We start from the raw sequence: 108,226 nt of genomic DNA on the forward strand, positions 1-108,226 counted from the left end.
TAATCTGTTCATTCTTCCTTTTCTCCCTGCGTTCCACCATGTATTTGATGGACACATCAGGACGGCTAGGATGTAAGTGCCAACTTTCTTTACTTTGTTTTTGGCATAGTGTTAGTAAAAATTCCAAATCAAGTTCAGGTCAATTCTTTAGATGATTTGTACATGTTACTTTTATTATTGATTTTGTGTATCTTTATTTCTCTTCTACTTCTTGGAGTGGGTGGCACAGTCATATTCATCCTAAGTGATTGTATTCCGCCTGTCATTCGTCATTTGAAAATATTCGCAAAATGAACGGTAGAGGGGAAGCTCGTTATGATATGAAATTATTCTTCTGTTTAATCGTTTGATTGATTTATCGTTTTGTCGTTTTATTCTTGTCAAACAATATCTATGATGGAATGATTAAGAACTCAATGATTGACAGAGTGTCAATTGAGATTCGATGTCAAAGTGAGGTCCGTTATTCGGATGAAATACATCTTCAATTACATGGCTAGCGATTGATTAAGATCAAGGGCTTTAGGCCTGTGTTAAACTGGCTATTGAAGCGGACAAGATTGGTAAATCTTTTGATCCCATTAAAACCATCCCATGGATGGTTTTAATTATCTGTGACTTTAAGGAGGCTCGAAAGGGTTTTTTTGACCGAGCGGAGAATGGATTCCAAGATACACGCAAGCAAACTACTCGTGAGAGAATTAAGCGATAGCGCGCGCGTTCTCATCCGCGGAAATGAAACCCTGTTTTGTGCTAAGTTTAAAGGTCGTGACGCTCTGAAAGATGACAGAGCCCTTCGAAAATTTACTTTCACTGGTCCTCTGCAAATCAATGAACAAGTGGTGACCCATGGTGAATGTGTATCGGCGAATGAGGCCTTCGATGAGGCTATATTCTTAGAACGACGTATTAAGACACCATGCAGACGTTTGATGGAAAGCTTAATCTTTTCCCAAGCATTGTCCAGAAGCTGGCAGATGCTGGTCTTTCTTATCGTAAACTACAATCTCTGTACGAGAAATTCAACTCCAATGGCCTGTATGGTATACTTGCATTGGCGCAACAGCAACATTCACTTGTCGCCATAAATCGAATTTCGCAAGAGTGACCTCAAACAAGAGAATTCTCTCCGAAATACTTTCACATTTCCTACACTCGTAACGGGAAGCAGTCTGACACTCAATTGATAATTTTTTTCAAGAATGTGTAAAATCACAAAAGGGGTCAAGTCCATTTTCAGAACTTTTTCTTACGGGTTGCCTTTCCCTTCCCTGAAGACATCGTTTGATCATGCGGAGGCGGACTCGTCCTCTCGAACATGAGCCACTGAGTCAGCAGTATCATTTAACACGCATTACCGACGGTAAAGTGTGACCTAAAATTACGAAAACCGGAAATAAAGCCTGCTAAGTTGATGAGCTAGTATCTCAAAAATTAGCACGGTGACCGATCTGGCTCTGATTTTCTTTTTTCATATCGCGTGTACAGATAGAGAATGTGATGATGTTTAAGAAATTTGAAAAAAAAAAAAAAAAGTTAACCGACTTGGTTTTTGAGATATCTTTAAAAAAATGAGTTTTAGAAGGTCTTTTAGCTCTACTATGTTGCCATGGCAACAGATGATGTCTGACGAACCCCCTTAAAAGATTGCCCCAAAATAGTGCTATGCATATGTCAAGTCATTATCCTGATGATAAGTTTGACAGTCCTGATATCTCTTACTGATTGGCACTTGCTGTTAATCGTGGAAAACCCTTTTGAGCCTCCTCAAAGTAACCTTTTTTTGTGGCAAGGTAATTCCAGCGCTTTTGGCGACAAACACACGAATACGTTCTTTGATAAAAGGTTGCGATATGCGTATTTAAGTTAAGTCGACCTGATTTTGCTTGCTCGGTCAAGATTGCTCCATGTTAACTTTTTCCCTTTGGGTGTACACATGGGTTTTTTCATAGAATACTCTATCCATGAAAAATAAAAATGATAAAAAAAAAGGATAAATAGAAAAAGGGGAACAGAAAACTACACATAAACCATTTTATAATACAGTTTAGACCTTAAATACCAGTTATCGAAGGTTTCTTTTTGTTGTTTTTCGCAGTGTTCTGGTCGAGCTGCGTGGAAAGAAATGGTTTTGCGCCTTATTTTGATCTAATAGCACCACCTCTCAGAAAATCGATGTCAGTGATTATATTATAGCTCACTAAACACACTTGCTTCAAAACCTGCGTGTAGTTATGGGTTTATTGAACTTGTGTGGCTTATAATCGGAATTGAATTTCAAAATGAAATGGTAAAACAAGAGGCTGGTTTGCGATGCGCTGCATAAATTGATCGGTGATCATCTCTGAGTTGTTTATTTAGTCGATCTCTGACTTAACTTGACACAAACGCTTACACGTGTTCGTCCGTGTTTTTTTCGTTTTCCATAATTACCACGTTTTGGATACGCGGTACAAAAAATGAAAAAAATGGCGGACTACGCGGTCGTCCTGGGTTGAGCTGCACCTAAGCCTGGCTTGTCTGTACTGGGGTTTTGTTCTAAGAACGCGGCTGTCATAAAGTAATCCGTAGTTGTCGCTCTGTGCTGTCTGATTACGCATGCCTTGAGGTTTTTGTGTTCATGGATTCAAAAAATAGGGAAGAAAATCAAAATATAGGTGACCCTCGTACGCTATATCACTTTTCAAGGAGCCATTTGACATCTTTTTATCCTATCAGAACATGGTGACTAAGAAAAAAAATTGCGCCTTTTCTCTTTCCTTTTTATTTGATGGAGGGTACTTCTCAATTGCCGTCGTACACCTTGCGATACAAAACAAATAAACAATGAATAAAGGCTGATAGTTTCGACGGAAACTGTTTGGGGCTGCGTCGGTGGGACTAACGAAATAATTTCGATATATCAACAAAGTTGAAATGGTAAATTGGCCACCGTAACGATTAAAAAAGCTGACGTTTCGAGCGTTAGCCCTTCGTCGGAGCGAATGACGAAGGGCTAACTTAAAAGAAGTAGAAAATCATCCATGCAGAACAGTTTCCTTTTTTGTTATTATTTGCCTTTTTCACTTAAAGTTCTTGTCTGCACCTGATTACTCTGGTACATTTACTTTCTTCTTTTCTTGTTTTCCTCATTTTCCTTTTAACCTGGCACATTGGACCGCAAATTTGACAAATCAGTCTGTAAGTAACATTTACGTTCCTTAATAGTTATTAGTTACGATGATGGTATCTATTGGATTTGAATTATTTGAAGCAAGTTGATTATCAACAAGTGAAATACGCGCAGAACCTGTCTTCCTTTCCGTACCTGATAATTGAGTTTTATTTATGAATTGTAGTTGGTGTGCTAATGTGCTTTCTCTCTCTCTAAAATTCCTAATCCTCGCGAAAAATAATTGTTGTGAAGGCGACACTTTCTAACCAGTTCAGATCTTTTGTTTAGCAAGCTGGCATTGCGATTGCTTATGTTTCATTAAACAAATTGACATTGATTTAGCGTAGCCTAGACTTTTATTGAAGACGATATTCATCCCCATAGTAGTTAAAATGTTGTGGAATCTCGAAGCGCAGCTGAGTGAGTCCACAATAAATATCGACATCACTTAAAAGATTATTAGTGTGCGTGCCACGTTGACTTGAGTAGCGTTGTCTGTACTCATATCGACAATGGCGAATTGGCCGATCAGATTGCGGCATTATTGCCAACTGTGGTAAAAAGCTCCTTATCGTGATCAGTAATAGAAAGCGCAATTCCAACCGAACAGGATTTTCCTTATTGAATTAATTAAGTTAAACTTTAAGCGCACAATTCTACTTGCGTAGAAAACTCTCCTATCTGGTGATCACCGAGTATGTGAAACTTGAGTTATCTAAAGTCGATGTTTTTTCTCAGCGTATCTATCAGAGCGCCTTAGGACAAGTGAAACAACCTACGCAGAGTATATTCAACCACTTAAAAGAAGTAGAAAATCATCCATGTAGAACAGTTTCCTTTTTTGTTATTATTTGCCTTTTTCACTTAAAGTTCTTGTCTGCACCTGATTACTCTGGTACATTTACTTTCTTCTTTTCTTGTTTTCCTCATTTTCCTTTTAACCTGGCACATTGGACCGCAAATTTGACAAATCAGGGAGTAAGTAACATTTACGTTCCTTAATAGTTATTAGTTACGATGATGGTATCTATTGGATTTGAATTATTTGAAGCAAGTTGATTATCAACAAGTGAAATACGCGCAGAACCTGTCTTCCTTTCCGTACCTGATAATTGAGTTTTATTTATGAATTGTAGTTGGTGTGCTAATGTGTTTTCTCTCTCTCTAAAATTCCTAATCCTCGCGAAAAATAATTGTTGTGAAGGCGACACTTTCTAACCAGTTCAGATCTTTTGTTTAGCAAGCTGGCATTGCGATTGCTTATGTTTCATTAAACAAATTGACATTGATTTAGCGTAGCCTGGACTGTTATTGAAGACGATATTCATCCCCATAGTAGTTAAAATGTTGTGGAATCTCGAAGCGCAGCTGAGTGAGTCCACAATAAATATCGACATCACTTAAAAGATTATTAGTGTGCGTGCCACGTTGACTTGAGTAGCGTTGTCTGTACTCATATCGACAATGGCGAATTGGCCGATCAGATTGCGGCATTATTGCCAACTGTGGTAAAAAGCTCCTTATCGTGATCAGTAATAGAAAGCGCAATTCCAACCGAACAGGATTTTCCTTATTGAATTAATTAAGTTAAACTTTAAGCGCACAATTCTACTTGCGTAGAAAACTCTCCTATCTGGTGATCACCGAGTATGTGAAACTTGAGTTATCTAAAGTCGATGTTTTTTCTCAGCGTATCTATCAGAGCGCCTTAGGACAAGTGAAACAACCTACGCAGAGTATATTCAACCACTTAAAAGAAGTAGAAAATCATCCATGTAGAACAGTTTCCTTTTTTGTTATTATTTGCCTTTTTCACTTAAAGTTCTTGTCTGCACCTGATTACTCTGGTACATTTACTTTCTTCTTTTCTTGTTTTCCTCATTTTCCTTTTAACCTGGCACATTGGACCGCAAATTTGACAAATCAGGGAGTAAGTAACATTTACGTTCCTTAATAGTTATTAGTTACGATGATGGTATCTATTGGATTTGAATTATTTGAAGCAAGTTGATTATCAACAAGTGAAATACGCGCAGAACCTGTCTTCCTTTCCGTACCTGATAATTGAGTTTTATTTATGAATTGTAGTTGGTGTGCTAATGTGTTTTCTCTCTCTCTAAAATTCCTAATCCTCGCGAAAAATAATTGTTGTGAAGGCGACACTTTCTAACCAGTTCAGATCTTTTGTTTAGCAAGCTGGCATTGCGATTGCTTATGTTTCATTAAACAAATTGACATTGATTTAGCGTAGCCTGGACTGTTATTGAAGACGATATTCATCCCCATAGTAGTTAAAATGTTGTGGAATCTCGAAGCGCAGCTGAGTGAGTCCACAATAAATATCGACATCACTTAAAAGATTATTAGTGTGCGTGCCACGTTGACTTGAGTAGCGTTGTCTGTACTCATATCGACAATGGCGAATTGGCCGATCAGATTGCGGCATTATTGCCAACTGTGGTAAAAAGCTCCTTATCGTGATCAGTAATAGAAAGCGCAATTCCAACCGAACAGGATTTTCCTTATTGAATTAATTAAGTTAAACTTTAAGCGCACAATTCTACTTGCGTAGAAAACTCTCCTATCTAGTGATCACCGAGTATGTGAAACTTGAGTTATCTAAAGTCGATGTTTTTTCTCAGCGTATCTATCAGAGCGCCTTAGGACAAGTGAAACAACCTACGCAGAGTATATTCAACCACTTAAAAGAAGTAGAAAATCATCCATGTAGAACAGTTTCCTTTTTTGTTATTATTTGCCTTTTTCACTTAAAGTTCTTGTCTGCACCTGATTACTCTGGTACATTTACTTTCTTCTTTTCTTGTTTTCCTCATTTTCCTTTTAACCTGGCACATTGGACCGCAAATTTGACAAATCAGGGAGTAAGTAACATTTACGTTCCTTAATAGTTATTAGTTACGATGATGGTATCTATTGGATTTGAATTATTTGAAGCAAGTTGATTATCAACAAGTGAAATACGCGCAGAACCTGTCTTCCTTTCCATACCTGATAATTGAGTTTTATTTATGAATTGTAGTTGGTGTGCTAATGTGCTTTCTCTCTCTCTAAAAATCCTAATCCTCGCGAAAAATAATTGTTGTGAAGGCGACACTTTCTAACCAGTTCAGATCTTTTGTTTAGCAAGCTGGCATTGCGATTGCTTATGTTTCATTAAACAAATTGACATTGATTTAGCGTAGCCTGGACTTTTATTGAAGACGATATTCATCCCCATAGTAGTTAAAATGTTGTGGAATCTCGAAGCGCAGCTGAGTGAGTCCACAATAAATATCGACATCACTTAAAAGATTATTAGTGTGCGTGCCACGTTGACTTGGGTAGCGTTTTCTGTACTCATATCGACAATGGCAAATTGGCCGATCAGATTGCGGCATTATTGCCAACTGTGGTAAAAAGCTCCTTATCGTGACCAGTAATAGAAAGCGCAATTCCAACCGTACAGGATTTTCCTTATTGAATTAATTAAATTAATTTTTAAGCGCACAATTCTACTTGCGTAGAAAACTCTCCTATCTGGTGATCACCGAGTATGTGAAACTTGAGTTATCTAAAGTCGATGTTTTTTCTCAGCGTATCTATCAGAGCGCCTTAGGACAAGTGAAACAACCTACGCAGAGTATATTCAACCACTTAAAAGAAGTAGAAAATCATCCATGTAGAACAGTTTCCTTTTTTGTTATTATTTGCCTTTTTCACTTAAAGTTCTTGTCTGCACCTGATTACTCTGGTACATTTACTTTCTTCTTTTCTTGTTTTCCTCATTTTCCTTTTAACCTGGCACATTGGACCGCAAATTTGACAAATCAGGGAGTAAGTAACATTTACGTTCCTTAATAGTTATTAGTTACGATGATGGTATCTATTGGATTTGAATTATATGAAGCAAGTTGATTATCAACAAGTGAAATACGCGCAGAACCTGTCATCCTTTCCATAACTGATAATTGAGTTTTATTTATGAATTGTAGTTGGTGTGCTAATGTGCCTTCTCTCTCTGTAAAATTCCTAATCGTAATAAAAATAATTGTTCTCAAGGCGACATTTGGAGCGATTGCAGAATACCCTTCCACTCACGCTTGTTATAAGTGGACTGCTCCCGCGGTCCGCAGTCCCGTTGTCGTTGAATGAAATTTGTTATAGGGCAAGGAGTAGGATGAACTGCCACCGCGGTCCGCAGTCTCGTTGTCGTTGAATGAAATTTGTTATAGGGCAAGGAGTAGGATGAACTGCCACCGCGGTCCGCAGTCCCGTAGTCGATGAATGAAATGTGTTCAGATGGGCAAGGAGTACTATAAACTGCCACCGCGGTACGCATTCTTGTTATCTTTGAATTAAATTTGTTAAAGGGCAAGGAGTAGGATGAAATGCCACCGCGGTCCGCAGTCCCAGGGTCGATGAATAAAATTTGCGCAGAAAAATATAAACAAAAGGATACTAAATTGATGTCACGAAATTAGCCCGAGTTGTTAAAGCCTTTTTAAAAGGATAATAGCCTATCCGCCCAAAAGTCGCAAGTTATTCCATCAATAGCCTTTTTACTCTCATCGGACAAAGGCGGAACGTGTGCGAGCGGCTCTCGGAAATGCATTTTGTGAGCCCTCGTGGTAAAAATGCCAGCGACTACCCCCATTTAAGAAAGGCAAACTCTCTTCCGTTGTCATTGAGAAGTTTTAATGGCGTTCCGCAGTCCCGTAGTCTATGAAAGAAATTTGTCTAACTCTTCTAAGATGCTTAAACGTAATGATTATTTTTAGCTGAGGGAAAACCAAAACCCTTAAAAGAAGATAAAACCCTAACACTGGATGAAATAATGGATTTGAACAAATTTGGCTCTAGGTCAAATGTGAGACAAATCTGACTTTACATTTTTGTCCTGGTCGCAAAGACTTCAAATGGGTGACAAATATGTTATCGTATTTGTCCGTGATAAATGCAAGACAAATATTGTTTAAATATGAAGCCATATTTCATTCAAGGACAAATATTAGACAAAACAGACAAATGTGTTCAACATCATACGAACCCTATTTTACCCCACGGAGACGTTTTTTTTCACTCGCGTCCCCCGTTGGGTGATCTATTCAGTTCCCCTACTTTGTATCTCTAGGGAGATCACTAAGATTTGGGCATTTTTTGTCTGGATCAAAAGTGTGATTTTTATTAAAACAAACTAAATATTGGTAGAGGCTCGTACAAGGAATTGCGTGACTTGACCGGTGCAAGCCATACAGTTGCCTGAACTGACTGTTAACTTCTGCGGTACTGTTCGTATTTTATTAGTAGAAACCCAAGCCAATGTCCCCCATTAGCCTGTCGAAAAGAAGAGAAATGTTATTGTGTTAAAAGTAAATAAAAAAGATAGAACAAGGGATAGGGACAGGGCTAAATCTGCACTGAGGTATTCCTCATGATCCTCAAAACTATCGTAGGATTCCAAGCCGTGTACTTCAGAATCTCTCTCGACGTCGCTAGCGCTATTGTCACTTTCAGAGGCAATTTCGAGATGTCTCGATCGGGTACCTCAACTGAAAAAGTCATCACAGTAACTGCAGTAATAACTCTTTTTCCCTCCTTTTCGAATTGAGAAAAGATATTGAGCTAACAAATGACGAGAACTGACGAGCATTACAGTAACATTTGCCGCTGCACTCCGGTCCGCAAAAAAAATATGCAAATTTTCGGAAGTGCATGCGCAGGTAATCCCTAAAGGCCCTCGCGCGACGCTTTGTGTAATTCGAATTCTTCGACATTAACATAATCGGCGGGATTTCGAACGTCACTTCAAATTTAAAGCGTCTTTCGTCCAAGTGTCACGTCTTCGTTGAAGCAAGCCTTTAACCAAAAGTTACTCCGCAGTTTTGTAATATGTCTCACAGAAACAGATCGAGCAATGCAGGGATTGATTTTGACGAGCTTTCCGAGTCACCGCTAACGTCTGGGCACTTTCACCGTCGAACGGTAAGCTTTTACCTGTATTAATTAAACGTGGGTCAGTAAGACAGGTCAGCAATTCACTCGTTTTGTTCTTTGAATATTTAGACAACTCCAGGGACAACTGCAGTCGTTCCTCGAGCGCAAGACCGTCCGCGGATTTCCATCGAGAGATCTCGATCTGAAAATCATATCCGTCGTGATTTGCAGCTTGACAGTAATGGTGATTCAGAAGAGACCTCGCCAGTTTATCAGCCAGTCGCCTCCACTCTCTTGCCTTCAATTGTGCCATCTTCCTCCTCATCGAGGAGCCGATCAACTCCAGCCACCACGCCACTGTCTCATGTAAACGCTAGAGCGAGTTGTTCCGACCACGAAGGGCAGTTTGACGCACTTCAGTGAAAACTTGTTCTTACAGAAAAAATTGACGACTTACAAGGCCAACAATCAGCACCCGCAGTGGCAGAAAAAAAGGAAAAGTGAAAACCTTCCACGAGATATGGTGGTGAGTACAGTATTTTGGTTATTTGAACTTTGAGACGTCACGGTGTTGATAACAGCTTGTTGATAACAGCTTGTTGATAACAGCTTGTTGATAACACTTTGTTGCGGATTTCATGCACATAGCCATCATAACAATAGACGGTCATTTTGTTTTTAAAGGATGAAATTTATTGTTGAGTTATTGTAGTATGTAGTTTTAAAGGAGCTATGTCATGATATTTTAAGCCATTTTGCTGATGTACAAAAGTTACTTTCAAATTTAGTTTTCTAAGTTAGAAAAACACCAAAGAGGTAACAATAAACCAAAAAGGAACAGGGATGGTCAAGATTGGGCAAGATTGAGAATGGCAGACTTGAAAAACTTGGCCAAATTTTTAAGATGCGCTGTCTGTGATGTAAGCTGGGTTTTTTGTACATGTATGTTGGGAAAGTTCCAGAAGCTCTGGGATTTCGCTGTTTCGGGATCGTCCCAGATTTTGCCAATTTATGTTTTCATATGTTGGGAATGATTGCAGAAATCTGGCCGCCATCAGGTAAATAGAAGCACTCCCGATTTATCCCCGACCATCTCAGATGATCCGGGTATGTATGATTTTGTGTTTTCATAAAGCCCTGGTGAAATGGTGCATGATAGTCGAACTGTCATAGGTAAGTTGGGAGAATGAGAAATGCTGTGGGAATATGAGCCATTGGCCAGTGTTTAGCAAGTTTTTTGGTTCTTCCAAACTTCTACCGAACAATATATGTCTTGAGTGTTTCTATTAATTTGAGTTACAGAATACATCAACCCAAGTACTTAAAAGCTTAACATCATTTTGCTTTTCAGTTTTAATGATCACACCAACCTTGAGGTTACCCAAGCAATCGAAAGAGGTGTCAGAGCAACATCAGCTTTCAAAGAGGCTGATCCTGTTATATTAGAGTGTAAGTATAGATTAATTTTCTATAGTTATGACTATAATATTTGGTGGCTTAATAGCTGGCACATTGGACTGTGGATCAGACATTTGGGTTTGAGCATTGGCCTGGACCAGTGTGTTGTATTGTGTGTTCTTGGGCAAGACACTTTACTTCCATAGTGCCTCTCTAGCCTTTACCTTAAGCCAGCTGTGACCGAGGCAGGTTCTGATGTTGTTATTTGAACAACGAGACAGACTTATAGCCACAATAAAATTTATTTATACAGAAAAGTACAAAAGAAACAATACTGATAAAAAGCAAGGGTGATTGCAAGCAAATCCTCAGTAAAATAGGTCACTAACTTGAGGTTACATGTACTGGAGTTACTTTTTTTGTGACCAAAGGTTCTGAGCTTGTAAGTGCTGGTCTTGACACTCTGAACTACTGAGTTAAACTAACTAACTGTACTTCTTTTATAAGGAATCGAACAATAGCAGGAAATCCTCTAAAATTTTGGAAGTAAGGTGTGATCATTCTAAAGGAAATTTAGCTGCAAATCCTGTGTTTAGGATGATTTGGTTATCATAGGAAATAGTTAGGTGTGATGGTGCGACTTAAAGGAAATTTATGATGCAAATCCTGTGTGTATGGTAATTTGATTATCATAGGAAATAGTTTTTGAAGATGTAATTCTAAAATTATAACAAAAATATTGCAATGTCATGCACAATTGTGAGCCTGGTCACACAGCTATTCTGCTAAGTTTATCCATTGATGATATGATTGACTAAGAACGTGAAAATTAAGGTGTTTGCATTAATTTGTATGTACTTTGGTCACTTTTGAAGATTCTTTTGTTGGGTCCATTTATCCAATGTCAAACAAGGAAAATGAGTGCAACATTCAGACATTTTTAGTAATACTATTTTTCAGAGGTATTTTTATTTTATTCTGGACAATGATCAAGATTTGTGATATAATTTTTGAATTGCTTTTGTCACAGGTGCCTTAAAGATTTACTTTAAAACCCTCAAGGCCAAAATCAGTGGAGTTTTTAACCCACATGAGGAATGAGGGATTGCCCCAAGTGGCAAACAAGCAGGATGAAAGAGTAATAAACTCTAGGAGGAATCAAAGGGGTCACAACGTGAGTGAATGATGGTGTACCTATCCTAAACAGAAATGACTAAAAATTTTTATCACGTGACCAATTATTTTTTTGTTTTGACCAGATGTGTTGTCACTTGCATCAGTTTCAAAACTTTAGTGTCAACAACACTATAAGGAAAGTAATTAGCTATTGTGGTGATTGTTGTAAAAAAAATTTGAATTTTATAGCTTGGTAGTTAATTTTGTAGCCAAAAATAAAGCCTCAGATGCTTACAGTCAAACTGGGTATTCTTTTTATTGCAAACTTGCAAACTTTTGCCTCGTCATTGGTAATTGATTGACAGCTTGAGTCGAGCAAGTTTCAACCTGTACAAGTAAGTTGCAACTTTTGCTATCAAATTTGCTCAAGCAAGTTTCCAAGTTCCCGTTTTCATTTTGCAGTATAAAACAAGGTAATACCAGCTCTGTTTCAAAGAAACAGAGTAAATTCAGTTAGCCATCGCCTGCCTGTTTATCAAGAGACTGCGAGAAATAAGTGACGGACTTAGTTAAATTAGCAAAACCAGGAATCGTGCTTCAAAATTAAAAGTGTAAGCCATAACCTTGAAGGACAGATTTGAATTTTTAAGGAAAATTCACAGTTTGGCAATTTGGAGCTAAGTCTGTCACTAATTCAGCGCAGTCTGTTGATTAACAGCAAATATTAGGCAATATCATTCTGTTTATTTGAAACTTAGTTTGTCTTACCTGACTTTATATGGCAAAATGAAAACCAGGGCTTGAGAACTTACTCAGCAAATTCAAATTGAAAGACTCAACCTGCTCACATAGGTTGCAGCTTGCTCGACTCAGACTGTCATCAAATACCAATGTTTAGGTAGAAATTTGCAAGGTTGCCATCAAAAGAACATCTGGTTAACATTTGACTATAGAAATTTATAGTCAAACTGGTTGCCTCCTGATGGGAACTCTAGAATATTGCATTGTGATGCGAAAATATTGATTGACAGCTTGCTGAATGCAACTTGCAACTTTCACTTCAAATTTGCTAGAATAGTTTGTGAATTATTTTCAAGTTCCATTTTCCCATATAAAACAAGCTAATTGCTGATCTGTTTCTAAGAAACAAAATAAAATTGCTCAATTTTTGCCTGTTTATTAATGTAACAGACTGCAAGAATATAGCATTCAAATTGCCATTGTCAGGAAATCACACTTCAAAAGTAGTCATGTGAAATATGACTTTTTTAGTTAAATTCCTATGAAGTGAGTCTGTTGCTAATTTCATGCAGCAAACTTTCAATCAATTTTGGAACATTGCAACACAACGCTGATGAGTTCCTGTTAAAAAAAAATTACCAGCAGTTTGACAGTAATTTGTAGGATTAGCTGTGTTGGTGATGTGATCAAAGACTAATTGGTATGTTGCGATGATGTTGGGTCTTTTAATGCCTTATAAAAAGAGAACCTACTGTATTGAAACTGATAGGGCAGGCAGTACCTGAGTAGGAGTTTTTTGGAAGTAACTCCTCTTTATGAATTATAACACACTAAGTACAGTTCATGTGAAAATGTTTTATCGAGATTGTCCTGCTGGCAGGAGTGTTGTAAAGACTTAAAATCAATGATGTTATATTTTAAACTTTCCTTGTAGCTTTTCCCCATTATTGAGGTTATATTCTGTATCACATATATGGTATATATATAAGTGTACAGGGGCTGATTAAATACATTTATTTATTAAATGCTAATTTCCTTTAACAGAAATGGTTTTGTTTGTACATAAAGGAGAAATGTTAGATAAATTTTCCATTTACTATACATTTATGTGTGTTGATTTTAGTCAGAAGTGTGGGTGTGAGATGACTGGATGTGAGAGGATTGAATTAATCAAAGTAAATGCGATTTCCATTTTAAACTGCCACTGAAACAATGAAATTTCTGATGTTTTATTGAATGCAGTGTATTATTGGGTACTTGCAACCCTAATACTGAAATAACATGTGGAAAAAGCAATTTTGTGTAAATTGACAACAGGGTCAATGGAGGGAAGAGAATTTTGGATTATTCCATGACAAAGATGATATTTGCCCTACATTTGTCTTGAATTTGTTCTTACAAATGTCATCTTTAACGCATTTGTCCTTGTTTAGAGCAGGACAAATCATGATATTTAATTCAGATTAATACCACATTTGTCCATATTTACACCCAAAAGCTAATGCACAATTATCCTGTTTATCTTTAGGACAAATGTCATATTTGTCTTCAAGTCAAATACTGACAAATATGACAAACATCACATTTGAACCACATTTGGATTGCATTTGTCTGACGTCAAATCTGATTTTTCGCCCAGTGTAACCATAAAAAGAAGCTAATCGTTAACCCTTATAACTATTCTAAGTTGCTTAACCCTGGTCAGTATTCTTAGTGGACATGAGTAATAACCTAATTCGATTTGACAACACGGGTAAGCTATAGATTTTTAATGGAGGCTTAAGAGAAAGCTACCTAATTAGTGGTGTCGTCAACGCGCTGCAAAATTAAGAGCAATGCTTCATTTCAAACATCAGCCATAAATTTGACTTTATTTAAATTACATCGTACATTATTGAAAAAAAAGGAGATTTGTTGGATGAACTAACCTAAATTTAAAAGCACCTAAGTTGGAAAATATTCTAAAAGGAGTGGGAAAGTGACAGGCTTAAATGAATTTACATGCTTGGCGAGTTAAAAAACTTCTTAGGCACGGTCAGACACCAGAAGTTGATGAAAACGTTTGTTAAAATTACTGAAGGAAGTTATTTGACTGAAGATAATTAACTATTGGCTGAGTAATGTCTCTATGTATTGGTTTAGCCAAAACAATATGAAACTCATTACTTGTTACTGGTGCTGTGGTCGGATACGAATCTGGTTTCGACTTCACAAACACTTTGCTTGTAGCTCTAGCTCGTGGAACACGGAATTGTACTATTCTTCCAAACCCATCCGCCTGCAAGGACTCTGTGGCGCGCTCGTACTCTGCCTCAGCGATTGTTGGAGATGATCTCTTTCCATGCTTAAAGGCTTTGTACGTTACTGCCGGTCCAGGTGACAAAGGGATGCTCTCCTCGACTGAATCGCTCGTTGGTTGTTCGATCGTTTTATCTCAAAACGAATTAATGATTTCTTTGGGGAACTGGAGGAGAATAAAAGGGAGTTACACAAGAATTAAGGCATGTAAGAAAAGGATTGAATTGGGAAGAAAAACATAAACGAGTATTTTACAATGAGTGCTTTATTGGTAAAATTCAGTTACCGTAGCCAAAGACTTTCGACGGAGGGCATTCCTTTCTAATGAAGGCAAAATGCGACTTAATAGTAAAATATGTTGCTTTAAAATAAACTTCTGTTGCTTTACCTGACATAAGATTCCCTTCTGAGTCTCAAGATGGTTAACGAAGACTGAGGCATTCTCCAGTGTTGACTTGCTTATTTTGGTTGGAGGTTCCGTGGAAGGGACGCCAGCGAGCAGTTCGGCTATGACGTGATTGAAGACGTGTAGGGCTGTAGCTAGGCGGGGGATAAGTTCTGGTGTCTTGGATTTTGGAGGCACTGTGCCGTCTTGAATTGCTTCATTTACCTCTGCGACAAACATGTCAAGGTTTTCTCGCACAATGGCGATTGCGTCGTCCTCAAAGGTGTAAACTGTATTGTTGGCAATATTATTAATAGTCAGAAAGATTTCCTCGAAATCGCTCATGACTTCGGTTGATAGGTAGTCTTTAGCAGCCTCCATTTCGGAAAGCGGTAAGCCTTAAAGCTAGAGGAGTTGCAAATAAAACTCGGTCGATTAAACCGTGGCCATGGTCCATCTTTGCGATGAGCTTGGCGGCGTTTAACAATTGTGTTGAGCCAAGGATGGTGAAAGCAGTGTTAGGCGGTATTAGTCTCGTGTCTTCCGTTGAGTAGTGATAGGAACAGCGCTCACCAGAGAACAGTTTGCAGAGTAGCTGGACGTCTCCTGTGGCGTTGTCCTCGTCTGACTTCATCAATTTGTTGATTCTTTCAAACACCTCCGGAGATAATAGAATGGCTTTCTTGTTCTTGGCCAGATGCTTCACCAGACCCGACGAAGTTGTTTTGCTGAGTACAGTTGAGGTTAGGTCTGAAGCTTCTAGGGAATCTTGGCTGCGCGCTGTATCGCAGACGATTTTCCTGTTGTAGAAACAAAAAGTCTTGTTTATGAAAAGGGCCCTTAAAAAATAACGGTTAAGTTAGAGTTAGCAAGAGGTTTGCAAGACTAGCCAGATACGATCTAACCCATGTAAACCGTTGCCGAACGGAGGAAAAAAATTGGAAATTTTTGGTTAAGGCATCGTAAAACCAAATATACATATTTTATACTCACCAGTCCCTGGATATCCAACAAATATGGTGAACAGGTTAAGAGGCTGCCTGTGGGTGGAAATGACTTCAACGCGGGAGTCGTTGCATGCGAGGATAAAGGCTGTTGTAGTAAGCAAAGTGGGAATAAAATAGCTTTCTGAGCTTCCAACCGATACAGCCTTATTTTTAACAAAACGGTGTATTTCGTTGTCAGCGAAGAGCTTGCTGTAAGGAAATTGTATAGAATTCAATCGTCGCTGTAAATTCACTCACGTCTGTTCGTTCTGCTTGTAAAGCTTGGAAACGGTATACATTCTTGAAGGGATTACCACGAGTATAACTAGAATATCATATCCTTGGCTTACAACAGTGAACTAAGAAAGAGGTTAACATGACTGGAATAACGTGAGCTGTTGTTTGAGACGCCGGCACTAAGATTTATGCTAGTGGTATTGTTCTGGCGAGTAACTGAAAGCAATTTTCGTTTGGTCATTATTTAAAAGTTGTTAAATCTCTGAAATTAAAATTTAAGGAATAAAAAGAATTTTGTTCTCACATTTAATAAGATATCATATCCTTAGGACAAACAAAGGGAGGCGGTTGTATTGATTAAAAAAGGTAGTTTATTGAGACATGTTTACAAGTGTGTATAGGATCGAAAAAACCTCGGCAATCCAGCAGTGGCACACAAACTCCACCTGAAGCCCAAAAACAAGACAAGGTGATGCAATGTGGCATGCCAAAGGGAAGTTATGCGCGAGATGAGAGAAAGCAGAGAAAATGGCGTTACGATGACTTGATTGTTTTACTGAACGATAAAGATAGACTTATTCAGTGGTTAATGGGAGAAGGTTTGCTGGCCAAATCTCGATTATGTTCTACTTGTGGAGGCGACATGAAACCTTGTTAATTGCGATGACCGCTTTTGTAAATATAGTAAAAAGTTTTCCACGATTAGCTTGCGCCTCCTCGGACTAAGTATGTAAGGTTTAATTTGAGATGTGTGTAATTACTATTAATAGTTCGCGTAAACGCGCGGCGATGACTGTATTTAATAGTTCGCTTCGCTGTTTGTTAATCGGTAGTTAATATTTATTAAAGTTCATAGAAAAAGAATTTCCAAAAAAATTAATCAATTTCTTTATTTTGGTTGAGGGGTTGATGCGGTCGATTCGCAACGTGCGGCGATGACTGTATTTAATGATGCGGTCGGTTTAGCAAAAGACTTGCCACTGCGGACTGCGGGAACAGCATTATTAAACACCACTGCGGGACTGCGGTGGCAATTTCTCAAGTACGGCATTTTTGTGACCGGATATTCTGCAATCTAGCCCGACATTTTCGAACCAGATCAGATCTTTTGTTCAGCAAGTTGACATTGCGATTGCTTAAGGTACATTAAACAAACTGACAGTGGTTTAGCGGAGTCTGTACTCTTATCGACAACGATATTCATCCTCACAGTGGTCAAAATGTTGTGGACTCTTCAAGCGCAACCGATTGGTCGACAACAAATATCGAGGTCAAATGAAATGATTATTTGATTGCGTGTCACGTTGGCATGAGCAGCTTTGTGTGTACTCATATCAACAACGGCAAATTGGCCGATCACATTGCGACATTATTGCCACTTGTGGTAAAAAAGTTCCTTGTAGTAACCAGTAATAGAAAGCACAGTTCCAACCGAACTAAATAACTTTTTAATCGAATTTTTTAATTAAAAACTTGAGCGTGTAATTCTGCTTTCGTAGAATACCCTTCAGTCTGATGATCGCTTAGTAGGGGAAACTTAAGTGATCTAAAATCGATAATTTCCTCAACGTATCTATCAGATCACTTTAGGACAAGTGAAACAACCTACGCAGAGTATATTCAGCTACTTAAAAAAGAAGAATATCATTCGCGCACAACAGTTTCGTTGTGTGTTATCATTTGCCTTTTTCAGTTTGGGATCATTGGCCTTTGTACACGTTAAATCTCTTACTAACACAAAAATGATTTGGCACAATGCGGTGAAAGAAAAAATGTACTATTTAGTATCGGTGTGTTCTCTTTGTACATGTGTAATCATTTTGTATCAAACACTTCAATTCAACTAACAATTTATTTTGTCGTTCTTTCCTCTTTAAAATTATGGTTTATGGACATTTTAGCGGGTAAGAAAATATTTTAATTCAGAAATCATGTTTCAAGCAATACGTTAAAAATTTGAAAATTTAACAGTACTTCCCGAAGCATTTCTCTTTATTGTTACTCTTCAAAGTGGTTTGCGATTCATGTAAATTTTGGTGAAATAAAACAATTTAACCTTCTTAGCTTTGCAAAGTATATTAAGTTTTGTTTCTCTTGTAAGTCAGTCACTATTTCTCGCTATAATCATCATCTCTTTGCCTTTCTTTTTCTTCCTTTTTTGGCAGTGAAATGTCGCTTTATCTTTTGTTAAGGAACATTAATCGTTTTCGCATGCCTGTAAATGGTTCACTTATCCGAAAACAGGAGCCCATAACTTGGAGCGTTTGACTGCTCTTTGTTTCTGTTTGCTATCTCTTGTGTCCGCAAGAGATTATGATATAAGTACAAAAATATTTTCAAAGACAAAAGTTAATTCGCATTGATAATTTCTATATTAAACCGGCTTTAAACTGACACAACATTTAAGTTTAATTATGTCCTTTTTCTATTTTATATTGTCACCGACGTGTCATTGACAAAAAAGGTCGTAAGTATCTTCTTTTTTTTTTTTTACTATTTCTCATTCATTTTCACATTTCTGACGCACCAGTCAGTCATTATGAGAGAGACACTGAGTTACTACGATTTTTCGTTATCTCTTTTTGCGAAAGAGTAGAGTTGTAAGCTTTCCTGACAATGAATCGGGCGGGCATAGTTTTCGCCTTAGTCGTCGTTTATAATTGCAACCAAGAGGAATATTTTTGCAAAGTGAACTTTTTACCAATGGTGGTTGACAATATGTCAAAGACTCTTTTTCGGTCAGACTTCCCCATTCAGTGCCGATATGATCACTATTTCAAGTACTCAACAGTTTTGGCAAGCTTTCCATTAACAAGACACTTTGTCTTAACCATACCAAGATCAAGAACTATGAAAGGAATAACAATTGTGCATCACTTAATAAAATTTCTCTCTCTTTCCATTACCTACCTTGACTGACAAACAGACCGTAAGTATGTGGTTTTTTTAATAGTAATTTTGGTGGGTCTAGCATGTCTTTTCACTGCTTTCACCACTGCAGTAACCATCATGTAATATATATTTGTATTTCCCTATAATGTACTCTTGGTAATAATAGACATTACAATTTTCGTTTCACAAATATTATTAGGAACAAATATATGGATGAAAAATAATGATCACTAGTAAACACGATATTCTGAAATTCGCCTTACTACCTAAGTTGTATTTGCCTAAAACTGCTTTGAGCCGTTTTGAACTGGCTTCTTTTAAAAATATTCATTCAGGATGAACCATAAGTAGCTAAGGATCCGGTTTCGATGGAGTGGCTCAGTTTAGGTAAAGATTTAATGCCATCTACAGAAGGCTGTGACATTGAAGTGTCATTCATTTGATACTAAGGATTTAAGTCTTGATTTTATAAATAGTTATATATCAAAACTAGCTATTGTACAGAGGCTTTGGCCGACCGATTAATGAATATCTCTTGCTAGTTAGGTAATTGCTAGTTAGGTAATTCCATTTATTTTCCTGTTCTTGATTTTTTGTTTTTGATTTTTTTTTGTTTCTATTCCATGGCCTTGGTTCTGATAAAACCATTAGAACGTAAGTACATGCTTTATTTTTGAATAAAGCATTTGTATTTTTATGGCGCCTTTACAGCGCGTTTACGTTAACTTATTGAACTGGGGTACAGGTGTTATGTGAAGGAAAAATTTTGCAGTATCTCTTAAAAAAACAACTGGATGTATTTGAGCTGAAGGTGCGTATTTTAATTTATTTCTACATGTTTTACTTTACATGCCAATTCTTCAATCACTTAGCTGGTAAGTTGAAGAAGACTTTTCTTGCGCAATTTTTATTCTTAATTTTCATGCTCAAAACGACAATTTTTTCTTTAGTGCTTAAGATCCCATTTACAATAGGATCCCGTGTGAATTACTTATTCTTTTCGGAGGCCATGTCGATTAAGTTTTAAAAAATCCAAGTTGTTGTAACCTATTGTTCCCCCCTAAGGGAACTTAAATCTAAAGGAAGCATATGGCATCCCGTGCTCGAAAATGCACTTGATAATGGATTGCTTATTCTTATTCTAAGTTAAGTTCTCGTAGCAGTGAATTAGGACGATGAAAAATCAGTTAAAGCTCTAGGAACTCATATTCAACGTAAGCAGTTGGCAGCCAGCGCTGGAAAAAGCACGCCATTATGAGAAATAGTATTTTGCATCTGATTGGCTGAGAAGTTAAAATGAAGGATTTGACGTAGTAAAACTTCAATGTGAGCCTGGATCAATACAGACACACCCATAAGAAGTTGCTTTTCCTTTTAATAGTACAGTTTTAATCAATGAAATCTACGCTGACATCCATCAGTGTGTGTAAGGCGTATTTCTGTGATTTGGTGAAGACTACCATAACTGACTTTTTATCCTCTGATCTACTTGTGCCCGCTATCGAGGAACATTCTCTTAAGTAATGCTAACGTTTTCTGCTCTGTGATAACGCCTGAATCTCGTCTAGGACCGCAAACAAAAATGTTTACGGTGTCTGACTTACGATCACTATAAATTCTGCCAGGCGCAGAGGGGAGTTAAAACCGCAAGTACTTCAAAGACTGGTCATACGACGCATAAAATCAGTCAAACTCATAACGCGAAATCGACATGAAACATGTACATTTGAACTGGACTCTGGAAAGGCAATCCATCCTCAGTAGTTTGAATGAAGTTTTTGGGGACTTATTTTCCCGCATCGCATCCTGGGAAAATGTTTCAGAAATGTAAAGTTAGGTGCCATCACTCGCTTTTTATGCGTGACTGAAACCCAATTCCTTTTTTCCTAAAATGTAAGTTAGAATTTACGATGGATTGCTATTCCCTAACTTACATTAGATTTACATCATTAACTTCTCGTCTTTTCTTATCTCATCTTTTCTTCCAAGCCGAAAGGAAAGGTAACTATCAAAATCATCCGTTCCCATTAATGAAGAACTCTCCTGTGAGTTAATATACATCATTGACTCTCTGAACCACCTGCTGATCCGCAAATTGCAATCGCAAACAGAGCAAGGGGATCTGGGGGTGAATACGTCTGACAATAACCGATCACTGTTTCTGTTAAGTGTTAAAGTCGAAAAGACGTTACTTTCAGTTTTGGTCAGTTTTAATGTATTTCTGAAAACCTAGGTCCTGTAACAAACTATATTTGTACGTGTGATCATCATCAGATGTCAGTCATGTTAGGACTGATCGTTTGTTGTAACAAACCCTGTTATTTTATTTTACTTCAACGTAAAAGAAAAATAAGACAAACCAAACAAATTGGTTAGAATAGAAGTGAATTAACGATTTTTTTAAAATTATTTTTCTCTTTCATGGCATACTTTCATGATTTATAAGCGGGTGAGTACAACATGTTCAGCTAGTTCATGAAACTTATGATGCGGTTGTCAAGTAATTCAGCGTTATATTAAGCCACTCATTTACTTATTGTATGTGCAATCTTTCTTTTTATGTTCACTTAACGTCCTCATCCTAACTCGTTTAACAGATTGTAAGTAGTTATTCTTGAACTATCGTTTATCAGTAGAAATAATAAAGTCCATTGAACAAACGAATAGTTCCCAATAAAAACATACAGGCAGAAAACAGTGTTCCTCTGTGGATCAGTGGATGATGCCAATACAAAGATTCATAATAGAAGCAAAACTTTTAAGTGTTACAGCGACTGAATATGAATGGTTTTGACCACCCTCTGGTAGGGCTTTAACAGCAACAGTGGCATTCAGAAGTGACAGCGTTTTAATCTTAGTCTGTTTCTTTAATCATTTTTGTACAGGAATCTATTTGAGCAGTAGAAAAAAAAAGAAAAGAAAAACCTCACTTTCCCGGGCTTGATAACATGATAAATCCCTGGGGAATGTTGGAAGTACATGGATGATGCCTATAAATAGGGACCTGTAGGGCGGCTGATTTATAAGCCTCAAGCCATCTATCTTTTTAACGCAGTGATTTTAGTTCAAGGTCTCTTTGGAAACTAGAAACCTAGGATATCGACAATGATAATTATTTACGTTCATATCCTTTACGGCAAGGTGCAGATTTATGCAGCTGGTAAAAAATTTCCCCAAATGATTTCTTCGCACAACTTATTGTTTTTAAAGGTTGTATGGCGTGGTCATCATGGAGTGGCGACTGCAAAGAATGCAGACAGTACAGGGAAAGAGTTGGTAAGTGACAAGACGAGATTTTAATGCTGGTAACTCGAAAGTGCAATTGCTGGTTTTTGCCCGTGGATTTCTTTAAGACTGAAAATGCATTTTAAAGATTTTATTCAAATGAATTTATGCAACTTTTTATTCAAATTTCTTATATACTGAGATTGCAATATATGCTTTTTTTAAATCTAAGGTAGCTGAACACAGTTTTTGATACCTTTGTTTCTTTCACCATTTTCTCTAAAGCCCTTGCCAATACTAGCAGCAAGCAGGTTAACAACACAAACTTTGTTTCTTAATAAGTTCGACTGACGTATTGCCGTTGCCATGGCGACACGGATAGATATAAACAGGCAATTAATTTCTTTGTAGAAAATCTAGTCATTAGATTTTCTTTATAATTTGCATGCAACGAGCCTGTAACGGTACCCACAAGTTAACACCACTTTGCTAACAATTTAACAGAGAGATCTTTTAATTATCCCTTGTTGAAGATTCACTCAGTTTTCTACAATTTCCTTTGTTTAAAATCATTCTTTTTTTCAATACACCAGTTACTTATTTCCTAAAGTATTTTCGTGTCACTTTCGTGGAATTCTAATGAGTGGTTTTTAAGAAATAGGCATATTTCCGAGAAAGCAATTTTCCATTCAATCGCAAATTTTTGGCATGCGCTGCATTTAACTGGGCTCTTTCGATAACGACGAAAAGCTGAAAATTGCTGGGTTCCTTGCACCGTTAACTTTTTGAGCCCCGGCCGGACCAACACTCAGTGTCTTAAAATAATTTGAGAAGAGTTTGCTACCTTTCAATAACATCAAGAAATGGTTAGATATTCTAGTCTTCTCGGATAGGTACGCCGGAATAAATGCAGGTCCCATCTCCTGCAGGGTTGGGGTAGGAGACGTTAATTTCCCACACACAAGTTTAGTGTGTGATGGATGTCCTCCCCTGGGGTGGGATGGGTGGGATACTGGGCGCACTTATTTGGAGCCTCGCTCTGTTGTGCGACCCTCGCTACACTCTGGTGAAAGTGATTAAATAGATTAATAACCCAACATTAACTATTACTGCGGTTAGAAAAGTACCAAATGCATGTTCAAGTCATATTAATACGAGATTAAATTTATTTCTTGTCCGTTTCCTATTCTCTTAATTAGGAATTGTCCTGGAACCTTCACGTTTTGTTATGACCATTTTTTTTTCGCCGACAGAATTAAGAGGACTTAAACTCTAATCGTTTAGTAGTTTTAAAATATTATCTGAATAACCTTGCCTCTAGAATTTAACTGCTCAAGAACTCGGGAATCACAGCCTTGTAAATGTAAGTGGTTTGATGTATGAAGAGAAACAAGAAGACTCCAGAAGTGCTGGTCGAGAATACTCCCCCTCAGTCCCCCTCCTGTTTATCTATTTGCAATTAGAAAAAGAGAAGAAGAAAGGGCAAAAAAAAAAAATTAACGCGTTGAATTAAAAAAAATATATATATATATATATATTGAATTTTACAGGACTTTTATGATTTCCGAATAGATGCTAGACTTATATTCTGTCAGGCGAAAGAAACACAATTTTTCTTTGGTCAGAATAAGGAAAGATCATTACACTTTCCTCTTGAACAGGCGAGATTTTGGCGAGCGAGTGCTTTCTATTTTATTTATCAAAATAATTATGGCTGCCATCTTTAACTTTCACAGCAGGGGAGAGCTTGAGAGAGAAAGAAATTTGCGCAAAGATTGTGAGCGACGGTCGAAAGGGGGAAGAGGGGAGGGGATGGGGTTAACTTTTAAATTAGTTATTAGTTTCCTTTTCAGAGATCAAAGGTCCTCCCCAATCAGTTCTCAGCGAGAGAAGTCTGTCAAACTAGGTTCCACAATTCAAATAAATTTGTTTGTGAGGGGTTTTCCTAAGGCAGTGTTAAATTAGTTTTTGAGAGCAAGTATTTAGCATTTTATCAGTGAAAACTATATATAGATTTTAACAGAAGGGAAGAGGAAGGGAAAGACTGGAACTTATAACAAGGGGGTGAGCGACGGTTAAAAGGAAGGAAAAGGGGGAGGATGGGTGACATAAAAAAAATCCTCTTGAAATTAATTATCGGCAGTAAAAGCTCGTCAAATTAGATTCAGCAACTCGAGCGAAATACTTTATGAGGGGTTTCTCCTGAAACAGAGTTGAATTGGACAAAGGATGGAAAGTTATTTGGTAACACAAACATGCTCACCATTACTGATTGAGCGAATTATGGAGTCGCTGGTCACTACGCATTCATTGTAATACGGCATTTGTTCAAATACTGAGAGGGTAAGGAAAGCAGCTCTTCAGATGAAATGTCACAGACTAATCTTAATTTACTTTCACTCTTTTAGTTATTCTCTTTGTTCTTCTGTTTTTCTTGTTTTATTATTTTTCACCTACTTTGAATTGTGTTTTTCAACTCTATGCGCAGGTCCTCCTGAAATCAATCCTCAGCTCAAGAATCAGTCGTCGGTAGCATATAATTCATCGCTTCAGTTGAAATGCTTTCTAAGAGGTTTCCCTACACCTGAGGTAAGCTGGACTAAGGATGGGGTGAGTCTCGGTAACAACAACACTCTCACGATTCATCAAGCGAGGCTGGAGGATTCTGGCCAATACACATGCAGCGTTAAAAATAGGGAAGGGAGCAAGAACTCGACTTTCTGGATTGAAGTGGCCGGAGGTATGGTTCTCACTATAAAAAGGAAAGAGCTGGTGTCCATTATCAATTAATTTTCTGTTAGAAAAGGAACAAAGAAAGTAGTTTCTTAGGTTCCAGATCAGATTTAAGGGCCTCAAACCACTAAAGATCTACTTCTCCTGAAATTGATGAAAACGATAAAAATGAAATCAAATGATTATGACATTTAAGGAGCGAGTACATGTCAACTGATATAAAAGATGTGAGTTTATTTTGTATTTAGACGTATGCAAATAGTTTTTGGGTGATCTCCACCGATTGTTCTTTGGAGTGTCGAGGAATTTTGACTATAAAGATCTCAACACTCCATTTTTTGGATATAGCATTCAATATAAAAAGTTCCTTTAAGACCTGAATTGACCTTCCAATTTCTCTCCTCATCAAATTGTTTGATGAATATCAGTGAGTGACGAGTCATGATTTCATGTTCATTATTAGATTTAGTAACAGTGTACTCGTTATAGTTTGTCAAAGCGGCTATCGGTGCATCATTATCTAGTGAGTATTTATAATTGAGGCTGGAAAGCAATTTTTCTAAAAAAAATTCACCGTGTTTAAACTTGCTAAATCAGAGACCGAAATTACAGAGAGATATATGAAAACAATCCTGAAAACATTATGAACTTGTACCTTTGTTACAACAGATCGGACAATTTCAATATACAAAAATTACAGATTTGATGTAATGTTTTCACGGAATTGAAACCTTTTGCAATTTTTTCACCATCTTTGCCAAGCTAGAATTGGATACTATGAACTGAGGAAAACTGGTAATCTTGGGAAATGGTGGCATGGCTTGTTGGCATTACACCCATTTCACCTACTAGCCAATAAGAAAAGGACGAAGAAATGAATGAATAGATAATCAAATCATTATTGCCCTGTAGTGTTGCTAAGATAGGAAAATATTTTTTAGTAAAATGAAAATAAAAAAAAATGTTTTAATGTCACATTGGGCTGGGCTGTACCTTCCTTTACCAAAAGTGAAGAAAACTGATTACGGAATAACTTGGATTGAAAATAGGTTTGAGATTTACCTATTTTGCTTTTATTTTGAAACAAAGTGTGAAGGGAAGGGGGTGGAGTGTTAAATAGAATGGACAATGCGACCCTCTGTTTAGCCTGGTGATCTTTTTACTTTAAGTCTCTCCTCAGATCATTGCGCCTCCAACAGACCAATCTGTTACCGAAGGATACCTTGGCAACTTTAAGTGCGTAGCCTCAGGTGTTCCAACACCAACATTTGTCTGGGATTTTAATAATGGTGACCTGCCATCTGGTATCCATCAAACTGATCAAGAAGGAGAGTCACTGCTGGAATTGCCACGTGTCACAGAAAAGATGGAGGGGACTTACAAATGTACAGTAAAAAACAAACAAGATATAACTAGTTCCTCCGCAGTACTGCGTGTTTATGGTAAGTTTATTAAAAAAAATTATAAATAATGTTCTTAATTAGCATGAAGATGAATATAAAGGTGAAGAGACTAGAGATGAATGTGAAGATGAAAATAAAGAGAGAGATGACAGTGGTGGTGAGAAAAGAGGGAAATAGGTGCTCAAGGGTTGAGCATTTAAACTGCTTCCAGACTACATATAACTTCAATTATGAACACATGTGTACAAACAAATAGACTAAAAGATGGAATAGGAACAATTATTATTGAAGTTTCATTATCATCGAAATTAGAATGTTCTTAAATCTGAGTAAGCTGAAGAGTCAATAGGGACGATATCAATCCTAAGTAACAATATTCTTGAGCCTATTACATTACTTAGGGATAAGATTTGTAACAAATTACTTGATTTCAGACTCCAAAAGAATCCGCCATTTGAGTCAACTCAGTAGATCTGAAAAGCGCGGAAAAATCATAAGTAATGGCGCCATCATCTGTTCATGAATAGGAAATAATTCAAACTATGCTTAGTACATCTTATCTGGAATATTTTAACGAAGACATTTCTTCTACGGAGAGATCTTGGAAGTTCAAAGTAGAGCAGAAGAATCTGAAAAAGAGTGCGAAACTCAAAAGCTATTTTTGCATGTGATATAAAAATTATCAATCTAGAAAATGAGCAAGGTAATGGAAACACAAAAAACTGCTTCAATTCCTGAACGAAATATGCTGTGAAATGGCGATCAAATGTTCGAAATAACTCCTTTGGATATTTACCTCTCTTGCATCTATCCACAGAGTAAATTTGCAGAACTCGTTAATTCGTAATGAGACTAGATCATTTGAAATGTTCTGAAAACATTATTTAAAAGGCCACATCTGGATCGGTTCGTTTCCATACTATCGTTATTTGTTTGTTTGTTAGTTCATTTTGTGTAGATACTGCAGCTGTAATTTCGAGGTGACATAGAGCTTTTGATCAATTTTCTCTTTCCTAATGTAGGAAAAGCCTCTGCTCAAGTTGTTCCAGAGACACGTCAAACACTTACAGCGGGAGAAGTCCTCACATTGATCTGCAAAGTCAACAGGGAAACCGTCAACATAACATGGAAAAAAGATGGAGAATCATTGAAAGAACGAGCAGTTATATATACCCGATTAAATGAGAGAAAGAGTAAACTTGTTATTACTGAGGTTGTAGAAGAGGACAGCGGTAAATATTCTTGTGAAGCAAGTAACAAACCTGGAACTGTGGCTAGCTCTTCTGTTATGGTGGATGTAGTTGGTAAGCAGGCGTACCTGTAAGACCATTGCTTTAAACTTTTCATCGAAGTTAGAATCTTCTTAAATCTGAGTAAGCTGAAGAGTCAATAGGGACGATATCAATCCTAAGTAACAATATTCTTGAGCCTATTACATTACTTAGGGATAAGATTTGTAACAAATTATTTCATTTCAGACTTCAAAAGAATCCGCCATTTGAGTCAACTCAGTAGATCTGAAAAGACTTTTAAGCGAGGGAAAACTATAAGTAATGGCGCCATCATCTGTTGACGAATAGGAAATAATTCAAACTATGACTAATACATCTTATCTGGAATATTTTAACGAAGATATTTCTTCTACGGAGAGATCTTGGAAGTTCAAAGTAGAGCAGAAGAATCTGAAAAAGAGTGCGAAACTCAAAAGCTATTTTTGCATGTGATATAAAAATTATCAATCTTGAAAATAGGCAAGGTAATGGAAACACAAAAAACTGCTTCAATTTCTGAACGAAATATGCTGTGAAATGGCGATCAAATGTTCGAAATAACTCCTTTGGATATTTACCTCTCTTGCATCTATCCACAGAGTAAATTTGCAGAACTCGTTAATTCGTAATGAGACTAGATCATTTGAAATGTTCTGAAAACATTATTTAAAAGGCCACATCTGGATCGGTTCGTTTCCATACTATCGTTATTTGTTTGTTTGTTAGTTCATTTTGTGTAGATACTGCAGCTGTAATTTCGAGGTGACATAGAGCTTTTGATCAATTTTCTCTTTCCTAATGTAGGAAAAGCCTCTGCTCAAGTTGTTCCAGAGACACGTCAAACACTTACAGCGGGAGAAGTCCTCACATTGATCTGCAAAGTCAACAGGGAAACCGTCAACATAACATGGAAAAAAGATGGAGAATCATTGAAAGAACGAGCAGTTATAGATATCCGATTAAATGAGACAAAGAGTGAACTTGTTATTACTGAGGTTGTAGAAGAGGACAGTGGTGAATATTCTTGTGAAGCAAGGAACAAACCTGGAACTGTGGCTAGCTCTTCTGTTATGGTGGATGTAGTAGGTAAGCAGGCGTACCTGTAAGACCATTGCTTTAAACTTTTCATCGAAGTTAGAATCTTCTTAAATCTGAGTAAGGTGAAGAGTCAATAGGGACGATATCAATTCTAAGTAACAATATTCTTGAGCCTATTACATTACTTAGGGATAAGATTTGTAACAAATTACTTGATTTCAGACTCCAAAAGAATCCGCCATTTGAGTCAAACTCAGTAGATCTGAAAAGACTTTTAAGCGAGGGAAAACTTTAAGTAATGGCGCCATCATCTGTTGATGAATAGGAAATAATTCAAACTATGACTAATACATCTTATCTGGAATATTTTAACGAAGATATTTCTTCTACGGAGAGATCTTGGAAGTTCAAAGTAGAGCAGAAGAATCTGAAAAAGAGTGCGAAACTCAAAAGCTATTTTTGCATGTGATATAAAAATTATCAATCTTGAAAATAGGCAAGGTAATGGAAAAACAAAAAACTGCTTCAATTTCTGAACGAAATATGCTGTGAAATGGCGATCAAATGTTCGAAATAACTCCTTTGGATATTTACCTCTCTTGCATCTATCCACAGAGTAAATTTGCAGAACTTGTTAATTCGTAATGAGACTAGTTCAATTGAATGTGTTCTGAAAACATTATTTAAAAGGCCACATCTGGATCGGTTCGTTTCCATACTATCGCTATTTGTTTGTTCGTTAGTTCGTTTTGTGTAGATACTGCAGCTGTAATTTCGAAGTGACATAGAGCTTTTGATCAATTTTCTCTTTCCTAATGTAGGAAAAGCCTCTGCTCAAGTTATTCCAGAGACACATCAAACATTCACAGCAGGAGAAGTCCTCACATTGACCTGTAAAGTCAACAGGGAAACCGTCAACATAACATGGAAAAAAGATGGAGAATCATTCAAAGAACGAGCAGTTATAGATACCCGATTAAATGAGAGAAAGAGTAAACTTGTTATTACTGAGGTTGTAGAAGAGGACAGCGGTAAATATTCTTGTGAAGCAAGTAACAATCTTGGGACTGTGGCTCACTCTTCTGTGATATTGGATGTAATAGGTATGCTGGTGTACCTGTAAGACCATTGCTTTAAAGTTATCATCGAAGTTAGGATGTTCTTAAATTTGAGTAAGCTGAAGAGTCAATAGGGACGATATCAATCCTAAGTAAAAATATTCTTGAGCCTATTACATTACTTAGGGATAAGATTTGTAACAAATTATTTAATTTCCGACTCCAAAAGAATCCGCTATTTGAGTCAACTCAGTAAATCTGAAAAGACTTTTAATGCGAGGAAAAACTATAAGTAATGGCGCCATCATCTGTTGATGAATACGAAATAACTCAGAATATGCTTGGTACATGTTAGCTGCAAGATTTTAACGAAGATATTACTGCTAAAAAGAGATCTGGGAAGATCAGAGTAGAGCAGAAGAATCTGAAAAGGAATGCGAAACTCAAAAGCTATTTTTGCATGTGATACAAAACTTATCAATCTTGAAAATGAGCAAGGTAATGGAAACACAAAAACCTGCTTCACTTCCTGAACGAAATATGCTGTGAAATGGCGATCAAATGTTCGAAATAACTCCTTTGGATATTTACCTCTCTTGCATCTATTCAGAGTAAATTTGCAGAACTTGTTAATTCGTAATAAGACTAGGTCAATTGAAATGTTCTGAAAACATTATTTAAAAGGCCACATCTGGATCGGTTCGTTTCCATACTATCGTTATTTGTTTGTTTGTTAGTTCATTTTGTGTAGATACTGCAGCTGTAATTTCGAGGTGACATAGAGCTTTTGATCAATTTTCTCTTTCCTAATGTAGGAAAAGCCTCTGCTCAAGTTGTTCCAGAGACGCGTCAAACACTTACAGCGGGAGAAGTCCTCACATTGATCTGCAAAGTCAACAGGGAAACCGTCAACATAACATGGAAAAAAGATGGAGAATCATTGAAAGAACGAGCAGTTATAGATATCCGATTAAATGAGACAAAGAGTGAACTTGTTATTACTGAGGTTGTAGAAGAGGACAGTGGTGAATATTCTTGTGAAGCAAGGAACAAACCTGGAACTGTGGCTAGCTCTTCTGTTATGGTGGATGTAGTAGGTAAGCAGGCGTACCTGTAAGACCATTGCTTTAAACTTTTCATCGAAGCTAGAATCTTCTTAAATCTGAGTAAGGTGAAGAGTCAATAGGGACGATATCAATCCTAAGTAACAATATTCTTGAGCCTATTACATTACTTAGGGATAAGATTTGTAACAAATTATTTCATTTCAGACTTCAAAAGAATCCGCCATTTGAGTCAAACTCAGTAGATCTGAAAAGACTTTTAAGCGAGGGAAAACTATAAGTAATGGCGCCATCATCTGTTGATGAATAGGAAATAATTCAAACTATGACTAATACATCTTATCTGGAATATTTTAACGAAGATATTTCTTCTACGGAGAGATGTTGAAAGTTCTGAGTAGAGCAGAAGAATCTGAAAAGGAAAGCGAAACTCAAAAGCTATTTTTGCATGTGATAGAAATCTTATCAATCTTGAAAATGAGCAAGGTAATGGAAACACAAAAAACTGCTTCAATTTCTGAACGAAATATGCTGTGAAATGGTGATCAAATGTTTGAAATAACTCCTTTGGATATTTAACTCTCTTGCATCTATCCACACTTATTTAAAAGGCCACATCTGGATCGGTTCCTTTCCATACTATCGTTATTTGTTAGTTTGTTAGTTTATGTTGTGTAGATACTGCAGCTGTAATTTCGAAGTGACATAGGGCTTTTAATCAATTTTCTCTTTCGTAATGTAGGAAAAGTCTCTGCTCAAGTTGATCCAGAGACAAATCAAGCACTCACAGAGGGAGAAGTCCTCACATTGACCTGCAAAGTCAACAGCGAAACCGTCAACATAACGTGGAAAAAAGATGGAGAATCATTCAAACAACGAGCAGCTATATTTACCCGATTAAGTGAGAGAAGGAGTGAACTTGTTATTACTGAGGTTGTAGAAGAGGACAGTGGTGAATATTCTTGTGAAGCAAGAAACAAGCTCGGAACTGTGGCTCACTCTTCTGTGATATTGGATGTAAAAGGTAAGCTGGTGTGCCTGTAAGACCATTGCTGTAAACTTATCATCGAAGTTAGAATCTTCTTAAATCTGAGTATGCTGAAGTGTCAATAGGGACGATATCAATACTAAGTAAAAATATTCTTGAGCCTATTACATTACTTAGGGATAAGATTTGTAACAAATTATTTGATTTCAGACTTCAAAAGAATCCGCTATTTGAGTCAACTCAGTAAATCTGAAAAGACTTTTAATGCGAGGAAAAACTATAAGTAATGGCGCCACCATCTGTTGATGAATACGAAATAACTCAGAATATGCTTGGTACATCTTATCTGGAGTATTTTAACGAAGATATTACTGCTAAAGAGAGATCTGGGAAGTTCAGAGTAGAGCAGAAGAATCTGAAAAGGAAAGCGAAACTCAAAAGCTATTCTTGCATACGATAGAAATCCTATCAATCTTGAAAATAAGCAAGGTAATGGAAACACAAAAAGCTGCTTCAATTCCTGAAGGAAATATGCTGTGAAATGGCGATCAAATGTTCGAAATAACTCCTTTGGATATTTAACTCTCTTGCATCTATCTACAGAGTAAATTTGCAGAACTTGTTAATTCGTAATGAGACTAGGTCAATTGAAACGTTCTGAAGACATTATCTAAAAGGCCACATCTGGATCGGTTCGTTTCCATACTATCGTTATTTGTTTGTTTGTTAGTCTATTTTGTGTAGATACTGTAGCTGTAATTTCGAAGTGACATAGGGCTTTTAATTAACTTTTTCTCTCTTAACGTAGGAAAAGCCTCTGCTCAAGTTTTTCCAGGGACACATCATTCACTCAGAGCGGGAGAAGTTCTCACATTGACTTGCAAAGTCAACAGGGAAACCGTCAACATAACATGGAAAAAAGATGGAGAATCATTAAAAGAACGAGCAGTTATAGATACCCGATTAAATGAGAGAAAGAGTAAACTTGTTATTACTGAGGTTGTAGAAGAGGACAGTGGTGAATATTCTTGTGAAGCAAGTAACAAGCTCGGAACTGTTGCTCAGTCTTCTGTGATATTGGGTGTAAAAGGTAAGCTGGTGTGCCTGTAAGACCATTGCTGTAAACTAGAACCTTGAGTTTTTATGTTCCTCAACTTTTCAATTGTTGTGTTTTCATCTTCTTGAAACTAAGATCATTAATTTAAAACAAAGTTAGATACAGGAGCTGCACCGCGTACGTGGAGATAAGTAGGTGATTTCTTACGATAACGTACATAGTGTCACGAGTTCATGTTCAAGTTACACTCTCATGACTGTTTCCTTTTCTGCCGTAAGATTGATGTTACTCTTTAGTGAGTATCATAGCCGATCATATTTCATCACCTCAACACAAGCAGTAAATAATACGAATGCGAAATAGTCATTTGTTGAGACAAAACAAAGATTAATAATTCTACTCTTCCACTTTTCTACCCTGAGAATTGGCGAGACTGGTTGCCTTTGTTAATAAAGTAAATTGCTTTTCTACATGAAATGCGTTAGCCCCTTCTAGCAGCTCACTGGAGTGGTACTACATTGGTGGACCTGTGGCTGTGGTCATTTTCCTCCTGGCTCTCATTTCATATATTAAAAATCGCCGTGCGACAGGTAAAAGAAACTTTTAGTAGGCCCAATAGGTTACCTAAGCAAAATGTTTTGATATGGCAAATTGTGGCTTTTTACTTGTCAGTGTTTAGGAATATAAGAGAGCTATTTTTAGCATGTCACATTCTACATTTCCAAAACTGACATCGAGGGCCACTTTTTACTCCCCGAAATCCATTAGCCAATCAATACACAAAAATGTTATAAATTATATCCAGCTAGTCATCATGGCAACCCACCTTATTCCTTCGTAGTTTTAGTCATAGTCTGATAAGTTACAAGTGACTTCTGAACCGAGTCGCGAGTTTTGACTAAGTAAATGAAGTCATTCTTGCTCACAACGAAGCAATTTCTTCCATCAATAGCCTTGCAAGAGGTGCCCACCAGGTTGGGGTAGGTTTATTTTCTTTCTTGAATGCTTACTGTTTGAGTATATCGCTATACACGAAGTTTCCAACTCTTGAAGAAGTCTGAGCTGAGGATTGATAAGCGCCCGTGCTGGGAAAACTACGTCGTTTTTCAGCTTGAACCTTTTATATTCATCGTTATGAATACACAGGCCCAAAAAAGTTTTTCCTTTCGAAGCAGTGACATTTTACGAAGCAGCTCTCATGAGCTGGAAGTGAAATGTTCCCTGTTGTTTTTCTGTTTTGGACCGATCTTTCCTTGACCTGTTTTTACAGCTTGTTCGGCATTTTTTGTTTGTTTGTTTGTTTTATTTTTGACCAGCATGAGGGGTGGCATACTTGTAAGGAAGATTAGACGTTTGGGGTCTTCGCCACTCAGAAAACTACAGTTAAAATAAGCAACACTTGCAGTATTGTAGTCCCGTCTCAAATACTACTTGATAATTCCATTGTAAGCCGATCCCTATTTGTAGATAACACTTCGGTTGGTGTTGGTTTGTGTTTAATTTCCCGCGTATCAGGCAGGCGCGGAAGAGGACCGATATTCAAAGGACGTAAAATGCAAAACAGCAAGGCTGCATCAGGTTATCTTCAAATACCAGCTACGAGGTTCAATCAGTGCAGTTTGAAAATTGGATTTTCGGTTCTGTGCTGATGTGTCACCGGTTCAGTAAAGTAGCATCCAAATTTCAGTATTTCAACAATTTTTTCAAAGGCAAATATAGGAATTTTCTGACGCGCTCAATGTAAATTCTTTCATAGACACTCGCATGGATGCCCTTTAAAAAAAATCTTAAAGGAAGATATAGAGGATCTTGTTACCATGTTAATGGAAAACTTCTGGTTTTGTTAAATGACTTTGTTATTCGTCTTGATGCAAATGAATGCAATGAAATAAATACGCATGACAATATTAAAGCAACTCTTGTTAAAACTAAAAGGCAGAGAATACAGTAAACTAGACAGATATCTAATAACAAATAGGTCAACCTCGTTCCCAATATTCCCAGCTGGGAACGAGGTTGGCTGATAGGTAACAACCATAGCTAAATAAAAGTCGTGTTTTCAAATGCAATTACTCAGTGAAGAGCACGATGAAGCTGAGATGGATCAGCTGAACGGAAACACTGATGGATGGGAGATTGCAGTTGACCGACTGAACTTTCGCGAGCCTATTGGCAGAGGGGCATTTGGCTCAGTATGGCGAGCGCTACTGGGCCGGTCCCATGGCAGACCTGGAAATCGTACAGTTGCCGCCAAGTGCTACCTACGTAAGAGCATTTTAAGATCTTTCGTTAATTGAAAGTTTGATTGAACTATCCTCAACAATCAGAGCGCGCGTTGTATCTAAGTTATGTTATGAAAGTGTCTAACAGCGGAAAATGCCACAATAATTGCGTCTTACTTTACTTTTATCTCACTTCCAATCACGTGTTGCCCATATGCAGGGGTGGTCGTTGGTCAGTATTCTCAAGCAAATTCCCCCTAACGTGGAATATTTTGCGATGTTGCCCTGTGAGAGACTTTTGACGGATAGTTTTGTTATGTGACCTCTAAGAGGCCAGGAGAGCGTGTGGTTTCGGGGAGACAACAATTCGAATCATATGTCCATACACGACGTGTTATATATGACTTAGCGTAAAAGCGTATCACCTTATTTTGTAAACTAAACTGCGGACCTGTTCTACGTCGTAAAAGAGAAGGAGACCAATAAAGACAAAACCATGAAAAACAACAACAACAAATACAGAGAAACAAACGATAAAAAAATGAAAGAAAAAAGAAAAGCCAAATAGTAAAAGAAAATATGAAGCACAGTGAACAATTGCTAAGTTTTCTAATACTTACTATGACATTTCGACCTTCGGTCTTCTTCCTTTGGACGAAAGCTGAAAATCATAGTAAGGAGCCTACAGAGTCCCATGGACTTACCATAAATCTTGCAAAAAGTAACAAATAATATGATACAATTAAACAAATGATTGTGTAACATTTGGACGGTAGAGAACAGTTTTGTTTTTTGTTTGTTGTTTTATTTTATTTTATTTTTTTTTTTTTCGGTGACGACGAATCTAGTTGCGGAAATATCATGTTCAACACAAATGAACAGAAGCGCTAACTCACTTTTTTTTTCTTAGCAAATATAAATGAGTTTTCTTTTTAGATATGTAGACCATATGCGCTGTAACGTGTGCTGATTATTTAGCACCAAAGATACAACACTTCATGATGAGCATGTTCGCCACAAAAAAAGAAAAAAAACAAATTGCTTGTTTTTGTGGTTTCCTAGCAATCTCTGGAGAGCAAGGAAGGAGAGCCCTGCTGAGAGAGATCGAGTTATTAAAACTCTTTGGAAGGATGGGCCATGAGAATGTTGTTAAGTTCATTGGCTGTGTTACAGTTGGAGGTAATCAGCTATTGTTATGATTGTAATCAGCTAAGTCACAGTAAGGATAAAAATATCAGTGAGGTGAACCGCTGGTAAAATCAATTCCATCACTACTGCTGTGAGCTAATTCAAGGAATATTTCCATTTTTATGTGGTTTAGAGAGATTAGTTTAATTTTATGCATTTTTTCTAGCTTTGTAACATATACATAGAAATATTGATAAAAGCTTCTATTTAGGATGACAAGTCTCTGCCTATTTATCTTCCTTCTCTTTTTGTAGGTCTTTCCGTTCGTCTGTCTGTCCGTAGGTCTCTATATACCGTATGTGTCTGTTTGTCTTCGTAGTCTGTCAACGTGTTTCCTTCTTTCCATTTTCTATAACAGATGCAACCTACTATATAATTAAAATAAACATGTACAATTTAGAATTTGGAACGTTGTCTCTGTTTCCTTTAGAATGATTTACCAGCGCCTTTTTTTTTTAACTTTTTTTTAGCTCAGCCAATACTTATCATGGAGTACCTGTGGCGTGGTGACTTGCTGGGCTACCTCAGAAAATCCAGGGGGGTTTTCGACCACTATCATCGTGGGGTCGGAAGGGTCGACCACTTGACAACATATGACATGGTGCTGTTTGCTAAACAGATCGCAAATGGTATGACTTTTCTCGCGTCTAGAGGGGTAAGTGCTCAAACTCCTCTTGGTTTGCATTTCGAAAGTCGATCGCCATACGACTAAAATGATGAAGCACATTGGAATCATTGAGTCACACGAAAATAGTCTGAAACATACCTCTTTATATTCCTTTTCTCCTTTGAAATGTGAATTGTTTGTTGTTTAGTTATTTTGATACTAGCCCATCACATCTTTTTTTCAATCTCAGATAATTCATCGTGACCTTGCAGCTCGCAACATCCTTCTCGATGAGCATCGTGTATGCAAGTTGACTGATTTTGGGCTCTCTTATCAGGATTTCAAATACGGCGCAGGAAATGCCAAGAGGGTAATTTTCAGAAATTTCTTAATCACTTGTTCAGCGAGTTTTTATTTGACTGTCATCGAATACATCATGGACCATAATGTGAGGTTAGCTTCCCCTACGTCTACACCAAAGGTATAGACGAGAAATTTGTTTTAGGGCTGTTGGTATGAAAGACTCAAATGTAAAAGAACTAAGACGAAAAATGGGCGTATGCAAGTTGATGACGTCAACTAGGCCACTATTTGAAACTAAAACCAAAACTTGAGCTATTCTGACGAACCTTACTTCCTTTTATAATGTTTTACCGCCAAACATGTTTCCCTTATCGAAATGCCACTCTTAGCCTTTCAAAAGTTTCATACACACAAAAAAAAATTGTACACTGTACCAAAGGAGTGAACGTAGGGAATAAGAAAATCAGAGTTGATAAATGTTCTCTTAAGTGCAAGAATACCAACTCAAACATGTCCAAGGCAGTAACACAGGAGATGTAAAGAAAAGAAGCATGTGATCTGGATCCAAAGAGATTTGTAGAAACACGTGTGTTGCTCTTGAATTTATCGCGGCTCCTCGCATCTTTGTTGAGAAAAGTAAATCTTTATGCAAAATATTTCAGAAATTGTATTCCAGTGTATTTAAACTACATATGCTTATAGTATTCTAAATACTCACCCAGGGATGTATCCCAATCAAATGGAGTGCACCGGAGATTCTTTATGGCCACGTGGAACGGCTGTCGACCAAAAGTGATGTGTACGTACTGCACTCGACATTAATATACATTATCAACCTGTTTACGATGCTCACTTAACGAATTTAAGGGTTTAGAATAATCTGTTTTGTTGATCAGAGCGTTATTAGGATACATCAAACCAGGAAATCTGAGGGTACAACTGCAGCATAAGATTTGGATGAGTATTGAGTTTAACGGGCAATAGTTAAGTGTCCCTGTCTGAGGAAGTGTTCTTAGGGCCAAGAGTGGTGGTCAACCGATTTGCCTGAGACTTGGCAGAAAAGTTGAGTATGATAAGATATTTAAAAAGTCACTTTGGCTCACTTCTCTGACTATTTGTTCTGGAGTTTCAGGGGGAGGGTCCCATTTTTGGCCTATAGAGCACCAAAAAATTAATCCTTCTAGGTGGTTCTTTGAAAGTGCTATAAAACTCCATTGGTAAATTGTGCTGCCAAATGATTTTGACCATGGACTATATTAAAGTGGAGCTTTTACTTCATAAATGTAAGTTTGTTCTCAAGCAATTAGACTAAAGTTAGGTCAAGTTTGAGGTCAAAATCACAACCCAAAATTGCTATTTTTCAAAAAACCCTAACATTTATCTGCCTTCTTGCATAACTTTCATACCACATCCAGTATGTACTTTAGTGACCCATTTATCAAATCAGTTGAGATTGGCTTATCAAGGTTTGTTAGGTTTTCGGCACAAACTCTCCATGCCCCTCTGAGGCCAAGCAAAATGGAATTTTTAGCATAATTCATGCTATAAACAGACCAAATTCTTGACATAAAGCCCTAATTTTGTATTTGGGGGTTAAAATGAAACATTAAAGCCAAATCAGTGTTATTATTCCGAAATACCTCGACTCATTGCTTACAAATGCTCTAAGAAGGCCTCTAATTAGCATTACAGACACCTAGCGGTTTGGGAAAATAAAGGTAACCTTCTTCGTATGAAAATCCTGTACCCATCATAGAGCAAAAATGATGATGTTCTGACCTTCATATGACAATATTTTTAAAGATGCTTGAATTTTCTCTGACCTATGTTTGTTTGGCCATATTTCCATACATATCATACTCCAAGCATGTAAAGTCTCTTTGTTTGGTCAGGCCAGAAATTAGAGTGACCAGAATTGTTGGAAGATGTTTTATGTCTAACCTTTGAATAGACTGAATAGCTCCGGCAAATACCATGCAAACATAAGCTTACGTGCCGCGGTAAGCACCGTCCAGGTAACTTTTGATCCACCAGACATCTTAGATACTTTAGAACTGAATCAATGGAACTATCCAACAAAGAGGGAATCCACAGTCAGAAGAGCTGGATGGCATAAAATTATTTATGTTTTTATGAAATTTTCCACACGAGACATGAGATGATGCCAATAGGACCCGCCATTTTGAACGTGAGAATATTAGGACTGGACCGAGTTTCCATGCATCCCCCTATTCAAGCGTAAATGTTGCTGGTGTCCTTATCAAATATTAAAAGTGTAGCGATAGCAAGTTTCAGGATAACTTTACGATGGCGCTTCTCTCCTTTGGAGGGGTAAATGATCAGGGCGGTGGCGCGTCATGGGCTCTGCGCGAAACAGGAATGACTCCTTTGTCGTCTTACGATAATGACATAACTGCTTGGTTAAAACACAAGTAAAAGGGGTCAGGCGCGTTCGGGGCGAGAGGAAGACCGGCCGATACCAAAGCTACAAGTACAGGTAATTCAAAATATAAGAAAGGGCTCGTACACGCGCAGAAATGTAGTAGATTGGTTTTTAAGTGCCACTCTCGCTAAGAGCGGTCCTCTGAACTTCCCGTCCAAAAACAATTCTCCTTAATGTTTTTCTTACGAAAAGAGTTTAGGACACATGTTTCAAAAATAGTTCGGTTGTTTTCCAATTGGTTTTTTTTTAGGAAAATTTCAACTTTCGCGAACTCTCTGCCAAGGGAAGATTAGCCAAGGTGTTGCAAGAGCAAAAACTTAGTCAACTGCAGTGATTGTGCGAGTTTTTTGACGTTGAAATTATAGGTAGTGCTAATCGTAAGGCGTTGTAATATGAACCTCTTCTACAGGTAGCAAATTCCTGTGATTGTCACAATTGATGATCAACCAGCCCGCATTACTCAAAACTCAGTGAAGGTTGCGTGACTCCTCGACTTGGTCCAGTCCTCTCACGTCCAATATGGTGGGCCTGTCGATACGATAACAATCGCATCTCGAGGTGTTGCATGGCATGTTTCATATAAACTGCAACACAAAATATCTGTTATCCAGCTCTCCTAACTGTGGGTTTCTTATTTACTGCCGGATGATTTGACGTACCAGGGAAATCGGATGGGCCACAATTCACCTGGACGCTACTCACTACACCTTGTATGTATCATCCTGCTCTTTTACTGATGCCATCATTCGTATTTATAAGAGCTAGCAAGGCTATGAAAAGTTTAACCATAGATCTTCTGTTAACCATTGTTTTCGTTAAGCTCACTTCATATTGCATCAAGAAATTGGCCCGACAAAATATAAAGACTTTGCATGTTTGTGAGTATGGTATGTATGGAGTTATGACCTGAAAAATATAAATCAAGGGAAATTCAAGCATCTTTAAAAAATATCATCATATCTAGGTGAGAACATCATCATTTTTGTTCTATGATGGGTACTAGGTTTTCAAAGATAAAAAATCACCTTTAATTTGCCAAACCATGGTGTTTGTAGTGCTAATTAGTGGCTTTGTTAGAGCATTTTTTTTTGCTCAACTAAAGATTCAATAAATATACAAGAAACAGAAATTAAGTATTAAATCATTAAAGCAGAAGTGACAGTATGAGATAAAAATACAGAAAGAGAAACACATGACAATAAATAGAAGAATACATGAGTTATACACTACTATTAACTGGATTTAACTTTCGACACATCGTTAATTATTCGTTCTACGTCAATATAACTATCCTGAACTTGAAGATTTTAAAATAATATTGTTGTTATCTTTTTCTTGAAAATATGTTTTGGAAGATTATTTAAGTTTCCTGGGATGCTATTAAAAATTTTACAACCAATCCTTGAGAATGAGTTTTTATGTTGATTTAGCCTAGAACAGTTTATGTAATAGTTACCAGCAGATGAAGATCGGGTATTATGATATCATTGTGTATTTGGTGGGAAAGAGTAAACAAACCAGAAAGATTGGGGTGGGGGTTAAATTGTTATGGACATCATGCATTAAGAGAGAAGAGAGTTTAACGTGAAGCATATTAATTGGCATAATATTAGCTGATATAAAATAAGGAATGGCGTGTGAATTATAGTTGGCAAAGTTCATTGATCGCACAACCCTTTTCTGGAGTATCAATATTTTCTCCATATGAGACTTTGCTACTTGGCCCCAAGCTACAAGACCATATGACAAATAAGGATAAATGAGTGATCTATATATATTTAGTAATGTCGAATATGGTACAAGATGCCTTAGTCTACAAATTATACCAATGTCTCTATTTATTTTTGATGCAATATGACTGATATGATGTTTCCAAGTAAGGTTACTGTCAATAAGTACACCTAAATATTTCACATAGTCTTTACGCTCCAGGTCAATGAAATTTTTTCTATTATTATCACATATTTTTAGATTTACTTTGTAATTAAGTTGCTTCTGGCTGGGATGGAAGATGACAAAATTGGTTTTCTTTACATTTAAAGAGAATTTATTTGAGGCTAGCCAATCATAAACATTCATTAGTTCCACATTCACCACTCAGTGTTTCAAGAGATTTAAGGTTTCTGTCGGCAAATAGCAGATTTGTATCGCCAGCGAATATTTAAAATGCTAATTTATCTGAAGCTTTGTAAATGTCATTGATATAAATAAGAAACAACAATGGCCCTAACACAGAACCCTGTGGGACCCCACACAGGGTCTTTTCTTTTTGGGATATGTAGGATCCTATTTGTGTGCTTTGGACCCTTCCAGACAAGTAAGATGAAAATCAACCATTTACTACTCCACGAATTCCATAGTGATTGAGTTTATGTAACAGGAACGAGTGGTCAACGGTGTCGAATGCTTTTTGAAAATCAATAAAAAATTCCACATGGGAACATACCCAGATCCATGTTAGCCTGGATTTTGCTGACTATATCGAGGATCGCATGCTCAGTGGAACATCGCTTTGGAAAACCGTATTGTGACCTGTAATATATGTCATGCTTTTTCAAAAATACTTTCAGTCGATTGCTCATAATTTTTTTTCAAAACTTCTGTTAAATATTGAAAGGAGCGATATAGGACGATAGTTAAAATGATCAGTTTCATCTCCATCTTTGAACACGGGAACAATTTTGGCATGTTTTAGTCTCGATGGGAAGCGATTTGTAAGGTATAAGTCGAGGTATTTCGGAGTAATGACACTGATTTGGCCTTAATGCCTCATGTTAACTCGCCAAATACAAAATCAAGGCTTTATGTCAAGAATTTGGTCTGTTATAGCATTTGTTATGCTTAAAATTTCATATTTCTCGGCCTTAGAGGGGCATGGAGAGTTTGTGCCAAAAACCTGACAAACCTTGACAAGCCAATTTTTTGTCAACTGACTTTGATAAATGGGTCACTAAAGTACATACTGGATTTGGTATGAAAGTTATGCAAGAAGGCAGGTAGATGTTATGGTTTAATTTTTTGAAAAAAAAATTTGGGTAGTGAGTTGACCTGAAATTAGAACCAACTTTAGTCCCAGGTCTCTCTCTGTCTAATTGCTTGAGAACAAAGTTACATTTATGAAATGATGGAGTTCTATAGCCTTTACAAAATACCGACTGGAAGGCTGGATTGTAGTGCTCTATGAGCCACAAATGGGACCCCCCTGAAACTCCAGAACAAATAGGCAGAGTAGTGAGCCATAGTGGCTTTTGAAATATCTTATCACACTCAACTTTTGTGCCAAGTTACAGCCAAATCGGTTTACCACCACTTTTGGCCTGTGGAACACTTTCTCAGACAGAGACACTTAAAACCTGATTAGGAAAAAAAAAAGAGAGATGAAAAGATAAATGAATGATCAAATAAATAACTATGGAGTTTTTATATTTAAAGCATTGTTTATATCTTGATAAAAATATTCTAAAACATTTGAAGTATCTAAGTTAAAGATTACTTTTCTTCTCTAGTTGACATGAGTCGTCATCCTTCTATTTCTTCCACAGGTGGTCTTATGGCATAGTCTTGTTTGAAATCTTCACAATCGGTACTCAGTTAACTTATCAGTTAGTTTACTTTCAGATAATATACTCGCCGAATCTCCTTGCACAATTGCTAGTTGAAAGGGCAGGCGCGTTGCGTGTTCATTTTTTCAAGTACGCACAAGTACATATGATCTAGAACCCTAAGTAAACTGAGTGAAAAATACTGCGTTCTTTATTTCTTGTTTTAAACAGTTGTGTGAATACAAGCAAAGGACAAAGCGTCTTGCCCTTATTTTGACCAAACTTGGCGCAAGCACAACATTTTTTCCAAATTTTTCTGGTCACTTCAAGTACGCACGTGCGTATACGGGTAGAGGACGCTACGCGCCTGAAGGGTATACCATGAACAGCTACAAAAGCATTGCATTAGAGAGAAGTAGTAATGGCAATACTGAATGTGGCTGATGAATAAACTATCTCATCACATTGTTTGAAAACGTTTCTTCTTCTATCTTTTGTTTGATGTAAATAGGAATATTCTTCGATAACTATCGTTTTAACATTGAAATCATTCCGATCGTGCCCATTGAGATGTAAGTGATTACAACAAAACAGTTATGCTCTTTTATTTGTCCACAGGAGGTATTCCATACGAAGGATGGTCTGAAACCACGATAATGAGAAAAATCTATCAAGGTTACCGTTTGCCAAAGCCTGAACATATCGACGACAATTTGTAAGTTCAGTTTCCTCTGTATAATACTGAACATTAATTGTACAAAAAATGTCTAACGTTACATAAATAAAGTGTGATACGATAGCTATCGTGGTCGGGTTTCTTGTAGCTTGCAGTAATTTTATCAGATGATGAAAAAAGCGATGGTGGTGGTAATGATGATGTAATTACTTCGTGAACCTTGAAATCTGTTCAAATTGAATAAATAGTCATCCTAACAAACTCGCGCTATAAATAAAACAAAACTAAACTAAACTAAACTAAACCAAAGCAAACCAAAACCAAGACAAAAAAACCAAAACAAAACAAAACAAAACAGAACAGAGCAAAACAAAACAAATTAAAACGAAACAAAACAAACACTAAGCAAAAAACAAAACAAAAACAAACAAAAAAGGCATTTAAAAAGAGATTCACATCACCCACTTAAATCAGTTCAAAGTTAGTGAGTCAAATTCACAATAAGTTGGGTTTTCTAATCCAAGCTCCGTTTGAACTGTAATGTAACAAGGTAAACCAAGCGACTTTCTTTTTTCTAAACTTAGCATTTCAGTTGTGACTGTAGCTAGTTGTGGTTACGCAACCCTTACAGTAAGAAAGTTTCATTGTTTTTCTATAGATACGCGGTGATGTTAAGCTGCTGGAAATATCAAATCGCTTCCCGGCCACATTTTGTGAACCTCTGCAAAACAATGGACACCTATCTTAAAACAAAGGTTTGCCATACAGCATCTTATTCAGAGGATACGTTGTCGGTTCTGGGTTTTTTGCGTTTTGTATTTTGGTCTTTGTTTCTCTTCGTTGTCTTGTGTTTGCATGTTTGCCTAGCTTTTCTCCTTTTCGAAAGTGCTTGTTTGTTTTTGTGAGGTGCAGGTCTGTGTATCAGGATCACAGGTCATTTCATTAACATTAATTATATTATAATAAAGTTCGAATATAATGTGTGCTGTTAATGGCTTAAAGAGCGTGTTCTACTAGATTACAAAACACGGAACTGAGCTAAAGCTGTCCGCCATCGGCCAATTTGTACTTCCACCATTTCCCAGACTTCTCTCTACTTTAGTTTTCGTTAGCTGAAAGCTATATTTCGGAACAAACGACCCGGCAAGTGGCTACAGAAGAACCAAACAACGGTTTGTAAACAAGCCAGGTGCGGTAATCAACGTTATCATTACTTGAGAAGAGACAAAAATCCTCAAAGAGAAAATGAAAAGGATTGCTTGAATGTTTTCGCGCTGAGTCAAAGTGTGAGCTTTTACACGGTAAACATAGGCAACACTCCTATAGTACATATTTTCGTATTCAAAAATATAACAGAACAAAAAAGCCAATAATAAAACTTGAAAATATAACCAAACTAGCATAATTGTTAAAATTCATACAAATCATGAAGGTGTAAAGCGACTCCTGATCTCCGGTCATCGCAGTGACGCATGCCTCAGAAACTCAGAGAGAACAACTAAGGGCTTACTCTAATGTCCTATCCGTTACGTTGAGTGGAAGGCCTCATCAGTCACAACAGCCGTATGTTACGGCGCTGTCTTCCTGAGCGATCTTCAAGTTCCTAAGAATTTGGCTTTCGTTCATTCATAAAACATACGCCTGGGGTAGTTCGCTTGCTAATGCCCTTTGAAAAACCATGCATGCTATAATGAGACACTGTTCGGCCTGATTTCACCGTGATTCTGTATCAAGAATAGAAAACTTCAGGTAAAATTTTTGTTAGATTCGAGTTGCCGAACTATTTAAGTTTGTGAACTCTTACAGGTTGTGAACATTGATGGTTTGACATTTTTGACGGCTGAAGTCTTATTCAACCAATCGGATTATTTGAATCATTCTAGCACGGATTCCGATTGGCTCATTGTGGCATGTTTTGTGATAGTATAGAATATACCAACGACACTTTTGTTTGCTTCAAAAATTAGAATTTGTTTTGAAAATAGTAAATAATGCGTTGGGAATTTTACGGAATCTTCGTTATAAAACAGATGTTAAAGCAGTAGCGAGAAACAACCCTCGACTACGTCTCGCGTTTCCTCTTAGATTTCTCTGGTCGCTTTCTTTACAAAAGACCAGAGCATAGTCTAGGCTTCCTTTATTCTTAATTAATGGCGAGTATGGAACACCTATTGAAGAGATACTTTGGGAAATTTGGAAGAGGAGTTCCACGTTAGCTGCTTTTGTTTCTCTATCAATTTATGCATGTAAATTTTTATTAATATTTTTCATTTGGAATTTGGAATTTGGAATTTGGAATTTTTAATATTATGAATATGTGATATTTTTAATTATCATAAGTCTGCTTTAGCTGTTTCCTATGATTGTGAAGACCCACGTTTGTTCAAGTCTATCTGCTTAAAATGTAATAGTGCTCGTCCCTTGTCTCATCCAACAACTTGTTATATGTAGCTGTTGTTTCTCTTGTATTACTGTGCTTTTTAATATGTCTCGTTTTATTAGTGTCCGGGCCCGCTGTAATTGGCCACGGCTGTTGCGGTGTCCCTGCCAATGTTCTTTCTGTGGTCTGTTTGTTTGTTTGTTTGTTTGTTTGGCGAAGCTAATAAAAAAATAAAATAAAATGAAATAAATCGGTTCCTGTCTTTGCAATTTTCATTATCTATTAAGTGATTCATCTTTGGAATTTAATCACTTTCACCAGAGTATGGTGAGGGTCGCACAACAGAGCGTGGCTCCAAATTAAGTGCGCCCAATATCCCACCCATCCCACCCCAGGGGAGGACATCCATCACACAGTAATCTCGTGTGTGGGAGATTAACGTCTCCTACCCCTAACCCTGCAGGAGACGGGACCTCCATTTATTCGTGCCCATCCGAGAAGATTAGAATATCTAACCATTTCTTGATGCTATAGAAAGGTAGCAAATTCTTCTCAATTATTTTAAGATCCTGAGTGTTGGTCCGGCCGGGGCTCGAACCCTCGACCTCCCACACAACAGTCCAGCGCTCTATCCATTGAGCTAACCGGTATTCGGAATGTTCCTGGCTCCATTGTTGACTTCATTAACTCACTAATTAATTCCTGATTACCTTCTAATCCTTATCACAGACATATGTGGATATCGTGGACATGGAGAAGTATGATCACGATAAGTACAAGTTTATCGATGATCGCGGAGCTGTTGCAAATCGAGAAGATGCAGGACCAGATGAACAAGGAGCAGATGCAACAAACCCCAATCGTGAGGTGGGTGAACACGGTACTACTGCACATCCTTTTGTGGTTGCAATAGACAATGGCGCTACAGCTTTCCCTCTCACAGTTAGCGTAGGAGATGAAGGAGCAGCTGCAGCAAATCCCGACCGGGAAGTGGGTGAACACGGTGCTACTGCACATCCTTTTGTGGTTGCACTAGACGGCAGTGCAACAGCTTTCCCCTTCAGAGTTAACGTAGCAGACGAAGGAACAGCTGCTGCAAATCCCGACCGTAAAATTGGTGAACACGGCGCTACTGCGCATCCGTTTGTGGCTGCAATAGAAGATAGTGCTAGAGCCTTCCCTCTCGGAATCATAGGAGGAGAAGAGGGTGGGGCAGCACATTCTTTTCAGAGTGATGAAAAAGATATTGAAGTCTCAGCGTACCTTTACGAAAGTGATACTTTACCATACCTCGGCGAGAACGAGGAGGAAGATTATGGTGACTCCGAGTGCCCTATTGGGCTTGAGGAAGAAGATATTGACGACCCTGAGTGCCCTCTTGTGATTGAGGAAGAAGATATTGATTTTTCACCATCTTCTTTGGTGATGGACGATAACAGTCTTGGTACTCTGGCATGCCCCCTTGTGACTGACGAGGACAATCCTGATTGTTCAACATGCTCTCTCGTGATTGAGGAGGAAGATTCCGGCAGCTCAGCATGCTCCCGTATGATTGGAGAAGGAGGTTTGGAAGCCAAAGTATGCCCTCCTGTGATTGAAAAAGAAGATCCTAAGTCTGTAGCACATCCCCTTGTCACGGTCGTGAACAAACCTTGTGCCTCACAATTTCCTCCCACAATCGAGGAAGAAGATGTCGATTCCTTCGATTACCCTCCCCTGATTGAAGAAGAAGGCCATGTCGATTCCGCCTCTCCCCCAGATGTCGAAGAAGGCGAAACCAGTAAAACTGAAACTAATGCTGATGATCAAGGTGTTACAGCAGTACAATCTTTAAAGGAGGCAGGAGAGGAAGAACGTAACACTTGCCAACTTGAGAACACAGAGGATGAACAAGACGATGTTGGAAAACATACGGAGGACCAAGGTGATGCTGTAGACCTTTGTGATGAACATGTTGGTGTGCAAGAGAGTAATGGTTACCAACTGACTGCCGTTGATACAGACGAAACCGGAAATGACGAAGACGAGGAGTCATCCGAAGCAACTCCTTTTGTGTAGGACTGAGGCATGATACCAGAATTGCAGAACCTCCAATGTTGTAGTCGTATATTGCTCAGTGGTAATTTGTGGTCTAGATCTGAAGAACCTTAGGGCTTACCTTTTGTAGCTCCTGATTTTAAGATGTAATATTCATCTTACAATTACAATGCTTTGTTAGTGATGATACTCATTTTTATAGTTTTGTAAATGGGGGTTAAGTGGAGGTTTCCTTGAAAGAAAACTTGCTTATTTACTTCACTTTTACACTGCTTAGCTCAGCGTTTATTCACTTGTTGCACCCATGAGTGCTTTTTCTGTTATCGACTATAGACTGTTAGAGAAAAAAGAATACAAAAAAAGAGAAGGTACTGCTGTTAAGATAATTTTTATAGCTGATCAAGTCAGACATGCTTAACAAATTTGTGAGTGTTTTCTAAGTATAAGTAATGTTTCCTAATTTTTGTAAGTGCATTATAGAGAAGAAAAATGTTGTTGACTTGTTCGTCTCGAAGCAAAGTAAGTGTAAAGAACTCAAAGTGACCGTTATGGACGTCAAATAAATCTTACCCTACTAAAAATAATTAACTTGTTGTAAGACACTCCATAAATGCTTCAATAAACTAATATAAGTTAGCTCCGTTTTGTTTACTCCATGCATTGCTACAAATTGCGAGTTCGGATTAGACAACTTTCATGGAGACAAAAGCAGTTGCGCAGAAAAAGTCTTAAAGAAAAAAGAGACAAAAGGAAAAGAAGATTAATGTGAGCAAATCTAATTGCAATTGGTTACATCAACTAAGTTGAAATAGTAAATTGGCCACCGTAACGAATAAAAAAGCTGACGTTTCGAGGGTTAGCACTTCGTCAGAGCGAATGGAGGAATTGTGGGTTGTATGTGGTTTTATATGCAGAAAGCGGAGCTACGCCATTGGTGGGAACATGGCAACGAGAAAAACACGAGTAAATTAGTGGAATGAAAAGCGTTCGTTGATACCTGTGGGATTAACGGTTCCGATTTGAAAGATTAACTTTTGTTCAAGAGTTTTGGGGCTTTCCGTGTCGCCTAAACGTAAGGAAAGACGGCAGATAGCCATATGTTGTGTTAGAATGATTAGGTAAACTGAGGTGTCTAGCGACTGGTTTAGATGCGTCCTTGTCATTCCTTTTCACGTCGCGAAGGTATTCTCGAAATCGATCACCTAGTCATCTTCCTGTTTCGCGGATGTATAACGTTTTGCAATAAGTGCAAGTTATGCAATAGATAACGTTGGCGGAGGTGCACTTAAAGTGATCGGTGATCTTAATGGATCGCTTGAGTCCCGATATTTTCTGAGCGTTGTGAATGAAGGGACAAGTTTCGCATCGTGCGCGAGTGCATTTAAAATTGCCGCGTTGGTCATTAGTTTGAAATGAACTTCTGACCAAACAATTGCCTATATTTTTGTCGCGTTTAAATGAAATAAGTGGAGGTTCCGAAGAGATAGTGCCAGTATCTAGATTTTTTGAAGTAATTTAAACTTTTTCAAGAATAATCGATTTAACTGAGTGGTTGTGAGGGTGAAACGTGAGAGTGAATGGAATGCGGTCGGAATTTTCCTTCTGTGACTTTTGTAGTGCTGACTGTCGATCAATAAGTTGGGCGCGGTGGTGACCCGCTTGAACGACAGAAACAGGGTAACCGCGTTTTTCGAAAAACTGGCACATTGACTCTGATTTGTGGGAAAAATCAGAGTCATCACTACATAAACGACGAAGTCTTAGAAACTGAGAAAATGGAATGGAATTCTTAACATGAGATGGATGCGAAGATAAATACATGTAACTATGTGAGTCTGTAGCTTTGTAATGCACACTAGTGCATAAACCGTTGCCTTCGATTGAAACTTTGATATCTAGAAAGGATAAAGAATTGTCGGAAATTTCCCAGGTATATTTGAGAGCTGGGTGAAACGAATTGACTGCGGTTATGAATTAATTAAGCTCCTCTCTGGTAGAGGAGGTAGCGCCGATACAGTCGTCGATGTAGCGACCATAGAGTTCAGGTTTGGGGCTAACGTATTGGCCAACGTAGTGATAACTCTGATTTTTCCCATTCACAATCCTGAGAAAATATCGGGACCCAAGCGATCCATTAAGATACCCGATCACTTCAAGTGCACCTCCGCCAACGTTATCTATTGCATAACTTGCACTTATTATAGAATGTTATACATCGGCGAAACAGGAAGACGACTAGGTGACCGATTTCGAGAACACCTTTGCGACGTGGAAAGGAATGACAAGGACGCATCTAAACCAGTCGCTAGACACTTTAATTTACACTTGCGGTGAAAACTAAAAAGGAATACACGATTTGTCTAAGCTAAGGAAACGAGCTAAATTACAAATCTGACGACTGACGCCAGAAAACACAACTAAAAACTATTAGGAACTCAACGATCGTGACTTACGTCTGATATTGACCCGGGGATGGGAAAAATCCAAGTTGTAAAAAAGCTCCGAAAGACTCCTCGAAAACTTCTCTTTGCTCCAAGGACAACTCCTTAACACTAAAATGTTCGCGTGGATAAAGGCCTCGATCAAGATTGCAAAGATTTAGTCCAACAATATTATACGATAAATAAATAAATAAATAAATAATAAATAAGCTTTATTTAAAATGCAAAATAATAGATCAGATAGACTAAAAAGACATATATCTTATTAACCAAGCGCGAGGGCCGTACTGGGAGAATATCGGCCCGAGGTCTTGACAGTACGGACCGAGCGCAGCTCGGTCCGTACAAAAAAGACCGAGGGCCGATATTCTTTCAGTACGGTCCTGAGCAAGCTTGGTTAATAAGAGATTTATTATACCACTGAAGTTCAAAGGGACACAAGTGCGGTATCATTCCGGACCATTTGGGACATTGCCCGGTCCAATACTTAGAGAATATTGGACCGGCAATGGAGCATTTTGATTGGTTGATTTTAGTTATTGGCCCTGACTGCCCGAGACGTGTAATAATATCTAGTACTAACCCATGTGCATCTATATAGTATAAAATCTGTATATAATAAAATTATAATAAATACATAAAAAGGACTAAAAATATCATAATACAAAATAGTAAAAGAATAAATAAATTATAACATAGTCCTTAAGGTATATACAACATATTTTCTATGAACATCGTATTACTTAATAAAAAAATAACAATTCAAATAATCAGTTAAGCCACAGAGCATTTATGTTGATCGTGATCCTCTTGTAATAAAAACTCAAAGAGTTTACTTTTAAAGGTGCTGAGATTTGTTATACTTCTGATATCCTTAGGTAGAAAGTTCCAGTCTCTCACAGAAGCGAATTCAAAAGTTTTTTCACCGAAACCCGACTTAGCATTAGGAACATTCAGTAAAAAGGCTACTCTGGGCCTTTAGTCGCCGTAACTTTGGGCGACTTTGGGCGATTAAGGCGACTTAAGGTGACTTAAGCGAAATTGACAAAAAAACATTGCGACTTTAGGCGATTTAAGGTAACTTAAGGCGACTTAAGGCGACTTGGAGGGCCCTTTAAGTGATAAAATGAAAGTTAGAAACAGTCTCTCTATAAACCTTAAAAATATTTACAAAATCCCTTGCAATAAACACCATAGTCAATTTGGTTACTTTTGTATGCTCATAAGTCACCATAGTCTAAAATATCCAGATTTTTAACCAATTTAGCTAATAACAATTAGACACAATTACCGCAACAGTTATTGTTAAATTATACAGTCAAAGCTAGTGAATAAATAGCCGGGAAACCAATTTAGCTTAAAATGTTTATGCAGAATTACCACAACAGTTGTTGTTAAATTATACAGTCAAAGCTAGTGAATAAATAGCCAGGAAAACATCATGTGTTATATGCCCAACATAGAACAAACCTATCAAAAAATACACACATAAAGACACATTTTTAATATAAGAAAAGAGACATGATTTACATAAAAAAAAATCAAAAAATTTTCCACATAATCAATTAAAAATAACTTGATTATTTAATTATTTCAAAAAGCCTCGCGATTTATACAAATTGTTATCTTGGTAAACTTGTCTCCCAAATTTTTGCCACTTGGCACTATCAATTTTGGCGTGAAAGTTTGGCAAGTCGCACGCCTTCTAACAGCATCCAAAATTGCTCGGTCCTTTTAAGGGACCCAACCAATTTGTTGTTCTCCTACCTCAGTTAGACAAAACACTCCAATACCATACTGAGAACCATATGCTAAGATCTTTCTCCACTGTTGATCGGATCAGCAGGACCTTCCAAGCATTCAAGTTTTATTTTTAACCTGGTGGAAGTATTACAGGTTTAAAAGCATTTATTGTTACCTCACAACTGTCCAGAAACTAACGAGTCACGACGAAATTCTCCAAGCTGATATAAACTGGCCCTTAAGTCTCCACCATTTTAACTCTCCCAGCAACCTTTGCGCCGCTAATTAGTTTCCATGCTTCGAAGTTGGGAGTGGGACAACACTATAGGGTTTCTCTCGCCAAGTACGCCCATTTCATTGAAGCGGTCGCCCGGTTAAACTTTCAGAGTGAATTTTTTAAAAACTTTTTGATGATTTTTTTTTGCAGAGATAAATTAACTATTTCTCAGAACACTTTTCAGCAAGCCCGCGTGCGTGTTGTTTTCACGTGTTCTTTGGTCACGGGACAAAACTTAAGTCACGTGATAAAAAATTTCTGGCGGCCATGTCTGCCGTAAAAGGCTTTTCTTGGCTTAGAAGTGGCTCATGTATGTTGATCATCAAACTGACGAAGATGAAATGTACAAAAATACTATCAGTCTCAAGATAGATAAATATTTATACACCTTTAGTAGGTTCGTCGAGCTACAAAGTTCAAATGTTTTCAGTTGGTCGAATACCATGTTGGAAGTAGCTAGCACAGATTAATGGGTTTATGCTGGAGAAATGGCCCATTTTTGTCATTCTCTTACTTTGGGTAAGTTAAGTGGATAAAATTTAGCTTCAGTTAAGGTTAGTTGACTTTTGATAATGCTATTTATACTGCTCAACGTACAAGTGAGTGGCAAGAATTGAGCTTTTCTCCAGAATACCTTTCTATCGCTTTATCTTGATGATCTGGGTCGGGTTGTTCAAAGGTGGGTTAAGATAACCCAGGATTAGTGTGAAATTTGATTTCAGATCTGAAAGCTTCAAAAGAAAATTCAGTATAATTATTTTTGTCTACAATCTTGTGATTAGATGCTCTGAGAAAAGGAAGGATAATTTTCCCAAAAAGATTCTTGAATAGAGAATTAAGGAAACGTGGATTAAAATTTAAACCTGGGTTAGTGCTAATCGGCCTTCGAACAAATGGACCCTGGTACTGTAGGCTTTATGTGACTCAATATTTATTATATCCTGATGATAATACACAGTGTCAACCCTTTTATCAACTTTTTCATCATGAAATACAAGACAGAAATTTTGTTCAAAGAGATAGCTGTTATAGAAAGAAAATGGAAGAGTATACATTGTCAGATTCCTACATCAGTATTTTCTACATGTAGGAATTACCTAGGGGCTAGACAGGTGCATGACTATTTTCACATGGAGTTTCTATGTATATGGAAGCCATTGCCCACCTCACAGTAACAATAATTAAACTTATAGTCCATTGCAGGGTTACCTCCCCCCTGCCAACCAGTACCCATATTTACACCTGGAGGAGGTGAGGCACTTTGAGTTTACAGTATCTTGCCCGAGAAAAAAATGCAATGCTCCAACGCTAGACACCAAAACTGGACTAATGTCGAGTCCAGTGCACTAACCATTCAGCCACCATGCCTCTTCCTCTGATCCTTATGATTAAAGTGGGGTGAATGGGGTCAGTTGGGATTAGGGTGGAACCCTTATAACATTGTGTAACCAATGGTGACTTAAGGCAACTTAAGGCGACTTTAGGCGACTTAAGGCTACTTTAGGCGACTTTAGGCGACTTAAGACAACTTAAGGCAACTTAAGGTCCCAGAGTAGGCCTAGTAAAGAGTCATCTCTCAAAGAGCGAGAGCGAATACTAGAGCGTTTTGTAAGTTTGTCTTGGACTTGCTTTGGACAGTTAATATCCTTCACAATTTGAAATGTAATTATAAATCGAAACAAACGTCTACGGTTGAATAGAGTCGAGATCTTTACTTGGTCCCTTAAAATTTGTGAACATGTTCTCCTATTCTTACAGAAAATAATTTTTAAGGCTTGCTTTTGAAATCTCTCCAAATTGTTAGACAGTTTCTTTGGACATTCCATCCATACAATACAAGCATAATCCAGAATAGGAAGGATAGTAGCCTTGTAGATCTTAATTAATACATCAGAACAGAGGAAACAAGATAGCCGTCTAACAGCCTCAGTTTGGGATAAAATCGCTTGCAAATATGATCAGTGTGAGGTAACCAATACACTACCTTAGTGGACACCATAGTTTAACGAAAGAGTCTCAGATTGTGCACCATTCAAGGTGACAAATTGCTTCCTATCCAGAAGATAATTTTATAACCATAAACCACTATGGCCTTCAATACCAGGAACTTTAAGCTTTGACAAAATAATTTTGTGGTTTATTATGTCGAAAGCTTTTTTGAGATCCAAAAATGCAGCAATGTTGATCTGTTTCTTGTCTATTGCCCATTTTTACTTATCTGTAAGAGTAAGTAGAGCTGTAGTTTATGAGGAGTTCTTTTAGTAGGAAAACTGTTCTCTGCTTATTAGGTTGTGTTCCAAAGCAAAGGCTTGTAACTGATTGTTTGCAGATTTCTCCATGACCTTAGAAAAACAGGGAAAAACAGATATGGGTCGAAAATTACCACACAAAATGTTGTCTTTGCCTTTGTCAGCAGGCTTTCCTTTTCTGCAATACAGAAGATACTGAGAAAAGCCACCACTACCACAAGGCATCTTTGTTGAGGGAGTCCTTTTAAGAGAAAAAAGAAACACTTTTCTCCCGTTCCCTCATTTGAAATGTTGATAACGCACATTGCTCGGAGTGAAGTATCCAGAAAACTCACGCGATCATAACTAAAGCATTTTTTTCAATTGGTTTTTCAATTTATTCGTTGACCACCTCTGCGTCCTCGATATTTAAAAATACCGATTAACTTCAATACAGGAACAATAGAACAATCAAGGGAACAATTGAAGCGATGCCGGATACCAAGTAATTCCGTACGGGAATATGTAGTTGTAGTTATAGAGGAACAGTGCGTATGGAAATCGCAGCTCTTTCGATGAAATTCATTCTGAAAACGTCGATGAAATTCACCCTGAGAACTTCCAGGAGCAGGATTTTTAAGAACATCTTTGTAAACCGTTAAGTGAAAAGCAAAAATAGAACATTGGACTATGAACGAAGCACGTGGCTACAGGAACTAAGGTCGTGTGTTATATATACGAAACAGGAGCAAACAATTATCTAACTCCGATCATAATTTAATGTATCATAAATGAATGTTTCATGGTACTTCGGGGGATAAAGCTCATTTCAGGACAAAAAAAGAGCAAAAGATCTCCAAAGGGCATAGCCCATCATACATCACTGCAGATGTGCAACAAAGAAAAGTGTAGTACGTGTTTGAATATTTGTTTATTCAAAGAAAGTTTTATAAGGTTCAAACCTGGAAAACCACAACTTTCGCTGAAATGTTTATAAAAGCCAACGTTCAACAGCTTTATATTGATACTACTTCTTCTCCAGAGACTACTGTGCATTGTTAAGTTACTCGTGCCGGTAGTAAGACTATGACCCAGGTGGCACGTTGACACTTTTCACACTCACTTTTTCCAGGCAGTGGTCCCAAAACAAGCTCACATCTGGAAATAAAACCATTTCTGCGTATCTCGGAACTCAAGAAACGGTTCGAGTAATCATTGCACCAGCTGACACAGCAGACTCGAGTGCGAGTCGGTATACCTACATCAAATACTTGCAGGAAACAGTGGCTTTGAAAAATCAACTCAACTAGTTAGTTATTTAGTATTTCTGAGCTAGCAACATTTCGCCAACATTTGGTTCGCGGATTAGTTAAAGAGTTATACTTAAACAAAGATCTCCTACGTGAAGTAATTACTGCCTCCTTTTCAACGAAATGGAAAGAGAGAAACCCTGAGGTACGCTTTGTAAACAATCAATATCAGGAGGAGTTGACTATCCTACCAAGTTATAACTCTATTATGGGAGCAATGCAACAATTTCACGACTGCAATCCCCTTTTGTGATACAGCAATATGGACGGTAAGATGATAGTATATTAAATAAGCTGTAGATTGGATGTAAAATGCCAAATTATCGAGTTTGCGTGTGAATGTGTACATTTTCGAATAACTGACGGCATCATCAAATCAGCTCATTTTATCCAACTTTAAAATCTGATTAAATCGCACTGAATCATTTCCCCAAAAAATCCTTTGGAGATCGAAAAGATCCACACTTTGCCTTCAAAAAGCCAGATTTTCGGTCGGTTATTTTGGATAGGACATAGTTAAATGAAAGGTTACCTTTGACCTATTTTTAATCTTAGAAGAGGGTCGGATAAACTCAATTACGTTGTGTAAATAAATGATCAAGAATTACCCAAATTGCTTTTAAATTATGTATTGATGTTGTTTTTCAAGATTTGGTGGTTTTTATTGGTCCAAGTGTTTTCAATTCGTGGCGCGACGCTCCGAGATTCTTTTGAAATTTTGAGCTTCAAAAGCGGCATTTGGGCGAAATTCAGCTTTTGTCGATTTTCTCGAAAATAGATCGATATTCAGTCAAACGAAGTATGCAATGCTTTTTGTCACCATCAGGACTACCTAAGTTAAGAATATGAGCCGAATCGATTGTTCGGCTGTCGCCACCATATTTTGAAAATGTTCGATTTTTGGCCACATTTCCTCTTAATTGGCTGAAAACAGCCAGGCTCCGCAACAATAGATCACACTAGAAACCAATCAGATTTATACATAGTAGGTTTTGCTGATTCACACACCCCTTAGCTGACCAAAACAAACAAAAGCTTGGATATTTTTATGTATATTGAATAACAATACCAAAATTGCAATCCTGAGGAAGATTTCAGCTGAAGGCAAATTCTGATAGCATGTCAAGCTGAATTTGGGAAACGCACTGGCATGAAATTACAATTTCAATAAAGAGAAAACTTAAAAAATTCTGGTACTTTGAATCATATGATACTATCGTGCACTTACCTGTACATTGAACTCTATTATGTTTAAGCTATATCTCTGATTACTCTTCCTGAAATCCATTATGGCGACACTCTAAATAAAATAAAACCTCCAGGTAAAATTGTAAATCTTATTGGGTTAAGAAATTATTAAGAAGGTCAATGTCATGTTACTTCAGAGTACTACTGAACATTGCTTGTGCTCTGATCTTGTTATACACCAAGTTTTGTCCCTAAGTTCTTCCATTTGCAACCCCATAACTACCTACCTCAACTGAATTTTTCTGTGTTGTTCATTGAAAATACAGGGAGAAGGTTAGTCTTGGTCACTCATGGCAGTCAATGGGTTGAGGCAAAATAGAAAAAAACATTTAGAAAAGATTGCCTATTCCAAGCATTATCGAAACAAAGAAAAATACAAATTGAAATGATCTGGACAAAAATGTTAACCAAATATTTTAAGGTTCATACAATTGCAATTCGTTTCAAAGTGGCAAAAGGCACTTTTCTTAAACTCCTACCCGCTCTATTGGGAACGTGCAAAAAACCATTTCCTTCTTTACGGCAGTGATTGATATTTAGGGCCTATTACATGTGGTTCAAACTTTGGTCAATCCGTGCCTTTAAAAGAACCGTTTCAACTTGGTTTGCTGCCACTTGGAAAATTTGAGGAATTAACGAATTCAACACGGATTCTTTTCCAATAGAAGACGACAATACCCACCAAATCAAAATAGGCAAAGTTCCAGTAGAACACGACCGTGGCCAATTTAATTTAACAACTAAACTGTGAACACAAATTTCCCATCGCCTGATGGTTGATGAGGACAACGTAAATATTCTCAATGCTTTAAAACTTTTAAGTCAAAGTCAGCAAAAAAGTTCTAGGGAAAACAAACATTTGTAAGTATTATCACTGACAGTGCATCGGTTCAAATTTGGAGAGAATGTTTTGAGGATGCCGGTTTCCACTTGACTGTATTTTGTGAAGGTGTAGTCTGATCGTCCGGGTGAGTGTAGTCCTGAGAAGGACTGTTTTCGGTGGTAGTGACTGACGTTTCGACAACCTGTGCGGAAGTCATCATCAGAGTCAAGTGAATGATTGTTGTCAGTAGAATGTTCTTATTCCAGTTCGTGTGAAATGATCGGTTGGTTTTGCCGTGATGTTATTGGCTGTAAGACTCAAGTGACGTAAGTCGGTCGTGATTGGTCTGTTTCGATCTGTCGGTAAAGTTAGGTCGTTCTTTTTCGTTCGTTTGTGATGTTTATGTCGTGAATGAGTCGTTTTTATGGGGCGGGTAGTTGTTGACATCTGTTTAGGAGAGTCTGTTCTAAGTTAGTAAACCAGCTTTCCAGAGTCAGTCGTTGAAAATAGTCAGTGCTGTAGGTTAGGCATTGCGCAGAGTCCCAGTCAATGTTGTGGTTGGTAAGTCGATGGTGTTCAGCAATGTGATTGCTGACGTCACCTTTCCTCGTCGCCCGTCCGCACAGGTTAATAATAATAATAACAATCTTTTATTAGGAAACTCCATCACAATGGTGGTTTACATAGAGGTCCTAAATACTAGATATGCATTATATAAAAATACGATTAAAATATAGGAATTTAAGCTAAAATCGAAATATAAAAATGATTACAACATATACACCGCAAAATTGATAAAAAAATACTTAATTATAAGAAGCAGAAAAAGGACACTTTTTAAAAATTGTCAAACTTACTGAGTTTCTTAAAGTTCTCTCTAACTCATTAAAGTCTCTGAAACAGTGATACCGCGAACGATGTTTTCCCCAATTGTATTTGATTTTGGGGAGCTTTATAGTATCATTATTGCGCATATTGTAGGAGAGCATTTCACTCTTTCTTACAATGTCCAAAGAATGATTAATTTCGCCATTAATACACTTGTATGCATATATACATCGATGACATTTCCTACGTTCTTCAAGATTTGGCCATCTCAAGGCTGTTAATGCATCAGTAGATGAGGAGTGAGGCGATCTATCTAATATCAACTTAGCTGCTTTGTTTTGCAGAATTTGCAATTCCTTCATTAGTGTGACATTGTCCTTGTCACCCCAGACTAAATCGGCATAATCAAAAATAGGCAACACTAAGCTATTATAAAAAAGTAACCGAGCATTATAAGGTAAATAATACTTAATCCTACGTAGAAGACCGAGGTTCTTTGTAACCTTACATGACATATACTCAACATGGTCGGACCATGTAAAAGTTGAGGACAACATAACTCCCAAATATTTAAAACTAGTTACAGAATTTATATCAGTGTCAAAAATAGATAATGAGAAAGAGGAAATACCAACGAGTTTCCTACTACTACCTATAATCATGGATTTAGTCTTAGTAAGACTCAAAGTTAGCTTATTTCCATGTAGCCACTGGGCAACTTGCAAGAGATCATCATTCAGTGCCTCTTCTAACAGGTGTGGCTCCTTAGCAAAGTAGTACAGGACCGTGTCATCAGCATACAAAGTCACTTTGCAATTATTTATAGCCAGAGGAAGGTCATTAATATAAACCAAGAATAGAAGCGGTCCTAAAATACTCCCCTGTGGCACCCCAAAGATCATCGGGAGGGGGTCGGACATAGCATCACCACAGGAGGTCCGCTGTTTACGATGACTCAGGTAGGACTTGAACCACTGAAGCGTGCTGGGCGAGACACCGATAGCCGATAATTTAGATAACAAGATCTTATTGTCAACGGTATCGAATGGCTTGGTCAAATCCAAGAACATAGTTCTCCACTCTCCATATGCAATAGGACCACATCTGCAAAAGTGGTGAGAGCTGATGTTGTAGACAGTTGGGAACGGAAGCCAAATTGTTTGTTTGAAATGAGGTTATTTGAATTTAGAAAGTCATAGAATTGGAAGTGGACGACTTTTTCCAGTATCTTACTCATCGTTGGCAGAATAGAAATTGGACGATAATTTGACGCATCTGTCCTATCTCTAGTTTTGAAAAGTGCAGCCACTTTTGAGCATTTCCATATTTCAGCAAAATTGCCAGTGCGAATAGAGAGATTCAGTAACTTGGTGATCGAGGGACAAATAACACAAGCGCCACACTTAAAGAGTCTCGCACTGATGTTGTCCAGGCCGATAGCTTTATTTGTGTTCAGAGAAAGCAGATGCTTGAGTACTGTTTCCTCATCAACTTCGTAAGGCGAGAAATACTGTAATTTCGTATCCGATCTGACTGGGAACATAGCGGCAGCTGATATTTTGTTTGCAAGACTTCTGCCAATGGAAGCGAAATAATAGTTGAGCACGGATGCAATAGAGGCTGGAGTGGTGTGTTCAACACCATCAGCTACGATACATTGTCGAGGATTTAGTCTTGCGGGAAGACACCTCATTCACCGCCTTCCAGATCTTCCCTGAATCCCCTTTTGCCTCTAGAATCAAGTCACAATAATAATAATACCTGGATTCTGCTGCCTTGACTTCGCGATTGACCCTATTTCTTAGCTTCCTATAGCAAGCCCAATGATAAACAGAATTGGTTTTCACAGTTTTACGATGGTGAAAATCACGATCTTTCATCACCTCGTTGATTTTATCATTCAACCACGGGAGGGGAACACCTCGTATTCTTCGCCTTTTTACAGGCGCATGCAGGTCAACTATTTCAGAGAACAACTGATTCCAAATAAACACAGCGTCGTCGATGTCTTCCTCGTTTTCAATAACGTGCCATGGGACGCTATTTAAGTCCGCTAGGAATATGTTCTCATCAAAGTTCTTATGAGAGCGGTATTCAATTGTTTTTGGTGGTGCCTTAATTATACCTGCTTTTAAAACACAATAGACGAGGTATTGATCACTCAGTGAAACAGGAACACCGGAGTCAGTACTGCGGTGATCATTGTTCACTAAAATCACGTCAAGCACAGTTTTAGAGGTTTCCGTCACTCGGGTAGCCTCAGTAATGAGTTGCGTAAGATCGTGTGAAATTGCAAATTTTTTAAGCTCTTGTTTTTCTTTCTTTCTTGAATATGGCAGCATATTTGCATTAAGGTCGCCAAGAAGCACGAAATCACATTTATCCAGGTTAACTTTCGTCATAGATATATCTCCAGGTTTGAAATAAAGTTCGCGAAGTCAAAAACGGGAGCTCTGTATGCACAACAAATCAATACTGGGCGACATTTAGTGCGCGTTAGCTCAATCCAAGGGCATTCATTTGCGGCTGAGTGAAGATCGTTCCTAACACGTAACGACAAGCTTTCCTTTGCATAGATTGCTACTCCGCCAAATCCTTCTTTGATTCCAGACCTATCCAAGCGAATGCAATTGTATCCTGGAATAGTAACATGAGAATCTCCATAGCAGTCATCTAGCCAAGTTTCGCTGAGTGTAAGAATATCGATCGTTTTGTTATCCAAACCCTCCAGGCGCAGCGAGTCTAATTTTTTCCTCAGGCTTAGAATATCTAGGTTGTCGAAACGTCAGTCACAACCACCAACAACAGTCCTTCTCAGGACTACACTTACCCGGACGATCAGACTACACCTTCACATTTTACCCCCGGGTTCAAGCCATTTACTGCATTGACTGTATTTTGCCAGTTAGACAGGTCCTGAGCTACCCTTTCTGCCTCACCGCACCTTAAATGAACCCTCTATCTTGCACAGCTAATCAACACAGAATTTCTCTCTACTATCTGAATACAATATCAAGAAGACAAGTGATGAGAATAGAGAAAAATATCAAATAAGGGATTATTAGTTGATTCAATACCAAATTCTCTGAAATGATATCTTAAGAATTGTATGGCAGACAATAAGGAGAGTTACCACTGAGATTCTAAGGGTGGAGAAACTACTTTAATTTGACACTATTGCAATGCTCGAAATTAAAAAAAACGAAGTTTGTCCCTATTTCAAAAGCCAGGCAACCAAAGCCGTGAATTTGGCTGCCCTGGTGAAGCCTTGGTTGTCCGGTAACAAACCTACCTTTATTTACATGCCGTGTAGAGCTTGAGATGTAATCACATGGCGGTCAAGCTTGAACTAATCCCATAGTTCTTAGTGAGTGGCAATGGTTTTTGCGGAAGTCTGGGTTTAAATTGTGGCATATTCAAAGTGGCTTCTTTGATCTTGTTAGCCCCCAGACAAGAAACTTTGTGTTTGTCTCTTACATTTTCGTACCAACACAGGAAAGCGCTTAGCTGAGGCAAATTGTTATTAACTTCACACTACCGGACATTGAAAAAACAAAACCGTCAGGTAGGTCAGGTGCAGTTCATGGTTAATGTATTTTCTATTTTTGGCTGGGTTGTCCGTTGTTTTTTCCCGGATAATCAGCCTCTTAAATTTGACTAAAACTTGGTTGCCCTGTAAATTTTTTGGTCGTCTTGGAAGACCGGATGACCGCTAATTCTGAGCACTGCTATTGGTCATCCTTGCTTCTTTTCCCATCTGAAATCTGAAATATATACTCTGCGGAGTAACCAGAACCTTTTCTTTTTATCGTGGTTTCATTTGTGATGTATGCGAGGCGCAGTGGCTTAACTGTTTAACTCCCAAGACCTGACTGTTAGCTCTCCCCTATATAGCTGCCACACATTTCCTTGTAAATTGGTTTCAACAATTTCTACCCAATAAGTTTGAGTATTCTTACTACTTGTTTCCTGGATAGTTTGTGAATAATATGGGGAGAAGTTACATGTTAATTGCTATACTCGTGACCTAATCGTGCACGTGCATACCACGAGGTAATTGGATATCCCAAGGGAGTCACAAAAAAGCACCTGTACTTGTAAGCTGAATCATTGTTCTTGTTTTCTTCTGTTGATTAAACTTGACTTTACATAAACATTCTCCTGTCGATTCACAACATCAATCACTTGTGGAAGTTAAAGGCTTAACAGTCAGTGTGCTGGACTCCTAGTCAAGAGGTTTTTGGTTTGAGACCTGGCCAGGTCAAAATCTTTACTTTCACAGACAGTGCCAGACGTACCCACCCCGGAGTAATCCGGATGGATACTGGGATTATTTATCAGGGAAGCCTGATCAAATGCTGGGGTGTAACCATGCAATGGACTGACATCCCATTTTAGGGAGGGGTGGGGGAAGGTAAAAGACTGGTGTGGGGGTGGCGGAGCTCTAGGGTATTAAGATTCTTAGTCAGTTTGTGCTATTGAAACCAAGATAAGCTCTGGCTGCATGAGCTCTTGGCTCAAGTACAGAGGGGGACACGGGAGGGGGGGAGTTCTTAATACCACAACACTGCAAACAAAATGAAATAAACACCACATCATTGCAAGAAATATTATCAACACACCAACACCGCGACATGTAGTCTAAGCCTCAGGATTTACCTGGTCAGGTTTTGCTCATCTTTACCACGCACTGGTTTTTGGCTGGCTGATAGTGGGTGTTGTAGAGGTCTAAAAAACACAGCCTGGGGCTAATCAGCTAGATAAATGTTTCTTAAAGTTTAACTTGAATGTATCGCTCATTTTGTTCAACAGTTAACTACAGGTTATCAAAATCTAGTAAAGAATAAACTGCAACACCAGAAATGGTTTATTCCACCGAACACTGTTGATTTGAGATTACAAACATACACTATGTTAGGTTTCAGATCACCACAACAATGCAATTTATTCTACACCACCAAGCTGCAATAAAAAAAGGGTCAAATCACAACACTGTACTGCAAACCCCAGTACTGTCCCCCCCTCAGTACAATGTTAACCTTTTTTTATCTGATTTGTCCTGTTGCCTCTTCCTTTTAATACTAGCTTGTAAAATCACCTTTTGTTAAGACTTCAATAGATATGGAAAATGTGGTTGTTTGTGACCTAATTGAAGTGAAGAACAATGGAAAATCTGTGTTCAGAATAGTTTACTTCAGTCCAAATGCACATGAGTTTAAACACTACCACTTTGAAACTGATGCTGATCATGCACGTGAGAAATTTTCTGTCTTTTTCTTTTCATAATGTATCACAGCAAAGAGCATTAATTTTTTCCAGGGCCATACCTAGGATTTTTTGAGTGCGGAAGCAAACTCCGCACACCTTCACAGGGGTCTCTTCACAGACAGGGTTTCTAGTCGGACATTTTGTTTTCACCCCTACACAGAAGGTTGCCACTAAGACCTTTAAGGAAACAAACCACACTGATACTTTTTGTTTTAATTGTCATGATTTACTATTCCTGGCAGGGGAAACTATCCCCAGCTATGTATGGCCCTGATTTTTTCACAGCAAAGAGGATTTGAGAAAGTCTATTTTTTGGCAGTAAGTTGATTTTTATCCCCTGGCCTACCAGTTTTTTTTGTTTTTTTTCAGTCACGGGTATGATCACATGGATATTTTGGGAATTGTCATTGGCTTGTAAAGAGAATCTGCTGGCTTACCTGATTTCAGTCTTAAGAGAACGCGCAAGGTTTGCCTGATAGATGATGTTGACGATGATTTTACTTTGGGTCCATGTTCTGAAGATGATCTAAATAATGATGTGAACTCACTCTACGTAGAAATAATCGAGAAGAATCAAACGTACTACAAATGCAAGATCTGTGGCCGAAGGCTGTCTAGGAAACAAAGACTCGAAACGCCGACTTAGTTATGTTCATGGCAAAGGTGAGAAACAACAGAAGGCAATCACAATTTTGAATGTGATTACAATCGTGTTTTACCCTCATTATTATGACAGATGGATACCACCATAGGAAGTATAAGAGCTTAGTAACCTAGATGATCACAGTGTACCAGTACCCAAATCAACGAAAGTAGACCGTAACCTCCAACACAGCCATCTCGATTCCTCAGTCTTTTGCTTCCATTGAGCTAGCAGCTGTGCCAAAAGCGTCATTGGTGCGTCTCATAACGAAGAAACATTTGAACAAGAGAAGGAAGCGATTATAGTACGTTAGAATTCTTGCCTACAAATGAATGTGCACATTCCGAAGCGTTGACCCATGTTTATGATTATGTTTATGTATTATGGTTTTGGCACATCTCCGGACATGAGACGTTTTTAATCACAATAAAAAATTTTATGACTGTGGAATCCAAGAGGCCTTTGAGGTTTGAAAGCAAATCTGTGATATGAGTACATTGGATTTAAAATTTAATTGACAATTTGCACTTATTGTAACTGACTGCTGCTTTATGAAAAAATGTATATTAATGTTGAGATTTACTAAAACTAATAGTTTAAATAATAAATTTCATGATAAACATGTACAGGTATATATAAATACATCTAACAACAACAAACATATGAAACATATGTGTGAACTGCGGTTATGAGACGTATATGAGCACGATCCTTCGCAGTAAAGCACTATTTGAGCAATAGTGAAAATCAGACCTGAAAAAAATTTCAGGCCTGTACGGGATTCGAACCACTGACCTCTGCGATACTAGTGCAGCGCTCTAGTATCGCAGAGGTCAGATAGTGCTTTACTGCGAAGGATCGTGCTCATATACATAAATACATCTCTTGGTATATTTTGTTTAGCATCTCTTTTATTGAATCAGTTTAAGCCTCTAAAATTACTCCTTGTCTTAAAACCTTCACATTCAAGGTATTGGGAATTTCTTGGAATTATTTGGATTTCAGGTTATTTGAATTGCCTCAAATTCAATTCCCAGAAATTCCCTAGAATTCCACCCTTCTTAACTTAAAGGTAGTTAGTATAGCTGAGAATTCCTAGGAATTCTGAAGAATTCCAAGTCCTCACAAAACTGGAACCTTTCTTTCCCAGAAATTCCTAGTAATTCCAAGCTTTTCATATCAGAGCTTATTTGCATAGTTGGGAATTTTTGAGAATTCCTCGGAGTTCCCAGAAGACTGGGAATTCAGTTTGTAAGGGGTGTTTCTTTGCCTTCTTTGAAGAAAGACAGAAAGTAGTTTGGTCAAGTTTAGTTTGTTTACTAGCCAAATAATTGGAAAATAATTGAAAACCACCAGCCAAAACTGACTTTTTCTACTTTGTGGCTGGTTGGCTTCTGTTAGTGTCAAGCTTTGCATGACTTTTAAGGGTATGTATGTTAATGAGCCATGCAGCCCTGTGTGTGGATGGTGTTTTCAAAGTTGTAAGCTAGTATACAGTGTAATATAATTCTTCTGAGAAGGTAGCTTTGCTGTGCAGGTGTTTTTTGGTTTGTAGTACAGTATACATGTAAACCAGCTAATCTGATTGTGTGAATGTATATGATCATATCAACTGAGGCATTATAGCTCTTCCAGAGAAACTCAGTAAGACACTGGTACCAGACATTAAAAAGCAGCTCAATTTCGTAGGCCATACATATACGCATTGCGGACCTATTTTTTTTTTACATGGTTTAATTTTGAAATGATATAGCTTTACATGTATGCAGAAATTCAGCCCCTTAAGTTTCTCATACAGTTTTATCAAATAACTAACTCGTTAATTTTTAACCCTATACACTTCAACAGTATCCAGATTCTAGATAATTGCGACTTTATCTCTGAAAAAGAGGTGGCAGTAAGCATTATTATAGCCTTTGAGCTATAATGAGGTTGTTGTTCGGTCTCGTCACGCAACGTTGGAGAGAAAGCGTTACGTGACGAGTTCAAGATGGGGCTGTGGAGGGGACTGCAGGAAGAGTGGTACCAATGCAGTCTATTTTTGCCATCAATTATTCAGACACCAGCACCAGTTACTAAGTATCCAATTTCAAACCACATATCCAAACAAATAACTCCTGCATGCATAGCATGCCTATGTTTTAACCTACCGCAGAATCAGTACAGGACAATAATAATTAGTGCCCCCCCCCTTGACTATTAGCACCCATCCTCCAATAAATTCCCCCTCTTTTACCCAACAGTTTAAATAAGCCCTTATGCACTTTTTGAGGAAGTACAGTATTCAATTTTATAATTTCTCCTTTAGTTTCAACAAATAATACAGTAGTTAATAATGATTTCCATAGAAAAATCTAACAGGGTCTTTTTATTAAAGGCTGGTAAAGGGGGGGGATGGGGTGGGGGTGTACATAAGTATACATATTTTCCATACAGATTTCTATGTATTTCTTAGGGTGCCGACAAGGAGAATTTGTTTAACAATCAAGAGCTTGTTTTGTTGGTGATCATTTCCTTTTTTCTTCTAACCTTAATGTTTGATTCAGGGGTGATATTGTAAGGAGAAATTAGATGCCGGTCACTCTTAGGGAGTCAAACAGTTCACCAGAGTCTTTGTTCTCTATTTTCCAGTTGCACATTTACTTCATCGTGTCCATGCTTTTCTGTCATGTTATTCTCTTCACTCCCCTGTGTATTGTGGTGTTCTTTTCTCTTTGAATGCTTTAAGACCCTCAAGTCTGTCTTTGGTGGGTATAACCTGATGGAAGAAAATTCACAACTTTTGACTCATGTAAACATTGTTTTACATAATTTCAATTTAAATACCAAAACATTGTTTTGTTTGACAATAATAAAGTGAGTCTTTCAGTGCATGGCATGTTGGAATATGACACATTGGCATGAGTAGCATTGTATGTACTCTCTTATCAACAATGGCAAATTAGCCAATTAGATTGCGACATTACAGTCAAAAAATATTTGCACCAATACCTGAGCATAACAACCTTCTTCAAATGACATGGCTGACGTGAGGTCAACCTGCAGAAAGAAAGAAGACACAAATCACATATTCTGGGAGCAAAACCATTTCATTATAACAAAACCTTGCTGTATTGAATGCATTCCATGGTTTAACATCAGCGTGCATATTTTCCATACTGTTCTCCACACATTTCTTATACTACCATCAAGGAGGATTTGCTTAACAGTCAAGAGCTCCTCTAGTTTGCGATCAGTTCTTTTATTCTCGTGACCTTGGTATTTGATTCAGCACTAATATTGTAACGAGAAAGTAGCTTCTAGTCACTGTTAACTGAATGATTAAGGGGTTCAATTTAATTACCTTGCAAAGGGTGTCATGATGATACAAAAAATACTGGTTACTTTAAATAAATTTTATTTTTCCTTTTTTTTTTTACTTGTCAGGCTTGTCTAGTATGTACTTAGAAACCTCAGGTGTGATCATGAGATTTGAGAATTAAAAAAAACGAAAGAAGAGAATCAAATAAGGGAAACCATACAACTACTCGTTGATCATTAGTTGTGACCCTTTTAACCCTAACATGATCAGTCCACATATTCTCCATACTGTCCGCTATACATTACCTAAGGTCCTGACGAGGAGAATTTGGTTAACAATCAAGAACTTATTTAGTTCGTGATCATTTCCTACATTCTCACGACCAGGACCTTAACCCGTCGTTAACGTTAACTCAGCCACTCAATGAGAAATCCTGTGCCAAAACAAACTGACATAACATTTTTCCAGAATTCTAGCTTGTTTCCAGTTTCAGAGGCTAGTTCAATTTACCCCTCCAGTGCCAAAGATTTGATGGTTACTCTCTAACTTTTGATGTGTTGAGAATGTCATTGAGTAGGTCCAGCAAGCAGTGAAGAGGTTAATGTGTGTGATTCAGGGGTGAAATTTAAAGGAGAAATTAGTCACTAGTCACTCTTGCAGATAAAAGGGTGAAAAAAAAGGACTTACCTGGATTCCCTTGTTAATTGCTAATTTGGCCATCCTCACAGCAACAGGTCCGTGGGGAAGAATTTCTTCAGCTAAAACAAGGGGTCTTTGATATGCTGCATCACCCGTTTCAGTTTGTTCAGCAACATAATCAGCCAAACCTATTTCTTCAGCTTCTGTACCACTGACCACTTTGCCTGTAAAAATCATCTCCTTGGCTTTTGAGACACCTATTAACCTTGGTAGACGTTGAGTACCTCCTAAAAAAAAAGGAACCCAGAGGCTGTCAGACCATTTTGCACCAACTTTGTCAAGTGTGATCAAAGATGAAAATAAGTGTTTTGAACTAATTCTAACATCAATTAATGTCTGACGTAAAAAAAGAGTTACTTATTATGTTCCAGAATGCTGAAAACCTTGTCTCAGAGAGTTTAAAATTTCAAAATTTTCAGGGAGAGCATGCCCACAGAACCCCCTCTCCTTGAGGAACCAGTTGCTTTGCAACCATCACGCTTGCAACACAATCATACAGGCTGCTTACTCAGTTCAGATCATACATTTATTACACCTTCTACTGACAACCCTGTAAAAGCTCTGTGATATCATTCATCTCAGATGTCAAGGCTGAAATACCAATAGCTGACTTGCACACAAGACTTAATGAATGATGCACTCTATATGTTTTGGAAAAGTGGGATTTACACCCTCTCTTACTCCCAGATGTGATCATCATGTAACTTCTTCCTATGAGTTCAATATGTTATCATCTTGCACTGGGTTATGAGAAAAGACAGGTTTATCAGCCAAAGGGTGTAATCATGATCTAACACCAAACTCTCCCCTCTAATTTCCAGGGAAATGTAGTTAGTTAGAGGAGGTTAGAAGAGAGAATTGCTAACTGGATCTTGAGAGTCAAAGCATCAACCTTTAACAATAATAATAATAATAATAATAATAATAATAACTTTTATTTCTATAGCACTCTTATTCTATGTTCAAGGCGCTTTACAACACTGCACAGGGGACTTTGCCAGACTGCCAGTGGCAGTTTACAATGAACAAAGGCGAATTTATTTACACATGCCCCCTTCCCCAATTCTCAGTAAACAGGCCAGACCACAGCACAGTAATCTCATGATATGGGTTCCTCAACGTCCCCTGCCTAATCAAATTATCTAATTAATAGAAGCAGGAGACGGGACCTATGACTTGTTCATCCTTATCTTGGAAGACAAGAATATCTATCCATTTCTTGATATATTTCATAGAACGGTGGCACATTCTCCTCAGTTATTTTAAGACCATGAGTGTTGGTCTGCCGCCGGGGCTCGAACCCTCGACCTCCCTCCTTTTAACTCTGACAAGTGACCAAGAAAGAATTTCTCCTCATTTCTCCATCAATACAAAATCAAACAGAAAAGTGATGAGAATAAATAAGAATATTCATTGCTGGATTACCAGTGAGTTGATGCAACAACAAATTCTCAGAATTAACATCAAATGAATATTCTGACAGGACCTCTTCTGAATTGTTATTGCCTATTGTTGTGAAGAGTAGCCTACCAAATGCCAAGGAAGAGGGGATGGGTGAGACAGCTTGTGATAGTCTAAGGGAAGAGGAGTTAGGTCATTTGTGATGGCCTTTCATACCATCCAGAGACGATGAAATTCCTAGCTGCCATGGCTAAGTAGCAGTAAAACAAGCAAAGTTAATCTTATGAAAACTCTACCTGCCCCAGGAATCATAGCCAAATGAGTTTCTGTCAGCCCTACTTTAGTGTTACTTGCAGCAACCCTAAAGTCACATGACAGGGCCATTTCAAGCCCACCATCTAGGGCGTGGCCATCTAAAGCAGCAATTGTAGGCATTGGTAGGTTGTGTAGTTCCATTATTGCTGCCCGAGCCATGGATACAAATGGTCCAGCCTCATGCGCTGCCAATTTGGCTCTCTCTTTGAGATCAGCTCACGCCGGGCCAGCGCGCGTCACAAAGCAGCATTGCAGTGTTTTCAAAAATGGCGGCAGAATTAGGAATCTCCGAGAGAAGACTGGGGAGGAGTTAGGTTTGCTAAAACTAAAGGGTCTTCCCGCCTTCTGAGGAAGCTGTGTTGCGTCATTCACAAGAGAATGTCGTAGCTTGTTCCATTAGCTTTCAGGAGATACCAAACATGTCATGGTTTCGCTATCGAAGGACGGATTTTCTGCGAGTGACTTCCTTGGTCTAATGGCGTAGATTTGCTCGACACTACAAAGCTAAGTTTTTGGCTCCGATAGAATTTTACAGTTTTCCAAACAACAGCATTTGAAAGGAATATTTTACATCTTTGAGACCTAGGGAAGAATCGTATCGTTTTTGTTTTACTGAATTTTGGCTTATGTGTGAATACCCGGGCTAAACGCATAACAGTGTCTTGTGCATTGCACTAGGCGAACTGTTAGCATTATGCCACACAATAAGAACACTCGATTCAATGTTAGTGCCTTTATGAAGGCCCGAAAGGAAGCCAGGCAGACAGCAGTAGAACAGTGTAGAAGTTTGAAGGTAGAGCTTAGCTCAAACACAAGAAAAATTAATAGACTAAAATCAAAGGTTAGTTAATTAAAGTCAGTCAGTGAGGACTTTCATGTAGTTATTGAGTTATATTAGCTTAGTTTACTGAGACATGCTGGTAATAAGCAACAAGATATTCTGTGTTATGTTTTTAAGTACATTACATGTAGGTATATATTGATAGATTACATTTAGTTAGTTATTTAGGTAACTAGTTATTTTGCTTGTGATATATAATAATAATGATTATTTTAAGTTAATTAGTTTTTAGAGTAGTTAACTTGAAGATATTAGCATTGAACAAGCTACTCTGTTAGTTTGAGATTAAAGAAAGTTTACTTTTCTTTTCATGTTTTGAAATACTTCTGATTTATTCATCATTTCTGGAAAATGCTACACCTATAAATAGCCACCTTTGATAATTTATTAATTAATTGCTGGTAGCTTTTGTTTTACTTGTGGAATGAACATTTTGGAAGTGAATGATTAATTTAATTTTTGTTACCCAAAGGTTAGTGATTCAGGGGAAATATTGAGAGAATTGACTCATGAAACTCAAAATGTTCAGGTTGGTAGAATAGTCCTTACTATGAGATGATTTTTTCACTGCCGTATAGAAAAAGGAGGTAATGAGGTATTTTTCTTTGCAGTTACAACCTGTTAACACTGATACCAGTTCACGAACAAGATCCCCAACTATTTTGGTGGATGGGAAATCAAATATGCCACCTAGAACAGCATCAAAAAGACGACAGGAAACAGTGAAAACTGCTTCCCAAATCCATGGAGGATCTGGGAATAACCCGACACCAGCCTTTGATGGGATGTTTGACACCTTAGCAAAAAGATGTAAAGTAGATATAATGAAAGATTATGTTTTAAGTCAGAAAATGCTAACAGAGAAGGTAGTCTCAGCTGTATTTAAGAAAAATTCAAAAGCTTTTGAAAGCTCACCAGAAAATGTAAAGAGGAGCATTGCAGTTTTCTATGGCAGTGGTGTAATGGGCAAGCGAAAATATAAGTCTGTAAGACTTGCATTATCAATGAAAAAAAATCAAACTATAGGAAACAGGATGTCAGCTATTACTGTGATGCCAAACTGCCCTATTCCAAAATTGATGCCTTATAACAAGCTTGTCAAAGAAATAAACCAAATCAGCATTGGAAATGTGTACAAATTAGAAGAACAGTTTCAAGGTGTTATGGAAGATGAAACAACAACAGGTTGCTTTCGAAAGTTAATTGAGTATTTGCCACGCTTAGCAAAATTTTACCTCCGAAAAGGCAGAAAGGAAACCCTTCAGTGGTTTGGCAAAACTGAAGGTACTTTTTTGTTTGCAGTTGGTGGGGATGGCTGCCCATTTGGGAAGAATGAGAGTGCTTGTTCCTTTCTTCTAAGTTTTATTAATGTTGGTAAGAGGGTTGCATCAAGCAATGACAACTTTATTATTTTTGGGGGTAATTGTGAAGAAACTTCGCCAGTTGTATGCAAGTACTGTCAGTTGTTGTGCAAAGAAATTAGTGAGATAGAGAAAAAAGTCTTTGAAATTGAGGGCTTCCATGTAACCTTCAAATGTGCAGAATTGCCAAATGACATGAAGATGTTGGCTATGCTGGGTGGTGAACTGCCCAATAGTGCAAGATTTTTCTCAAGTTTTGCAGATGTTTCAAAAGACAACTGTTCTGACTTAAAGGGGACATTTTTATCCCACCTAAGTTTGTCACAGAGAAATACCATCCAGCAACCAAGGACACAGACCATGTGGAAGCCTTGGAAGTATGAAGACAGGATCAAAATTGCAAATGAGGTTGAAAAATTTAAAATATCCTTGTCAGAGAAACAACTTAAGCAGAAACAATTTCGGAGCAAAATCACAGAATTTATTGCACGCAAGAAAAGTCGCCAAGAGTTTGTGCCTTTAATTGGGAAATTGATTGATCTTGCCCATGTGGAGCCTTTACATATTAAGAATAATGCCTGGCAGTATTTTTTTAAGGGGGTTCTGAAAGAGGCAGTGGGAAAGTCAAATCTTCCAGACAGCTGCAAAAAGTTTGCAGATGTTCCAAATGATAGCATTTTCTCTAGAGTTGTAACTGCACTGAAGTTTGAGGTAAAGGCCAAATGTTTGACAAGAAAGGTAAAGAAGTGGTATGATGAAACACAGGGTAAGGGTCAGGATCTCCAGTATAGATTTACTGGAAAAGATTCCAGGCTACTTTGCCACAATTTCATGAGATTGATTAAATGGCTTAGTGGTGAAAATGATTCTCACCAACAAAGAAAAACAGTTCTGATTTTTGCATACCTTGGACTGAGACTAAGGGATTGTGTTTCACTCTTCAGTAGGTTTGATATTACTGTTGACCAGCTTACAGAACTGAGCATCAGTGCTCGTGACTATTATAGGGTGAATGCATTGTTTCTCCCTACCTCTGTAAATCCTACTGTGTGGACAATTGGACACATCGTTCCTGCTCACACTAAAGAGCTACATGAGAAATATGGGCAAGGGCTCGGTCTTGTAACAATGGAAGGGAGGGAGGCAAAACATATTGCGTTGAAAAAACTAAGTGAAAACACATTTTATAAAAGACGTTGGTACGAGATTTTCAAACATGAGTTTGTTATGTTAGTGTGGCTTCCTGAACAAGGGTTCAACCTTAGTACATACAAGCATACTGCTGTATACATCCCAGACAGGGTGTTTTCTGACCCAAGGTTTTGCTACTGCAATTTAGAAAAAGCTAGTCCCACTGATGAAAAATGTACATTCTGTGGTGATCCAATTATGAAATTTATCCAACAGAGTGTTGAGCAGGGAAAAGTTTTGCCACAGCTGTTAGGTGACACTAGGACATAAAAAAAATGAGAAATACTTGTCACATGTAGGACTAGTAGTAGACTTGCAGAGTAGTAGGCCACATGTGGCTCAAATGTGTTGTGGGAAACATTTATTTGTTTATTTGGAGTGGCTTTCAATTTAGTGTTGTGAAGCAAAAACCAAACTAATCACTTAGCCATTAGACTACTCAGCCAATCTTAAACCATAGAGAAACCAAAGTTATTGATTGTTGCAGGCATTAGGGAAGTATCAGGGATTTTGAGTACAATGAAAGTTGTTTGCTTTTGACACTTGGATGAAAACTGCTCTAGTAAACACACATTTATTTATTTGTGATGACCCATAATGTTCCCTCTCGTAATTATTTTAAAGAGATGTGCCAAAAGTTGTAACAGATAACACATTAAGTGCATTGTGTTATGGGAAACATGTACATGTTTAAATACATTATCAAGATACATTTATTTCTATATGATGACCCATAAATGTACACTTTTTTAAACTTGTTGAAAAATATTGGGTCATAAGTTGTGGCAGATTACTCATTAAACAATAAATTTAAAACTCAAGCAATAAAGTGTCAGTCTATTAGTTTTTAATACAACAGCCTACTTCAACTCTCAAAAATGTATCCATATGCATTTGTAAACTTGTAGTAGCATTTAATTACAACATATGACCCTTTCCTCGAGTAAGACAAGCTAAATGGCTTTTGAGCACTTACAACCACCCTTGCCTTTCCTATCCTGGGACCCTGAAATGTCTTTGAAAAATTTTCCAGGATTGCTCCTCGGTTGACGTCGCAAAGTCGAGATATATTTCTAACCAGTCGATTCTCTTCGATGTAAATAATGATATCCAGGAATCTGCTTTCCGAATGGGTGACACCGTAAGTGGACCTTGCCTTCTTTACCGTGTGCAGAAGAAAAGCGAATATTTGCACTGGCAAATCCCTTGTAACTAGGACAGTCCAAGGATTATGGGCTTTATTCCGCGAACTTAGTCGCCTATGCAACTTTTTCAGCAAGATGGTCATTTCCCCTGCAATGATCGACCCAACATCGATGACCGAATTTCGCATTCTTTCGATCGAATTCTGATTATTTCGATGCTTCTCCAGTAATCTCATTAGGTTTTCCTCAACTTCGTTTTCAAACAGGACAAAGTTATCAACATCATCACGCAGAGGCCGTAAAATCTTCTTGGCTTCATTTATAATTTTCACATTGGCCGCCATTTTTAACTCGAATTTCACAATAATACCGCTGGCTGAACAAGGAGCTACAGCAGGCGCCTAAATGCACTTTTGAGACGCGCGCTGGCCCGGCGTGAGCTCCTGCACAAAAAATACCTGGGAGTGACAAAAGACAGGAAAACTAGAGTAATACCAACTGTAATAAGGGTTCTACTACAAAAAAAAAAAAAGACAAGCATGAAATTTTTTTAGGTCTAGAATTCTACTAGTTGACAAAGCACTGGTCTACTTGTGTTCTTATCCAACACTGTCTTTCTCCAATCATGGGGATAAATAGTGCTCACAAATTAATTGCAAGGAAAACTTGACAAACTTGAGTTGCCAGGGATGACCTGGCATCTCTTTTGGAAGATACCATGATATCCTACCTGCAGCTGCCTTCTATCTAAGTATGCAACAATCACCAGGAACTCCTTCCAGGAACTCCTTTCTAAATCCCACAGGGATCAACGAACGCTTTTCATTCCACTAGTTTATTCGCTTTTCTCGTTGCCATGTTCCCACGAATAACATAGCTCCATTTTCTGCCTTAAAAAGCACACACAACCCACATTACCCTTGCGAATTAAAGGTAGGAATTCCTAGGAATTCCTAGGATTTTCCTTAGAATTCTTAAGAATCTATTCCCAGGAATTCCTAGGAACAAAGGTGTGAGTTTTCACGGTAATTGGAACATGGAATTCCTAGGATTTCCTAAAAATTCCAAGGTTTTCTAATCTTGCTTGGTGTGGGTGTGTAATTCCCAGGAATTCCTAGGAATTCCCCAAAAAACCTAGAAATTCCTAAAAATTCCTTGTTTATAGCCAACAAGACTTGGAATTCCTAGGAATTCCTAGGAATTCTTGAGAATTTCTGGGAATTCTTAGGAATTCCAACTCAGAGCAACTGACTGACTTCCCTGAAATACTGTGAATCTAAAAACTTGCTGGAAATTCCTAGGAATTTTTAGTAATTTCTGGAATGTTTAAGAATTACTGGAAATTTTAGGAAAACTTCAAGGCAACTAATATTAAATAAACACATGCATTATCAATGAAATTTACTTACATGTTCAGGTCAGGTTTACATGTTAATTATTTAGTTTATTAGCTTCGCCGACCAGCAGGGACACCGCAACAGCTTGTGCCAATTACTGCGGGCCCAGTAAACCCACCCATCCCAACCCAGGGGATAGGACATCCATCACGTACAGTTATCTCATATGTGGGAAATTAACGTCTCCTACCATTAGCCCTGCAGGAGACGGGACCTCCATTTATTTGTCCCTATCCGAGAAGACTAGAATATCTAACCATTTCTTGATGTTCTAGAAAGGCAGCAAATTCTTCTCAATTATTTTAAGACCTCGAGTGTTGGTCTGGCCGGGGCTAGAACCCTTGACCTTAGCACAACAGTCCAGCACACTATCCATTGAGCTAACTGGGTGGCGGTTAAAAATTTGCTATTATATATTAACATAAACATGTAGTAATATTAGGAAGAAATTTCTTTTTCTTTTCTTGAAAACTTCGTAAAAATTGTCCTCAATTACAGCTATTCATTTAAAATAGTTCAAGTGAATTATTAAATTTGGTTTGACACAAATTGTGAATAAAATCTGTTGATTCTTTTTCATGAAATGCAATAACTTGGGTTATTTTTAAAGCAATAAATAGTATCAGTCAGCTTTGACTTAATTTAATGTTGTTGTAACTTCTTTGGATAAAAGTCTTGTGTGTTAAAATTCAAATGTAGGCTGTCAAGCAGCATCTTCATGCTATGTTGTTTGTTTTTGTTGATTCTGCAAGTTGAGATTGAGAGATTTCTTCTCAATTTTGACTCAACACTCTTGGGGGTGAAAGGCTTAATTACAGTTAAATAATTGATTTTTTATCCCAAACTGCAGACTAAGCAGCTGTAATTGTCGTTTTCTGCTGGGCTCGCAGCGTGCTTAAAACGCGACTCAAATAATCCTGAAACCTTTAGCTCACTGATAGATTTATTTAATTGTAAAGCGTAAGCTTAAGAAACTGTGGCATGCAAGTGACCGATTCGATTGTCAGTTTTGATCACGTATCAAATATCGCAATTTGTACTCACCACAAACTTTCAGAATCATTAGCTTTATAAATAGCCGCTCGACCTTTGTGCCGACCAGTCGATAACTGTTGTCCCTTCTTTAAGCTTCACGGCGCTGACAACTTGCTTTTCATCAATTTAACAACACTCGCGCTATTCTCGTTTTCCCATTGATCAACGGTAAAACCCATCTTTAGAGATGTCGTATTTGCAAAACAGTCGAGGAAAGAAATAACTTACGCACGAGCGATCAACGGATGAAAAGTACATTCAAAGATGAGCGCCAAATGAAGGTTTCTTTGTCTACAACCCACGAGCATGATCACGTGGATATTTTGGGAATTGCTATTGGCTTGTAAAGAGAATCTGCTGGCTTGCCCGATTGCAGTCTTAAGAGAACGCGCAGGGTTCGGCTTCTTGACCATGGTTTCATTTAATAGATCAATGGTTTGAAGATGATATAAATAATGATATGAACTCAATCAATGTAGAAATAATCGAGAAGAATCGAACGTACTACAAATGCACGATTTGTGGCCGAAAGCTGTCGAGGAAACAAAGACTCGAAACCCTGACTTGAGTTGTGTTCACGGCAAAGGTGAGAAACAACACAAGGCAATCACAAGTTCTTTGAATGTGATTACAAACGTGTTTTACTCTCATTATTATAACCGATGGATACCACCTTATGAAGTATAAGACCTACGTAGATGATCATAGTGTACCAATACCCACATCAACGAAGTTGGACCATAACAAGCATTCATCGACACCGTCCAACGCGGCCATCTCGATTCCTTTAACTCTAGATCTTTGACGCTAATCCACTGAGCTTAAATTAGCGGTGCCAACAGTCAAGTGCGTCTCATAACGAAGAAACATTTGTACTAGAGAAGGAAGCGATTAGAGTATGTTGGAATTCTTGCCTACAAATGAATGTGCGCATTCCGAAGCATTGACCCCTGCTTATGATTATGTTTATGTTTTATGATTTTGGCACATCTGCGGTCATGAGAGTCATTTTGCATCGCAATAAAAACTTTTTATGATTATGGAATCCAAGAAGCCTTTCAGGTTAGAAAGCAAATCTGTGGTATGAGTGCATTGGATTTAAATGGACAATTTGTACTTAATATAATTGACTGCTGCTTTATGAAAATATGCATGTTAATGTTAGGATTTACTAAAACTTACTTTAAATAATAAATTCCATGATAAACAAATTGTTAATGTATTTACATCTCTTGGTACATTCTGTTTAGCACATCTTTTATTGAACCAAATTTTTAAGCCTCTAAAATTACTCCTTATCTGAAAACCTTCACATTCAAGGTATTTAGAAGTTCTTGGAATTATTTGAATTTCAGGGCTATTCAATTTGCGTCAAACTCAATACCCAGAAATTCCCAAGAATTCCACCCTTCCACCCGCTTGTGACAAGATGAAAAGGTTCTCACTCTATTTCTTTACCCAGCTTAAAACTTACCATCTTTCTTATTCTATGTACAAAACTTTAACTTCTGAATCAGTCTCTGAAAATTACTACATAAATATTAAACTATTATGATTAACTTCTGATTTGTTTTTTCAGGAATGAGCCCCAGCATGGCTTTTCAAGAGTCAAAGTAGACAGTATATGAATGCAAAGATGAAACAAGTATATGAAAAAATGGTCAGCAAGAGAGGATTACGAAGAACAGGTTTGAAAATATATATTAATATTAAGCTTCATGTCTGCTCAGAGGGAAACTGTCAGTTAGAAAAGGTGTTTTACATTTTCCTGCAAGTCTCAATGTCTCCCAAGAAGAATTAAGTCAAGGGGAAGAAAAAGAGAGTTCAGGGAAAACAAAACCAACGGTTTCCTGACAGACCTGAGAGGCCTTGTCATGTATTCAGATTTTATCTCAAAAGTACATGGAATGAATAATGCACATACGTGCAAATGCTTACAAGAATCAACCACATACACTACAGGCCTGTTTCTCAAAGTCCCGGTAACTTTATGGGCCTGTAAAACTGTTCTGTTTTCATTCAGGATGGGGATTTCAAAAGTTTTGAAAATGATACAATAAAACTATCAACTAGAGAAACTAAAAGGACTGGTTTGGGTGCCAGCTAGAACCTGCTTTCCTATCCTTCAAATTTTAATTTTAAAACATAGCTTTGGGCCCATTAAGTTACCAGTTGGCAGGACTTTCAAGAAATGGGCCCCAGGTCAAGTGCTTTGTTATGCATCCAGAGGACAAACAAGTAAACAAGCAGAAAATGCTTGTTAATCTAATGACAGTGCAACTTTATTTCTTCGAAACACTGTAGATATACCTTTAAAGAATTGTATTTTCCTGGGCCTTCTGCTCAACCAGTTATTTATTTCATCTTTTTGGATAAAGTAGGAAAGAGCTACAGTGTTTTAGCCAAGGGCTGCTCCCATAGTGTTTTCTAGATATTCTAGTCTTCTCGGATAGGGATGAATAAATGGAGGTCCTGTCTCCTGCAGGGTTGGGGTGGGAGACGTTAATTTCCCACACACGAGATTACTTTGTGATGGATGTCCTCTCCTGGGGTGGGATGGGTGGGAAGGTGAGATCGATACACTGAAGCGGCTGCCAGAGGCACCTGATATGCTGACGTCTGTTCTCAACCTTACACTGCACCCGTAATTCAGCCTCTTGGCTGCAAGTGGTCAGATATAAACTATATAACTATAACTATATAGGTTATTAACTAACTAACTAGAACCAGTGGAGAGTTAGCAACAAGTTAGTTTTGCCTGGAATTGCTGAGAAGTGCTAAGAAGAGCACTTATAATTATCATTATCCTACATTTAGATTACCGGTAACTGCAAACCTGGACATTGATCACATCCAATACATGTAACTTGCTCAGGATACAATTTTTGACAATATCCTGTCAATATTGTATCCTGGTCATGAGCAGTGTACATTTTAATTTATACAGGGTCATGTGATTATGAATCAACCAATCACAATAATTGTGTTTGGAGCAAGGAAAACTGCAGGTGTATACAACAGTGATTTTTCTTTTACTGAAGAATTAAAGTCAGTGAGTAAATTGGAGGCATAAATCCTTGAAGCTTATCAGCTAAATGTACACTACTCGTGACTAGTGCAGCTTCTTGCATTTGTGGTAGAGTGGAAAAAAGTAAACCTTTTGAGAAAAATAAGACAAAGTTTCAATTTAGAGACTGACATTTATCAACAGACTGAAGAACTTACCTTGTATCAAGGAATATCCTTCAAGAAGATTCAATGCACTTTTTGGTAGATTATTTACAATAGTGTTGAGTATAGGGAATTACAACTGATAGGTTCTCACCACCAGATTAGATCATCCCTGATGAAGGCACTTAAGACAGGAGTGTCGAAATGTTGGGTCTATGAATTGTAATTCAGCCAAACCATGTCTGATTGTCCACTGGTTGCCTTGTGAACTTGAAACAACATTGTTTTGAAATATTAACTTCTAACTGACCGAGTGTGAGGGCCACACTGAGGAATATTGGCAATATGGCCCAAGGTTCATATAAAAATCACTGAGGAACAATATTCCTAAGTATGGCCTCGAGCAAGGGAGGTTAGTAAGCATCGTTAATTTGTTGTGTGGCACTCTGAGCAAACTTGATGTTGAGTTTGAATTCCAAACAAAACTACAAAGCTTATGACCATTTCTCTGGAGAATGGTGTGGATGTCAGTGGCTTTTTTTTTTGCGGAGGGATCGGAGTTGACTTAAATGTGCAAATTGGTTCTGAATGACTGTTGATCTTATGGTAATTTTGCCAATCATTTTAAAAGCAAACCATTACAGTACTGTGTAGAAGCAATTTAAAAAAAAAAGAGTCTACCAGAAAAGTTTAACAAACATTTGTAATGATAAGTTTGATTATACCTCACAGAAGTCTTCCCCTCCCTCCCCCCCTAGGCTTACCAAGGAAGTACAAAAAAGCTCAGGATATTTTTAACAATGCTACCAGAGGTATTCATGGTCAATAACCTCAGTTTATGTTATGCAATGAAGACTGACGCGTATTTAACAGTTTGTTATAAAGTAACTAGTTTATTAACCCTTCAATTCCTAAGAACTGAGGATTTTTAACTTTCCCCTCTAGCTGCTTCACATTTCCTTGTAAATTGGCTAGGGGAATTTGATGTTTGATCAAGATAATAACCTCTACCTGATAAGTTTCAATATTCTCTTTAACTGATTGTTGAATAATGCATGGATATTATCGGGATAAACTACATTTTTTTCACTTGTGTGGGTTAAAAGAATCTGTACATTCACTGGTTCACTAAGATTTTATGGCCATGATCTGATGGGTCCTCAGTGTTAGGTGTCACCTGAGATAAGTTGGGGTTTGAACTGAGTCAAGAAATGAGTGATCATTGCCAGAACTGACTTGATATTTTATTTTATGCTTGATTCTGCAGGAGGAAAGAGTCATGCCAATGATTGTCACAGTCTTAGGTATAGAAAGAAAAAACATACACAATTAGTGGTAAATTTTTTAACTTAAAAAAAAAATTATTGTACTTTTTCGTAACCCTTTCACTCCCAAAATCTGATTTATTTAGTAATTCTCCTTACTGTCTGCCATAGAATTCTCGTAATGTTAGTTTGTTGAATTTGGTGTTGGGTCAACTAATAGCATAATTATTTTTCTTAAGTTTATTCTCAACACTTGCCTGCTTGATATTGTACTGATATTGTAAGGAGAAATTCTGTCTTGGTCACTCATGAGAGTTAATGGGTTCATGGCAGAATTAAAGATTAATTAACAATTATTCCACAAGCGTGCGTTGGATATGAGATAATGGACAGCCAACAAGGTGCTATGCGCCTCATTGGCTATAATCATCTCATATCCAACGAGTGTGAGTGGAATAATGATTGTTTTATTAAAAAATGTTCAATTACATTACTGAATTTTATTACATTTTTAGCTCCCTTTTCATATTAAGCTGAGGCATACACTTACCATAATGGCTAAGCCAATAAAAAGTCTTGAATTGCATTATCCAATGATCTGGTTTTTAATAATATGTGATATTGCACAAAATGTATTATGATAGAGCTGATATTTTTTTCCTACCCAACTTAAACAGGAAGTGCCTGTGTGCAGGACTTAATAGGACTTATCTTGAACAAGTATACAAACCAGGGATTACAGCCTCCACTCAAGGTACAAAATTGTTAGTAGCTATTTTGAGGGATTTTTGGTGTAGAGTATGTTAACTTTTAGACCTTATCAATTTTTCTTAAAAGTTAATATCAGTCAGAGCAAAGGACAAGTTATTGGTTTTTGTCCAAAGGAAATTCAAGATTTCTTTCTTATATCAATTTCAGAATGATGTCAAATCTTTTTGTTTGCATATAGCTGAGGATGATGGAGAAGTGGACACTGACTTTCCAGGTATACACATACAGTACATTTAATTCCACTTCTTAACTCTCAGAAGTGATTTAAGTGTAACTTCCCCCTAGAATAACCTTGGAACATCCAACAAACAAGTAATAACAGTACTCCAACTTATGAGGTAGAAGTAGTTCTTTGATTAAAGACCAAACTCTTCAGTGTAGCTAACTCAAAAGGAAATGTGTAGCAGCCAGAGGGGAGAATTAACAAACAGATCTTGGAGTTGAAGGGTTAATTTAGCATCATTTTTACCATTCTAGGACTTAGGACAGTATTATACTGTATAAAACAGGGGAAAACTTTGGACAGAAAGTGGAGTAAAAATGTGGCCACACTGAATTGAAGGACCCGATTAAACTTAGGCTTTACTCCTGTTTTTTTTTTTTAAGTTTGACTTGTAGTGCAACAAACATTTAAGCACATGCATGCACCAGATTTAAAATCAGATAAAAAGCACTTCCAGCGATGGCTTTTCTTATGATGTTTTTCATCTTTCACACAGGCCACATTTGATTGATACCATGCCCAGAAATACTATTATAACAGAATGTATCTGAAAACTTAAGAAGCCAAAAAATTCAAAAGTTAAATTTAGCAGTGGAGTAAGAGACTCTGGTACCTCACTCAATCAAGTTTCACAAATGATACAAGTAGACATTTTGCTTATTGTTTGTGTTTTCCCTTGCCATTTGGGGTCTCTGAACAATACTACACAACTTGAAAACTATCTGCAAGTATTATAATATGTGAAACCATGGAATAAGGTGTACATGTCTAGAATAAGAATAAGATTTATGTACAGTATGATATATAGTCATGAATCTGCACCAATCATTTTAATTTGCTTCTTGGATAAAGTATTAAGTTTCTCAGCCTTTATTATCTTTAATTATTCTTAGGTGTTTGTGTATCAATATTTCTCTCCAATTTTTTTTTTGTATTGTAGCGCTTGAGAACAAGGAGCCAATTACGAAATTTTTTTTCAATTGTCTGGCTTTGGTTCAGGTAACTCAGGACATTGTCTTTAGAAGAATTGAGCCAATTGTGTTTTTTTTACTACTTACTAAACAAGTGTTATATTTTGATAGCTTTCCTCCAATTGTCCCTTTCTTTTTATCATGAACCATAAACTTTCCCCTTTGTTCCTGGTTTTGCTGATTAGATGTTGAAAAACGCCATGCCCACATGATTGTTCCCAGCTTAGCATATACACTGTACCTTGCCAAAACCCAGAGTCTTAGGATTGTCTTTCCCTTTCCATCCTTTCCCCACCCCTCTAAGGGTTTTGTTCCGGCCTTCCCCCTCAATCCTCTTTCCCATTCCCCCTTCCCCTTCTCCCTCTCCCCATGGGACTATCAGTCCCCACCTTGCCCTCCCATTTCCCCCCTCTATCTCCTCCCCCTTATCACCTCTCTCCCCCCCTCCAAGATTGATATGGTTAGTCCACTTGTCCCCCCAGACCCCTTTTTAAGAACTGAACTGATGGATAGGAGGGTAATCTCTGCAATAAGTGTTTCTGCTCAATAGTGTTTATTATTATTTAATACACTAAAACAGTGGATAGTGTTTAAGGTGCACTCTGATTGGCAACTCAAACTCCAGATATCCTTTGTTATTCACTTAGCAACTCAGGTGGGATTTACACCAGAAAATATTGTAATAGTTGCAAGAATAAATGACAGAGCAACATGTAAAGTCATCTTTTTTAACTGTATTATCTTTTAAATTAGTTAATGTCTTACTTTATACTAAAACAACCACTTACCTCAATGTTGGTGGCTGGTGGTAGATAATTATAATATTTACCTTGGTGCTTCATTGCTTCTAAAAACACCAAGTACCTTATAACTATGAAGTCTAAAATAAATATTATGTTGTTCTCTAACTCCTTGCTGATCATTACGATTTCTAGAAAGATGCCAGTCCTACAAAACCAACGCCTCACAAACCTTCATCAGGGATCATAGTAACAGTGTAAGCTCAAATATTTTTAAGAATCAAAAACCATTTTCTCAATAATGAATTATTTCAGAAATATGTAGAGCTTAAGGTTGCCCAAGTCAATTTCATGCTGAAAGTCTCATGGGAATGCTGGGGATCGCACAGTAGGCAGAGTCCTGGCCTCCCACCGCTGTGGCCTGGGTTTAATTCCAAGAGCTGGCATCACGTGTGGGTTCAGTTTGTTGTTGGTTCTCATCCTTGGTTCAGTGGTTTTTCTCCAGGTCTTCCAGTTTTCCTCCCTTCTACAAAAACCAACATTACAAATTCCAATTCGACCAGGAAACAGTGGACAAGAAGAGCCACCACATTGAATAACCACTGCTAAAATGCCATTGTTATAATAATATTATATTTGCTTTTGCTATTTAATTCCCACCATGCACTACAAGTATTAAAATTAATTGAAAACCAAAACTACTTCATAATGGGTCTTGCTCACTGTGGAGTTTCTCTGGCTCAGTGATAGAGCATTGGAGCACAGAATCCAAAGGTCTGAGGTTTGATTCCTCATAGGAAATCAGACTTTTTCCTTTGTTCCACGCTTGTGACAAGAGGAAAAACTTCTTACTCCAATCATTTACCCAACTCAAAACTTACCATCTTATGCTATTGACAAAATTACTTCTGTCAGTCTTTGAAAATTACATATTAATTAAACTATTATAATAATTAATTTCTGATTTGCTTTTTCAGGAATGAGCCCCATCATGGCTTTTCAAGAGTCAAAGTGGACAGCATGAATGCTAAGATGAAACAAGTATATGAAAAAATGGTTAAGAAGAGAGGATTACGAAGAACAGGTTTGAAAATATACATGACTTAAATATTATTATAAGCTTTGTGTCTGCTCGAAGGGAAACTGTCCGTTAAAAAAGATATGACTTGTTTTCCCACTTGTCTTTAAAGCAACGAAAATTTGCAGGTGTACAACAATGAATTTGTAAATTTTTTTATTTTTTCTGAAGAAGTCAGTGAGTCAGAAGCATGAATCCTTGAATCTTATCAGCTAAATGTATGCCTGTAACTAGTCCAGCTTTAACTTTGTGGCAGAGTGGAAAAAGCAAATTTTTAAACCTTTCAAGAAAAATAAGTCAAAGTTTAAATTTAGAGACAGAGTCAAGCATTAAATACCTTGTATAGAGAAACAATCTTCAAGAAGATTCACTGCTCTTTTTGGCAGATTCTTTACAATAAGTGTTGTTTGATTCTGAGTTCTTTAATATCCTTTCTTTTTTATTTCAATCATAGCCAAGGAATATGTCTCGGAAAAACAGTCATAGCCTGGGGTTCCCATTAGTCTCGATGCAACCCTAGAAAGCATGGGAACAATGGAATTCTGTCTGGTCAGATTTGGCCGTAAGTAGATTTTAATTAGCCCACTTTAACTTAAGTTTATAAGTGTTGTCTTTGCGCAGTAACTTTTTTTTGTACATCCATTTTGGCATCACTGTTGGTTCTTGCAGTCTGCTTGGCTCACAGCAGACTGAGTGTAATCAGTTTGCAAATTGCTCTTTTTTCAGGCTTCTGAGTCACATTGTTTTATTCATTTATTACCAACACTTTTGAACAAACTGGGAGATTGGACCAAAGAGATGAATATTAAATAGAACAGACAGTATTCCTATTTTGACATTAAATTGTGAAGATAATACTAAATAATAAATATAGCTAAGTTGGGTCAAATGATTCGGTCTGAAATAAAAAATACAATAATGTTGATTGGAGATTGAAGCAATATTTGGCTTTTTTGTTGATATAATTGTAGGAAAACGGAATCACGAGGAAGAAAGGGAAGAGCCTAATATTCGTTTCCAAGCTTACACTTGTTATACATACAGGGTAAGTGTAACACAAAATTAGGGACCTTAACTCTTTACACCCTAACATCAGTATGCATATTCTCCATACTGTTCTCTCTACATTTCCTAAAGTGCTGACAAAGACAATTTGTCAAACAATCAGAGTTTATTTAGTTGGTGATCATTTGCTTTATTCTCCTGACCTCACTGTGTGATTCAGGGGTGATAATTATTTCAGGAGAAACTCGATGCTGGTCACTGTTAGGGTCAAAGCTTTAAGCAAACCACAACAGTTATAGCAGTGAGGACATAATTATGGCAAAACAAAATAATCTGATGGACAGGACAAGGGCTCTGCAATTACATCTTATAACTTTGTCTTTCTTGGTCTCAGTGTGCATGAACAACCTTGTGGGCAAATTCTTTAAGTTTTCATTTGGGACTCAATGCTGCTCACATAAATTAGATTATGCTGAAGTTAAGATGTGACACCATTACAGACAATACCCACATACAGGCATAATGAAAAAATTCTGAATAAAAGTATAATTTTTTTTTAATGTTTTCCTTTGCATTGCCCTTCTGACTGCCCAAGGTTTCTATTATTGCAGATGTTGTCTTGGTTTGTTGCTTAATATACACTCTTGTTTAGAGAAAAAAATATTTTTTAATCCTCAGTCATACAGGGTCAGCATGCTGCAAAAGCTGAGGACGGTGACGGAGATACAGCTTGGTAAGTCATTCACAGATATTTATTTTGTTGCCTTTTCATCACTGACTTTCAGCCAATACATCTTACTACAAAAAATCTGATTGGTCAAGAGAATTCAATCAATATTCAATAGCATGTGAAGTTGACACAATAAATGCAATCTAAGCAGCCAATATTGCATAATAATCATGTCAAGTTCAAAGTCTGCTTAATTTCCAAGCCCCTCCTCAGTGTAGAGTTCTAAACCTTTTATAAACTCAAACATATTTAAACAAGTATTGAATGTTACACTCCCCCTCCCCTCTCTACAGAGTGGGAGGAATGCTCTCCCCACTGGTACCACCTCATCTCATTTTTTCCTGTTTTATTTCAATTTTTTTTCCTTTTGTATTTCATTTAACTTCTTTATTGATCACTTTCTCTGTTGCCCTTCAGGAGTTTCTCTTGAGAAGATAGAAATTGACCCAGTACTTCAACCCAAGTCAGCAAAAAAGTTTTGGGGAAAACAAAAATTTGTAAGTATTATCACTGACAGTACATTTGTTCAAATTTGGAGAGAATATTTTGATCATGGCTGTAAAACAAAAAAAAATTTAATATGCAGGTTTTCACTTTACTGCATTTTGCCAGTTAGACAGGTCGTTAGCTACCCTTTCTGCCTCACCCCACAGTTAGACAGGTCCTTACCTACCCTTTCTGCCTCACCCCACACGTAGACAAGTCGTTAGCTACCATTTCTGCCTCACCCCACAGGTAGACAGGTCCTTAGCTACCCTTTCTGCCTCACCCCACAGGTAGACAGGTCCTTAGCTACCCTTTCTGCCTCACCCCACAGTTTGACAGGTCCTTAGCTACCCTTTCTGCCTCACCCCACAGGTAGACAGGTCCTTAGCTACCCTTTCTGCCTCACCCCACAGTTTGACAGGTCATTAGCTATCCTTTCTGCCTCACCCCACAGTTTGACAGGTCCTTAGCTACCCTTTCTGCCTCACCCCACAGTTTGACAGGTCATTAGCTATCCTTTCTGCCTCACCCCACAGTTTGACAGGTCCTTAGCTACCCTTTCTGCCTCACCCCACAGTTTGACAGGTCCTTAGCTACCCTTTCTGCCTCACCCCACAGTTTGACAGGTCCGTAGCTACCCTTTCTGCCTCACCCCACAGTTTGACAGGTCATTAGCTACCCTTTCTGCCTCACCCCACAGTTAGACATGTCCTTAGCTACCCTTTCTGCCTCACCCCACAGGTAGACAGGTCCTTAGCTACCCTTTCTGCCTCACCCCACAGTTTGACAGGTCATTAGCTATCCTTTCTGCCTCACCCCACAGTTTGACAGGTCCTTAGCTACCCTTTCTGCCTCACCCCACAGTTTGACAGGTCATTAGCTACCCTTTCTGCCTCACCCCACAGTTTGACAGGTCCTTAGCTACCCTTTCTGCCTCACCCCACAGTTTGACAGGTCCTTAGCTACCCTTTCTGCCTCACCCCACAGTTTGACAGGTCCGTAGCTACCCTTTCTGCCTCACCCCACAGTTTGACAGGTCATTAGCTACCCTTTCTGCCTCACCCCACAGTTAGACAGGTCCTTAGCTACCCTTTCTGCCTCACCCCACAGTTTGACAGGTCCTTAGCTACCCTTTCTGCCTCACCCCACAGTTAGACAGGTCCTTAGCTACCCTTTCTGCCTCACCCCACAGTTTGACAGGTCCTTAGCTATCCTTTCTGCCTCACCCCACAGTTTGACAGGTCATTAGCTACCCTTTCTACCTCACCCCACCTTTAGACAGGTCCTTAACTACCCTTTCTGCCGCACCCCACAGATAGACAGGTCCTTAGCTACCCTTTCTGCCTCACCCCACAGATAGACAGGTCCTTAACTACCCTTTTTGCCTCACCCCACAGGTAGACAGGCCCTGAGCTACCCTTTCTGCCTCACTCCACAGGTAGATAGGTCCTTAGCTACCCTTTCTGCCTCACCCCACCTTTAGACAGGTCGTTAACTACCCTTTCTGCCTCACCCCACAGGTAGACAGGTCCTTAGCTACCGTTTCTGCCTCACCCCACAGGTAGACAGGTCCTTAGCTACCCTTTCTGCCTCACCGCACAGGTAGACAGGTCCTTAGCTACCCTTTCTGCCTCACCCCACAGGTAGACAGGTCCTGAGCTACCCTTTCTGCCTCATCCCACAGGTAGACAGGTCCTTAGCTACCCTTTCTGCCTCACCCCACAGGTAGACAGGTCCTTAGCTACCCTTTCTGCCTCACCCATGAGTGACCAACACAGACAAGTGATGAGAATAGAGTGTGAATGGATTGGGATTAATTATCAGGGAAGCCTCAGATCAAATGCTGCAGGGAAACCTTGTGGTGGACTGGCATCCCAATCTAAGGAGGGGATGGGGGGGGGGGAATAAAACTCTTAAAGTCAATTCATGCTACCCATATAAGCTCTGGCTGCATGAGCTGTTGCTTCAAGTACAGAGGGGAACATGGAGTGTTCTGAATACCACAACACTACAAACAAAATAGAATAAACACCGCATCACTGCAAGAAATATTATCAACACACACCGGCACCATGATATAGTTTAAGCTTCAGCATTTATCTGGTCTGGTTTCACTCATCTTTACCATGTGCCGGTCTTTGGCTGGCTGATAGTGCATGTTGTAGAGGTCCATATGTCAAGTGAAATATTAACAAACATGGCCTAGGGCTACTTGGCTAAGGTTAATTAAAATCTAACTCAAATGTATCGCATATTTTGTTCAAAAACTAACTGTAGCCAGGTTTTCAAAATCTATTAAAGAATAAACTGCAACACTGGGAATGGTTTCTTTCACCAAAAACTGTTCATTTGAAATAACAAACATCATATACCGTAAAGTTTGAGATCACTGCAACACCAGAATACAAGTTGTTCTACACCACAATACTCCATTAAAACAAAGAAGAGTCAGCACCCCAACACTGCAAACCCCAATGTCCCCCTGAGCCCAATGTTAACTTTTTTTATCTGAATTGTCCTGTTACCTCTTCCTTTTAATACTAACTTGTAAAATCACTTTTTCTTAAGACTTCAATAGATATGGAAAATGTGGTTGCTTGTGACCTAAATGAAGTGAAGAACAATGGAAAATCTGTGTTCAGAATAGTTTACTTCAGTCAAAATGCACATGAGTTTAAACACTACGACTTTGAAACTGATGCTGATGATGCAGGTGAGAAATTTTCTGTCTTTTTCTTTGCATACAGTAATTTATCTCAGCAAAGAGCATTTTTCACAGCAAAGAGCATTTGAGATAGTCTATTTTCTGAAGTAAGTTGACTATTATTCCCTGGCCTACCAGTTTTTTTTTTGTTGACATTGGTATTTATATTCTCCATATTAACAATCAAGAGCCTCTGTATTGTTGGTGATCATTTCCTTTATTCTCAATACCCTACTGTTTGACTCAGGGTTGATATTGTAAGGAGAAATTAGATTTTAGTCAGCCTAAAGCATCAAAGGCTTCATTGATTGGGCAACAATTTTCCCTGGTGTACAAAAAAAATGTTTTTTCAACATTAATTTTGTTGTTGTTGTTTATGTTTCTTTGTTCATTTGTTTTGCCAGGAGAAATCGTGGAACAGGTCAATCACATTATCAAGTCCAACATGAGTGGAAAAAGATCAGAATACTTGTCTTCAAAAGAAAGAAAATCTGACAAAAGATCTTTAAGATCATAGCCATTGTAACAAGAACTACTGAAGCTTACTCACACTATTAAATGACCGATCAATAAAAATTATACTGTATTTCCTCAAATAAATGGCCACACTCCAATAAGCACCCATCCCCATCCCCCCCCCCCCCCACCTAAGCCTAAAGCATCAAAGGCTTCATTGATTGGGCAACAATTTTCCCTGGTGTACAAAAAAAATATTTTTTCAACATTAATTTTGTTGTTGTTGTTTATGTTTCTTTGTTCATTTGTTTTGCCAGGAGAAATCGTGGAACAGGTCAATCACATTATCAAGTCCAACATGAGTGGAAAAAGATCAGAATACTTGTCTTCAAAAGAAAGAAAATCTGACAAAAGAAGATCTTTAAGATCATAGCCATTGTAACAAGAACTACTGAAGCTTACTCACACTATTAAATGACCGATCAATAAAAATTATACTGTATTTCCTCAAATAAATGGCCACACTCCAATAAGCACCCATCCCCACCCCCCCCCCCCCCCCACCTAAGCCACAGAGTCCATAAAGCAATCTCCCTTGTCCCTAACTCACTTAAATCGTAGGGATAGAAGAAAAACCTGTTTCTATTATTGCCACTTTAGATCATTTTAAACCTACAGCAGAGTCATTACAGGAGAATGACAAGGTACTCTTCCTACAATAAATGCCCCCTCTCTTACTCAACATTTTTCGAGGAAGTACGGTATTTAATGTTAGAAATTCTCCTCAAGTTTAAATAAATAACAGTAGTCAAGAACAAGTCTGCAAGAATCAAACATCTTAGGAAATGAAAATTTTCAACACCCCTTCAAATTTTGCATGCAGTTAGGCACACGGGGGGATGCACAAAAATGCCCATTTTAAGGTTGCAGCACTCTTGTTGCCATGATAACAATGGCTTCTTGTTCAAGGCCTGAGTCATGTTGCCCGAAATTTGAGTCATGTTACCCGAAAAATTTAAAAAAGAAAAAGATTTGAAATGACTACAGGGCGACTTAACCCATGACCACATAAAATATTTACCGGGCCAAAGAATGGTCCAAAATTGGTAAAGCTCCACTGAAGTCATATCACGTGTGCAAATTGCAGTATCATTCACCAGACTGTTCACCAGATCTCCTTCCGTCGCTTTAAGGTGTTGAAGACCATCGCTTTCCAAATCAAGTATCCTTCCGTAGATCTACTCTTCATTTAAAGCACCTAGAAGTCTATCTCAATCGGGACGGAGCGGAATATTAAATCCCTTGAAAATCTCAAAACTCGTGACCAGTTAAGCGGGAAGTTCGCAATCACTAATGCTCGGACACCAAGTGTGAACGTAGCCTTATTAGGAAGCACATTTGCCCCATGTTTTAATTGTTGTTTAACAGGTTTGTGAGTAAGAAACATTAAAATCAAAGCTCAGACAACATCTCCCAAATAGCTGCATTTATAGTATTTATTACAACCAAATAGAGCTTGAAGTTTTACACCATGCATAGATATGTAAATCTTTTTGTGAGTACTTCCTGGCACTTTCTTGTAAGCTACACCCATTTATTGAGGTTTAACTATAGCACCACTGTTCATGTAGTGGTAAGTTTGAAAATGCTGCAAAATAAGTTCAATTTGGGGATAATTTTAGGCCATGAGACAATTTTAAGCGGTGCATTCCATTGTGTGAGTTAACAGAGATTGGCATCGTAAAAAAATAAGAACCTCATTCTTGTTTCCAGATTCCTTTTTCTTTTGGTCGCGTAGCCAGAGCAACCGAATGGCTGTGGGAACGAGAATATGGAGACATCATTTTCTTTGATATTTACAGACTTGCCTTGCGTAATAAAGGATTCGCACTGAGCAAAGGGACTGCTTTTAGTGTATATGAATTTTAGTTTTTGTCTTACCCTCAAAATCAAGCTCTCCGTCTCGATTCTTGTCAAAAGCGACCACATATCGGTTAGCAATTAGCAGAGAGATATCAAGTCCTTCCACCAACTCATCTGCTGAAATACCACCATCTCCATCTGTGTCAATAGTTTCAAATGTACCATCCTGAAGATATTTAAAAGCTTACATAGTTTCTAAAAAAAAATGTGGTTGTGTGTGTGTGTATGTGTGTGTGTGTGTGTGCGTGTGTGTGGTGGGGGGAGGGGGGTGGTTGGTTTTGGTGAAACGGTGCATAGCGTTGAAGATGTGCTGTAGATGGCAACTCAACTTTGAAAATCCTTCGCCATTTAACTTAGAGCAATTCACACAAGATATGCACCCCAAAAAATATTGCATTCGTTTCAGGAGTTAGTGAGTTAAAATCATCTTTAAGTGTTGTTTTATCTTACTGTTTTAATTTATGCATAAACATTAGCAGCTCAGTAAATATCCACTGCTACCCACCCCTACTTCGGTTAATAGTTTATACTCACTGATCATAAAAGTGAAAAAAAGTGGATCTGGGGACGTCAACAGAAAAAGTGCATTCATTGAGCGTGCGCATTACTGTCTTATTTCCTTGCCAAAAATGCAAAGAGCAGACACATCAGCGTTTACAAAAGCTTCACAGCTCCTTCAAATGCATCCACTTCGAGAGGTGTTTAAGTTAAAACAAAAACAAAAAACAAAAAACAAAACGTTTTCGGACAAATTGAGCCAATTCTGGAGCCCATCCTTGCTGATTCTTTTATCTTTCTCTTAGGATAGATGGACACGCCCTTAATGTTAAGAAATGTACTACAACGTACCTGATGATTATCAATCTCTCTTTCCTCCGAAGTTACTACTGGCCTCCCAAATGTTGTGCTCAGCGACTCTTCCCAGCTTCCGACTACAGCCGAGGGCACGGTAATCAAATCAATCAGCACTGTTCAGACAACAAAACAGTACTCGACAGTAGTTGGAAGCTGGGAGGAGCCACCGAACATTTGATTGACAGTAGTGAAAAACGCATTTGTCAGTTGAGGTTTGAATTTTTGAGTTGGCATGTTATTGAAATACGCAGTAGTAAATCTTTACTTTTATATCAAGATTATTCAGCGATCTTGTAATACAAAATTAATCTACATGTACATGCTTTTTTCTTAAATCGTTACACTTTTGGTTTATAGCCCTTCTTATTTCATTCCAGTGTCTATCAACAGTTTTCTGGGAATATTTCATGACAATGCATCCTAGAAAAAAATGAAACAAAATGTTAGACAATTAAAGAATTTTAATTTGTCATAGGTAATGACATTAAAACTAATAATAAATCTTTATAGACTTGTGACAATAACAATTCTTTTTACTTTATTAACTTCTTGAACAAATCTCCTGCTTAAAATACTTTAAAAGCAAACCACATATGTCATGCGCGAACAGCAACTTATAGCTTACGTGTACAGGTTAGTTGGAATGAAGATATTGACACTACCTTTCAATTGTTTCCTTACAATCTCAGAAATTTTGTTGAAAAGATGGATTCTCATGTGGTAACAAACTTCAAATTCCTCTCTTTAAATTGAGTTTTCATTGAGACTAAATTGTAGGTCTCAAGACTCGACAACACAGATGTCTATAATATGCCTCTTAAAGCCACTATGATGATACTTACTTTTAATTAACAAGACTGTCTCAGATCCAGTGCTTTCTGACCCAACTTTGTGTTTACTGGGGGCAGCATGCCATCAAGTAGCTCCTCCTTTGAGAAAAGCACTCCAGCAAGGCGCGTAGCATACCTTGTTGGTTCCTTTGGTGGTGCCTTCAACCCAAGAAGGTCAATGTCATTGAAAAACTTGATGAATAGAATAAAACAGTATTTCCTTAAAAGCAAAATCTAAGAAGGGATCTCGACTTATGACAATTATGACAATTGGGCATTATGATGATAACTACACAGATGAATTGATTCATTACAAAATGTAGCCAACATAATTATATAATTATCACTTTTTGTCAATTAATGTTGTTCCCCAAGGGTTGTGTCATTCAACATTGGTTGTCCTCAAAAGTGCAAATATATTGGTATCCCTAAAATGTCGATTTCTGCTCGCTGTAAAATGCAAGTGACCAGATTAGGAATCAGGCTCCTTCAATGCCCACAATAATAATCATTGTTACAGACACTGAAACAACAATGGTAAACCTTTGCATACAGAAACCCCTAATGATTGCCCATTTCCTCCAACTGATTCATGAAGAAAAATCTCTTCCCTTAATTAAGCATTTTCTGAAATTTGTGAGAACCAATTTTAATTGATTCCAGCATGTTTCATGTGTTATATGACCTACCATTCATTCTTTTTATTTCATATTCCGTGCTTTGCAATTCAATGGAAATTTGTGTAAATATTTTAATCCATAGTAACAAAATTTGAATGTGAACTACTGGAGAGAAATGCCTGGAAAAGTAATACTTTGTTACAAAGAAATCTTCCCAAATTATCAAAAATGAAGAAGAAAAGGCCACACATTTGAAAATGATGCATTTATATAGACCCTTCTCAGATTCGACTTGATAAAAGGTATGATAATTTTACACTTAAACATTGAGAACTTCGATTTCACAATGACATACATGACAAGCCAAGAGATTATAACCAAATTATGTAATAAAATATAAGCAGTTTTCCTTACAAAATCTGAACTATTCTCATCGTGGGCTTCATTGCCACTTTCAACTAAAGAGCTGCTCGGTGACTGTGAACAGAATTATGTTAAAAAAGTCATTAATAAAATTGTTAAAGATTGCCATATCACTTTATTGATGATAGGCCAAATAACACTGCTCCTCAGATATTAATTTATCTTTATACTGACTACAGTTTGAGTTGTCATTAGAGGCAGGTGAAATACAGTTTGAGTTATCACTAGAGGCAGGTGAAATAACTGGTTGCTTAATATAGAGATGTGCATAATTTTGTAGTTCAGCACAGTCAACCCTCTATTGTAATAATAATATGGACACCTTAAGAACAGCCTTCCTCATGCTGATGAAGGATACTGTACATGTATTATGGAAGAAGTTTTTGTTCAGAATTTAGACTGAAGATGTGCCTGTAATATGGGTGTCCGTAAGGGGAGCTTCCATTGTCATTCAAATACTAAGAGTAAAAGGCGAACACGAATTTGGTCTCACCTCACGTTTTATTTTGGGATTTGGTGTCTCACTCCTGCTTTGGCCCATGGTGTTTAACTTCCTATTTTGGTCACGCCCTTGTTTTAGCTAGAGGTCTACTTTACCATCTAATACCTGCAGTCTTCTCACAATTTCAGACAGGCCCTGGAATAAACAATTAGTAAACTCTGAATATTAATGACCGCAGTTTAGACAGGATGTGTCCTAGTTTCAAATCTGCGTTAAGTTATGTTTTCTATTTTAAAAGAAACATAATACAACTGGGCGTTACACGTCTATATCAAGTACATCAACATCCACCAATTTATGCATGGCCATGGCCTTCTGAAATCTCCTCAACTAAACTTAACATTTGGAGAATGCAGCAATCAGTAAACATCATAAAACAACAGATTATTATACTTACATTACAGGATTCGGCGTCTTGCACATGCTTTGAAGATAAATGTCTGCAAAAAGGAATCCAGTTTCTTGGTGTTAACTCTACGTAATTGTCCAGAAGTTATAAAATATTAAGTCCTTGGACACAAAGTGTTAAGAAAGTTCCATGCACAGCCTTCAAAACAAGTGTACATACCAAAAGAAAGAAAATTTTAAGTAATTGAACTTCATGATTGTTTATCAACATTTGGCCATGTGAACTTCTTGCAAAAGACCTGATTTTCAGAAAAATTAAGGGTGAATGTTAAATGCTCAGTTAGGAGACTAGGTCCTTGTGTGGAGGAGTTATTTATTCATTTTTTAAAAGATTTCCAACCTTATGTCCAATCGAATTTGTCTTGTAGTTTATATTTACCTTGACAGTGATTCTTTTTGGTAACTTGATTCAACTGCTTTAGCTAGCTTCTTCTGCTCTTCCTCAATAGAAGCTGATTAAGACAATAAAACAAGATAAGCATTATGTTAATCATGGATTCTGCTTAAAGTTCGAGCAGTAAGTGCAGTAACTTTTTGAATGCTATTTAAATCATCTCACTGTAATTCATTTCTCTAGGTGACCCCACGATGAAATCTCCAAGCATTCTGCAGAAATTTAATGTCAAACCACGTAAGAATGCTTAAAGCGAGTGTTATTGTGTATTCACTAACGCGAAATGCCCATTTTTAACTGAAATATGGTTAACTACAAGTTAAATTATCTCTCACGGGTCAGCTTGAGAGCTTAAATCTTGATAAGATTTTCATACCTTTATTCAAAATAATTAATGTGTATCCCATGTGATAGTTGAGAGATACTGTGTATAGGCCAAAAATACTATGTTTAGGCTAAAAAGTGAAAAACCCCTAAACCCAGTGCAGTTTGCTTTGCGTGGAAATGCATTAATGGTTCCAAGCTAAAATTACAGTAAATGTATGGGACTTTGGAAAACTTTGAACCGCTGAAACGCCGCTACAATTAGAGTTGAATTTCAAAAGCGAACATTTTTTGTAAAAGTCATTTGAACTGAGATTATTTTCATGAAGTATAAAGAACAGATTAAGGCTACAACGAAACAAACAAACCCCCCTACTTGTCACCAAAATTATGTAAACGACGAGAAATGACCGGGATGAGAACATTTATGAATCGAATTCACGGACCTCACTGTTTATTTAATGGCCTTATTTTCAGTTGAATTAATGATATCGATAAAAATATTTAAAGTAGTCGTAAATGTTGGAAATCAGCCTCTTTTTAGCTGCCTTAGGGCCTGATTACATGAGCCGGGCTGGCCCGGTTAGCCGGGCTGATTTCTTTTGTTTTCACGCTTTGGCGAACACCAAAACAAAAGAAATCAGCCCGGCTAACCGGGCCAGCCCAGCTCATGTAATCAGGCCCTTACAGTGGGTCAGAATACCCCGCCTTAGTCTGTGTTCTTTGAAGAACGAAGTATGATTTTCTTATTCAACGGTCCATTGTGAACTTCCCGGTATTTGTTACCTGGATCGACAAAATATCGCACAACAATACCGCAGCCACTGTACTCTTGAAAGAATTTGTTCCACTTAATCCCCCTCGACTTTGTAATTGACCAAGAATATCTGTCTACTTAATAAACAATAGGAATTCTCAAATCGATGTTAATCGCTTGCAAAATTGTAAACATAACCTTTATAACGACCGTAAATTGAAATAATCTTTAGCATTTTCTACTTACCTTGATCCTCCATTAGCTTCTGAATCTGCAGCCTTTCGCTTTTTGCCATTTTCTTTCGCAAATCCCTTAAAAATCGACGCACTGCAGTGACTACCAGTAAGACCTTTAGTTCGATCGGCCGTAACATGTGTTCACACCTACGCCGTGACGTATCCTTTTGGTCGTTGCAAGTAATGAGCGCATGACTGTTCGATGCGAAAGGCGTGAAGCGACTGCAGTCCAGTGTGAGATTTTCCTACTCGCGGTCAAATTTTCCGCGATTTCATTGAAAACCAATATACACGTATTCATCATGTCGGGAAAAGACTCATCAGATGAACTGGAGAGTACAAACTCTAACAGCTCGGATTCGTCTAGCAGCTCGTATAATTTCCCCAGTCTTCCATGTTCAGGAACAACTTACCTCCGATAAAGAGTCCGATAAAGACGATGAGAGTTCGGATGAGAAGACTGATGAGATGAGAGTTCACATGAAGGAGAGATGTCTCCCAAAAAAATAATACGAAGAATTGTAAAATTACATGTATCGGAGTGTTCAACCGAAGATTCCAGCTCCGATACTAGCTCTTCTTTGAAAAAAGTAACTGACAAGATCAGACAGAAACGTAGAAGACGGGAAGAACGAGTAAAAAATATGATTAGAATTCACAAAAAACGCAAGCGAAGCACGAGAAAAACTGAATATGAAAGAAGTGAGGATTCGTCGACTTGCAATGATAAAAATGTTGAAATGAGACCGACGGCAACTCAGCAACTGAGCGATCCCGAGACAGACGATGAAGACGGAAACTCAAGTTTTTCACCCAATGCTGATGGGATGCAGATAATTGACACCGAAATTGGTGAGTGGATTTTTTTCCTCTTTTTAGCTAGCACAGCACACTTTATTCACTCAGGTAATATTTTCATTGAGCCGGTCACCGTTTTTTTGTGGGATTATTTTTTAGTGGGTGATCTGGGAAATAATTTTTGCAACACCTTGGATGCTTTCATTATGCCAAACGGACCTGTCATTGATCAGTGGGAACACCCAAGGAAAATGGATCAACATTTTCTGATTAATCCAGTCCAACCAATAGGAATGGCTCTTACCAATTTTCCGAATTCCCTATTAGGACATTATGACGCGGTTTGTTAAAAATGGTATGGAGAATGCAAAGCATTTCGAGAATTAAACAAAAATAGTAAAGTTTTGTGTCTAAACATTCCTCGACCGAGCCTACCCCAGAGGCATCCCACTTAATAAGTGAATTTCAATTATACAGAAGTTTTATTCTAATATGTGGGGTATGTAAATAGTACAAAATTATTCATTGATGCCATTGAAATAAATTTGTTTTGTCTGGACAGAAATACATGTATGTAATACATGTACATGTATCATGGTAAAAAAAAAAAAAAAACTTTCAGCTTTGCTAATTAAGATAAATGTTGTATGGGTATATAACAGTATATTTTTATTATATATTCAGATAGTGAGAGTGGTGCTAGCCACTCAGAGACAGCATCAGAAATGGAAGACAAAATCACTGAAAGTCCAGACTCATATCAAGAATTTACAAGCGAAAGTAATGGAATGAGTTCTGAGAGTGAAAGTCACAGTAGCTCGTTCAGTGAAGAGCATCCGTCAGAAGCTGAACAGCCTGTTTGTCAAGGAACAAGGGTCAGGAGAAGGACTTTTGAGGCAACTCTTTTGGCATTATCCAAAAAACACAATTTCTCAAAATCTGCAAGGACACACATACTTAAATATCTGGAAACATTCCTTCCTAAGCCAAATGCGCCATCGTGTAATTACACCTTTGAGAAGATGTTGATTAAAGCAATGGACATCCATTACTCTAGGTATGAATTGTGCAGTACTACTTACTAGTCAGGAACACTGGGATTGCTGTCATTTACAAGTACGAGAAGAAAGAGAACATCTGTTCATTTGAGCTTGAGGAACAGGATGATCCAATGATTAAATCCTTCATTGACAGGGATATTCTGGGAAAACATTTTCAGGCTGTTAAGGAAACGATGTCACTCACTTGTATTTCTTGTTCTGACATTGTGTGCAGATGTGCCTTTGTACCATCAGCAAGTGCTGGCGTAAGCGGCTATGTTAGTTCTGTGTTAAGGCACTACCAACGTGACTAAGTTAACATGTGTTCTATGAAAATTAAGAAAATATCCCAGGGTAACTGTAATTGGTTAAATTATTACTTAATCCAGGGCAGGTATATTTTGCAGGTTGCAGGTTGAAAAATCGACTTTTAATTCTCAGTGAGTCTACTTAGCACTTCGGTTAGCTTGAATAGCACTTCAGTTAGCCTAATTTAGCTTAGGTTGCTTGCTTTATATTGGGATTTGTTAGACTTCAATTCAAATAAACAAGTCGTTTTAACCTGCAACCTGCAAAATATACCTGCCGCTTAATCCATGGCCTTTACAGCATTTTCAACCAAAATTGGGGATTCCGTAGCAATTCTGTGGAAAAATTTCATGATTTCCATTCAATCTACTTGAGGTGTTTGCAACAGGTTAATCTTTCAAGACTGTGTGGATTAGTCAAGGTTAATTGTGAAACTGACTTCTCAAGTTACCTTTTGAGTTAACCTCAGAAGTCTTAAATAGGTAGAGCTCCCGTAAGGGCCAAACTCCAGTGCAGTTACATGACATCGATGGTTTTACTTCTGATTGCTAAATTGTGCAGTTGTCAGACTTCCAATGTAATAGTCATGTTAAACTCAGAAATGCTCCAAGAGATTCTTTTGTAGGATTCTTAACAGCCTATTTATGAATCTAACATGACTTTTTTAGCTTTTATCTTAAAGTCTTCTCACCAATTAGTACACTTGGTTTTAATTAACTTAATCTTCTTCATTAAAACTTGATGATCCCAGCAAGGATTTTCTTAAGATTCCTCAAAGATCCTTTTTGCATTCTTAAGGATCATGGCAAAGATCTTTTTTAAGATACTTCAAAGATCTTCATTAAATCCTTGAGGATCTTGGCAAGATCTTATGAAGGATCTTTTTAGGATTATTCAAAGATCCTCATGACATCTTGAGGAATCTGAAGGATCCTTGCAAAGATCTTTTCAAGATCTTTTAATGGATCTTTCCAAGATTCTTAAAAGATCCTCATTAAATCCTTGAAGATCCTCGCAAAGATCTTTGCAAGATCTTTTAAAGGATCTTTTTAAAATTCTTCAAAGATCCTCATTAGATCCTTGAGGATGGTCAAGGATCCCTGCAAAGATCTTTGCTGGAATCTTAGCCAGGATCTTTGTAGGATCCTTCCAAGATCCTTGGCAATTCCTCAAGGATCTTTATAGATAGAAACACAAGACCTTACAGATGCACGATCTTTGAAGATCTTTCAAGGTTCCTCAGAGGATCCTTAAAAGATCTTTATCTTTGAGGATCCTTGGCAGGTCTTTGAAAATCTTTAAAGATCCTTAAAGATCCTGTAAAGATTTTCACCAGGGTAGTGCCGCCCACCCCCCCCCCCCCCTTCCTCCTTACATTACTTGTTTTATGGTTTCCTATCTGGATCCTGGGCTTCAAATATTGATTGCAGTTCAACTTTTAGTCACAAGATCTCTTTGGGCTCAGGGTGAGTCAACTACAGCGGTACAGGCCTCAATCCCGCAGCCAATCATCGCGAAAGAAAGGAAACAATAGAGAGGACGAGCTTGAGTAAGTGTTATTTTCATATCACCCATGTTGCTCTGTGCAGCATTTTGAAAATAGAATAATTACTTAGGTGATGAAAGAGATTTTTGTGCTCTGATTGGTCTGGGATTGTGACCTATCTTGCTATGATCACCTCGCGCGTGACAATTATGGGCGCTACATTTCAAAATGGCTGGCTCTCGTTTGTCAATGTTACTAAGAAGGCGATGAACTCGTCAAAGGAACATTGCGAAGAGCACAAAAGATGCTACTTAGTTTGACTTAAAACTTTTGGAAGGTGCAGTGTAGGATATGAGGGTAGTGCATATTGAATCCAATAAGCCTGGGGAAACTGGTTATGGCAAATGAAAAATATCCCTATGAGGGATGCACGAGATCATGCGAGCAGGGGTTGAAAAAGCGAGCTGCAACTAAAAGAAATAGAGTGACTATCTTGTTGTTGATAAAATGCTTATTGCTGAGTTGGGTCATGCAGAACAGAAAATATTTGCTCTTCCATAGCCCAGTTCTATTAACAGTTGAATTTTTTGTTTTTGGCAATTAAATGTGCTTTGCACTGATGGTTTTTATTCTAAGAAATTGGTCAAAGAAGGCCCAGTGGACCCCTCTGTCCAACTTAATGGGGGATACGGGGTATCTAGTCTAGTCTGTATAGTCGACGCAGTGAGAAAACGAAAAAGACAGAGAATGAGACCATAAGATGTAAAATAGTTCAAAGTGGGTTTTATTTGTCCAGAAACTATTTCAGGCCCTCAGCAGCTGTTTTATCAATCTTGCTGTCAGTCATACTCACAAAATTAATACTTTCTTTCAAAGAAAAATATGGTAAATTTAAAACAGTACATGTCCTGGCACAATTATTTGCTCCCAATTGGACCTAAATTTTGTGCGGTAATTTCTTTCGATTTGCGGAAATCCCACTAATCCCCCTCTGGAACTTTGTATTTTCAGGTTTGGTGAAAATTTTTCTTTTAATCATTTGCAGCTTTGTTGTGGTGTTGTTGCAGACACTTGTATGTCTGTTTTGTGAGACAGACATTCTATCACACGATTGATGGTCATAAAAGCACACAAGTAAGTTGTTGATGCTGAGGCATCTTAATTGTAAGTGACTACTTTACAACAACTTTTATCACATTGCTGGAAGATTCCAAGGGCCCTTCAGGCAGGCACTTAACTCCAGTTTCTGTAGCATGAAGCGATGAGAGTAAAGTGTCTTGCCTAAGAACAACACAATGTTCCTAGCCAGGGCTTGAACCTGGACGGAATATTCACCCCACTGAATCTTGCACTTGAAAACACAAAATACTGCCTGCAATCAGGCTAGTCAAAATATTATTTGTACACAAGTCACTCTGTTAATTGTCCAGACACTGGCTCAGTTGAAGTGCTTTCTTTTAACAGAGGACAAGCTATCAAGGATCTTCTCAAATGCATTGTTCTTCATCCTTTAACCACATCACAGCAACCAGTTGGTATCTCTCCTGCAGCCCAACTGTTGTTGTCAGGAGCTCACAAGAACATGGTTACAGTGGGAGATAGGGAACAAGAGGTAGGGTTGTTGTCTTCAAATGCATCTACAAGGGTGCACTGTTGCTACAGCCCATCCTAGTTGTAAATGGAGAATATAAATATGGATGTTAAGGGCAGCGTCGTTTATTAGGATTTTTGTTTCTTTACATGTTTCCTAAGCTCAAGACAAGGAGAATTTGTTAAACAGTCAAGAGTTTCTTTAGTTGGTGATCATTTCCTACATTCTCGAGACTGTAATATATGACTCAGGGATGACATCGTAAGAAGAAATCAGATGCTAGTCACTCATTGTTAACTTTGATGCAGGGTTGACCTTGTAACTCATCCTTACATTCTTACTACAGTGAACAATGACTAGAGTGACTGGACTGAATTTATGATAACTTTACAAGATTAAGTTTCTTGTTATTTCAGGCCAACTGCTTTTCAGTAGAAGACAATGTTCTAAACATTTTTTGGCTCATAGAGATTGTCGAAGCCCAAGAACAAACAGTGAGTATTTCACTTAAGGCCATTAAGTATCTCGCTAGCTCTTTCAAAAATTGCTTGTACATTTGAGGGGTTCATATGACGGTGTTCTGGGTAATTCTGTTTAAACTTGATTCATATGAGCTAAAAATTTCAAACTCACAGACCAACCTTTCTTAACCTTTTCACTCCCTGATCTCATTAGTAATCCTCATTACTAATGGGATCAGGGAGTCTTAGTAACAGACTGATTCTACATGAAGGTAAATCCGAGGCAATGGTCTTAACTACTACCCCCTTCATAGGTCCTTTGAAACAGCTGAAGTGGGGTGTGGACACCATTCGGTATGAGTCCTCCACCAATTGCCTTGGAGTTACAATTGATGATAAAGTCTCTTGGTCTCAGCATGTTGCATTGGCTAGATCTGCATTTAATGCGAAAGTTAAAATGTTGAGACGTATAAATTTCCTATGTACATCTATCTTGGAGACTTTTTACTGTTGGATAGTTATACCGAGTGTTCTATATGGAATTGTAATTTGGGGGTCTGGACCCAAGCTTAAAGATCTAGAAATGATTCACATCAGGGCTGCCAGGCTGATTCATAAGATACCAAATAGTTTTGAGGATAATGATGTACTTTCTAAGGTTGGCTGGATGCCTTTAGAGTATTTTTATAAGCTACGTATCTTAACTATTACATATAATGCTTATTATAATTTAGGGTTGCGGGAAATTAATTGTTTGGTGACCAAGAACTCTAACAGCTATAACCTAAGGAGATCCCAGAATGTTGTACTAAATTGGCCCAAAACCGAACTGGGTCATAGTTCCTTTGCTCATAGATCTGCAGTAGCATGGAATGCACTTCCCGATCATTTTAAAGATTCTCCAAATTTATCTATTTTTAAATATAACTTAAAACAATCCAAGCAAACTGTCATGAATATTAATTTTGAAAAGGGAGGTAATGTTATACAAAACATGAAACCAAATTTTCACTATTACTAAAAATTTTATGGTTTACTTAATTTATTCAACTTATAAATTTTATCATATCTGTATTTTATATAATTATAGACTAGTTTAGGCAGGTCCATATCAGCTGTAAAGTTGCGCAAATTTTAACCTGCATTATCAAATAAAGTTATGTATGTATGTATGTATGTATGTACTGTCAGCCAAACAATTCTTGTGATGTTTGATCTGAGAATTTGGTATTGGATAAGCTAGTATTTTTGTGTGGCTTACGCAAATTGTAAACTGCACTCTGTCATAATCCAAGATTTCTGTTTAGTAGTCTATTTGGTAGACTACAACTCCTTTTCAGTTACTTGTTTGGTCTTGGTTTATTCATCGTAATACTGATATACATGAAAAATTACACTCTTGACTGGTTGAAAACAGCTAGGTGCCTTTTTCATGTATCACTAGTGCAAAACTCAAGTGCAAATGTAAACTAGGCTAAGCAACAATAGATCACACTAGAAACCAATCAGATTTATACGAAGTAGGTTGCACTAATTGATACACTCAGTAGCTGACCAAAATAAACTTGACTTGGAAAAGACAATTAACCTACAAACTTTAGAACTCAATTTTACTTTGTTACGTAAACAAATTCATGACTGAATTTTTCAGGCCACTATGGGAGAGGATGCGGAGGTTTTTTTCAGTTCCTAAAATCCTCATGTTACCGGTGCAACCTTTGTTGTGAAAATGAGACCTCCATAACAAAGTTTGGCCATTAACCCTGAACTTGAAAATAAACATTTCAGTACTATTTTATGCTAGTCATCTTGTTTTGTTGATGATCAGAAACAATATTAAAAAATATCCAGCCATAATCAAATATTAGCTCTTCTAGAAGAAACTCATTATGACACCAGACACTAAAAAGCAGCTCAATTTCGTAAGCCACACATGTACGCATTGCGGAGCTATTTTTGTTCATTCTCATCACTTGTCTGCTTGATGTTGTCATGATATGGTAAGGAGAAATTCTGCCTTGGTCACTCATAGCAGTCAAAGGGTTGAAGCAAAATAGAAGCAAACATTCAGAAAAGATTGCTCATTCCAAGCATTTTAGAAACACAGAGATTTTAAAGTTTAAATAATTGCAATTCGTTTCAAGATGGCGAAAGGCATTTTTCCTAAACTCCCACCCGCTCTATTCGGACCGTGCAAAAAAACAGTTTTCATTCTTTACGGCGGTGATTGACATGTAGCGCCTATTAATTCAAACTTTAATCATTTGGTTAGCCTGTGTCTGACGACAACAAAAGTGTATCGCAATCAAATGTTAATATTTTTCGTTCCATTTTCACAAATGTTTCGTGCAGAGGATCATGGAACATTTAACGTTATTAATATCATCTTCTGGCGGATATCTGTCACCTGCCAAAGATGTTTTTCTTTACCGACAACTTTACGTGCTCAAGAATTTTCTGGAATATGGTGCAGTGGTTGCCAATCAAATCCGAGTTGGATACGCAGAAGAATTTAGGTATGATAGTGCAGTAGACTTTGAGCAGTCCGCCATTTTCGGTGAAGTACGTGGCACTAGGGGGAAAAAAATGAATGGAGACCCGAGTGGATGTTTTGTTTTGTAGACAATCGCGCGACGGACTTCGCCGAAAAAGCTGGGACTTTTCGTAGTCAATAGTGCGGTTGATTTCCTTTTAAACACGAGGGCGCGCTATAAAAGGAGCCTTAGGTCCCATTGGAGCATTTGTCAATCAACCGTCGTGTGATGTAGAACTCTTAGAGTCAAGTCAGTTTGAGCTACAGTTACTCCAAAGCAGTGAACAGCGAGGGCATTCCTCAAAATTGTTTTATGTCTTCATTACAATACAAGAATTTTTGAGATTTGTATTTCCTTTTTTCAATGGAAACTGTCTTTATTTGTGGCGGTAAATTTGAGATCGAAGTAGTTGGTTCGCACGTTAACTCATGCCACCATGCTGGTGGAAGTAAACAATAGATATCTCATTAGATCTTTTTGTTCGTCTACCAGCATTTGAATTCGACCCGCACACGTCAACGGTGAGTGACAAATGAGCCTAGGTCTTCCCAGAGAAGACTTCCTTATATAGCGCGCCTTCGTGTTTAATTTCTGATCTAGCAGGTTTTGTTTGGCCATTATTGTTGACAAGGCTTTTTTGTAGTATTGAGAATGAATGGCGGGCGATTCTTTTATGCTATTTTTCCCGCAATTGTTGTTGCAGTTGTAATATTTGATAGCTTATAGTAAGCGTTTCAAGATACCCTGGAAGGTTCATTAATTTCAAAGGCTTGCAGACGAGGAGAGTGGAATTATTGAAGGGCTTATCAGAGGGGACCCAACGGAGTGGGAGTAATCAAAACTTACTTAATTGTCATTGGTTGAAAAAAACAACCTTAAAAAGAGTAGATGAAAATTAAAACTAAAAAAAAAAAAAAAAAAAAAGAACAAAACAAAAACGAAAATAAAAAATTAGTTCAAGCAGATTTGTTCTGTAATGCCAACAAGCATAAATGATGAACTACTGTCGTAGAGTAAATGGTGAGGGGCAGAAGAAATGAAAGGGCAAATTAGACAGGTGAACCTTCAAATTTCTGTAGAATCATTGCCATCAATATTTTTTGTTGTCTCATAAATGTTGCAGATATTACATCAGAAAGCCAGTGGCAAAGAAGAAACTCTCCACCAAGTTTCCCCTGACAAGTCCCATAATAGAACTACTAGAGAAAGTCACGGATTTTGTGTTAAAACAGCCATCACTTTGATGACGATAGAAACATTTCTC

The 108,226-nt window shown here is 37.8% G+C and overlaps 7 protein-coding genes, 2 long non-coding RNA genes and 2 pseudogenes across 15 annotated transcripts in view; 7 read left to right on the forward strand and 4 right to left on the reverse strand.

The window, feature by feature from the left end:
- Positions 1-14,414: 14,414 nt before the first annotated feature.
- On the reverse strand, positions 14,415-15,483 carry LOC148731024 (uncharacterized; annotated as a pseudogene).
- A 6,267-nt stretch (positions 15,484-21,750) lies between these two features.
- Positions 21,751-49,012, forward strand: LOC111345730 (vascular endothelial growth factor receptor 1). The gene is made up of 19 exons (XM_088759776.1): positions 21,751-22,417; positions 23,688-23,729; positions 24,855-25,106; positions 26,269-26,541; positions 29,633-29,914; positions 30,685-30,966; positions 31,676-31,957; positions 32,730-33,011; positions 33,464-33,568; positions 33,931-33,958; positions 35,056-35,243; positions 36,263-36,379; positions 36,859-37,043; positions 37,246-37,365; positions 38,021-38,097; positions 43,284-43,324; positions 43,902-43,998; positions 44,618-44,714; positions 47,069-49,012. The coding sequence occupies exons 1-19, from the start codon at positions 22,357-22,359 to the stop codon at positions 48,395-48,397; spliced, it is 4,140 nt and encodes a 1,379-aa protein (XP_088615902.1). The 5' UTR covers positions 21,751-22,356; the 3' UTR covers positions 48,398-49,012.
- A 232-nt stretch (positions 49,013-49,244) lies between these two features.
- LOC148731025 (uncharacterized) lies at positions 49,245-52,051 on the reverse strand (annotated as a pseudogene).
- A 15,398-nt stretch (positions 52,052-67,449) lies between these two features.
- Positions 67,450-71,113, reverse strand: LOC148731026 (methylglutaconyl-CoA hydratase, mitochondrial-like). Its single transcript, XM_088759764.1, has 4 exons — positions 70,883-71,113; positions 69,174-69,412; positions 68,177-68,224; positions 67,450-67,943 (listed from the first exon to the last, which is right to left on the reverse strand). The coding sequence occupies exons 1-4, from the start codon at positions 71,058-71,060 to the stop codon at positions 67,866-67,868; spliced, it is 543 nt and encodes a 180-aa protein (XP_088615890.1). The 5' UTR covers positions 71,061-71,113; the 3' UTR covers positions 67,450-67,865.
- A 651-nt stretch (positions 71,114-71,764) lies between these two features.
- LOC148731027 (uncharacterized) lies at positions 71,765-75,123 on the forward strand. Its single transcript, XM_088759729.1, has 2 exons — positions 71,765-72,271; positions 72,354-75,123. The coding sequence occupies exon 2, from the start codon at positions 72,426-72,428 to the stop codon at positions 74,562-74,564; it is 2,139 nt and encodes a 712-aa protein (XP_088615855.1). The 5' UTR covers positions 71,765-72,271; positions 72,354-72,425; the 3' UTR covers positions 74,565-75,123.
- Positions 75,124-78,298: 3,175 nt separating this feature from the next.
- Positions 78,299-91,966, forward strand: LOC148731028 (target of rapamycin complex 2 subunit MAPKAP1-like). Of its 2 annotated transcripts, XM_088759745.1 has the most exons (14): positions 78,299-78,457; positions 79,451-79,559; positions 81,801-81,854; positions 82,310-82,346; positions 82,985-83,061; positions 83,226-83,292; positions 84,242-84,300; positions 85,208-85,269; positions 85,990-86,096; positions 87,062-87,135; positions 87,774-87,828; positions 88,243-88,322; positions 90,880-91,024; positions 91,789-91,966. In XM_088759745.1, exons 2-14 carry the CDS (start codon positions 79,521-79,523, stop codon positions 91,902-91,904), a joined length of 972 nt encoding a protein of 323 aa, XP_088615871.1. In that variant the 5' UTR covers positions 78,299-78,457; positions 79,451-79,520; the 3' UTR covers positions 91,905-91,966. The 2 variants fall into 2 exon arrangements, with proteins under 2 accessions (XP_088615871.1, XP_088615872.1); XM_088759746.1 differs by lacking the exons at positions 78,299-78,457; positions 81,801-81,854; positions 82,310-82,346.
- Positions 91,967-92,942: 976 nt separating this feature from the next.
- Positions 92,943-98,895, reverse strand: LOC148731029 (uncharacterized). 5 transcript variants are annotated; one of them, XM_088759771.1, is made up of 7 exons: positions 98,754-98,895; positions 97,412-97,484; positions 97,022-97,064; positions 96,616-96,759; positions 96,114-96,176; positions 95,092-95,238; positions 92,943-94,669 (listed from the first exon to the last, which is right to left on the reverse strand). In XM_088759771.1, the coding sequence occupies exons 4-6, from the start codon at positions 96,661-96,663 to the stop codon at positions 95,098-95,100; spliced, it is 252 nt and encodes an 83-aa protein (XP_088615897.1). In that variant the 5' UTR covers positions 96,664-96,759; positions 97,022-97,064; positions 97,412-97,484; positions 98,754-98,895; the 3' UTR covers positions 92,943-94,669; positions 95,092-95,097. The 5 variants fall into 5 exon arrangements, with proteins under 5 accessions (XP_088615897.1, XP_088615896.1, XP_088615894.1 ...); XM_088759770.1 differs by having other exon boundaries at positions 95,092-95,271; XM_088759768.1 differs by lacking the exon at positions 92,943-94,669 and having other exon boundaries at positions 95,099-95,238; positions 96,621-96,759; positions 98,754-98,889.
- Positions 98,896-99,234: 339 nt separating this feature from the next.
- LOC148731030 (uncharacterized) lies at positions 99,235-101,571 on the forward strand. Its single transcript, XM_088759760.1, has 2 exons — positions 99,235-99,595; positions 100,226-101,571. Exons 1-2 carry the CDS (start codon positions 99,235-99,237, stop codon positions 100,624-100,626), a joined length of 762 nt encoding a protein of 253 aa, XP_088615886.1. The 3' UTR covers positions 100,627-101,571.
- A 714-nt stretch (positions 101,572-102,285) lies between these two features.
- Positions 102,286-104,356, forward strand: LOC148731031 (uncharacterized). 2 transcript variants are annotated; one of them, XR_016001066.1, is made up of 3 exons: positions 102,286-102,439; positions 103,422-103,510; positions 103,841-104,354. It is a non-coding gene; the product is annotated as an uncharacterized LOC148731031 (long non-coding RNA). The 2 variants fall into 2 exon arrangements; XR_016001067.1 differs by having other exon boundaries at positions 102,289-102,439; positions 103,388-103,510; positions 103,841-104,356.
- A 322-nt stretch (positions 104,357-104,678) lies between these two features.
- LOC148731032 (uncharacterized) lies at positions 104,679-105,519 on the forward strand. Its single transcript, XM_088761674.1, has one exon. It carries the CDS (start codon positions 104,715-104,717, stop codon positions 105,447-105,449), a length of 735 nt encoding a protein of 244 aa, XP_088617800.1. The 5' UTR covers positions 104,679-104,714; the 3' UTR covers positions 105,450-105,519.
- Positions 105,520-106,822: 1,303 nt separating this feature from the next.
- LOC148731033 (uncharacterized) overlaps positions 106,823-108,226 on the forward strand; it is a 1,817-nt gene continuing 413 nt past the window's right edge. The window contains exons 1-2 of the long non-coding RNA XR_016000981.1: positions 106,823-106,944; positions 108,086-108,226. The exon at positions 108,086-108,226 is cut by the window's right edge and continues 413 nt beyond it. This is a non-coding gene — a long non-coding RNA (uncharacterized LOC148731033). The remainder of the gene's footprint in view (positions 106,945-108,085) is intronic.

The sequence above is a fragment of the Stylophora pistillata genome, chromosome 5 (assembly GCF_964205215.1).
Source record: "Stylophora pistillata chromosome 5, jaStyPist1.2, whole genome shotgun sequence".
NCBI lineage: Eukaryota > Metazoa > Cnidaria > Anthozoa > Scleractinia > Pocilloporidae > Stylophora > Stylophora pistillata.

Coding starts and splice junctions, on each gene's coding strand:
- LOC111345730 (XM_088759776.1), top strand. CDS start 22,357: ATGGCGTGGTCATCATGGAGTGGCGACTGCAAAGAATGCAGACAGTAC. Junction 37,366..38,020: donor GCGCAGGAAATGCCAAGAGG/GTAATTTTCAGA, acceptor ATACTCACCCAG/GGATGTATCCCAATCAAATG. Junction 38,098..43,283: donor CTGTCGACCAAAAGTGATGT/GTACGTACTGCA, acceptor TTTCTTCCACAG/GTGGTCTTATGGCATAGTCT.
- LOC148731026 (XM_088759764.1), bottom strand. CDS start 71,060: ATGGCTCGGGCAGCAATAATGGAACTACACAACCTACCAATGCCTACA. Junction 68,225..69,173: donor CAATTAACAAGGGAATCCAG/GTAAGTCCTTTT, acceptor TTCTTTCTGCAG/GTTGACCTCACGTCAGCCAT. Junction 67,944..68,176: donor AAGAAGGTTGTTATGCTCAG/GTATTGGTGCAA, acceptor TTCTTCCATCAG/GTTATACCCACCAAAGACAG.
- LOC148731027 (XM_088759729.1), top strand. CDS start 72,426: ATGCCACCTAGAACAGCATCAAAAAGACGACAGGAAACAGTGAAAACT.
- LOC148731028 (XM_088759745.1), top strand. CDS start 79,521: ATGAAAAAATGGTCAGCAAGAGAGGATTACGAAGAACAG. Junction 83,293..84,241: donor AGTGGACACTGACTTTCCAG/GTATACACATAC, acceptor TTTGTATTGTAG/CGCTTGAGAACAAGGAGCCA. Junction 86,097..87,061: donor GAGAGGATTACGAAGAACAG/GTTTGAAAATAT, acceptor ATATAATTGTAG/GAAAACGGAATCACGAGGAA.
- LOC148731029 (XM_088759768.1), bottom strand. CDS start 98,880: ATGTTACGGCCGATCGAACTAAAGGTCTTACTGGTAGTCACTGCAGTG. Junction 97,065..97,411: donor CAAAAAGAATCACTGTCAAG/GTAAATATAAAC, acceptor TCCTTTTTGCAG/ACATTTATCTTCAAAGCATG. Junction 96,760..97,021: donor AAGACGCCGAATCCTGTAAT/GTAAGTATAATA, acceptor TGTTTATTCCAG/GGCCTGTCTGAAATTGTGAG.
- LOC148731030 (XM_088759760.1), top strand. CDS start 99,235: ATGTCTCCCAAAAAAATAATACGAAGAATTGTAAAATTACATGTATCG. Junction 99,596..100,225: donor GATAATTGACACCGAAATTG/GTGAGTGGATTT, acceptor TTATATATTCAG/ATAGTGAGAGTGGTGCTAGC.
- LOC148731032 (XM_088761674.1), top strand. CDS start 104,715: ATGGTCTTAACTACTACCCCCTTCATAGGTCCTTTGAAACAGCTGAAG.